The 144,179-nt window shown below is 38.2% G+C and overlaps 9 protein-coding genes across 18 annotated transcripts; 5 read left to right on the plus strand and 4 right to left on the minus strand.

The window, feature by feature from the left end:
- The first annotated feature begins 12,824 nt into the window (after positions 1-12,824).
- Positions 12,825-23,328, plus strand: LOC122027060 (probable methionine--tRNA ligase). The gene is made up of 17 exons (XM_042585870.1): positions 12,825-13,170; positions 13,255-13,399; positions 14,386-14,539; positions 14,649-14,804; positions 14,925-15,155; positions 15,444-15,587; positions 17,610-17,700; positions 18,995-19,101; positions 19,188-19,302; positions 20,061-20,179; positions 21,022-21,087; positions 21,184-21,312; positions 21,427-21,570; positions 21,680-21,800; positions 22,395-22,621; positions 22,701-22,802; positions 22,959-23,328. Exons 1-17 carry the CDS (start codon positions 13,053-13,055, stop codon positions 23,187-23,189), a joined length of 2,400 nt encoding a protein of 799 aa, XP_042441804.1. The 5' UTR covers positions 12,825-13,052; the 3' UTR covers positions 23,190-23,328.
- A 3,776-nt stretch (positions 23,329-27,104) lies between these two features.
- LOC122027767 (polyol transporter 5-like) lies at positions 27,105-28,832 on the minus strand. Its single transcript, XM_042586775.1, has 2 exons — positions 28,673-28,832; positions 27,105-28,583 (listed from the first exon to the last, which is right to left on the minus strand). Exons 1-2 carry the CDS (start codon positions 28,779-28,781, stop codon positions 27,145-27,147), a joined length of 1,548 nt encoding a protein of 515 aa, XP_042442709.1. The 5' UTR covers positions 28,782-28,832; the 3' UTR covers positions 27,105-27,144.
- A 4,639-nt stretch (positions 28,833-33,471) lies between these two features.
- Positions 33,472-36,790, minus strand: LOC122027309 (deSI-like protein At4g17486). Of its 7 annotated transcripts, XM_042586248.1 has the most exons (7): positions 36,471-36,790; positions 36,200-36,310; positions 35,880-35,969; positions 35,703-35,756; positions 35,329-35,546; positions 34,839-35,126; positions 33,472-34,006 (listed from the first exon to the last, which is right to left on the minus strand). In XM_042586248.1, the coding sequence occupies exons 5-7, from the start codon at positions 35,543-35,545 to the stop codon at positions 33,660-33,662; spliced, it is 852 nt and encodes a 283-aa protein (XP_042442182.1). In that variant the 5' UTR covers position 35,546; positions 35,703-35,756; positions 35,880-35,969; positions 36,200-36,310; positions 36,471-36,790; the 3' UTR covers positions 33,472-33,659. The 7 variants fall into 7 exon arrangements, with proteins under 7 accessions (XP_042442182.1, XP_042442179.1, XP_042442180.1 ...); XM_042586245.1 differs by lacking the exon at positions 35,703-35,756; XM_042586246.1 differs by lacking the exon at positions 35,703-35,756 and having other exon boundaries at positions 36,200-36,387.
- Positions 36,791-36,942: 152 nt separating this feature from the next.
- Positions 36,943-39,967, plus strand: LOC122027310. 3 transcript variants are annotated; one of them, XM_042586254.1, is made up of 4 exons: positions 36,943-37,100; positions 38,720-39,041; positions 39,206-39,427; positions 39,597-39,967. In XM_042586254.1, exons 2-4 carry the CDS (start codon positions 38,793-38,795, stop codon positions 39,714-39,716), a joined length of 591 nt encoding a protein of 196 aa, XP_042442188.1. In that variant the 5' UTR covers positions 36,943-37,100; positions 38,720-38,792; the 3' UTR covers positions 39,717-39,967. The 3 variants fall into 3 exon arrangements, with proteins under 3 accessions (XP_042442188.1, XP_042442189.1, XP_042442187.1); XM_042586255.1 differs by having other exon boundaries at positions 36,951-37,117; XM_042586253.1 differs by lacking the exon at positions 36,943-37,100 and having other exon boundaries at positions 38,023-39,041.
- Positions 39,968-56,125: 16,158 nt separating this feature from the next.
- LOC122026255 (UPF0496 protein 1-like) lies at positions 56,126-57,874 on the plus strand. The gene has a single exon (XM_042584919.1). The coding sequence runs from the start codon at positions 56,540-56,542 to the stop codon at positions 57,758-57,760; it is 1,221 nt and encodes a 406-aa protein (XP_042440853.1). The 5' UTR covers positions 56,126-56,539; the 3' UTR covers positions 57,761-57,874.
- Positions 57,875-62,382: 4,508 nt separating this feature from the next.
- Positions 62,383-65,331, plus strand: LOC122026147 (pentatricopeptide repeat-containing protein At2g01390-like). Its single transcript, XM_042584789.1, has 2 exons — positions 62,383-63,083; positions 64,163-65,331. The coding sequence occupies exons 1-2, from the start codon at positions 62,420-62,422 to the stop codon at positions 65,155-65,157; spliced, it is 1,659 nt and encodes a 552-aa protein (XP_042440723.1). The 5' UTR covers positions 62,383-62,419; the 3' UTR covers positions 65,158-65,331.
- A 9,938-nt stretch (positions 65,332-75,269) lies between these two features.
- Positions 75,270-83,809, plus strand: LOC122027857. The gene is made up of 10 exons (XM_042586868.1): positions 75,270-75,412; positions 75,536-75,737; positions 75,827-75,984; positions 76,092-76,237; positions 77,644-77,706; positions 77,839-77,931; positions 81,233-81,394; positions 81,514-81,617; positions 83,157-83,245; positions 83,332-83,809. The coding sequence occupies exons 1-10, from the start codon at positions 75,325-75,327 to the stop codon at positions 83,586-83,588; spliced, it is 1,362 nt and encodes a 453-aa protein (XP_042442802.1). The 5' UTR covers positions 75,270-75,324; the 3' UTR covers positions 83,589-83,809.
- Positions 83,810-85,082: 1,273 nt separating this feature from the next.
- LOC122027937 (elongation factor 1-delta-like) lies at positions 85,083-88,251 on the minus strand. Of its 2 annotated transcripts, XM_042586952.1 has the most exons (8): positions 88,123-88,173; positions 87,325-87,432; positions 87,125-87,241; positions 86,949-87,039; positions 86,634-86,754; positions 86,385-86,498; positions 86,098-86,259; positions 85,083-85,347 (listed from the first exon to the last, which is right to left on the minus strand). In XM_042586952.1, coding segments are annotated over exons 2-8 (693 nt in total). In that variant the 5' UTR covers positions 87,411-87,432; positions 88,123-88,173; the 3' UTR covers positions 85,083-85,345. The 2 variants fall into 2 exon arrangements, with proteins under 2 accessions (XP_042442886.1, XP_042442885.1); XM_042586951.1 differs by lacking the exon at positions 85,083-85,347 and having other exon boundaries at positions 86,090-86,259; positions 88,123-88,251.
- Positions 88,252-128,498: 40,247 nt separating this feature from the next.
- On the minus strand, positions 128,499-141,043 carry LOC122027070 (probable amino-acid acetyltransferase NAGS1, chloroplastic). Its single transcript, XM_042585894.1, has 10 exons — positions 140,542-141,043; positions 138,244-138,331; positions 136,357-136,565; positions 135,200-135,348; positions 133,401-133,824; positions 132,942-133,039; positions 132,369-132,480; positions 132,050-132,209; positions 129,325-129,397; positions 128,499-128,773 (listed from the first exon to the last, which is right to left on the minus strand). The coding sequence occupies exons 1-10, from the start codon at positions 140,884-140,886 to the stop codon at positions 128,614-128,616; spliced, it is 1,818 nt and encodes a 605-aa protein (XP_042441828.1). The 5' UTR covers positions 140,887-141,043; the 3' UTR covers positions 128,499-128,613.
- Between the last annotated feature and the right edge of the window lie 3,136 nt (positions 141,044-144,179).

Here is a 144,179-nt window from a genome sequence, read left to right on the forward strand (position 1 = left end):
GTAATATAAACTCGACCGATTGACATGAGAGTCTTCGATATTGAGCTCGTAGCTCTAATATAATATAATATAAACATGGCCGATCAGCACGGGAGTCTTCGATATTGACCCTGTGACTCTAATATAATGTAATATAAACTCGGCCGATCGGCATGAGAGTTCGATATTGAGCCCGTGGCTCTAAGATAATGTAATATAAACACGGGTGATCGGCATGGGAGTCTTCGATATTGAGCCTGTGGCTCTAATATTATGTAATATAAACCCGGCCGATTGGCACAGGAGTCTTCGATCGGGGAACATGATAGATCCTATGACTAAAAGGGAAAATATAATAGAAAAATTGACCTGTCGACTAGCAGAGGATCTGACTCAGTTCCTCGACTCCTGAATACCCGTGGAGTGAAGAGAATATAATATGTTTGTCGAAACCCACCGAGGTCATGAGGATGACAGAATTTTCCAGCGTCGTCCATCTTCACGTTCCAGATCAGGCGAAGTTCCCACTGACGACACCAATATGATCCTGTCGGGAATATGAGAACATGGAACTGCCAGAATGACGTGTCTAGAATGTTGACCGCATCTCCATGACCCGGATGATGAGTTGTCTTCTATGTTGACCAAGTCGTCAGAAGTTCTCTGATCAATAGTACCTGTAGCCAGCGATCGGGTTGCCCCGGTCCCTGGTACCCCGATGCTCGAGATAGGTCCCATGAATATATAAGCAGCCGAATAATTGTAGAACAACAAAATAAATACAGGGTGAGTACAGTGATGTACCCTGTGTTGGGACCTTGATGTCCGCTAGAGGGGGGTGAATAGCATCTCAACCAAAACGTCGCTTCCTACATGATTAGTGTGCACAGCGAAAATACAAGATAAACACTAACAAAAGAAAGCAAACCTAACACGTTGTTTAACGTGGTTTGAAGATGAAACTCCTACTCCATGACTGTCCGTAAGGTGGACGATCCCGATCCGTCGATGGATGACTCCCCGAAAAACCTCCGGATTGCTCGAGTAGCTCCTTGTGAGTGGAGAAGACCTTGCACAAGCTCTTGATCACTCAAGAAGACCTTGGAGACTCTAATAGGGATTAACCACCTCTATTTTCGTCAACCTTAACAAAGATTCCAATGCTTGGTTATATAGGTCACGAGTTGGAAACCTCGCCTACCAGTCGACTGCTAAAATCATCAGTCGACTGCCCTCTTGTGGAAATTCAACTGTTACATCCCAACAGTTCGATACCAGTCGACTGGTAAAAGTACCAGTCGACTGCTCCACATTGGCTGAGCGAACAGAAGCATTCTATTCGCTCCCAATTGACAGCCCAGTCGACTACACCAGTCGACTGATGAAATCACCAGTCGACTACTACAGTATTGCTACTGTAACGCTACAGTACTGCTGCATTACCATTACAGTAAAACCCTAATTCTAGGATTTTACCCTCGAGTACATTCACTCAGCACTCGTCTTCACCCGACCAAGCTAGACCTAGCCTTCTAACATTCTCCATCAGCCTTGCGTCCCTCGGATGCCTCCCCATCCTTCACTTCTTGCCTTCTGGAACTTCCATCAGCCTTGTCATTGCTGTCGGGTCTTCCTTTGCCAAGAGGTCGCGCCTCCGGGACTTCATCCATTGCCAAGTCACACTTCGACTTACGTTACTAAGACTACATGCTTGGACTTACACCGCCAAGGTTCATCCTTGGACTTTCCTCCTTTGTCAATATCACACTTGGACTTTCCTTGTTGTACCTGTATCTTGCACACTCACAATGCATATCAAATACAACAATAAACCTAACTTAAACTTTTGCCCAAACATCAAAACCTAGGGTACCCAGATTGCTCCAACAATCTTTCTCTTTTTGATGTTTGGCAACTCGTTTAAGTTAGGGAAATAATATAGCAATACATATGCAAATCAACTCATGCATAAATAATGGAACCTAAATCTCTATGCTCCCCCTTGGGCTAGGATTTCTTGCAAAGGTAAACTTCTCGCCCTTTGCTAATAAATGAGCAATCGCTCCCCCTTCACCTAAGCTCCCCCTTGAGCTAGGATTTCTTACAAAGGTGTATAGATTTCCAACTTAAACCTAAACTTCTCCCCCTTTGTCATACATCAAAAAGAGCTCCAACAATATCTCAATTATTGGACTCTTTGACCCTTAATGACCATAAAAATCATGTATTAATCCCTCATAAGATTACATACATGTTTACCACTATTTTGGTCATTTTCTAATGTTGAAAGACATTTTTAGACTGCATCAATCGACTGCTATAAGTCCCAGTCGACTGCTATAAGTCTCAGTCGACTGCCATCGTTAAAATAAGTTCACAGAGACATTTTATGCTCATGAATAGTGTTACCAGTCGACTGGTAACTGTACCAGTCGACTGGTACTCTTTTTTGGCAAAAATCAACCTTTCTGACCCACTTTCAGAAATGCGCAAAAAATTTCACAGACCTCTAAAAAATCTCAAATTTTGTGGAGAGGTCTATTTTATCCATGCCCACTTGGGAAAATATATATAAAAATATATTTATCATAAATCCTAAGCTTGGCACAAAATTCAAAACTAGCTAAATGGTTCAATTGAACCTTAACCTAAAGACCTAGTTTTGGCTTCCTCTTTATGTATCTACCCATACTAAACCATAATGCATCCCTAGCATAAGTTTATATGGCATATATACATCAAAAACTAATTTTCATGCAATATGACCCCAATGTCATATGTTCATGTATGAAACTTAACTCAATTGTGCCAACCAACTATAATAGAGACTCAAATCCATCTCTAATCCCTTTGGCACATATTGGTTCACTTAAGATCATTTATCATATATCCCAAAGACTCTTTGAGCTCCCCCTAGAGCTCTTAGTCTTAGCCACCTCTCTAGGTGACTCATCCACTATGGCTAGGCCACTTCGGTGCACCTCGAGTGACACTTGGCCTATAAAGCTCACCTTCTTAACCTTAGACATCTTGTCTTTGGTTAATTTCTTCTTGTCCTTAACCTTGGACACCTCATTCTTGCCATAATTATATGTCACCCTAGCACTTGACCTCCTCTTGGCATAAGAGGGACCTAATTTGATATTTTTGGATTTTTGACCACCCAAATACATGTCAAGTCCTTTAGGTCTAATAATGAACATATCTAGGACTTTTTCTATTTCTTCAAGTCTTACTTTCAAGGCTTGATTTTCTAATTCTAGGGTTCTAACCCTAGAGTCAACATGTCCACCTTGGACATCCCTAGACCTACCCACCTTTCTAGACATATGTCTCCCTTTCTTGGGATTAATGCTTAGGTTTTCACCCACTTTCCTTCCCTTAGGCAAAGTGGTTTGGGTCTTATTAGGTCTACCCTTAATGTATGATTTCTTAGGGTTATCTACCGTGTTAACCCTATTCCTATCATTATACCTAAATCCATAATTATGCATGGGTACATAATTTTTAATATTCCTAACAAGTATAAAGGAATTTGAACTTGGATTAAACTTCAAAATAGAGATTACCTTCCCTTTTACCTTTGAAGCTCCTATTTGACTTGAGCTCATCTTCTTTTCTCATTTATTCAAGGGCACCAATTTCTTGAGCTCTCCTCTCCTTGGGCACTTCGTGTGGTAGTGTCTCCACTCACCACATATGAAACACCTAATGTGCTTCTTATCCTTCTTGTTCTTCCTACAACTCACATTAGTTTCTAAATTAACTTTAGTGAGTTTAGGGTTTACCTCCTTTACCTTCTTAAGCGAAGGACACCTACTCTTGTAGTGCCCCATCTTACCACACTCAAAGCATTTGATGTGGTCCTTTGTGCTCTTCTTGGTAATTGAGGTGGAGGTTTGAGCTTCCAAGATCTTCTCTTCCTTGGATTACTCTTCTTCCTCTTCACTTGAAGATGTAGATGGTTCCACTTCTTCCTCCCTTGAAGATGTGGATGATACCTCCTCATCTTCCTTCTCCTCCTCGGATGTTGAACACGTGTCAACATCCGATTGGTTCTTCTCCTCTTGGACCAATAATCCATTGTCCTTGGGTTCCTCCACTACTTGGAGTTTTGTAGGATCTTCATGGAATGCAATGATCTTTTTCCAAAGATCACTTGCATTCTCATAATTGCATACACTCAACAAAATGTTAGGAGGTAATAAATTCAATAGAATTTTCGTTACTCCTTATATGCCTCCAATTTCTCCCTTTGCTCCTTGGTCCAATACCGAGACCGGAGGCGTTTCCCTTTCTTGTCCGTTGGAGCTTCGAAAGGATCTTCCAATGCGATCCAATGGTTCTAATCCATTTGGAACCAAGTCTCCAAGCGTGACCTCCAATACCCGAAGTCTTCTCGGTCATATGGAGGTGGGATCCGGATATCCCATCCAAGCGTACCTTCGAACTCCATCTTCCTCTAGCGCTTTTCTCCCTCGGTGATTAGTCCGTAGAAGAGCGACCCACTCTGATACCACTTGTTGGGACCTTAATGTCCGCTAGAGGGGGGGTGAATAGCATCTCACCTAAAATGTCACTTCCTACAATGGTTAGTGTGCACAGCGGAAATACAAGATAAACACTAACAAAAGAAAGCAAACCTAACACGTTGTTTAATGTGGTTCGGAGATGAAGCTCCTACTCTACGGTTGTCCGTATGGTGGACGATCTCGATTCATCAGTGGATGACTCTCCGGAAAACCTCTGGCTAGCTCGAGTAGCTCCTTATGGGTGGAGAAACCTCACCACAAACTCGCACAAGCTCTTGATCACTTAAGAAGACCTTGGAGACTCTAATAGGGGTTAACCACCTCTATTTTCGTCAACCTTAACCAAACTTCCAATGCTTGATTATATAGGCCACGAGTTGGAAACCCCGCCTACCAGTCGATTGCCAAAATCATTAGTCAATTGTCCTCTTGTGGAAATTCGACCGTTACATCCCAACGGCTCGATACCAGTCGACTGACAAAAGTACCAGTCGACTGCTCCACACTGGCCGAGCGAACAGAAGTATTCCGTTCGCTCCCAATCGACTGCCCAGTCGACTACACCAGTCGACTGATGAAACCACTAGTTGACTGCTACAGAAACACTACAGTAACGCTATAGTAAAACCCTAATTCTAGGATTTTACCCTCGAGTACATTCACTCAGCACTCATCCTCGCTTGACCAACCTAAACCTAGCCTTCTAGCCTCCTCCATCAGCCTTGTGTCCCTCGGATGCCTCCACATCCTTCACGTCTTGCCTTCTGGAGCTTCCATCAACCTTGTCATTGTTGTCGGGTCTTCCTTTGCCAAGAGGTCACACCTCCGGAACTTCATCCATTGCCAAGTCACACTTGGACTTACGTTGCCAAGACTACATGCTTGGACTTACACCACCAAGACTCATCCTTGGACTTTCCTCCTTTGCCAAGATCACACTTAGACTTTCTTTGTTGTACCTATATCTTGCACACTCACAATGCATATCAAATACAATAATAAACTTAACTTAAACCTTTGCCCAAACATCAAAACCTAGGGTACCCAGATTGCTCCAACACCCTGGCCCTGGGGGGCACCCTCGGATGGATCGGTGAGCTGGTCTCGATGTTGATCGAGTCGTCGTGGCCTTGAAGAGTAGACGAATGTGAGGTAGCTAAGGGGCCGAATCTGGGGGTGACGACATGGAATTTGATGCAACATGGATTCAAGAGGTGCCATGTCAGACGAAATATGACGACGGCTCCTGAGCCGGAATACCACAGCGGCTCACAGGCCGAGACACGGTACACAAGTCGGATAATACCAGTAACTCACAATCATAATAGCGATATGAAACACAGCATCTTGGTGGCCGGAACACAGCACATAGGGTAGAACACAGATCACAAATGTAGAGTGCAATAGTAGTAGCCCGAAGGCCGGATCAGCGGTGGCTCGAGAGCCGGATCATCGCCAAAATTGTACGTCGACATAGATCGAATATCGAATTGGTGCACGAAGTGTATGACAATGCAGATCGAAGGCTGAACAAGCGCCGCGAACGTGGCAGCGACGCTGAATGGTTGGATTTGGCGATAGGAGTGCCAACAACAATGATGGCGATGTGCCACCGACAAAGGTCGTGGGTCGGCCGGTGGCTGTCGTTGGAGGTGACATCGGAGGGCGGCAGCGCCGGAGGAAGCCAACGCCGAAGGAGGCTTGAGGCGAGAGGAGAAGCGGCATGTGTGTCGCCGACACAAGGTGATGCGGCGAGGTGGCCCTAGCCTGCGTTGTTGCGAGGGCGGCGGCAGAGGAGGCCTTTTCCAGCGAGAGGAGAGGGAGATAGGAGAAGGCATCAGCACTGGCGCTATAAGGCCGACAAAGGTCGTGGATCGAAGTGAGGTGAGACGGTCGTGGTTTGGAAGCTGTGTTGAGTTCGCCCGATGGCAACAGCAATGTGAGGAGGAGAAGGGGAGCGATGGTCGGCGTCCTAGCGAAGGCAACGTTGGCACGCCGATGATGAAGGAGAGAGCGACATGAAGAGGAGGTAGTGGCGCTGGCGTATGATGATGGCAGCAGCGGTCGGGAGCTACTTAGAAGGATATGAACTGTCGATGTGCCGGCGATCTCTGGCGGAGGCGTTGACCCCTGTTCCAGCAGGTGGCGGCGGGAGAAAAAGCACCAAGGCCCCCTTGCTGTCTACAGTGCCTTCTCCTCACTTAAATCCCTAACCAGCCGAATGACAAAAATGCCCCTCTCCATCTCTATAATCTCTCTTATGCACTATGATACATCTGCATCAATTTTGAAAAGACATTCTCCCCAGTTATGATGTTTGTGTCAATACATATTATCCTAGCTATAGTAGAACATTTTGAAATAGAATTACATCAGATAGATGTAAAAATAACTTTTTTTAATGGTAATCTTGACGAAAAAATCTATATGACATAGCCAAAAGATTATATTGATGAAGGTCAAGAGAATAGAGTATGTAGAGATAAAAAGTTTATATACGGACTTAAGTAAACCTCAAGATAATGGGACATAAGATTTAATAAAGTCATTTTATCTTATAGTTTCAAAATGATCAATGAGGATCATTGTGTTTACCTAAGAAAGGAAAAAAGAAAAGTTTATCATCTTCTCATTATATGTTGATGATATGCTAATAATTAGAAGTGACATAAAATGTGTGATAGAAGTCAAATTTTGACTTTTATCACAATTTGATATAATAGATTTGAGAGAAGTTGAGTGCATCTTAAGAATAAATATCATTAGAGATCGATCAAAAAGACTTTTGAGTTTGTCTCAAGAGGCTTATATCACTAAGATGTTATAACACTTTAATATGTCAAATTGCAATATTGAATAAACACTTGCAGCGAGATGTACTATTCTAAGTAAAAGTATGTATCCCAAGACTTCCGAACAAATAGCTGAAATGTAACACTGTAAATACATGAAAATATCATGATCTATTCAATGTATATGTTGTTGTTATATTTTGGATAAAAGTCTCGGTGAGCATATTAGCAAATTGAAATTGATTTATTCACATGAACAATCATCTCTATTTGTTAAGTATAAATAGAGATAAGGTCGTTACTTATGAGACAACGTATATAGCTATAAATAGAGACATACACATAGGTTAAAGTCGCCTTGATAATTATGTCAAGATGAGATCATTTATATGTTAACAATGATTACAGTAAATAAACTCACTATTTACTAAATATGCTTAAGGCTATATTAGAATTCATATGTTGGATTCAGAATTAGACATTAAGTGTGTCTAGATCAAAATCTGTACGATGTTAAATTATGAGAAAACATGCATTCTTTTTGGTAAAAAGAAAAATATCGTAACGTGTGATTTATACCACATGTGCTATGACGACAATAAGGCTAGTAGAATAATGGATCTCTGCTTCTCTACTCTGTGAGACCTTTAAGATTATAAGTTAATCTTAATCTTACCTTAAGTGACTATTTAGCTGTCTGCTTGAAATTCTAATCAGTGTCTGTTACTTTAGCATGTATCATATTGGCTATAGATGATTTGATCTATGAAATATAACTAGGAAAGAGACTAATTATAATAAATATATTCTAGCTAAAAAGGAATATTAAAATAAATTTATATTTTTGGCATTTATTTACTAGTGGACCAGTTATATATTTTTTTTGAGTACTTCAAATGTGATTGTGAATAAATTATATTAATTAGAGATATTGAACATGCTCTCGACATAATAGTCATTATGAAGGATTAGAGTTGTTTATATTAATATAAATAATTTAATCTATACTAAAATAATATCTCAAATTCGTTCTATAGAGCAGCTAAGTGTAACAACTTTCTTAACAATAATTACTCAATGTACTTGTTGTTGCATGAACAATTTTCTCTGAAGTATGAATTAAATGTTCTTACATGACCTTTGTCACCATGACCTTTATGGATTGACATAGATGAGTCAGAGATGTTGGAGTAAAGAAGGTGAAATGATACCTCTTCTCCTTTATCTTCCAGCCCTTTCACCTTCCTCCATTAATGGAGATAGATGAAGAGTCATCTTTCTCTTATAAAAGGGCGTCCAAGTCAAAAATAATGATCGACTGATTGAAGAAGGCAAAAAAGGCAGAACATCTAGTAATCGAGTGGGATTTGGTTTGTGGAAATAGCAAAAGGTTCTATGTTGATCTTTGTCGGGACAACGACTTCTTTTTCGTGGTGATCTTTTTCGGGACAACGACTTCTTCTTCTTTGAGCAAGGTAAGTATGATGTGGAAATAACATCGTTGATTGAGTTATGTATTTATGGATTCAGATTGCCACCGGTACAGGGGAGATGTTGCCGAATTTTTCTCTGCAGGGACTCCTCTGGGGCGTGACATCTTATATCAGAATAAAAAAAAGTATAAATCTGTTGGGAATATGCCCATAAAACAGATATTTATTATTAATTGTTGAATTAAATAAAGCATTTATTTTATTGTTTGATTGTTTTATGCTTACTTATATAAAAATGAATATCTATATAAAATCCATAATATATTGTTGTAACTATGATTTTAGTATATAAGATTGTTATATACAAGAGAATTAAAATCATGGATAATATATTTAAAATGCCCATGATTAATTAAAGTATGGATCTTTAATTGGTAATCATAAATACAGTCTGCTGACATTATGAATATGATAGTCTTATCCGGACAATCAGTGTAATGACACTAAGCAGAGACATTTTATATAATATGCTTATATAGGACAAGGACCAGATGTGATTTAAGTGTTTATGTTTAAGTACCGTTACAAAGACTCGAATCAACATCGCTAAGATGATCATATGTAGATCAATCTAAATCCTGAGTTGTCATAGACTCCTTGTTTGTATTAACAGGTCTCTTGATTTGTTTGTTAAAACCTATTTTAAATAATAGGTGTAATACTTACATTTTGGAGACTCAGTTATACATTCAGCTAGGAATATGATTTATAGATATGGAATCCGTAACTTCCGAAAGGATGCTAAAATGGTTTTCTTGAGTGTTATTCTAGCAATAAATAGTTTGAGCGCTCAAATTCATAATTAGACTATGAATTAACTGTTCACTAGTAAATCAATGATACTTAAGATTTTAGATACAAACAGAGAGGTAAAATGGTAATTTCACCTAGCTCTATTTGTGAACCATGAACGGAAGGTTGATCGAAAGATAATGATTATATCAATGGGCTGTTCAAATCTTTTGAGTAAAAATGTTCCATAATTCTCAAGAGTGCAATTTCGGATTTTAGTGGAATAATCTTGAAGTTAATAAATTAGATAATTAATTAAAGAGCTTTAATTAATTTTATCTAAATTTATTGGAGCTTGAAATTATGGGTCCATGGTCCCCAAACCATCTTCGTATAATCATGATGGATACTCTTAAATGATTAATTTGATTAATTATTTATTCTCACAAAATTTATTAACTAATAAAATTATTTATTATTTTAACTAAAGGGAATATTATATTTATAATTTGATTACAAATAAAATATAAAAGAGAGAAATCAAATGTTTGGATATTCTATTTGTAATTTGATTATAAATAAAATATATATGAGAGAGAAATCAAATGTTTAGATATTCTATTTGTAATTTGATTACAAATAAAATATAAAAGAGAGAAATCAAATATTTGACAATATTATAAATATTCTCACAAAATATAATACACGTTCCCCTTTTTTCTCTCCTACTTTATAATACATGTTCCCTTCTTTCTCTTCCACTTTTATATACGCGTTCCCCTCCTTCTTGTGCTATATAATACATATCTCTCTCTTCCTGGAAGTGGAAGAGAATTTTTGGTAAAAAATTCTATAGTTGATTTTTGTGAGAAAAGTTAGGAGAGTTAGCCCACACTTTTGTCCATTGGTTGATTCGAATAATTGGTGATGAAGATCGTGGAGTTGAAAGAACTTCAGCGACCTGTAAATCTTAGACACGAAGTCAAGGTAATGATTCTATTTTTTTTTAGAGAATTGTAAATAAAATATTATAATGTTTGTATGTTAAATTATAAGAGAATTTATAAAAGTTCTTATAATTAAACAAGATCACTTGTTCGATCAGATCAAATCTTATGTCCCCAAATTTCTCTGTCCCCGTGTCCCTTGCCGATCGGACGACCCAGATTACATCTTAAGATATCATGGCATCTTTAAGATGTGTGCAGTATTCTCATGATTTGCAAGGCATCCTTGAGATGTAATCTGGTCCGTCCGATCGGCAAGGGGACACGGGGACAGAGAAATTTGGGGACAGAGGATTTGATCTCTTGTTCAATCTAAACAAAATTGTTTTGTTGTGAAATTTTTTTTAAAAGACGTTTAATCTATTTTTCACATCTTCCGTTGCACATCGAACAATTAAAAACCAACAAAATCTAGTTTGTCTTATTGACTAGTTCGGGATAATCAATGCGACCCTATAGAATTTTTTCACTAGCCATCAGAATAAATTAGGAAGTACATACGGTGGACAGTCCAGAAACCCAGTATTCTTTAGTTGCACACCCTATTTAAAGACAAAAATTTCTACAAATATATCATAGTTAAGGATCGAATAGTGAATATTTGGATGACAATTTGAATGTCCTACTGTAATAATATAACCCGACGATGGAGTTTCTTATATCCAGAAGCAACCAATACTGGTCTAATCGGTTTCGAGCTTAATTTTTTTTTTCTTTCAATGGAGTTCCTTTTATGAATTCTCAAAATTGTTGTCGTCTTAATGTTCTGATTGATGCTTCTTATACACGACTAGCTACCAATGCTACATAGCAAACGCAAGTGAAGCAAGTGATTATGCTTAAAGTGTTCCAAATTCTATGGAGTTTTATAGGGGTGATAATTTTTGTTCTGATATAAAAATATGATCTGATTTGAACACGAAAAAATTAAGTTAGAGTACGGTTTTATTAGATTTGGATTAGATTCGGGTCAATCTGATTGATACGATTAATAAACGGGTCAGATTCAGACTAATCTGAAATGACCCAATTACAACCCGTAAAACCGTTTATAAATATTTTTAGGTCAGGTTCAGGTCGAATTCTAGTTGAGTTCGACTTAAAATAAGCATATTTTTATAAAAATAGGTCTTTTCGAGTTGGATTCGGGTTAAGATGAATATGTTTTTATAAATGGGTCGGATCAAGTTTGGGTTAGATTCAGATTATGGGTCATTTCAAATCGGGCTTGGATCAAATACAGATAAATGGGTCCGGTTCAGATCGAATAATTTGAATCAAAATAGTAATTAGGTCATTTTTAGATTTTGATATTTTAACCCGTCAACCCACCAATTGGAACCCAATCTAAATTACCACCTTGAGAGTTTTCCTTGTTTGGATGTAAGATGTAGCATTGGTATAAAAGATTATTTCATGTGTTTTTTTAATGTAGGAAATAGGGCATGTTTGAATTGGTGTATATAAGAGCATTCATACTAGTTTTTTTTTTATCTAAATTATATTCTTATCTAAAATGTATAATTAAGGATAAAAAATTACTTTATTAAATTTAAATATTCATTTTTTTACTATGTCATAGAACAGTTTCTTTAATTGTTTTTTCCTATATAATATTTAAGGAATAAAATCAATTTATTAAATTTAGAGAAGTTATATTCATAAATATAAAATTTAAGAAAAAAAATAAGATAGTTGATATAAAATTTTTTTAGATAACTTATTTAAAATTTAAAATACAATTTTTAAATAAAATAATTAATATATATACTTAGGCCTGCTAAAACGATACGGATGGAATAACCTCCTGATAGATAAAAAAAGATCATAGATCAATAAATTTATTAAAAAAACGTTAACATTTTGATTACATGCATTGCCATTGCACAGTCTGTTTGTTATTCATGGTAATTTTAAACAGTAAATTTTGTTGGTCAGAATTTGACTAGTTAAAAATTTTTATCTCCCAATTATAATACATATATATACATATATATATATATATATATATATATAATTAATATATACATATGATATTACTAAAATGCTCATACATATATCTGACGGATCATATTCTAATCATTTAATATTGCCCAATTCCAAATTACATGTCAAATTTATGAGTCTACCTTAATAAAACTTAAGAGCGAAAGAAACCTTGTTTTTGACGTTCCTGGATGATATGAATCTTCGTAGCATTAAATTTCTTCATTTTTTTAATTAAAATTAAATTAAATCTTGTTTTAATAAAAAAAGTGGTTATTGCTATAAATACAGAAGTGGATTAACTTCTCGGCCAAAGCTTTCTAACCGAAATCGTGCAGCAGTCGTTAGGGTTTTTAGTTTTCGCTTCTGACTATAAATTGCGTCGGCGCCTCCCCGTCTGCTCTCGTGCGGCGATTGATAAACCCTAAGCCAATTTGGTGCGGTGAATAATCAGGATCAGTCGATCCTCGTCGAAGCTCCCTGCGGCTGCAACTTACTCGATCCAAATCTCGTCCCAGATCGAAGCGCCCCATGGCGTCCTCTGATAAGAAGACTCCCAAGCTCCCTGTTCCAGGACGCCGGAACATCCTCATCACCAGCGCCTTGCCCTACGTTAACAACGTTCCACACCTCGGCAACATCATCGGATGTAACCTGTTTCATATAATCTAACTTTCTTCGTTCTTATGGATTGAGGATAGAAAGTTGACTGCTTTTTTTCGGTTCGATGAAGGCGTTTTGAGCGCGGATGTATTTGCCAGATATTGCCGGCTCAGGGGGTACAACACTATATATATGTGTGGAACAGATGAGTATGGGACGGCTACGGAGACGAAAGCTATGGAGGAGAAATGTTCTCCGAAGGAGATATGTGACAAGTGAGTTAAATGTGATGTATTTATTGACTTTGAGATTATGAAGTTAAGTTTTAGATCATTTTATCTTTTATATATGCTAATTTGCATTTGTGCGTGTGGTCCTGCTCTGTTCCTGCTTTCCTCTTATAAAGTATTACCATTATAATGCCTTCTTTTTATTGGGTAATTTGGATTCTTAAATATATGTTAGTTATAAGCAAAACAGTCGTCTAAATTCTAAAGACAACAGTAAGTGTCAGTTCAACTCCAGGATATTCTGATTTTGGATACACTGCACATGGAGTTGATTTATGCAATCTCATAATAATTATGCCATGTGTGGAAGAAGAAAATTTCAAGCGAGAGCACTTGATAGATCATTATATGTTTCAGGATAGGTTATACTCGTGTTAAGATTTCTCCTTTGAAAAGTTAGGTGTGGCTGTGTGCACTGAACATTGCCACCACAAACTGGCTGCAATTTGTTCATTATCATTTCAGGAAGAATCAATTGAAGCTAAATAATTATTAGATATGTCACATTTATTCATTTAAGAACTTATTTAACTGATAGGTTAAATTAAATAGCTTCTTGATCAGCATCACTTTATGATATAATTAAAGATGAGTAGTAGTTCAAATGCTTGATAAATTAAAAGGTAAATGACTCTTGAAGCTTGATTTGTTTACAGATTTAATGTATCCAATTACTACTTGTGTTGAGACTGTATAGCATTACATTAAGCATCTGATTGGCTGATACACATATATGGTTAAATATATTTGCATAAATACCTATAACCTTAACATCTTGTTGGATTGTGTTCAAGTATTTCTTGTTCTTCATTTTGTGCCTGTCCATTGCTTCTTCCTGTAAATAAACTTCCATTGCCCACTACAAAGATTTTATCTTTGTTTTAAAATGATAAGCAATGTGAATGAAAGAGGTTTAGTAGCTAAGTCCTAAACTAGCACTTCCTGTCTTCTATTTTTTCCGCATTTTCTAGGTATCATGCAATTCATAGGGAAGTATACAAGTGGTTTGATATAAGCTTTGATGAGTTTGGACGTACATCCACTCCTCAGCAGACGGAAGTGTGCCAAGCAATTTTCCAGAAACTTATGGATAATAACTGGCTCTCAGAAAACATCATGCAACAGGTATGCTTATGAATTGCAATTAAAGTACTTGAATGGCAAGTTATTCCTTCATGTGGTTGTTTTTTTTTTTTTTAAAAAAGATACATCACATTTTGAGAGCACTGCACAGTTATATTGTGATACATGCCAACGCTTCTTGGCGGATCGTCTTGTTGAGGGTACATGCCCCACATTGAACTGCAACTACGAATCGGCACGAGGTGATCAATGTGAAAATTGTGGGAAACTATTGAATCCAACTGAACTGAGAGATCCAAAATGCAAGGTGATATCTTTTTCTATAATTCAATTTTAACTCTTGGTTTCATCAGATTCCTATCAATCATCCTATGGAATCTGAAATTTGTATTACTGCAAACCTGAATTTTAGTTATTGTCATATCAGACATGCCACAACACTCCTCATGTACGTGATACTAATCATTTGTTCCTGGAGTTACCCTTGCTTAGAGAAAAGTTGGAAGAATATATTAATGTTACATCAGTGGCTGGATCTTGGAGCCAAAATGCTATCCATACTACAAATGCATGGCTCAAAGAAGGTTTAAAACCGCGTTGCATTACAAGGGATCTTAAATGGGGAGTTCCTGTGCCACATGACAAGTACAAAGATAAGGTGAAGAAAGTACTTTCTTTTGGCAGGTTCTTGTGGTTATTAGAACTATGAATGTGTTGCATCTTCATAAACTCATCATCCAATTTATCTTATCTATTTGGGGATGCCTACTTGAATTTTATCCCTGCACTAAGCTCTATATATAAAATAAGGCTACATTCCTACATGAATCTTCATACACATGACTTAATTTTTATAGCATCCACTATCATTGTGGGTGAACAATTTTACTCTTTATATTTCCACCAGATTTTCTTAGTTGAGTATTTTTGCTACATTTTCATGCAGGTGTTTTATGTGTGGTTTGATGCTCCAATTGGCTATATCTCTATCACTGCATGCTACACTCCAGAGTGGGAGAAATGGTGGAAGAATCCTGAAAATGTTGAGCTGTTTCAATTCATGGGAAAGGATAATGTGCCATTTCACACAGTAAGATAAATTCTCAGTGCTTTTAGTTAATGCAATAATTTTGGCAATCACTGTAATTTTTTATTACATTTGCATATTCACATTTCCTGTGCCAGGTAAAATATAACATGATTTGAACTATACTCCCAAGTATTTCTTGTGATTTAAAATAAATTTTTAGCTATTTAATTAGATGCAGAATTGGTTGGTTAAGAATAGGGATTTTTCCGTATTGATGACACGGAGCTCATTATCATTGGCTACTAGCTGAATGCTAATGGTTATCACAATTGTTTGGTATTTTTTTGCATTCAGTGAATATCGATGTTGCATCAATATATGTTACTGACATTAGGTTGGATCGCTACATAACACATATGTGATGATGCATTTATTATAAAAATATTTAAAATTAATTATTCCATTATGGTATTATCTAAATACTTGTTGAGAAGAAATCCATAAAATTTAGTGTATTGCTATCACATAGCAGTTATGAAAAACAAAGATGCAACAAGAATCTATGTTGAATTTTGTTGCCGTCATAATAATGATCACACACTTAGTCATTGCCATTCAAATCCTTTTTAAATTAAACAACTTTTAATGTCTTGCTAATTCACTCATAAGTGTTTTTGCAACCTTTATTTTAATATGGTGGTTTGGCTGGTACCCCATATATATTTGTATTAATTTGTTGGATCAATAATGCCAATTATTAAACTGAGATTGAATTGGAGGAATTGAACTGGATGTGCATGAACCCTATTCTAGGGTAAATCTCTTGCCCTCATGCAGGATGGCCAAGAAATTTGGCCCCAAGATATAATTTTCGTATTCACTTTCTCACGTGCTAGATCATGGAGCAGGTGATTTTTTTTTTTTTTTTCCAATTTCAAGCAACAAAGGAGAACAAATGAAAATTGATTGACTGAAAAAACTGTTTGATCGTTAGCTTTTCACAAGAAAATGGGGCATTGTAAAATGCATGTCCAAATAAGATTTGGATACACTCAATCACAATCCACAAGTTTAAGATCTAATATGGGAGTTGCAATTGGATCTAAAAAGAATATTTTTTAAAAAATCTATAACAACCCCTCCTGTAATTTAAAAAATTAAGAATAATTAAAAATAAAACACACTCGTGCTGCTGCTGATGTGATGACGGCTGGAAGGATGCTGCATCGGAGGCAGAGAGGGAGGGAAGGTGGCAGGCACAGGGGACAAATGGTAGGGGAGAGAAGCATTGCGAGGAGGCCACACCACCATCATCAATGATGGAGATGGCTAGCTACAAAAGAGACCGAGACTACATGCATTTTTTTGCATGTAATAAAAAGCACAGACAGGCGATGGCCAAAGGGGCAGCCGCACATCATCCACAGGGGAGCCGAAGCCCCCCCATGGGCTTTAATAATATACATATAATTCTATACAGTCCTATTATCTTTTATTATAATTTAACAATGAATGTATACAAAAATTATTTTAGTTCAGTGATAGACATCCATAGGAATACCAAATGAATCCTATTATGTATATGATCTTAAGCATTTAAATGATTACACTATTCATACCTTGAGACCATTATGTGATTAATTAATTTGTATCTTTAACATAATCTATTTATATCTTGGTTAGATAGACTCCACTCTTGCAGGGATAGCTCAGTACATGTCCCTGCAGATGGAAGTCATTATGCGGATTTAGTTGGTCTTTATTCTAATTCTATGTCTGGGTAAAGGAGATGTAATACCATATCACATCCCAAACATATCTGAATGTGAAAGTGCATGCATTAGGCCTTACCGAACTATTTGGGTGACTTTGATAGCATAATTCTCATAGTTGGCTTGGTTTATTGAGGTTAATGGTCAGAATGATGATGTCTTATATATATATAGACATACACACACACACCTGATTAATGTGTATTTGATGCCCATAAATAAAACATTGATTCCCTGGAAGTGCATGTCTTTTTCCCTTTTAACCTTCAAAAATGCCTTTTGAAATTATCAAATTCCTGTTGCATTTCAGGTAATGTTTCCTTCTACACTACTTGGAACTGGTGAAAGGTGGACCATGATGAAGACCATAAGTGTCACAGAGTATCTAAATTATGAAGCAGGTACTATTGCCCAGCCTTTTTAGCCATCATTTATTTAACTGAAGATATTTCTCATAATTGCCTTTGTTAAAATAAATGTTTCTGTATATTGTTATTTTGACTTGAATTCTTTGTGAGAACACTAGTTTCTCATTGAATTCTCATTTAATTACGCAGTTACAAGATGATTTGGCATCTTATAGAGTTTAGATATTTGTTAATCTGTTGTTCAATTTTATATTAACCATCTGTGTGCCTCAGTTGTATACAACTACAATAAAGCTCCACTGAGTAAGCTTCTTGTCATAACAGAAGCTCCACTTCATTAGAGTCGCAAACCATTCTTTTGCACATACCTGCATTTTGCACAAACCAATAAAAATACATTAATTTAACTATTTAACTATTAAATATAAATACTAAAATATTAAACTGTCTTTTTATTTTAATGCAAACATAATAATTTTATATTTAAAATTTCTTTGAAATATTTAGTGTAGAAATCCTAGAAAGACCTACTTTTCAGAGAACAAACTGAGTCAGTGTTCCTTTATTAAAAACTCTTTGTGAAGGCTCTATAAGAAAAATATTCCAGCATTACCCACATAAGTACGTTTGGGTAATTACATGGTTCATGTACAATCAAGTTTGATAATAACATAACAAAAGGTTTAAAATCTCACGTGCTGGGAGTTTTGGTCTCCAACTAGAACTATTGTATGGTGCTCAATTTTAAAAATGCTGATTAATTATTAAATAAAATTTTAACTTTTCGTATAGATTTTCTTATAAGTTGAAATGTTTGTCTGTTGGTCATTTTTTGACTAGTAGGCAATATACTTTTGTATGCATGCTTTGAGGAATTTAAGGGAGTCACCCATGTGAACCCCACTACCAATTGTCATATACCAATAATCATCCACGAGGAGAGAACATAATATATCCTCTTAGAGGGAATATGAGAGTCTTTTTAGTTGTAGGATTTGCTTCTTTGATACAAACCAAACCATACAACCTGACATGAATTCTTTGCTATCTAGATAATCAGCTTCCAACTAAACTAATTACTGTAACTGATTCCTGCACTTCAATTCTATACAAAACAACCAATAATATTTAAATAAATGCAACCTTGAAATAACTTACCTAACTGATTCTATCAGGCGCAACTGAACTAAATCTGGGCGTTCCTTGTTCTTCACCATGATATGAAATTCTGACAGATATTTGACTTTTTGCATGGATCTTGTTGGTTGATATGCTCAAGAACTGTGAAGGTCTTAAATCCCTCTTTTGTTTTTCTTCATTATGGCAGGAAAATTTTCTAAAAGTAAGGGAATAGGAGTTTTTGGTAATGATGCAAAGGATACAAATATTCCAACTGAAGTGTGGAGATATTATTTGCTGACAAATAGACCTGAGGTGCTTTTTAACAAGTCTAATTTTTTCCAATCAACGTCAGTGAAAATTACATTTTGCTATAGTTCTGACTTCTTTCTATGAATTAGGCTTCAGATACATTGTTCACATGGGCAGACTTGCAGTCTAAGCTGAATTCAGAGTTGCTGAATAACTTAGGCAATTTTGTTAATAGAGTTTTAAGTTTTATTGCCAAACCAGAAGGTTAGTCATTATGAATTCCTTTGAAATAGTATACTTGCAGTCCCTTAATTTTTGCAATTAGTTTTGTTTTATCTGATCATGTTGTCTGAATTGGATACTTATGAATCTTCAATTTCCAAGTGGTAATTTGAAGTTAATATATTAGACTAAAGTGACAAGGTTTTGCTTATAATCTAAGATTTTCTCTTGTTGAATCTTGGATCCTGATATATAGGCAGTTAGCTAGTAGGCACAGCAAAATACATTAGAGTTTTTGTCCTAAAGAAGGTTTTTGCCCTTGAGCTTGGTTGACTACTGGTTTTTCTTACCATAACCTGATATTAGGCTTTAAGAAGTGTCAAAATCCACTCAAACAGTGAACAATTACAGTTCTCTAGTTGACATTAATCTAATGGAAAACAGTATGTTATATTTTTCTGGATCTTCCTATCTCCTGCCAAATTTCTTCTCAGGTGAAATCTTGATGTTATACTTATCCATTTTCTTATGTTCAATTTATATGTTTAAAATCATCCTAATTCATCTTTATGAGCATTTATGTGTCATGCAGTTATTCAACCAAAACACAGTGCTTCCCTTTTCATGCAAATATCTATCAAATTTGCTAATTGACTTTTCACACTATTTATGATAGATGTCTTACTGTTTTCAATTATGAAAATCGCTATTTTCCTGTTGACAGTTCAGTAATATTACCTTGTCTGCACTGTTGGTCTAAACCTGAACTAATGAATTCAACTTTCTTGGTCCTTGTGCAGGAGCAGGATATGATTCAATCATTCCGGATGCTCCTCATGCTCAGTCACATCCACTAACGAAAGATTTAGGAGAAAAAGTTGGTAAATTGATTGAACAATATCTGGATGCAATGGAAAAGGTGATTGATTTTCAAGCTTGGTTTTCAATTGGATGCTGAAAGCATTTTAAGATAAACATCATTTACTCTAGTGCTGTTTGGGATAGGTTCGTTTGCATTTGCATTTAGAAAAAGCAGTTTAAGCCAAACTCCACTAAAAATTGCATCTTTGTGGTGTCTTTCATAATTTCTCTGCAAAATAATTTTTTCACGATGTGCATTTCAGTACAATTTTTCATGTAATATATGATTATTATAATTAAACATTAAATTAAAATGCATGTAGCTGCGATTGTAAATTTCTTTAGAGTAAAATACTTGATCACATGATTAATAATTTTATTATTCATTTCTAAATTATTCCATTATTGATATTTATCATCAACTCAAAATTCAAATTCAATATATTATTTTCGGTTACGAGAAAATAATATTTTTTTGTTATAGAAATTGGTTTCCTAATTTTATTGGCTTCAATATATAATTTAGTTTTTTTGTCTTTAATTACCCATAATTAGTAATTATTATTTTTATACTACTATTAAATACTTGTTATTTCCTTATGTATTATTATAAGTTTTTATATGTTGTACTAATTTTCATAATAATCTAGAAATTTCTTAGGTAAATGGTTTTCTCAGCCAAACCATTTCACATTTTCTTGCCCAAACCACTTCGCATGCTTGTGAAAAATAAGTCAGGCTAGATGGTGTATCAATGCACTTTGATCATGCACTTAGTAAATACCTTATCTTCATCACAAATTGCTGTGAGACCTAAAAGCACCTTGGAAATTTGCTCCCAAACTCAGCCTTGGTTCGTGCCTCATGTCAATGACTACTTTATTGATATGTTCTATACAGGTTAAACTGAAACAAGGTCTGAAGATTGCTATGAGCATATCAAGTGAAGGAAATTTTTATTTACAAGTACGTCCCTTTGTTTTGATTTTCCTACAGATTATCCTTGCAAATTCTATTGATTCTTTCTTGACCGTTTATTATTATTTTTGTTATGTTAAACAGGAGAGCCAATTCTGGAGACTTTACAAGGAAGATCCCTCTTTGTGTGCCACTGTATTGAGGACCTCTGTGGGACTTGTTTATCTTCTTGCATGCCTGCTGGAACCATTCATGCCTTCCTTTTCTATAGAAGTAAATCGCCAAACACCCACCTATTCTTATCTTTCTACACGCAAGAACCTTTGGATTTTGGATTTTGTTTGGCTTATATCAACCAAATATGTGTTCTATGTTGGCATTAAATAGGTTCTAAGGCAGCTTAATTTATCACCAGAGCATAATCTCTCATTTTCTGATGAGAAAGGAGAAACTGAGAAGGCAAGCAGACCTTGGGAGTTCCTGCCATCTGGGCACCGTATTGGGAAACCTGAACCACTTTTCAAAGAACTGGTTTGTATTAATATGTGCATAGCTACTCTCTACTGTTTTTTGTGATGTTAAGTATATAAGTTACTGATTTGTTACCAACTGAGTTATTAACCTATGCTCACTCATGCAGAAAGACGAGGATGTGGAATCTCTGCGGGAGAAATTTGCTGGTAGTCAAGCTGAAAGACTTGTAAGAGCAGAAGCTGATGCAAATAAAGTTGCTGAGCAACTAAAAAACACAAAAATTACAGGTAGAGAAAATCTTTTATGAAATCACTTGTCTTTTTCCTAGTAACATAATTCTAATCATTATTTGCATTTTCAAAATAAATGACCATTGTTTAATGAGATTTAAATATTCGAGTACACTCTTTCTCTGCCTGATTCTATTTTGCAAGTGAGTTATGTTGATGTTTGAATGTGGATTTGGTAATACTTTTTTACTGATGAAATATACAACACGATCTGAACTAATAAAGAAAAGCTGACGACTGTAGTCTGTAGGTAGCTTAAGAATGCTACTAGCGAAATAGAAACCACTGAAGTGCAATAATACTAGTTGTTCCTATAATGATTCTTTTTGAAATTCTCTTTGATTCTAGACATTATGATTTGGGTATTAATTGGTTAGGTTGTGTTCTGAAATAAATCTCTCATAACTTTCCCCTGATGTAATGTCAATCCCAACTCAAGTTTTGTTATCTTGGAGAAAAGAGATGAACACTAGATTTAGTGTTGTATTAATGTAAATGGTTTTCCAAGTTTTGAAGTATTAATAAAACTCGGCTTAATGAAGTTAAAGCTTATCCTAGAGCTCAATAAGTTTCTCATGTGACCTGCTGTAGGAAATTCTAAGAAACAACATAACAAGCCTTCTGGCAGTACAAAAACGAAGTCTGCTGAAACAGAAATTTCTGTCTCAAGACTTGACATACGTGTTGGCCTCATCAAAAAAGTTCAGAAGCACCCAGATGCAGATTCACTCTATGTTGAAGAAATTGATGTCGGTGAAGAATCCCCTCGAACAGTTGTTAGTGGCCTCGTGAAATATATTCCTCTTGAGGAAATGCAGGTTTATTTTGCTTCTCTTTTCAATTTTTCTTCCATTTGGATGTGAATTTCCCATGTACTTCTCTAAATCACTGGTGCAGAATCGGAAGGTTTGTGTCCTCTGTAACTTGAAGCCTGCAACCATGAGGGGCATTAAGTCACAAGCAATGGTCTTGGCTGCATCAAACGATGACCACACAAAGGTAAGTCGTTAACTCTGCCTCCATTCCTACAAGTCTTTGCTTTTACTAACCTGTTAGTTTTTTAGTATTATAATATTGGTTGGTTTACCTGGGAAATTATCAGCTTTACATGTGATCATTCATCAAGAACGACTAATGAATTCATTTTGTTTCCAGGTTGAGTTAGTTGATCCACCACCATCAGCCAAGGTTGGTGAACGAGTGACCTTTCTGGGATACTCAGGCGAACCGGACAGCGTCTTAAACGCCAAGAGCAAAGTTTGGGAGAAGCTGCAGGTTGATCTGCAGTCTAATTCAGAGCTGGTTGCCTGTTATAAGGATGTGCCTTTCACAACATCTGCTGGTGTTTGTAAAGTTTCGTCTATCACAAATGGAGCCATAAGGTAGACAATCTGCCTTTTTGTTATCATCTATTCTTATCAAAGATTCTGACTTTTCTATTGGCATTGCAACTAATTTATACATTAATTCCAATTTATGTACCTGTGGTTTGATAATATGAGTGTTTTTCGAGTAGTTTTTTGTATTGTGTGTATTTTCTGTATCGGTGTAGTGCAAATTTGAGTTGTATTTCATTTGCATTGAAAATGATTTGCAAGGCCAGTTGACTTTATGTGTAATGCATAAAGAAAGTAAACAGGTCTATAGAACCGTCGTCTTGATCTTGAGACATCTGAATTTGAAGATCAAATGACATCAAATCTAATCCTCATCAGGTCTATGTGCCATCTCAATTCCCCTGATCGCCGCCGCCTCCTTTTTCCCGGACAATTTCTTCTTGTCCTTCAAAATGAACTCTTTTTCAAAATGCCCATTGGCATTTTCACAATATGCCTTTAGAGTTTATTTTTAATTCGCAAGATAACCTCTCCTTTTTCCCGAACAATTCCTTCGTGTCCTCCAAACTGAACTCTTTTTCAAAATGCTCATTAGAATTTTTCTAAACATGCCTTTGGAGTTTATTTTTTATTCACAAGGCAACCCAGAAATTTGTGGTTTTAGTTGAGCAAAAGTTCTTTTAGATGAATTAAAGGTTCGATTTAGTTATTTTAAAAATTGAATTTTTATTTTGATTTATATTTTAAAATTCCTAATTTAATTAAATCGAATGAATTAATTTGTTTTATTTCTCTTTTACCACTATCACAATTGTTAGGAATTTGGATGTTGAGTTAAAAGTTAAAATTAAATAAAAATGTATCATTTCAATTAATTTGGTTGAAAACTAAATTGGAAAGAGGTCCTCGACATTAGTCTTCCGATGCTTAAATCAGTCATCGACGATGAAATAGAAGGCGGAGTAACAAGAAAATGTCCTCCGACGCTTAAATTAGTCATCGACGATGAAGTAGAAGGTGGAGTAACAAGAATGAACAGTAGCGAGAACAGTGTCTATCGCGTATTGCGTACCTCCGTCAATGCTTAGACTCCCCTTTATATAGAGCTCCTATAGCGTGTATGCATGCTTCCCAAGACAAGCACATTTCCTATAGCGTGTATGCTATAGCGTGTATTCCTATAGCATATCTCTGAAGTGACAGTGGAAGCATCTGTCGTACGATCTTCTGGTTATCCATGCCCGGTGTCGGCGGCACTAATTTCCAAAAAGATGTCAATGGATAACAGAGTATACTGTTAGGCCAAGCGGACTAGCCGCTCGGCTGGGAATTCGCTGTTCCTGTGTACCCGCCCGCTCAGTCGAAACTCCACTATGCTTGTGTTACGTCCATTCAGCCGGAACGTCCCTATGTCTGCGTCGCGTCCGATCAGTCAGAACGTCCCTATTCCTGCGTCGCGTCCGATCGGCCAGAGCTCCACTGTACCAATGTCGGCTCGGCTTCTGCATATCTTTTCCTCTAGCGTCCAACTCCTTTGAGCTTCGGTCATTTGTCACTTCTCCGTGTCAAAGACAGGGTCAAACCGGAACCTTCTCCTCCCAGTCGATGCATGCTCACCCGACCGGTTGATGTTATCTTAGCGTTGACTTGATCGTCCGACTGACCGATGATATTTGAGTGTTGATCGTCCGACTGACCGATGATATTTGAGTATTGACCGTCTTGACTTTGACCTCCACCGTGATAACTATCCTCCATGAGATGGGGCCCCTTCTTATCACCGTATTACTATTTTTTAAGGTCATTGACATATAGATTTTATTTTCTTTCCCTAAAATTATTTCTGTTTTCTATCCTCTTCTAATTATAGGCTTGTTGCCTTTTTCCCCTTACATAACTAATTCATGTTGTATAGGTATATTTTTGATATTTATATTTACCCTATCAACAAATCACATGTCCAAATTTTCAGAGGGTTATATGAAGAAATTGGTTCATACAAGAGGAGCGGTAAAATATTGAATCTAATTATAGTGATGTAGTTGTATCATCAAATGACACATTCATTTTTGATAGTCTAATTCAATGAAAATCTATAGTGCCTTCTTAACTGGCTTTAAAATTAGGATAATGTTAAATGGTCAGAATCTGACCAGCTAGAATTAATACATGTAAGTGTACACATGGATATTTTAGTAATATCATCTGTGTACATTAATTACATGCATGTACATGCATACATTCTAATTGGAAGATAAAAAATTCTAACTGACCAAATTCTGACCAACAAGAAATACTGTTAAAATTATTGTGCTCAATGCAGTTTCTCAACATAAGACTTTCTATTAGTTTTTTTTTTCCTTAACTCCACAAGGTACATTAATTTTACAACTAGTTAAATTGTTAATGTTGGAGCATGCATTTATTACAACTAGAAGTGTGTTTTCCAAATTTTACATGGTTTGTTACTTTTATTAGCTTCCTAATTAGTAGGTTACTTGCTTGAGTTGTACTTAGGTAGCATTTAGTGAATTTTTTTTAAAACTCTAGCACTTGCCATTTAAGGAATGTTCCTAAAATTATATAACTGAACTAGTAGATCACCGAACCTATTGAAACTTCATTAAGATAAAACCACTAAGATAAAAAGGTGGAAAGTGCAACACAGCCGTAGATTTCATTTATTGGTATAGTCGTTTACCCATAACTAGCACTAAAACTTACTTAAACGTACCCTTACAGGCTTTCAAGCCACGAAGATAGCCATCATAAATGCAAGGCGATGGACAAAAATCCTTCAAATTAAATCTGATGTTGTACATCGACTTGGTTGTGGGGTGAGTCGCTTTTTGGTAGTCTTCAGGTCAACTGCATTGACCTGGTTGCAGGTGGCAGCCTCGGCGAACTACTTTTTGGTAGTTTTTAGTTCAGCTGTAAAACGACGGTTGGATTCCCTGAGTATACATCTTCCATTTGCTAAACCAAGGAATCAGTGTGCTCCCTATATGCTGCAAGTTCGAATGCTGAGCATAAGAGTGAACAATCGGTTTAAAATTAAATTGATCAAACTGATTTAACAAAATAATTTTTTTTAACTAACTGAATTCATCAAACATTCCACCAAAAAATCAAAGTAAATGAGCCAACAAAACATTGATTATTTCAGTTTTTGACCGGATTAATCAAACTTTTCGAAATTAACACATTTTTATATGATTTTAAAACATCTTTTATGATATTGGAGATTATCTGGAATAATTTTGGTTATCCATTTAAAGTTAATAATAAAAATCTATTTAATTTAGATAATTGACGATTCCCGAATATTGATTTATATCTGACACGTCAAAAAATAGACATACAATCCGAAATCGAAAAATTTTAAAAAAGTGAGATTTTTTTTTATTTAGGATTAACAGAATTTTTTTTACCAAAAATATCATCTTATATTTACACTTTTTGGGAAAAAAATATTTTAAATTATAAAAACTAAATAAAAATATGTGATATTTTATTTTAAAAATAAACTTATATATATATATATATATAACGTAAAGCCACGTAAAGTAAAAAAACAACGGAAAAAAAAAACAAAACGTAAAAAAAAAGAAACGTAAAGTAAAAACAACGTCATGTAAAAAACATAATTTTACATGAACAACTGCCCCCTTTGCAATTCTTTTACCAACTAACACTTCTCATTTCATTTAAAAAAATACGATTTATAAAGACATAATTTAGAAAATAAATAAGATAATTGATAATTTTTTTTAAACTATCTTATTTAAAATTTAAAGTAAAATATTTAAATAGAGTATATGATGTGGATACTATAATACTCTGTTAACAAATATTATCAGCTTAAGTATAATTTTAAATTTCTTAATATTATTTAGGTAATTTTTTTTTTAAAAAAATGTTTTAACTTTCAAATATACGGTATCCTTATTATTAGACTTAGGAGCAGTATGAATTCAGATTTTCATAGGATGATATTCATTGGACTAATCACGCCCAATTACAATTACGTTAGCTTTAGCATCCTCATTCGCCATCTCAATTCCCCCTTTCTGAATCTCCGCCGCCTTCCCCTTTTTCCCAAACAACTCCTCCATGTCCTCCAGGCTCCTACCCCTCGTTTCCGGCAAAAAGATGAAGAAGAACAACCAGCCGGCGGCGGCGATGCCAGCGTACAGGTAGAAGCTGCCGGCGATGCTGATGGCCTTGTAGAGTGACAGGAACGACATGGTGACCGCCCCGCTCATGAGCCTGTTCATGGCCGCCCCCAGGCTCGCGCCCTGCGCCCTCAGCCGCAACGGGAAGATCTCCGAGCAGTACACCCACGCGATGGGTCCCAGCCCGATCGAGAACGACCCCACGAACGTCAACTCCGTCACGATGCACAGAACCACCGCCCACGTTGCCGCTTCCCCCTGCCGCTCGATTGCTCGCAGGCACGAGGCCAGAGTCAGCAGCGACGCCACCATTCCCCCGGCGCTGCTCAGCAGCAGCGGCCGCCGCCCTACGCGGTCCAGCAGAAAGGTCGCGACCAGGATGCACGAGGTCTTCGAGAAGCCCACGGCCACCGTCGCCCCCAGCCGCTGCGTCTTGCTCTGCAGACCCGCCTTCTCGAAGATGGTCGGGCTGTAGAGCACCACCGAGTCGATCCCCGACGCCTGCTGGAAGAACTGCAGCCCGAGGGCGGCGAAGAGTATCCGCCGGACCACCGGCGTCGGCCTCACCAGCAACTCCTTCCACACGCCCTCCCCGCGGCTCCGCCGCTTGGGAATCCACGCAGCCACGTCGTCGTCGGCGCAGTCCGGCGGAATCCCCGCCGCCTCTTTGATCGCCGCCAGCCGCAGCTCCGCCTCCGCCGGCGTGTCCGAGGTCTTTCTCAACACCTCCTTCGCCTCCCCGATCCGCCCCCGGATCACCAGCCACCGAGGGGACTCCGGCATGAAGAGCACGCCGGCGGAGAGGAACACCGGAGGCACCGCGCCGACGGCGAGCATGACGCGCCAGTTGAGGTGCGCCGGGAGGCCGTTGAAGGCGAAGTTGGAGACGTAGCCGAGGAGCACGCCGAAGTTGATGAACACCTCCGGGAAGGAGCTGAGGAAGCCTCGGGAGGAGCTGGGGGCGACCTCAGCGGCGTAGACAGGCGCGATCATGAGGGCGTACCCGACGCCGATTCCGGCGACGAAGCGGCCGACCATGAGGACGGCGTAGCTGGGGGCGAGGCCCATGGTGAGCGCGCCGGTGAAGAAGATGGCGCACGCCAGGATCATGGTGTTGCGCCGGCCGATCCAGTCCGACGTGCGCCCCGCGGCGATGGACCCGATGATGGAGTAGAGGTTGATGATGCCGGAGAGGATCTCGATCTGCGTGTCGCTGATCTTCAGGTCGTCCTTGATGTACATGTTGGCGCCGCTCATCACCGCAACATCTGCATGCGAATCCAACAAACGAAATATTCCCATGAAATCGAATCTTAAAACATAATTAAATCCCAAGGAAGTCGTAGTAATTAAGAACCATATCCCAAGACGACGGAAGTCATGGACGCCAAGATAGAGCAGCCCAATGCATAATAGTTTCTCCGAGGCTTCGCCGGCGAAGCCTTCACGGCCGGAGCCTGCTCCATGACTATTTTTTGTGGTGGTGCGAACTAACCGATAAAACTCGAATAAAATAGCAAACTGCACAGCTATTTATGAGTGAGACTGAAGGTCCGACTGGACGACCAGTCCGTCAAAAAAGTCCAGCAACATTTAATTAAAAATTTTATTTAAAATATAAATTATATTTTGAATTTATCTAATAAATAACTTTTAATAAAAAAAATTGTCTGGCCTTAAAATTAATCAGCTTAATTACCCAGAAAAAAAAAACCTTTAATTTTAGCTGTATGGTCTAAAAAATGCGTGACCTAATGATGCTCCATGGCTCGTCCCCATCAAACAGTATATATAGCTACGGCTAGCTGCTGCTTCATTCATCCAATTCCAGCCTCATTTTTTCTGCCTCTTGACTCGTAAGCGAAGACAGCAGGACTGCTAATTGGCTGCCACCTGCGTGAAGAAGTTTACAAGAAATAAACTTGGAACTTCAACACGCCAGTAAATTTTAAATTAACTACCGAATTAATATCACATCGTTAAATTAACGATTGAAATTTTATCGATCATTAATTAGTGATAAAATATTAATTTCGCGGACGTAGCGCTTTCTGCTGCCTCCGGATGATCTCCTCAGTGACGTGGATCTCCGGGGAACCTGCAATAAAATCGGACCGGAAAGGGGTTTCCGGCGACGGCCCTTCGACGCTCAAGTCAGGCAGCGGTGAGACGAAGCAGAGGTAAAATAACGAGACTGTGGCTACAGTACATGAGAAAAACATACATCCGTCGAAGTCCGGAGGTCTTTATATAGGACCCCGGAAAGGTGTGTGCACACTTCCCGAGGTGTGTGCACGCTTCCCGAGGCGTGCACGTTCCTCAAAATATACCTCAGAATGGTTGTGTCAGAAAAGCGTGTCTGACGTCATATCATAATTATCTGAGCATATCTCTGTCACGACAGTGGAAATTTCCACCGTACGATCCTCGATACGACCCGGCCGCCGAACATGCTGTTTGTCGACGGCAGGTGTCTCGAGAAGGATATCACTAGCTGCCCTTTTTGTCCTCTTCCAAGTCTTTTGTCTCTTACTGGGTCGGACGGGATGCACGCACGGCCTCCAGGGCGCTTGGGTGCGTATGCACATCGGACTGGGTGAGAAGGTCGCTCGGTCAAATACTCGGACGAGAGTACGATCTGGTTGATCTGCGGGTCGGCCGAGCGGATCGGCCGCTCGACACGACGGTTCCTCTATAAGGGAGCTTGTGAACGTCGGAAGCTCGACCCCAGGTCGAGCTATCACGCGCCGGCCCAGGATTTACTCTATCCAATTGGCCAGGCGACTTGCCCACCCCGCTTAGCCAGGACTTTGACTCTCCTGTGTCGTTGACCCCTTCCCATGTGGACCCATCTTTACCACCGGATCAAATTTCATAACTATTTGATTGTTTTCTTATAGTGAACATCTGCAACTCTATGTACAAGTAATACATTTTTTATAACTTTGGAATTTAGCAGTTTAAAGAATATTAACTGGGAGCTGATGAAGCACAACTCGGACCTAATTTTATTGCCACAATAATTAAACTTTCAGGCACACCGCACACCAGTAACTAAAACTAAAGATCTAATTGAGAACCACATAAAATCTCTACATATATATAAAAAAAAATGTGCAAAAGAAGAATTGATAAATGTTTTCAACATCAAGCATCTTGGTGATTTGTTTGCATATGCAGACTTTGGTAGTTCATTGGATTTTGTTGGATGCCAAATTGCAATTTGCTTTGACTTAATTGTGGACTAAACTTGGACTAGTAAATATTGAAACTATTTTTTAAAAAAAATAATAAGAATGAGTTTTTTTTGGCATTATTCACCTCTAGTATATTTAAAGCAAGTTGTTGAATTATTTTTTTTGTTTGTGTTCTAAAATTTAAATTTTGTTTTTTGGTGTTTAATGGATGTTAATTGCTAGTTAAACCAAGTTCTTTTTTTGTGATTTGTGAGTGAGGTTGACGGAGGGAGTGGTGGTCAAATCCCATGGTATGCATGATTGGGATCCTCCAAAAACCTTGTCACACTCTTAATTGGACTGATGAGAGGAAATCACCCAGAGACAACGAAAATTCAACCTTCAATTAATGCACTTCCTTGTCAAAGTCAATGTGGGAGACAAATAGGAGAGGAAAGGTATTTCATAGGAATTTTTAAATTCCTTTAAATAGAAACGTAATCAAAAGAGATATATTGGACTTCTGTGTTAATCATCACATGTATTTTTTTGATTTATCTTAAAAGTTATGGATCATTCGAGATGATAAATAATGGTATATTTATCACATAAAGTTGTGAGATTGAACGGTAGAATTATCGGGGCGTAAATCTCTGGACCCTGTGTAACTTACCCCACCACCACTTACCCTCTCGATTGTCATGATTTATCTTTCTCGTGATGACCTAGGGTCGAGTACGGCTGAGGTACTGGAGATGAGTGATTTCATCTTTTGCCACATGATTTATCTTAATGATCGATAAAATTTTTTCATAAAACTAAATCAATCATTCAGAATAGTAAATAAGATTAATTGTAATTATTATTATTATTTTTCACGTGATTTACAAATAAAATAATTATTATAATGTTGTCTAAATCTTATCACGGGGGTGCTAGATATTGAGGTGAAGGCCGAGAGGTATAGTCAAACACACACCGGAGGATGTTGGAGTTGTCCGGAAAACTTATCCGATGCTTAAGTCATGATTGTATTTTAGAAGCAAAAGTCATTGATAAAATATATTTGAGAGAGAGAGAGCTACCTAAACTATTATATACTTAATTAGAATATTTATAAGAGCTAGGAGCCTAAACCCTAAAGTTTACCTAGCAATGAGTTATAGAAAACATGAACTGGAGAGATGGTATAGTTAAGGTGTCGCATAACGATTGTAAGTCATATCTAATTGTGGATCATAGCTGCAAGGATCGTCTAGATGGGCTATAAGCAAAATAAGGAGGCCAAAAAATCAAATTTGGCATAGGAAACTAGAGCATTTAGGGTAGTAAATGAATCGAATATTTGTAAATAATCTTGGTCTTCAGTTTGGTAATAGTTTATTTATGTTCGTATAATATATAGAAGATCAATTAAATGAACAAACTTAACTAGTTTAACTAACAAATAAGATTGAACATATATATACTCAGCTCGTTAACGTTCATAAACAATATTTGTGAATATGTTCATAAACAATATTTGTGGGAGATGTTCATCAATAAAACTCCTATCAAATTACTAAATAAATAAAGAAACTTTCAAAATGAACAAACAAATTTATATTATTAAGCTCAATAACTAATTAAACAAACTTAAAATGTAAAAGTTCAAACAAACAAACATAAATTGAGAGTTTGATAACATCTAAACGAAGTAAGCTCAAACTCATTAAAAAAAAATCAAGTCAAACTTGAACAATCATTTTAACGATTTGGTTCATTTTAGGCTCGGCTCCACTTAGCTCAGTTACCATATCAAAAAAAGTTTGAATACCATAAAACTTGCCTCGGCTTAACTTATTTACAACCCTGAAAGCATCAAAGAGCTTAGGGAACTTGAAGTGGAGAACTTAGAGAACTCAAATTGAAGAGCACAAGGAGCACAAAAAAACTCGTTTATGTAATGCAACTAGTGACTTTTCACATAATAAAATAAAGTAAATAAATTTTTAATTAATCTATTTGTTATCTCAAGTGAAGGGGAGCTTTGACGTAATAATAAAATTATTATCGTATGACATAAAGGTCATTGATTCAAGTCTCAAAAATAGTTTCTTGTAAAGTAAAATAAGGTTGCATATAATAGATCCTTCCCCGAAACTCTGTATTAACTCGGCTTAACTAATTTATAGCCCTGAGAGCATCGAAGAAAAGAACTTAAGGAGCTTGAAGTGGAGAACTTAGAGAACTCAAATTAAAGAGCTCAAGAGCTCTGAGTAAAAAACTCACTTATGTAATGCAACTAGTGACTTTTCACATGATAAAATAAAATAAATAAAATTTTAATTCATCTATTTGTTATCTAGAGTGAAAGGAAACTTTGACGCAATGATAAAATTATTATTATATAATCGGTCACGAGTTTAAATATCAAAACAATCTCTTATAAAGTAAAATAAGACTGTATATATTAGATCTTTTCCTAAGATCCTACATTGACAGGAGCTTCGTGCACCGATCAACCCTTTTATTTATTATCTCAAATGCTTAGACTTGAGAATTAAAGAAAAGTATTAAGTTGCTACTCATACCTATTGCGAATTATTTGACTTTAATCATTACTATTGGACATGAGAGGGACTCTCCTAACTCCACCCCTCTCTACCATGCAAATCAAAGTGTCATATATAGAGATAAATAGATAATACAAAATGATATGTTTCATAAAAAAAATGATTTGTCATAAAAAAAATCCTGATCATACACCTCTTGCACATACCATCAAAAAAGCTAAGTGGTTGTTCTTTTCACAATGTCACATACCAAAGACAGTGGTTGTTCTGTTCATAATGTCGCACAACAAAGACCCCATGCGATTCTTGGAGTGCAAATTGATCATGTTCAAGATAGCTCCAATTTAAGGGGAATGTTAGCCATTAACTATCTGATAACTATGTAATTTCCATGTCATGAGATTCTCATGTCAATACATCATAAATTTTGTATGTTTTCGCATACCCATTTTCATTTTAACTCAGAAGAACGTGTATATACAGGGCTCATTGCTCAAAGGTGAATAATACAATACACAACACTACATTTTGGTGTTGAAAGATGTTTCACCATGAGCTTCATAGTCATGGAATCCGTATCTGCGCTGAGTGGAAAGATAGGATTAAACTTCTGTTAGCCATTTTTCTTACTAAGCTCATCTTGATGGATACTTTCTGCAGAAAGAGATTCCGAAATAGGAATTACTGATTTTTTATCTATACGATCACAAGCTTGATTGTTGTGATCCTTCAAAGCTTTGGCAGTGGGCCATTGAAACTCCCATGTGGAGAAACTCCCAGCTAGTGAAGAAGGCAAAAAAATTGAAGATGTAAACCAATGCTGTGGACGTGAGGATATTGAGGATAAGCAACTGAAAGTAGTTCTAAGCCTCCTCTCGGCATCATTGGTCTGTGAATCAGGGTCCTGATGAATGGCTGTCACCTTAAGAGACTCTGGAAGGATGCAATTGCAGCAGGAACCTGCATGATTAGAGTAAATCTAAGTATATATTTACATCGATTAGTGATAGAAGGGTTAAGAATCAGCTTGTTCCACATAAGCATATGTAATGGACTCGACATTCTATGGTTGCATGTAAGGTCTAACTTCATTTTGTCTTCGTCCTGAAATACTGAACATAGTGTTAAGGTAATGTCAGATATTCGTCAATCTGATAACTCGCAAAGTACGTGATCTTGTTACAGCCAGAAACAAAACAAGAGGAAAAGTTGAAATCATAAAAAGTACTGAATTAAATAATGTATAAAATAAGCGAAATGCTTTTTACTAGTATACCAACACTTAAGTATCTCATGTAACATGCCATGTATAGAGTTGGCCTAAGCCCGTTGTTTTCCCAAATGAATCAATTAGTGTGGCTTGTATCAAAGAGATTAGGCCATTTTAGACTGCTCGGGAAGAGAATTGGTATTGCACCTGTTGATTCGTGATAGCGTTCGTAAATGATAGAAACAATGAACCTTGATCCAAAGAAATCAAACTTTTGTGCCTTGGTACTGCACCATTTTGAAACTGCATTTCTCATGTAACAGCAGATCAACAATCTAATGTTCTCTCATTCAAAGTGAAGCTACAATCCGATAGATCTACGTTGTTGCATTTGATTGCAAGAAACTAGTAACTAATGCTACTAATAATGGAAGTTATTACATAAGCAACAGAACTGATGGGGAAAAAAATTGTTTTCCCATTATTTGTCCTGTGTTTGCCATCACTTGATTCGACATTCTGAAAATATAGAAACTCAAGGAAAAGTCTTGGAGATGTGAGCTAATTGAGAAAAATGCTTACCGATATTAGCAAGCCGGTTTACCCACTTTGGAATTGAATTACCAGTCAACTTAAAGATGATGTCCTTGCAGAAGTGGTTGCAGTTCTTCACAATTAGATGGTAAGCATCGCCATTATAATTTTGAGATTCTAGCTCCACAAACTCTCTAATTTGTCGTGGATTTAACTGAGTTGTGCCCATGAATATGGATTTCCTAAACCTAAAACCTGGGCACTGATGGGGCTCAACTTCAAAAACACCACTTGTCGAATAATCATGTGCTCCATATGCATATTCAATTCCGTGTACTGCAATATGAAGGATGACACAGACGATCAAAATAATCCAAATACGGAAGATACTTCAACACTGAAAGATTCTGAATCACTGGTAGCTATCAAGTTGCAGGACTAAATAGTGAATGATGACATTGTTCAAATGAAACATCATATGGAAATGGCAGATTGTAATGCAAACTCTAGCTAAACAAACAATGACAACTTACAGCACCTTCAACTCCAGTGTGATATATCCCAAGACCTAACCAGTACATGTAGCCATTGATCGGTGTCAAGTCATACACATTCAGATAAACCGGAGCACTTCCTGATGAGGTGCTTGTTGACTCAAGTTTTGGGAAGACGCAGAAAGGAATGGGGGATTTCCTGCCCGGCCGAAGTTGTACCATGGACTTCCAATAATCCTTTCTAGATGTCAGCTTCATCATTCTTGACATGTAAAAGAAGACAGAAATCAAGTTAGCAAAGCCCTTAGATACACAGTAAAAAAAAAAAAAGGCCAAGCTAACTCCAACACCTCAAGATGGAAGAATAAACATGCATTAGTGGACCAAGAACTAATTTACCAAACAGTCAAGTTTATACCTTTATCAAACTGTCAAAATGCAATGAAGGGAACTCAAGCCAAAATTCAAAAACCTAAGGGAAAACCAGAATTAATAATGAAACTTTCCTTTACAACAAATTGTTCAATACAAAGTCCTCTGCAGAACAAATGATTTATCGAGAAAGAAAGAATTTGATGATGTTTCAGCAACTCACTGATATATATCTCAGGAGAAAGAAGGAAGACAGATTTTGCTCTTCGAAGATAGATCAACCCTGAAGCTGTGTATCATAACACCGAGAAATCTGCAAGGATTAAAAGGAAGATTTATATTCTCAAGGAGGCAAAAAATAGAACAGCTAATCTGCATTCAACATCTGGGGAGTCAACGCACGTTTCCCGCAAGAAAAGGAGGATAAAAAGACAATTCATGACTCGAAACCCTAACAAATTAAATCCAACAAACAGTGCCGATCAAGTTTTCGGACGAAGAGAGAAAAAGACAAGGAAGTCCTCCGCTTCATCTGACAAGTACCTCGTCGCTGTAAGGTCCAGAGAATCCTATGCAACTTTGAAACCAACAGCAGCTTATTCCATATTGATCCGATCAAAACGAGATACAACTTTGTTTCCCAGACACGGCAATCTGTAGAGTTTGAAAATTTAAACCCAAAACTTTAACCTTTTCTAGTCAATCAAGCACGCAGAGGCCCAAGAACCAACCTTGGAACAGGAAAGGAATGTGAAATGAGGAAGGAACAAAAAAAAAAAAACAGGAGGAAGAAGAAGAAAGCCACAAATCCTACACGAGGAGACTCGAATCAGCAATGGCAGAGACCGCTGTCAGCAACAATTGAAGACGCCAATTCGGTGGATAAGGACTGCCGCCACTCGAGTCGCTGCAATTCCATCCACAAACCAACAAACATTTCTTCAGAGTAAAAAGGGACTACAAGAGATGAGAAATATTTCAAAATTTTCCGAGACATCTGCTGGAAGGCCAGTTCAATGGAATAATGATCTAAAATTGCAAGAACTAGATCAACGAATTAAACATGCAGACAACTCAACAACTATCATATATCCAAGTCAACTTCCAATTTAAACATTTTGAACAAATTCATTGTAGTTTCTATCACTAAAATTCTCCACAATATCACATATAATTAATTAAATAAATAATGATTTAGATATTATTAAATATTATTTTTTAAAAATACATATATATCAATAAAAATACAACGTGTTTAGGTTCAAATCTAACCCATTAAAATAAACAGGCACCCGAACCGACCTGCAGAATCGACACGGAACTCAATCGAACCGGCGAAAAGCTTCGGGACGCTGCGGCGCGTTGCGTGTGGGACTGACGATACCTCCCTTCTCTGGCGGCGTCTCCAAGCAACCTTCTTCTTCGGACCAAACCCTCAGAACAAGTACTCCTCCTCTTCCGGTCATTGTTTTCTCCTTTTGCCGTTCAATTTCTTTTCGGTGGTTACTTTTGTGGCGATGGATCCTCGGCTGCGGATTCGTTGTTTGTGATCTAAAGATGCTTGCTCTAGATATCGTAGGAAGTGTTGGGGAGAAGGCCTTTGAATAGTAATCTTGTATTACAAGGAACCATGTTCGGAGTTATGATTACCTGGAATGTTTAGTATTTACTAGGAAATGGGAAAATTGAATGGTGTGCGGTCTTATATGATTGTGAACCTAGTTAGGGATTTTACTTGCCTACGTTACTTATTATTCATTTGGAAACAAGAAAGTGGGAGGGTATGCATCGCATCCAATAAAATGTTTAGTTTGTCCGAAAAGTGGGTTCCATAATTTAATTAATCATAAAACTTCTCTTTGAAATCTTCCTTTTTTTCTCTCATGAAATCACCAATTGAGGCTCCCAACCCTACAGTCTAGGCACATAAACTTATCTCACATTGCCTCAAATCCCATAGGATCATCTGTTCATAGGAAATTTCTCTAGCCACAAATTAGTTGTTCGTGTAATTCATGGTTTGTGACATTGATTTGTAGACAGAGTCAACTACCCTGCAGTGATTAAGAACGCCTTGTTGCATTAGGGCTCATTGTTGACTGTGATTGAGGTCTTGCCTTGTCGGTGTTTTTTCCTCTTCCCTCTTCATGTAACATCAAAATTGTTTTCCTCTTCCACTCTTTAATTGTGTTGATGCCATTGTCACTGAATGTAGACAATGAAGATAGAGTCAATATTGACCGTCCTACTAAGTGGTTAAGGTAAAAGCATTTGATGTTCATTTCCATCTCTCTCTCTCTCTCTCTCTCTCTCTCTCTCTCTATATATATATATATATATATATATATAGAGAGAGAGAGAGAGAGAGAGAGAGAGATTGGCAATGATCTATCTCTCTAAATAGTAAGATAAATATTGGCAATGATCTAGCTACCTTATGTGTGTGTGTAGATATATATATTGGCAATGATCTATTTATATACACAGAGAGATATTCAATAGATTGGCTTGATATGAAAGACAACTAGTTGCAAAAACTTTGGTGCCATATCTTCGAAAATCAAGTTGTGTTCATCTGGATTGCGAACACTACTACATCCGCATTTACTATATTTACTAAGTTTCATGCATTAACATATCCCTTCTGATTTTGACCATATGAGCTCTGTACTTTGACACCTGAAAACTTATGTTACAATAGTTAACTGTAGTTTATGATTTGATGGATACAATTGATGTGTTTTAAATGAGGATATGCATTTATATATATTTGATCACAATGTTCAAGAGGTCTAGGAAGATTTTGTCTAAACTAGTAAACAGAATGAAGCAAGAATAAGGCAGAGAAACATGGAAGCTGTTAACCTTTATCTAAGACTAGCAAAGCATCCACAAACAATGTAGATTGGGCACCAAATTTAGGTACTCGGTAGCATGTAATTACTGTGTATTATTTGACTCAGAATCTGATTTGACACTATCTAGATTCTGAAAATATTCTATGGATGTGCATTTCATATTTCTTTCATGCTCAAATGTTAAACCTGAGTTTCACTACTGCAGCAACAAAGCCTGCCTCTGTTAACTTGTAGATTCAAGATATTGCTCAGAACAGAGAACTTGTCTGATTAAGGGGATGAGTGCTGTTCAGTCTATTTTGTATCCAGCTGGAGGGATCATCCTGATCCAGCCAAATATTAAAAATGTTGGAAACTCAGCTTCGGGATATTCATATTTGAAAGCTTCACATCTGCATGCTTCTGCTTCATGCAAATTTCTGCAACATAAGTTGCACCCAAGATTAATATATAATACCTCGAAGAACAAAAGAAGTGCTTCAGTACTTGTTTTTGGAAAAAAAGGAGACTCTATGAGTGACAACGAGGTAGCTTTTATTTTTAATCGTGCATCTGAATGTAACAAGTATCTAGTATTTTCAAGTAAACTGAGTGAATTTTTTTTTCCTTTCATCTTTCTTTTAGTAATCTAATCAATTTATTCGCCGATTCTAATTTACCTGACATGTTTTTGGATTTGCCTTTTTCCTAGGAATTACTAAAGAAAACTCCGGGGAAGTTTAGAAGAGAGTTAACAGTGCAGGACTTGTTGAGGGAGTATACCAAGAAAAAACAGTTCAGTGGAAATGGTGGTGGTGGAAATTCTTTTAGGGGCGGTGGTGATGGTTCAGGTGGGCCGGAGGGCGAAGGATTTTCAGCACAATACGAGGAACTCCTTCAAGTGATTTTGGCAACTATTGGTGTTATATTTCTGGTAGGCATTACATATCTCGCTCCTTTGTTAATTTGCGATGATTTTTTTTTAAATCCCTCAACAATATATACTGACATCATTACATATCTGCCCCTCTGTTAATTTGCGATGATTTTTTTTTTAAACCCCTCAACAATATGAACTGACATTTGTTCTTCTTAACATGCAGTATGTACTCATAACTAAAGGTGAAGAACTGACTCTTCTATGTAGAGACTACATCAACTATCTCTTTGGGGCTAAAGCCAGTGCCAGATTGATCCGGACCATGGAGAAATGGCGCCAGTAAACAGATGCAGCATCCGGAAGGGATCATGAACAAAGATTGGTTATTGTCCAATCTGAGAACACCTCTAGAGAGAGTTCTGAGCAATGTCTTTTCCAGGGTCAAGCTGACTGATCTGATTCATCTTAAACATTATTGTTGTCAAAATTGAATGATCCTTTCAGTTATTTCGAAAATGTACATTATCATACACCAAAAAGATTTGATTATTGGCGGCTGAGTGGATATATAAAAACGTCTCAACATTCATGTCATAAGCTTATCCCTGAATAGCAAGCAATTCAACATCACTTTAAAGGGTCTTTAATTTTCTAATTCGATCTGGATCCTCATTCTCAACATCTGGTAATATCCATCTTGCTATTTTGTACTTATTACAAACTCTACTGTTCCGGATATGAGAATGGCATAGAGGAATTAATGAGAGGTCAAAGGGCGTTTTGGTCTTTTGGGCTCATTGAGGGTTTGGAGGGCTTTTAAGCACGGTTCACAGATTCAGGAAAAGGAGGTAGCCGGTTCGTGTGGGAACAATGGGGGGTTCGTGATTTTGGGCCGCCGCCAGCCATCAAGGAGACTCTCTCTCCTTCTCCAGCTCTCCGCCGGCGCCGACGAAGCCGCCGGCGCTCCCTTCTTCTCTTCCTCGCCTCCCTCGCCGGCAGCCTCCGCGCGCACAGCGGCTCCCTCGCCGGCAGCCTCCGCGCGCACAGCGCCTCCCTCGCCGGCAGCCTCTACACGCAGAGCAGCCCTCCTCCGGCACTTACCGGCAGTCCTGGTGCCGACTTTGCCTAGTGTTCCGGCCTACGCGCCGTTGTCACATTCCGGCCTACGAGCCGATGTCGTACGCCGGTCGTGTCGCCGTTGTATTCCGATTGTGTGTCACCTTTCAGATCCATGCCACATTCGGCTCCGCGTTGTCACCTCCGGACCCAGCTCCTCTTCGGTCGGTTCAGAGGCATCCACCCTTCCGGGTCACGACGACTCGGTCAGTTTCACGACCAGCTCACTCATCCATCCGAGGGCGCCCCCCTGGGCCAGGGTACGTTCTCGTACCTTCTTTGCATTTATTTCAATATTCTATTATTATCCGGATATTTATGCATCTGTGGGATTCGCCTCGAGCATCGAGGTACCAGAGACCGGGGGAACCCGGTCGCTAGATACAGGTACAGTTGACCGGAGGAGGACTTCTAACGATCTGGTCAACGTAGAGGACAGCTCATCGACCGGATCATGGGGATGCGGTCAACCTTCCAGACACGTCATACCGGCAGGTTCGTCTTCTCAGCTTCCAGACAGGATCAAATTGGCGCCGTCTGTGGGAACGCGCCTGATCTGGAACTTGAAGATGAACGACGCCGGATAGTTCTGCCATCCTCATGACCACGGTCAGTTTTTCTGTTATTTGTTCTGTCAGTTATATGATCTGTACTAGACCCGAAGGCCCCCGAGCCGATCGGCCGGGAGGTTTATATCCGAGCCACGGGCTCGATGACGAAGGCCCCCGAGCCGATCGGCCGGGAGGTTTATATCCGAGCCACAGGCTCGAAGCCGAAGGCCCCCGAGCCGTTCGGCCGGGAGGTTTATATCCGAGCCACGGGCTCGAAGACGAAGGCCCCCGAGCCGTTCGGCCGGGAGGTTTATATCCGAGCCACAAGCTCAAAGACGAAGGCCCCCGAGCCGTTCGGCCGGGAGGTTTATATCCGAGCCACGGGCTCGAAGCCGAAGGCCCCCGAGCCGTTCGGCCGGGAGGTTTATATCCGAGCCACGGGCTCGAAGACGAAGGCCCCCGAGCCGATCGGCCGGGAGGTTTATATCCGAGCCACAGGCTCGAAGACGAAGGCCCCCGAGCCGTTCGGTCGGGAGGTTTATATCCGAGCCACAAGACCCCCGAGCCGAGCAGCCGGGAGGATTATATACGAGCCAGGGGCTCGATGGCGAAGACCCCCGAGCCGTTCGGCCGGGAGGATTATATACGAGCCAGGGGCTCGATGGCGAAGACCCCCGAGCCGAGCAGCCGGGAGGATTATATACGAGCCAGGGGCTCGATGGCGAAAACCCCCGAGCCGAGCAGCCGGGAGGATTATATACGAGCCAGGGGCTCGATGGCGAAGACCCCGAGCCGATCGGCCGGGTTTGAATTAGCCCTCAGGGCCGTCTAGCCCAGACGTTAAACCGTAGAGTCGAACCGGCGACTATAAAAACCCCGGCTTGAAGACCGTCTAGCCCAGACGTTAAACCGTAGAGTCGAACCGGCGACTATAAAAACCCCGACTTGAAGACCGTCTAGCCCAGACGTTAAACCGTAGAGTCGAACCGGCGACTATAAAAACCCCGGCTTGAAGACCGTCTAGCCCAGACGTTAAACCGTAGAGTCGAACCGGCGACTATAAAAACCCCGGCTTGAAGACCGTCGAGCTCCGACGTTAAAAATCGAGAGTCGGGCCGGCGACTATAAACCTCCCGGGCGACCGACCAAGAGTCGGGACGCAGTCGGGCCGGCGACTATAAACCTCCCGGGCTGAAGACCTCTGCATGGACCAGCATATCATATATTCTATCTCCCCTGTTCGGGGTCGAGTTATCATCGAAGGCCCCCGAGCTGATCGGCCGGGAGGTTTATATCCGAGCCACAGGCTCTAAGCCGAAGGCCCCCGAGCCGTTCGGCCGGGAGGTTTATATCCGAGCCACAGGCTCGAAGACGAAGGCCCCCGTGCCGTTCGGCCGGGAGGACCAGTATATCGGACCAGTATATCATACATCTATCTCCCCCGTTTGGGTCGAGTAGCCGTCGCGAGCATCTATCTCCCCCGTTCGGGGTCGAGCAGTCCCCGCGGCCCGACATCTATCTGACCGATCGACGTCACCACGGTCACACGCGCGGCATCGTCCGCCCGGCATCTATCTGACCGATCGACGTCACCACGGTCGCACGCGCGGCATCGTCCGCCCGGCATCTATCTGACCGATCGACGTCACCACGGTCGCACGTGCGGCATCGTCCGCCCGGCATCTATCTGACCGATCGACGTCACCACGGTCGCACGCGCGGCATCGTCCGTCCGGCATCTATACATCCGATCGGCAGCATTACGATCGTTCGCACGACAGCATTCGTCCGGCGTCTATCCACCCGATCGACATCACTTCGATCGTCCGGTCGGTATCTTCGTGGCTGCATATTAGGCATTGGTCCGGTTACAGATTTGATCCGCTCGGCACGAGTACTATCTCATGCGACACCATTATTATAGCGACCGGTCGCGGGAGACAGTATACTTTGGGTTCAGCGATTTGATTTTGATATCGTGAGCGGTTCCGCCCTTTGCGATAGACTTGTCCAGTCAGTCGGACTCACGCCTCCTTCGACTAGACTTGAAGGGGAGGCTTGTGTTCCGGATATGAGAATGGCATGAGAGGAATTAATGAGAGGTCAAAGGGCGTTTTGGTCTTTTGGGCTCATTGAGGGTTTGGAGGGCTTTTAAGCACTGTTCACAGATTCAGGAAAAGGAGGTAGCCGGTTCGTGTGGGAACAATGGGGGGTTCGTGATTTTGGGTCGCCGCCAGCCATCAAGGAGACTCTCTCTCCTTCTCCAGCTCTCCGCCGGCGCCGACGAAGCCGCCGGCGCTCCCTTCTTCTCTTCCTCGCCTCCCTCGCCGGCAGCCTCCGCGCGCACAGCGGCTCCCTCGCCGGCAGCCTCCGCGCGCACAGCGCCTCCCTCGCCGGCAGCCTCCGCGCGCACAGCACCTCCCTCGCCGGCAGCCTCTACACGCAGAGCAGCCCTCCTCCGGCACTTACCGGCAGTCCTGGTGCCGACTTTGCCTAGTGTTCCGGCCTGCGCGCCGTTGTCACATTCCGGCCTGCGAACCGATGTCGTACGCCGGTCGTGTCGCCGTTGTATTCCGATTGTGTGTCACCTTTCAGATCCATGCCACATTCGGCTCCGCGTTGTCACCTCCGGACCCAGCTCCTCTTCGGTCGGTTCAGAGGCATCCACCCTTCCGGGTCACGACGACTCGGTCAGTTTCACGACCAGCTCACTCATCCATCCGAGGGCGCCCCCTGGGCCAGGGTACGTTCTCGTACCTTCTTTGCATTTATTTCAATATTCTATTATTATCCGGATATTTATGCATCTGTGGGATTCGCCTCGAGCATCGAGGTACCAGAGACCGGGGGAACCCGGTCGCTGGATACAGGTACAGTTGACCGGAGGAGGACTTCTAACGATCTGGTCAACGTAGAGGACAGCTCATCGACCGGATCATGGGGATGCGGTCAACCTTCCAGATACGTCATACCGGCAGGTTCGTCTTCTCAGCTTCCAGACAGGATCATCTACTAATTCCGGTCTTGATATTGCCAGGTGGTTATGGTTCGAATGAACCTAATTTTTAGGTAACAGTTCCAATGTTTTGGAAAACATCTATTTAATGGCCCTAGGGATTACTCATTAGCCTTTTGACACAAAATGAATTTATATAAGGGAAAATTTTCTAATTTTTTTTAGGTTTACACTAGGTATAGAAATTTTCCATTTGACAGATACTGGCGATTTGATTTTAAAAAAAAATATCCTTTAAATATCAACAAATTTTAGAACAACCCCACAAAGATTTTGTAATCTAGCTGCCTCTTCATTGGAAATGGTTGCTTTACCTAAACAATAATCATTAATGATGATTGCTCATTTTGTTTGCGTGATGCGCCGGCCATGATATTACTTTACCAATTGCCAAATTACAGGACAGGCATTAATGCCAATTGGCATTCTATCCACATAAATCAAAAGATGTCTTCATCATTCATTCATGCCGTTGTGCCTACAAAATCATCTTGATATTCGTATACAGAAATCTTGAAAACATGCACGTGATAACGACAATATCTAATGGCGGTTATTGTAGCAAAACTTAATGGTGGCTTTGATTGTAATATTCAACTAGATCGAACACACTATTTAAAGAGTCGATTTTAAAAAGTTATCAACGGAGCCATCACTGCTCGGCGACCGGCGTCGGACCGCAGAAACCGGTTCCCTTCACCGTCCGGCTCGTTTAGCTATTCACGGAGATTGAAATCGAAAGGAGTACTCAGAAGAAAACGGCCGGCCAAATTCCCGGGGTACGTCGGTAAAAGCGTCTTCCGTCGCGTGCTCTCAAAGACGACGTAACCCTAATCCGCACACAAACCGCACCCCCGCGGTAACAGACTCGTGTAACGGAGCCTGGATAACGGTGCAGATCGCCCAGCTGCCTTGTACTCTGATCAACTGCGAAGTTACTTCTGCTCCACTCCACTGAGCTACAGAGAGTTATTTGTTTCTCCCTTCGTTTTTTTTCCATTTTCCGTGTTTTCATAATCAATCTTTTTAAGTAAAGATCTGATTTGGAGTTACTATATATAATGTATTCACAATCCAAATACTGATCATCTAAGACTGTAAATAAGTAGAGTTACAGTCAAAAAACAATTTGCTTTGTTATCCCAATTGTTTCCTATCCGAATTCCCTACCATTTAATATTTTTTATAAGCTAATTGCAAAAACAATTATGATCCAACGTCTAGGCGTGCTTGATTACTGGAAATAGAACAGCGACAATGACAGATACGTGCATGCAAAAACGTGCCTGAAGTTGGAACCAGTCTCTAATGATTCAGCTGAAGATCTTTATGCATAATTTTGTTGCTTGGCTTTCACAAAATCCTCTCTTGCTTTATTTAGTATAATAAGCTAAAGGGAGGCATATAAGAAAAGTTTACTAAATCTCAAACATTAATTCATGAACAGCAAACAAACTAATGCTTATCTGATAGTAATTATCAGCGTGTGCGATAACAATAACAATGACAACACTCATACGGTAATAAAGATGGGCTCTAAAAAAAAATAGTGAAAATTGATTAACATGGATATTTAAATTAAATAGTCAAAATCATAGAATCGGATGGACATGAAGACTATAGACCAAGTAGTGTTTGGCTAAGTGGGAGTATAGTGTCAGTCAGACGTGAGGGGTCAACCAAAATGTCCGATCAACTACCCTCCATCTCTTGTAGATAAAGTTGAGAGTCAAATACTAAGTTAATCAGCCCACCATCTTATTCAATCAGACAATCTAGGTTGATCGGACATACCTCTCTGACAGGATAGAAGCCGAGAGAAGAACAGATTAGTAGATGCATTATGTAAGATCAAGCTGGCGATATCTCGACCGAATGGCGGTCGGTCGGCCTATAGTGGAACCCACATATATATCATATCATACTCTTTTAGAAGTTTATACCGGAAAGGACAGAGAATGTCTTGTAGACAAATCGTATTTTGGAAACTTTTAACTGTCATATTATAGAGATTTGCATGCTTGATTAAGGAAAGGTGCCAAAGACACTTTTCGACTTGTCTTTTCTTAGAAAGACTTTGGAAAACGTTCATATGAAACGTGCATAGACGTTACAGTGGTGGCAAAAGGCGAGTACGCTCGCCTCCAGTGCCCCCGCCAACCCGTCCCAAGGTTAACATGGAGGAGGTAAATCACGGGTGGCTACTAGCCTTTGGAATAGTGACTAGTACATAAAGGATGCATAGACTCTATAGTAACATTATGAAAGGAGGTCTCCATCTACAAACGGAGGTATACAATACTCCATCACTACAAAAATTTCCAGGATTACCGACAGAAATATCCGTCGGTATTCCGTCTCTAAATAGCCTTATCGACAGAGTTCCGACGGAAAGCAATTTGTCGTCAGAATATGCGTCGGAACCTGTTTTTCGGACGGAAATATAAACTCCGTCGGTATATTACCGACGGAATTATAATTCCGTCGGCAAATTCCGCTAGACAAATGTAACCAAGATTTCCGACGGAAGTATAACTTCCGTCGGAGACAGGGGATTTGAGGCCCGGCTGTATCGTAAATTGCCGACGGAAGTCCCGTTTCTGTCGGCAATTGCCGACGGAAATAGTGTTTCCGTCGGCAAATAAAAAAAACAACCAGCACCTGCTTGTATTTCCATTCTACCATATATACATATGATATATCCATATAATCACAAATACAATCACAGATACAATCACAGTTTACAAACAAACTAACACAATCACAGTTTACATATTCTAACAAACCATATATAGATACAAACAAATTAACATCAAACTAACACAATCCATACATATAGAAACAAACACTCCATACATATAAAAATATATAGAAACACCACTCCATACATATAAAAATATATAGAAACAAACATAATATAAACAAAATATTTCCGTGCTCAAATGTATAAATCCATACCATGATAACAATTTACTCCAAAAACATCTAATAGTGTAACATCATGCAAAAAGTAAAATACAATAAATTATGATGAGATTGATATCGATATATAATTCAAAATATTACTTATATGTATAATGAATTTTACATTTAAACAATAAATACCTAGATAGAAAGAAGATGATGATGATGATGATCGTGTTGAATATGTACACCTTGATGTCTGATACATATAATAATATAATATTTAGAAATGAGCAGAGTAGAATAAAATAATCAAATATATTCTGCATGTGACTTGTATGATAAATAAAAATTTAAATAATAGTTGAACAAACCTCAAAACATGTTAATCACCACGGTCTGATGGGTCTTGAGTCTCCTGTGATCCAAGATCATGCGGTGTCTGGGTGCGAGCGAAATTTGCCACGATCTCTCGCATACTAGCAAAGAGAGTATCCTGGTCGGTCCTCCTATTCTCCTCAGCAACCCTCCACTCATCCATAGAAGTCATCCTCTCATCCATTGACTTCAGTTGAGTGCGCAGTTCTTCATTTTCGTGTCTTAATGTCTGCACCTCACTAGATGAAGAGGAACTAGCACGACCCCTAGGAGTCTTCAAACGATCAAATGTCACTTTGGCCTGGGAGCCAAAGTCGTAGAGGGTGGAGTTTTTTATCCTTCCACTGACAACATCATAATATATCTCATTTAGCGCGTCGGTGGATAGAGACTGTGGATTCTCCCCCTCTGATGGTGGCTGAGAGGCCTAAGCCACTCTTTCTGTCATTTGCTCTTATGTTCAAAATTATATTAACGTTAGTCAAAATAAACCTAACTTAAGTAATCCTAATTAAACATAACTTACGTTACTTAATCAAAACTTAAAGACTAAGTAAATGAAAAACAAAAGACAAATTATAACTATTATCCATTGATATTAAGACAATTAATACGAAATTTAATCAGATAAGTCAAGTAAAATAAAAGTTAATCAATAAACTATTGATAATGATTAACTATTATTAAGTTTGCAATAAATTACTTATTACTTATTATTAAGAATAATTGATTATTCATTAATTTCAATAATCTTATTCTTATCAAAAAAAAAAAACTATACCAAGTATATAAAAATACTTATATAAATAATATACTCGATAAAACATAAGTGTTACTAACACTTAGGTACAAAAAATGTATTGAAGCTGTAAAATTTAATATAACAAAACCTTGGCATTAACTTAAGGGGGAGATATTAAAATTAAGGGGAATAACAAATTCGGGGGAGGTTCAATTTTTTTCTTTTTATCAAACTTTCTATTTAAATCCCCTAGAAAAATTAATAAATTAAGGGAGAGTAATAAATTAAAGGAGTATCAAATTTAGGGGGAGGTTTATTTTTTTTAATCTCCTTAAGTGTTATTTTTTTTTCTCTTTAAAATCTCTTTAGAAAATTCTACCCCAATTACTTTCAAAAGCTTTATTTTAGATATCAGGTTTATGGGGAGGATTAAATCAACACTTAGCACCTAAATTATTTTCTCCACCTTAAACATATTCAAACTTAGTCTTGAAAAGTAAATTTATTCAAACTCAGTCTTGAAACTTTGAGTTTGAAAACTCATGGTTGAAAAGTGTTTCAAAGTATTTTGAAAATTTAAACCTTGAAATTTTGGTTTTAAAAACACATGTTTTAAAAGTGTTTTAAAAGTTGAAACTTACTTTGAAAATTTGATCTTAAAATTTGTAACTTATAACCCTATGTTTGGAAATTAGAATATCTAAACTTAGCGTTCCCAAACGTAAGCTTGAAAATTAGCTTTTAAAAATTTCTCTTAAGTTTACAAAGTCAATTAATTTTGCAGATATTATCTTTCAAAATTACTCAAAATGTACTAAATACTAAGTTATGTTGCTAAATTAGCTATTTTCAAAACTTAGTTATTTTACAAAAGTTAAGAAACAAAAGCTAAATTACTATTTAAACTCCCCCAAGTTACCTTGACATTTTTTTTACAAATTTTACTTTGTCTGAATTCCAAAATTACTTGACTTACATCCTTATTTGATGAATGTCAAAGGGGGAGGGATAGGTGGTTAAGTTAGAGAAACAAAATGTCAAATTTAAAAACTAACTTAAACCTTAAAAATCATGCTGGTTTCTTTTACTAGTATATTTTTCACTAACTTAAGCAGGTTGTCATTCCATCAAGAAGGGGGAGATTGTTGATGCGGTTAGCACTAACGGTCTAACTCAGGTTTTGATGAATGACAAATCAGGTTAAGTTAGGTGTGTCGTGATCTAACACTCTGATCGAGTGTGCAGGCTAAGTCCAGACAGGTCGACGGGCTGACCGGATGTCTGGCACGAAGTCCAAGCGGGTCGACGGGCTGACCGGACGCTTGGCGAGAAGTCCAGCTAGGTCGACGGGCTGACCGGATAGCTGGCAAGAAGTCCAAGCGGGTCGACGGGCTGACCGGACGCTTGGCGAGAAGTCCAGCTAGGTCGACGGACTGACCGGATAGCTGGCGAGAAGTCCAGACGGGTTGAAGGGCTGACGGGACTTCTGGCAGGTAAGTAAAGGTAAGTCACTGGAATGAAGTGACTGTGAGGACGCATTCCCGGGAAGGGAACATTAGGCGTCGATCCGGCTTAGATCCATTTCGGATATCTAAGTCGAGATCGTGACTAGATTCCGGTCTCGGAAAGACGGAATCTAAGTCATACTCTTTTTGCTAATTCATACTCACTTTGCTTATCTATAAGATTGTGCTAACAATCTGTGTTGCAGGGTATATTTGCCTTGGACTAACCTTTTCTTGCAGGAGAAGGAGTTTCTGGAGAAGAGGGGTCCGGGCGCTCGGAAGGGATCCGGGCGCCCGGAGGCAAGTTTTATCCAAGCCGAGTCGTCACCACGTGGAGTTCGCTGATTAGACTTGCCACGTCGCACCAGGGCGCCCGGAAGGGATCCAGGCTCCCGGAGCAGCATATAAAAGAAGCCCCAGGGGTGGAGCTTCACATATCAATTTAGAACTGAGAATCTACTGCTTGCTCTGCTGCTCTACGCTTCTGCGATGCCAAGATGCTATTCCGACAAAGCGCTTTCTTAAGTCTAATTCTTCTTCTCTTGTCGGTATTTTATTTCTGTCAATTCTTGTACTTAATTATTTTGTAATCATCATTCGAATTGATAGTGATTGCCCAACGAAAGTACTCACGGAGTACGGGCCTTCGAGTATGAGTCGTCACAGGCTCCAAACGAAGTAAAATTACTGTGTCTGTTCTCTTAAATTCCGCTGCGCTTAACTCTTTTCAACGCTGTTTTTCGAATCGATATTCACCCCCCTCTATCGAACTCTCACGATCCAACATAGCACAATAACTATTCCATGTAGCTTTGAACTGTTCTTCTTAGCCATCTTCCCATGTATATCTTTTATGCAATTATAAGTATAGATTTTAGTATATGAACGGATAAATATATTATTAAATACCAAATATATTAATTTTACTTACTACGAATTTATTGTAATAAAATGTCTTCATCTCCTGGTCTACATGCCTCCATGTAGTACTAGAAGCACATACTCGTTCTTTAAACTTACTTGTGATATAAGAGGCTACCCGGTGGGCATCAGGAACAAATCTGCAAGGAAAAAAATTGATATGAAAAGTATTGAAGAAACCAATGAACTTGTATTACTAATAACAAAAATACATATATATCTTTGACAACTCTAATAACCTTATAGCCACGGGGTGCTACTGCCTGCTGCTCAGCCATAATAATATATCTGTACAATAACATAGCATGCATGTACTAGTAATAATATATCTACATAATATATCTACAAACATGCATAACATTAACATTAACATCACAATACAAAAATATATCTACACACATGCATAACATTAACATTAGCAACACAATACAAAAGTATATAGAAAATAACAGTTCAGACATCATATTAGCAACTATTTAATCAACATTAATAGTTTCCAAGTCTTCATCGCTAGACTCTGTTAGTACAAATTCATCTTTACTGTTAGACATCTCTCCATCGTCTATCTCCTCATAAGTGACATTAACATCAACAAGTAATTAAGATGTTGATTCAAGTTCTGTATCAATTGAATGTCTCTCCACTTCGGCATTCTGAAATGCATCAACAGCCTGAGTGGTATTCGACATTTCTATAATCGAGCGAGACTTCATTCGACAAACAGACAACCATTCACTAAGTCTTCTTCTCTTTGTAGGGTATTTAAGATAGAAAACCTGTGCTGCTTGTACCCCGAAAATAAAAGGTTCAAACTTGTTGAACAATTTATTTGCATTAACCTCAACTAAATTATACTTTGGATGTATTCTGGTACCTATTTTTGGGGTAGGATCATACCATGAACATTTAAATAGCACACACCTCTTAATAGGTAATGCAAAATATTCAACTTCTATGATTTCCTCAAGTCTACCATAGTAATCATACTGAGTGTTATTGTTGTCCATAGATTCTTTGACGCAAACACTAGAATTATAGGTTAATCTCCGTGAATCTCGTAGTGTCACGTGGAATTTGAGGCCATTAACATAGAAACCAGAGTAGACCTTTATTTTATGAAGGGGTCCTGATGCAAGATTCATGATCCTATCATCTGTCACATTTGATATTCTACGGTCTTTAACCTACACAATTAGTAGACATTAGAACACTACTTAATACACATGAACTTAAATATTTGATTAAATCTTCAACTTACATATATTTCAAACCATAATGCAAATTCAACCTTTAACTTTTCAACTACGTCATCTGCATCCATTGATGGATTTTGTAGATATAGTTGTTCATATAAGCTTGAAAAGAAGGTAATTTTAAGGTAAATGAGATATCAAGCAACAAATTAAACGAGGGATAATTTTTTAATTAGAGAAGTCAACTTATTTTATGTATGGTTTGACCTCTTCACAATTTAAGAGTATGTATGTTCTTGCAGTATAGTATTATTCTGGAGTTAAGAATCTAGAAATAGATGCACCCATTGGCTTGTTAGAAACTTTAAAATAGAAAGCATTGAATGGTCTATTGCTTAAGCATCATCATAATTTCTAGGAACCTTGCGATGTCTGGTTTTGACATTATCAGCAAAATAATAAGAGCATAAAGAAGATGTTTTTCAACCAGATAAGCATTACATATTGAGCCCTCAACTCTTGCTTTGTTACGAACATTATTCTTTAATTTTCTCAAAAATCGTTCGAATGAATACATCCATCTATATTGCACAGGACCAGCTATTTGTGTCTCATATGACAAATATACTGGCAGATGTTCCATTGAATCAAAAAAACTAGGTGGAAATATGCGCTCTAACTTACATAATATAAGAGGAATGTCTATTTCTAGCCGAAGCATATCATCCATCGTAATTCACCTTGCTATCAAATCTCTAAAAAATAGACTCAATTCAGTGAGTGCTTGCCAAACATTATACGGAAGTAAATCATGAAAAGCTACTGAAATAAGTCTTTGCATGAATACATGACAATCATGACTCTTCATCCCAAACATCTTTAACCTATTCATATCCACACAATGAGCCATATTTGAGGCATACCCATCTGGGAATTTTACTTCCTTCAACCAACTACATAAAGCTTGCTTCCCGTCTTTGTCTAATGTATAACAAATCTTTGGAAATCTATTAGTTGTTTCATTTTGATGTAACTCTGGTCTGTTTAGTAATTCTTTTAATTCTTCACGAGATTTTGCAGTGTCCTTAGTTTTTCCAAGCACATTCATCACAGAGTTAAAGATATTATCGAAGCAATTTTTCTCAACATGCATGGCATCTAAATTATGTCGAATGAGTAGATACTTCCAATAATGGAGCTCCTAATAAATACTCCTTTTTTCCAACCACACTGCACATCCTAACAATGCATTTATTTATCTCATCAGAACTAGATTGAGATACTGGTAGAAATCCATAACTGTCTATTTGTTCAATAATTTCTTCACCTGATGTATGGAATGTTGGAGGAGGTTTTCTGACTACAACATTTTTTAGGAAATTTTTCTTATTCCGCCTGAAAGGGTGATCAATAGGTAAAAATTTCCGGTGATTATCAAACCAGGATACTTTCCGACTATAAGGTAATGAAAAGACATCAGAATCTGTCATGCAGTGTGGACAAGCTAATTTACCCGTCGTGCTCCATACTGACAACATTGAATATGTTGGAAAATCACTGATCGTCCATAATAATGCAGTATGCAATCTAAAGTTAGTTTTACTTGCAACATCATAAGTCACTGACCCTACATTCCATAAATCATTTAATTCTACAATTAGCGGTTGCAAGAAAACATCTATCTTTTCTTTAGGATTGGTTGGACCAGGAATAAGCACAGTAAGAAACATAAATTCATCTTTCATGCACATCCAGGGTGGTAAATTGTATGATGTTAATATAATTGGTCATGATGAATATTGCTATCCCGATTGACCAAATGGTTGAAATCCATCAGCGGAAAGTCCCAATCTCATATTACGTGGTTCCATTGCAAACGAGGGAAATACAGTATCAAGATGTTTCCATGCAGAGGAATCACAAGGATGATACATAATACCTCCTTCATACTCATGTTCATGATGTCAAGTCATGTGACAAGATGTAACGACAGATGCATACAAACGTTGAAGTCTAGCAGTTAAAGGAAAATAATACATCACTTTCCAAGCAATATTTTTCTTCTTCTTCCCTACTTTGCGAGAGTATCATTCTTATAACGAGGGTGAGTACAGATTATGCATTCACTCAGTTCGCTATCTTCATGCCAAAATATCATGCAGTTATTTACACAACAATCAATCTTCTCTACAGGTAAACCTAAACCTCTAACCAATTTCTTGGTACTGTAAAAACTATCTGTCATTATGTTGTCAGTAGGAAGTAACTCTGACATCAATTGACATATATCATCATAACATCTTTCAGAAAAATGATGTTCTGCTTTCATATTTAATAATCTTGCAGTAGCTGATAATTGCGAGTGACCTGAGGGAATGTCTTCCCACACTTCTCTTTCACTAGCCTTTAACATTTCATATAATTACTGATATTCAGGTGCAGGTCTTTCGTTTACATTGGAATAATCAACTGCGACATTCATTGTATCGTGAACCATTGATTGCATTCTAATATCATAAGTTGATGAGTCATGCACAGTAAAAGTTGTGCCAGATGATGAACCACCGGAAGGCTCAATTGGTTCATACAAATAATGTTCTCCGTGACAGTACCAATTGTAGTAATTTGGCACAAAATCATTCCTATATATATGCATTTTAACAATATCTTCATCACAGAAAGCTCTATTTTGACATTTTTTATGATTGCACGGACACTTTAATTCTGCAACATTCATACATTCTGGATGACTTTTAGTAAAGTTAACAAATTCTTCAATTTCAGCGATAAAATCATCTATAATAAATCCATTTTCTAATCGATTATACATCCAAACTTTGTTCATAGACATTTTCACCTAAAACTAATAAATTGAGAATTAAAAATTAGCTTAGATTAACATACAAACACAAAACAAACAAAAGACCGATAGTATGTTACAAATTAATATACGAACATAACAAATATCTAAATTAAACCATGCTAAATAATATAAAATACAATAAACTAAATTATACCTAAAGATGTGAAGATATACCAGAGAAGAGCAGCAAATGTTATCTGTTTATAAAATAAAAAAAATTTAGCACAAAATTTATCAAAAAATTAACAAGTAGAAAGACGACCGACACAAGCCAGCACAACAGTGTCCGGCATAGCAGTGTCCGACATAGTAACATCTAACATAGCCGGATCACTAGCATTCGACACAACAGCCAGCAGTTCGCTACCGGCCCGCACAGCGGCCAGCGGGCAGCCCGCTGTCGGCCAGTAGCCCGCTGTCGGCCAGGAGGCCGCTGGCGGCCGACATAACGGCTAGCGTCGGTCGGCACAAAGGCCAGCAAGGCACTGGCGGCCATAGAGAGAGGAGGTCACAGAGAGAGGAAGAGAAAAAGGGAGAACTCTTACCGGCGAAATCGGGGAGAAGGAGAGGAGCCCGCGCGCGCGAGGAAAGAAAAGAAAGGACTAGGGTTAGTTTTTAGCCGACTTTACCGACGAAATCTAGATTCCGTCGGTAGACTTTTTTAAAGAAAAAAAAATCACATTACCGACGGAATTAAAGATTCCGTCCGTAATATTCAGTCATTACCGACGGAATCTTTAATTCCGTCGGGAAAATATATATCACCGACAGAATATATTATTCCGTCGGTGATTTCCTATTATTACTGATGGAAATAAATTCTGTTGGTAAGTCCGTCGTTAAAGCTGTATTTTTTTTGTAGTGCATTATTCTATATGCTCTCCACTAGTACTTACTTTTATTATTCTCTTGACTTGAATCGAGTACTGACTTAAACGTTTGAAACTATTCTCTGACTTAAACATCAGAGGATTAACGTTGGAAATCCCTTTTCTAACCTGCACCCCAATATTTCTTTTATTATTATAAGACAACATGAAATTTTCAACCAGTCATATTCCTAAAAAGTCATCTTTTCAGCTGTCGGACACCATGAATACTATTATTCATGATTGGAAATCATCGGGAAAGCTCTGTAGTCAGGCGAGACCGCAGGAAATAGAACAGCGACAAGGACAGGTACGAGCATGCAAGCCTGCCATTAGGTCTTAGTTGCACGTTAATTAGAAACGGATTAAGATCATGGTCTTAATAAATGCATAACTTTGTTGCTTAAACCACCGAAAAACCTCTCTTGCAGTAATAGAAATCTTACCTAATCATCAGTCTATTCGGTGTTACTATCATTGTTAATTTATCGTCCACAATTTGATATCAATGAGGAAAAGGCCTGCCCGGTTGCTAGAGATAAAACGTCAGAGACACGTACATCACACGAGGTTCATATTTAAAATTGTAATAAATATTTTAAAATTTTTGAACTCATATATTAAATTATAATATAGCATAAAAAATCAATTCAGCTTTTATGTCCACCACCCTTTTAACTTTTGCTTCATGCGTCGAAACTGCAGCCAAAGTTCATCTGTCTAGAGGGGGAAGAGAAGGTTGCTTCTCTGGAGCACCATCTGCTCTACTTCTCACTTCTTTACTCGTTTCTCATGCGTATACGACATGCACAATCCCTCTCTACCTTTGTTTTTTTGAACTCTCTTAATTCCACGTTGCAAATTACTCCCCTATCGTAACGCTTTCCCGCAGCTCGCATTACTCTATTTCTTCCTCCTTTCCGTTCAGAACATTTCTTAATCCATGAAAGTTCCTGCCTTTCCGGCTTTGTCCTATAAAGAAGCACTCAAGTTTCCCTTGTTTTTTCTTCCTCAAGTCTAGAGTTCATAAAGCGTCACCCTTCATTCTTGTTCTCTCCACCATTAATCAATTAATTCCTGTTTTTTTTTTAAAAAAAAAAAAGAATTCATGGGTGCTCACCAGAGCAAGAGGGCCGAGATGCCGCCGGATCTCTTGATAGACGGTCGCGGTGCCTCCGGCGGTGCTGCAGCCCGTGCGGCGCATGGAGGAAAAGGCGCCCATTCCCACGCCGAAGACATCCGGTACATGGCCGAGCTGAGTTCCTATGAGGCCGCCTGCAGCCTCGACCCGGAGCTGCAGAGCTTCGACACCACGCTCCAACAGCGCACCAGCCGGGTCATCTCCTCCCTCGCCGTCGGCGTCGAGGTCCGGTCGCTCTCCCTCAACTCCCTCCGCGAGATCACCACCTGCCTGCTCGACATGAACCACGAGGTGGTGAAGGTGATCCTCGACTGCAAGCGCGACATCTGGAAAGCCCCTGACCTCTTCGACCTCGTCGAGGACTACTTCGAAAACAGCCTCCAAACTCTCGACTTCTGCGCCGCCCTCGAGAAGTGCCTCATGCGCGCCCGCGACTCCCAGCTGATCATCCACTTCGCCCTGAAGCGCTTCACCGAGGAGGATGCCACCGGAGCCGGAGCCGGAGCCGAACCCGATTCCCACCGCAAACCTAAGTACGCAAAAACCCTAGAGGAATTAGGGCATTTCAAGGCGGCGGGCGACCCCTTCACGGAAGAGTTCTTCCGAGCCTTCCACGCCGTCTACCGCCAGCAGATCTCGATGCTGGAGAAGCTGCAGCAGCGGAAGACGAAGCTGGACAAGAAGATGAGGTCCATCAAGGTGTGGCGGAAGCTGTCGAGCATAATCTTTGCCGCGACCTTCGCCGCCGTCCTGATCTGCTCGGTGGTGGCGGCGGCGGTAGCCGCCCCACCGGTCGCCGCGGCCCTGGCGGCGGCGACGGCGATCCCGATCGGATCGACAGGGAAGTGGATCGACTCTCTGCTGAACGACTACCACAACGCGGTCAAGGGGCAAAAGGAAGTGCTGAGTTCGATGCAAGTGGGGACTTACATTGCGATCAAGGATCTGGAGAGCATCCGCGTGTCGGTGGACCGGCTGGAGGCGGAGATCGCGGCGGTGCTGGAGAAGGCGGAGTTCGCGACGAGGGGAGCGGAGGCGGTGAGGCTGGGGATGGAGGAGGTGAGGAGGGGACTGGAGGCGTTCATGAAGAGCGTGGAGGATTTGGGAGAGCAGGCCGATCGGTGCAGCAGAGACATAAGGAGGGCGAGGACGGTGGTGCTGCAGAGGATCATCAGAAATCCAGAATAAGGCAACGGTGCGCCATCTTGTCTTGTCAGTGAATTTGAAAATATTCGAATGAAACAATTCAAAAAAAAAAAAACCGAATTAGATTAAATAGACGATGTGTCATTTACATTGCTCCAATCTAAACAAAAACATGTAATTGATTTCTTTAAATATTTTATTCTATTCTTCATGTTTTGATGTAAAAAAAGATTTGATGAGTTCATTAAAATGGTTTGTTTGCTTGGATATTTATTATATAAGGGTAGGGGATGGTAATTTACTCTCTCAACCGTGAATTGGGATATCGAACTTAAATGAAATAGTGTACGAAAGAATTTTTAAAATTTGTTTAAATAATCAGATATAGATATTTGGTAAATTAGAAAATACTTGCAGCAGCATACCATTATTCATTAAGAAAAATTAATCTGTTAATATATTAAAACTAAGACTCGATCTCTAAATATTCCGGGGGATTTTATACTTTTGTTAAAATATGTTGATTGGATAGAAAATAAATATTATTAGTATAGAGAATATTCGATTATACGTTAGGTACAAGAATGGGATTGATATTTGATCATGAATATGAAAATGAGGATGTAAGTTGAAAATACAATGGGATGAGATGCCATGGAAGGAAGGACATGGAATCCAACTCAACCTAAATCATTGTCATCCCTAATATGAAGGTGAGTAAACTTGGATTAAATTTAAATAATAGATCACAACTAATTAATTCAGAAATTTAATTTGTTTTATTCAATTTTTAAAAAATTATAAGTTATTTTGATTAAATTGGTTTGGTTTTTGGTATTAAATTAGTTTTTATTAAATAATAAAGAAAATTTAAAATATTCTGATTTTTTAGTTTTTATTAAAAAATTTAAATATATTTTAAAGTGTTTGCAGAAATAAAAAACAGTAATACCTATTTTTATCATGTCAAAATAATTATAGTATGATGCAAAAATAATATTTGATGAATTAATTAAAATTTTATTGATGATTTTAATGCCACATTTATTTGTTATACTTTGTTTACTTGGATATTTATTATATCAATAAAGTAGGGGTGAGTAAATCTTGAGTTAAATAGAAATAATTTATCAAATTAAATTAATTAAGAAATTCAATTTGGTTTATTTGAAAGTTAAGTTTTTTTTTTAAATATAAATTATTTTCTATTAACTGGTTTTCAATTTTAAAAATCAATTAAATGATTAAACTGATTTTTTATTAAATAATAAAAAATAAAAAAATTAAGATTTATTATTTTTGTATTAAATCGATAAGTTTCCGTTAAAAAAATTTAATATTTTTTAGCGATTTGCGAAAAATCAGAAATAGCTAGCGGTAGCTTATTTTTCACTGATTTTATCATGTCAAAATGATTATAATACGATGCAACAATAATATTTGATAGCCCTACTACAGTATTACATGGATAGTTATTTCATACAGTTGAAACCTATCGTAGTTGATCAGTAATTTATTTTTGTTCGTATAATTTGAAATTAGAGATGTTTGAGATGAGTATAATCATCTTCATTATGATAGAATTATTTCACTTGACCTTAGGATTAATTTGTAGTGGATATAAAATATTTTATTGGGTGTCTAACCTCCTAATATAAATGATCGCTATATTAGAACAAAATATCTCCATGATTTACATGTATCAACTAGGGGTTAGCAATAATAAGCCACCTTAGTAAATGTTATCATCTTTTGCTTTAACAATAATATTTGATACTCTTAGAGCATAGTCAAGTTAATCACCATATAGTAGATTGGTAGAAATGAGTGAGGCTCAATTTTCGGTCGATAGAAATAGTCTTTCATATGATAGCCTCTTTGATTTCTTGATTATCTCTTTACATATGATTATAGGATCAATCATATGAGATATGTATGACCTTTCATTTCAAGTACTTAAAATACTGTTTAATAGAAAAAAAAATAGGAGAATTTAGAATCCCGATTCATACAGTAACATCATTTTACATTCATTCCATTTAAATAAAAAATTGGATAAACTATAATTCTTAATGTTAATGCTTTAATTATATGGAGAAACAATAATATTTGATAAATTTATGATAAAAAATGATAAATTAATTTAAAAATACCATGTTTGTTTACTTAATGTTTATTATATGTCAGGAGCAAAAAAAAAAAAAAACTTCAATTAATTAAAAAAAAAACAATTAATTCAGAAATTCAATTTGATTTATTTGAAAGTTTGGAAAATATCGACTATTTCATTTGAATTAGTTCGATTTTAAAATTTGAAAATAGATTAAATTAATTAATTTTTTTTTAAATTACAATTCGATCTATTCGATTTTAATAAGAAAATTTGATTGATTCGAAAGTTTGATTAATTCCATTATCAATAGTTAGGTTCAATTAGTCTGATTGTAATAGAATGCTCTGTTCTAAATATTCGTATGAATGAACCAGATTGATTTCCTCGGGACAGTCTAGTGCTAGACATGAGGTGCGAATGTAATCATCTTTTATCAACTTAGGCTCCATTTGATAGGTGATCCCGTCCGGAAGTTGAGTCGGATGAAGGCAGGCCTCGATGTACTGGGGGTTGACGGAAAGTCGCTACGGAGTCCGATCTATCTGGCACTCTCCAGAAGGGTTCACACGGCGCGGATGACGAAGGGTGATGACCAGGATGATGACGCTAGGGCTCTGCACACACTCAGACGAGCCCCGGAGTCGTTAGAGACCAGAAACCAAGGAAAAAGTCCCCGGGTCAAGCCCTCCGATGCTCAAGTCAGGTACATTTTTCCCAGAAGCACAAAGAAAGGACGAAAAGTAAAAATGAGTAAGAAATGACGAGTGAGCGTACCTGCGTAAGGGACAAAACATCCCTTTTTATACTGCAACGGATATTTTTGGGGTCTGGCAGGTGTCAGGGAATGTCGACTGTCAGGCTTTGTCTGGCAGTGAATGACACGCGACATCTTCTCATAGGCCGGCGACAGGACCAAAGGGGTAATGAGCCCCGACTGTTGGTATATTCCCTGACACTCTGATTATTCTTTGACAGACAGTTACGATTCCCTTGCTTGCTTGTCATGTAGTGCCTGGCATCCTCCGCTCGTGATTGCTAAGCTGGGACTTTGCACTTGCTAAACCCGATCTGATATCTTGCTAACCCCGATCTGATATCGCCTCCCGACTCTAGTTCGGTTCTGTTTATCCCGACTCCAAAGCTGTACGTCTGACTTTATCCAACCCGACCTGTATGCCTGCATCCAATTCTGCTTATCTTGGACCATGAGGCTATGAATCCTGACCTATATTTTTAGCTGGCATATCCCGACCTACATGTTTCATTGATCCAAGTATCCTGAGCCATAAGGTTATAAATCCTGATCCGTGTCTTTGGCTAACACATCTCGACCTGTACGTTTCATCTATCAAAGTATCCTGAGCCATAATGCTATAAATTCTGACTTGTGTCTTTAGCTAACACATCCCGACCTGTACGTTTCATCGATCCAAGTATCCTGAGCCATAAGGTTATAAATCCTGACCTGTATGCATCGGTCTGCTTCCGCTTATCTTGAGTTCCGACCTGTACTCTTTGATCTTTTTATCCAATGTCGTGAGGATATAAGTCCCGACCTGCATCCTAGGTAAGCACACTCCCGACCTGTACGCCTGTGTCTGTATCTTGTGCCGTAAGGCTAGAAATCTCGACATGTATCCTTGGTAAGCACACTCCCGACCTGTACGTTTGTCGATGTATCTTGCACCGCAAGGCTAGAAGTCTCGACTCGTATCCTTGGTAGACATCACCTACCAGCCTGCTTCTGTCCTCTATAATCCATGGTTCGTACATCCCGACCTGTACGCCAGGTCTGTTTACCGATCTGCTTCGATCCTCTGTAATCCCTGATTCGTACGTCCCGACATGTACGCCAGGTTTGTATACCGACCTGCTTCTGTCCTCTGTAATCTATGATTCGTACGTCTTGACCTGTACGCCAGCTCTATATACCGACCTGCATCTGTCATCTGTAATCTATGATTCGTACCTCCCGACCTGTAAGCCAGGTCTGTTTATCGACCTGCTTCGATCCTCTATAATCCCTGGTTCGTACGTACGTCAGGTCTGTTCTACACCAGAGGCTTTTCCTTCCGCGCCTTTACCTGATCTGTGGGCCCCGCCCTTAATTGCCATCGAGGCTGGATCTTGTCCAACTTGTAATCTTACCTTTTGACTGTTCCGTCAGCTGAGACTCTGACCATGGCCACACAAGCTTGACTTCTGACCATCCTATGGGCTTGACTTTTGACCACGTCATCCGCCTGACCTCCTTCTCATGCACCGTATCAATAGGGATGATAGGATTAGAATTGGGTTGATTAGGAGAGGATTGGAGGTGAGATTATTAATCACTCCCCATGCTTAGGGATTATGAATCTCACTCCTAATCAACCCTAATCTTACCCCTAATCAATTCTACCAAACGACATATTAATAAGTTTTTGAAAATATAATCCTAATCCTATCACCTCTACCGAACGCAGCCTAATTTTTTTACTAGTTGAAACCACATTTACAGGATCCGACAACCCGGAATCCCGGATGCTATCAATGTTCTTTCTGATGAGCATCCTCTTAAACCCCTTTCGCTGCTCTGCTTCGGCCCGATGATGCCGCCGCAGGCTCCCCGTGGCCGTGCTCTCTCCACGCTCCTCACCCGTCGCCCCAACAAGAAGTTTCGATTTGCTCCCGTGAAACCCGCGCCGCCGAATCCCCCGGTGGCTGTGTTCGTCCACAAGATTTCCACCATCCTCCGCTCCTCGCCTTGGCACTCCGCATCCGCCGAGCTCCGCGAACTCCCCATACGATGGGACTCCTTCACCGTCAATCGCGTCCTCAAGACCCACCCACCCATGGAGAAAGCCTGGCTCTTCTTCCACTGGGCCGCCCGCCTTCGGGGTTTCAAGCACGACCGGTTCACCTACACTACCATGCTCGACATCTTCGGCGAGGCAGGGCGGATATCCTCCATGTGGCACGTATTCCGGGAGATGCAGGACAAGGGAGTGGTCCCGGACGCAGCTACCTACACCTCCGTCATGCATTGGCTCGCCAAGTCCGGCGATCTGGAAGGAGCTGTGCGCGCGTGGGAGGAGATGAGGGCGACGGGGTGTCGCCCAACGCTGGTGTCCTACACTGCGTTCATGAAGATATTGTTTGACCATGGGAGGTCCGACGAGGCGGCCGGCGTCTATAGGGAGATGTTGGAGATTGGCCTCTCTCCTAATTGCCACACCTATACAGTGCTCATGGAGCACCTGGCAGGAGTTGGTGAGTCAAACTTCAAATAAAAACTCGCGAATGCTAATTCTCATTGAATTCGTTGATATATGATTACTGAAGTTGTGGATTTGTGGCTTCTTTTCCGTTCATTATTTCTCTTCCGTTAGGTTTAGCTACTGTATGTTACCTTTTTCTCCAGTCTTCTACTATATACCAATTAGACTGAATCCAGGAATAGTTTGTGGACCAATGGTAGTGTAGCTGTGTCATGAACAAAGATTATTCTTGGCAAATGAAATATATGTGCTAGGAAGATAAGAAAGCTGACCCAAATGTGGAAGGGATAGAAATTGAATTGAACTTTTGAAATTTCTGTGAAGGTGTTTATTTTTTAACATTGGAATATTGAGAGGGAAGCGCATTAATGTACATACGGCAGTAACTGCAGTTTGAAGCTCTTTGAGTGTGAAAGTTTTATGATAAACCGGAAATATAACACTGACAACTATTTTAGTTAGCTTGCTAGAGATTTGTGTTCTAGGAAATATCACATTTTCTTTGGTTTGAGAACAATTTTGGAAGCATTGTTTTGTTATGCAATTTGTATGCTTCCAACAATGTGTCTTATTTGCATGTTGTAATGTATACTTGATTAGGTTAAGATAACATGGAAATGTATCTAATAGGCATTGGATTTTAATTGCAGAATGAGCCTATTTATTATGTGAAATATTACGACCTACTGTGTGATTTGGCAATCAGGAGTTTCTGGGTAGGAAACTTAGCAAATACTGCAAAAAAAAAATTGACAATCAGGAAAGCTGAAGGAAATCGCCAATGGCGATTAACAGGTGTGATTGATTTGGTTCATTTTTTGTTTCAATTTTGGATGCCCACCTCTATTTGCAATTTTCACATTATTGGTGATGAAGAGGAGTGCGAAAAGAGTGTGGGAAGGAGCTCTTTATTTATTTTTACAAAAAATATTTCTTTTTCACCAATGTACTCGCCCTTCAGCTCTCGAAAATCATAGTAGTGCATGTGCCCTGCTGTGCCCACTAGTTCTAGGGGAAATTTCTAGTTTATCAGTACATTCTGTTACTAAGGTCAGCATGTTTGCTCCTCAGGTAAATTTAAGGCTGTCCTTGAGATAATGAGCGAAATGCAAGAGGCAGGAATTGTACCTGATAAAGCTGCATGCAATATTCTCATTCAGAAGTGTGCCAAAGCTGGAGAAACACTGGTAATGAGACAAATTCTCCAGCAAATGAAGCAACACTCAATCGTTCTTCGCCATGCGGTATTTATGGAAGCACTAGAAGCTTTGAGACTGAAAAATCAATGTGATCATCTTCTTCGAGAAGTGAACCCTCATCTTTCGTTTGAAGGCTGTGAAGAGGAATTAGACAATCAAAGAACTCTTTCTGATACAAATTATTTGGTCGATAGGTCCATAATAATTAATCTTTTAGCAAACAAGAACTTTATTGCTATAGAGCACATGTTCAATGGGATGATTAACAAGCATATAGAATTTGACACTGAGCTCATATCTACTATCATTCAAGTCAGTTGTGCATGTTACAAGCCCTCTTGTGCACTAGTAGCATTCAGATACTGTTTGCAAATTGGGACAGTTCTCAATAGAGCTGCCTACATCTCTCTTATTGGCTTCTTCACCAGGGAGAATGCATTTCAGATGGTCTTGGAGATTGTTCATGAAATGGCCAAAACTGGCATTAACTTTGGAACATATCTTGTTTATCTCTTGATATATAGGCTTGGCTGTGCAGGGCTCTGTAGTTATGCTGAAAATATCTTTTATTCTTTGCCAATGGAGCAGAACATTATTACCTGTACAGCTCTTATGGATGCTTTTTTTCAAGCTGGTGAAACTGAGAAAGCTCTTGATCTCTACTCAAAATTAAGAACACAAAACCTTCCTATCTCATCTGGCACGTATGAGGTGATGATACTTGGTCTACAAAGGTGCGGCAAATTTGCTGATGCAGAAGTTTGTAGGAAAGAGAAGAAGAAAATTCGAGGGAATAAATATTATCAAGATAAAATATCACTGGATGAAATTTTCTGTAATTTCCTTTTTGAAGGGACTCCCAGTTAGGCAGCATTTGAATTACTGAGAATAACTTGAGAAATTGAAGTCTTGAGCATTTTGTTGCTGCTATTGCTACTGACTAGAAGATATCTCCTAAGATCCATTAGGAAAGCACTCGGAACTGGATCATGTAGCAACTGGATACTATAAGGTTTCATAAACTGACAGAAACTCAAGAAGTTTCTGTCTGGAAAATTAATAAGGAACAAGTTCCAAATGAAAATGAAAAAAGAGGATGGATCTTGCATGATCATGAGGAATGCCCAGTGGCATTGTTATGAGTCAAAAGAAATATTCAGTTGTTAGGAGATGTGACACCATTAGTTGTTTGAATTTGAAGGTTTTGATTTTCTGCACCAACTAGTAATGCATAAAAGATGCTGGTGTTAAATGTGGTTTATAAATGAGATTTCCTACTCCGAGAATGAATATTTCAATCCTTGTAAAGAGGCCCAAATAGGTTACCGGTAAGTAGTGCAAAAATTTTATTGGTGAATCAGATAATTTCATTCTAGTTTTGTAATAAATCTGTATCTAATTGACCAGTAAGATACAAAATTTGTTATATAGCTTTTCTCGGGCCTAATCTTCTTCAATTCTTCCTAAGTTATCATCAATCTTTCTAATTGGTCAATAGTTCAAATCTTTAAACCTCATTGTTTTTCCAATCATTGCACTTTGTTCCATATCGTTCAGCTACACTAATGGACCTGTGATTTATGAATGCCTGCTAAGTATCCACGTCATCTTAGTCAACGTGAAACAATTGTTAGATAGATGACAAATATGTAATAATCATAGAAACAGAATTAGGTTTTTTTTCACTATTAAATTTTGTAATAAATTGTTTGTGTTTTAATAGTACACTTATGTATGGACTGGCTGTGGCACTTTCATGACCTTCAATAAGCAACTCTGGAGTGACTGAAACTCAACGAGTGACACAGAATGACAGAAATATGCATGATCTATTTGAAATGTCTGCAATAGTTTAGGTATTGTTTAGTAATTAACCCTAATTTTTCTTCTAGTGCATTCATTACATGATTTTTCATATTTGGCTGATAATTCTTGAAACCTCTACCACCATAGTGTGTTCTTAAATTTCTTCCATGTAATATTCTTAATTTGGTTGCTTCATCCTAATTGTGTGAGGCTTCTTGGTGCAAGTGCTAGATATATATATAAGCTTTGGTGGTGTTTACTGCTTATTTATCCAATATATTACTGAAAGCTACAACATCAATCTTTTGGGAGGTCTGTGTAGAGCACATTCAGGAATTTGGCTCGATATGTTTCTTAGTAGAGTTTCAAGGCTTGCCAAAACTATTTCCACTTAGCAGATAACGTCCTTCCGTTTAGTGGACTTTAATATAATTCTTTTTTAACCTAACTTAAACTAGCAAATTCCAAACTGGTTAACAATGGATACATTGAACAAACATTATGCTCAATTGTTTTATATAAAGGTTAAATCCAATTCAATTGGTTATCAATACAATACGTCTACAAAATTCTCAGTAACATGTTCTATGTTGTGTAATTGTTATTGACCACCATTTACGATTTGAAGCTGAATTTGTCACTTCATACACAGATTGCTGAATGTTTTAAGAGAACTCCATTGACCTATTTTCAATGTGTTGACAGGTTGCTCAGGTTGCTGATGTTCATCTATTTACTGTTCAAGTTTGTTTCTCACACCATCTCTTCATGCTTTAAGTCTGTAAATCCATGTATATTGTCCCGTTGAGATAGTCTAGTGGTTAGTGCATGAGGTGCTGTCAACTTGAGGTATGAGATTTGAATTTCGGCATAGTCGAGGTAAATATCTCCCTCATGCGCCAATCACTATTCCAAGGCTAGTAGTCGTCTGTGATTTATCTCTTTCATATTAATCCTGGAATAGATTGACGAGAATGCTGAGAGTAAACATATTCGTCTTTTGCTAACTTATAAATCCATGTATCTTGATCCATTTTTAATTGTGGCAACAATTTTATCTTTTAGAACAAACTTAGAACAAACTTATCCCTGGCTGCAACAAGATAATTTATTATCATCTCATTAAAATGTCCTACTTTTATTTCAAATGCATGAACCAGATTGGTTTTAAAATATATAAGAACATCCACTGACATATGATATTATATATATATATTTCAGTTTTTCAACCAATTATTTTAGGAGATATTGGTCACTTAAATTCGACTACTAAGTATAATATTTATGATTGTCTATTTGAAGCAGTTAGCGTTCTTAATTTATCATTCCATTAAAAAAAATATCTTAATGTATATCACAGTAATTGATATTCGAGTCTTAAATAACTGATTAATCGTTAGAATGTTTGACTGCTGTACCATTGTTCGAGAGCAGTGATTAGTTAGAAGTGAACAATCAATTAATAAATTTGAACAAATTAATTTTTAAAAGAAAAAGCTAATTAATTCGGTCAACAAAATAATCAATTTTTTTACCAGTGAATTATCGATAGATTGTCGAGTTCGTGTTAAAATATAATGGATTAAATCAATGTTTAAATAATTATTTATGATTTATCTCTTTTGGATGGCCTAAAAATAAAAACACTGAGGATAAATAAACCCCTTTTATTACATATTTGATTAAATCAATAATTAAATTTACAATTGAGCAAACTTGTAATTAATCGATTATTTTTTTTTTAAATAATTGGCAAAGGGCATGATCCTACTTAGATCTTAAGCCGAAGTATTATTTTGTGCAATGAGATGATCCATCTTAAATGCATATTCTCGTGTGATAAAAGATGATTCATTTATTCCTAATGTTTCTATCAATACATCACTAAGTCAGATGGTTAAAATATAAAAGAAGATATACTATATATTAAATTTTGACTTCAAAATTTTGATAACATCTTATATCTAAATCATCACACCACTCTTAGGGTGCGTTTGGTTCAAGTCATCATGTATAACCTTGGTTATGTGATTACCTAGGTTATGGGGAATAAAACATAACCAATGTTGTTTGGTTCAACCTAGGTAATGCAACAAAAACTTGTTTGTTTGAAGGTTTTAATGAATACCCTAGTTTAATATTTTACCGTATTACCCTCAGTTACAAAATCAACTATACTAAATAATAATAATAATAATAATAATATTATTATTATTATTATTTATTTTTTAATGTTTTTTTACTTTTCCTTTTTCTGTATATTTTTTTATTTTTTTATGTGTTTTTTTATTTTTTTATGTTTTTTTATTTTTTTATGTTTTTTTATTTTTTTTTTATAGTATTTATATTTTTATTTTTTTAATGCATTATCGTACTGCATGCCGAGAAAGATCTTGGGGAGATCAAAGACAAGTTTCATAAGAGGAAGAATGTTCCCCTTGAACATGCAGTGGCTAAGAAGACTTCTGGAGACTACGAGACCTTTCTTCTCGCTTTGTTGGGTGACTGATCTGCTCTTTCAGTGTTCTTGTGGGTCTAGTTTTGCTTTCAGAACTTGGTTGTGCTTGAGGCAAACTTTCTTTATCAGCATCTGTCTAGTGCTTGAAGAGCTTGGTTTGGTTTGCTAAATAATTTGGCATGTTTGCTGTTTGTCAGCTATGTTGTTGAGATGTTGCATGAACTAGCTCGATATAAGAATAAATCTTCATATCTTGTCTTCTTTTGCTTCTTAATGAACGAAACTTTGTTGTTTTTTATTGTACACAATTAGTCAATTACAATGTCTGAATTGTTACTGGTCCATCCAGTCTATTCTCTTTTTATAGCAGCCAAGTTCATATAGAAATGGCAGGCAATGCGAATATATATTTATTCACAATTAGTTTGTAAGACACATTTTCTTTTCCTTTTTCTTTTACAATAATAATACATACTGAGAACATTGATTCCATTTATATTTACAGCAAACGGAATTTGTAGTTTTTCACCAAGCTAAATGTTGTGCAACATGAAGAGTTTGTTCAACACCATAGGCGGCTAATGTAAAATGTATTATACAATCTGTAATACGATCAAACTAGGCATTAGCTCAATAGCTCAGCGCCTCAGCCTCATCTTCCACCATCTCCCAGTCATCATCAGAATGCTCCTTTTTATCGATGCGGTAATCCTCCTCGTCAATTGTGGTAGTTTTCTCATTTAGCACAGAATGATGTGTGCCTCCAGACAAGATATTCTTCTCAAAAGTGGAGCATTTTGAAGTGTTGTTAGGCATGCGCCCATCAACACTATCTTGCAGTAACAATACATCCTTGAAGGCATCAAATATTTCTCCACTGTGCATTTTCTATTGTACAACTGTAGAAGAATTGGTAAACCCAAAAGGTACGCAAAGATCAAAATTGCTGTCTAAAAGAACTATATATGCTATCAAAGAATAATTTTTTCCGCAATTAGACAGACTTACTATAGGTTATCGAGAGTGCGACCACGGTCCATCAAGAAATCCCACAACTGTAGCACAGTAACAGAAGAAAAGTAAGTAACTTCTAAATGAATCAGTTACAAATAAATCTCAGATTCTCTACTATGAACATTCCAAGTTTTATTAAAATATTTGATAAGCACATTTTTATATCCAGGATATGTGCTTAACCATGCTTAAAGACATTGGTATATAACAGAGTAATAAGGAATGCTATAATTAAAAACCCTCGGTTGCTAACTTCGTGAACACAATAAACATATCTAAAAAATCTTCCCTCGGTTGCTGACTTCGTGAACACAATAAACAAATAAAAGTTTATTTGATAATAGTAACAAAATTATTGGATGCACAAAGTTGTGAATCCAAAAAAAAGTTGGCAACAGCACCATAAGGATTGTCACATGGATGCACAAAGTTGGCAACAGCCAAGGTAGACCCAACACATTAAGTTGATTAAAGTTCAATCCAATAACATCCAAGTTCAATCCAAAAAAAAAGATTCATCCAAGTTCAATCCAAACAAAAAGATACATCCAAGTTCAATCCAAACAAAAAGATACATTCAAGTTTAAACCAAAGTATCAAAACATAAGTACCAAGAACCTAATAGCCTTATCATTGAGCTCATTTTGGATGGATCTCATTGAGCTGCTTTATCACATAATTCCTCCTAAATGCCTTTGGCATTGCAAAGAAATTGTCAATCTTGTGTTCATCCTTGAGAATATGCTCTGCGACATCCATAATTTCTTGCTCAGAGAAATCAGAAAGTTCTATTAGCTCATCATATATCTTCATTTTTATATCACCACTCTCGGTTTGTTTCTTGAAGTATGTGGAAATTCCCTTCATCTCCTCATTAGCCTCATTAACAGCAATAACATACTTGTGAATCTCTCCCACCAAGTCATCTAAAGCATCATCAGCCTTTCCTTTTCTCTTTCTAGTGGTTGGCTTCTTGTTTGATGGACAAATTGATGAATCCAGAGTCTCAGATTTCCTTATTGTTTGGTTGGCATCATTAGATTCTTCACCTTTGTAACTTTCAGCAAATATTTCTGCATTAGATGTGTCGACCTCTTCATCGCATAAATTTATCTCTTCTACTGCATCAGCAGGGGTTTCTGCATTAGCTCTTGTGGCATGATCTTTCCCCCACACAAACATCAAGTCATCAAGGTGGCGGAACTCTTTGTTCCTTAACCCAATAGCAGCTGGATGACTCTAAATTAAAAACATATCATTAGCAAAAAAAAAACACCCACAGTTATCAAAGAAATGGAAATACGCAAAGTAGAAAAAGTTACCTTAACCCAATCATCAAAGACATCTTTTGTTGTAATAATACACTTCTCAACATCGTTCCACCCAAATCCACTACTATGATTCAACATCTCGGTGATAGCATGAAATTGTCTCTTTAGTAGCTTGTATCTTGACTCAATATGAGGAGTAGCCTTCAAACAACTTGATGGCAATTTAGCAGCCATGAGTTTCTCCAAATGCACCAAATACCCAGTTCGAAAACCATTCTCGCTCTTCCAAGCTGAATCTTTACTCAACTCAACAAGGCAATCAACCAATGCAGCATCCTCTTGTTTTGTCCATACGCGTTTGGTACTTTGAGTTTTTCTTTTAATCTTCAGTGGCATTGAACTTTCTACGTTTTCAACTACATTTGGCATCTTTTGGCTCTTTCCTTCCATTGAAAACTGAAATTAAACCATTCAAATAACACATTGTTTTTGCACAAATCATAATTAAATTGTTCAAATGAATAATACACAAAATGCAGAAACAATCATATTGTTCAAATGATTCAAATGGATAATAAACCCAAATACAACATAATTAAAAAGTTCAGTACATCGAAATGAAACCTAAATTTTAAGAAAGAACATTAAATTTAATTAATTGATGACTGCCAGCTCGTAAACATATCATCTGCAAGCTTGTCTCTCCATTCAGTCCAAGCAGAACTGGTCTCACAATGCCTAATCAGATCATCATCATCATCATCATCATCATCATCATCATCATCATCATCACCACCACCACCACCACCACTTTCATTTGAATCAAGGGCATCAAGCTCAGTCTCTATCGGATCAATTGTCATTTCATACCTTATGAAATTATGGAGAATACAACAAGCAGAAATAATCCTACATTGAGTCTTAACAGAATAAAATGACTTATCTCTCAATATAGCCCATCTAGCTTTCAAAATGCCAAAACACCTCTCAATGCAATTTCTTGCTTGAGAATGCTTCATGTTAAAGTATTCTTTGGCTGTCGCTGGTTGGTAACCTTGCCTCCATTCAGTCAAGTGGTACCTTTGACCTCTATATGGTGCCAAAAAACCGTCCCCATTTGTGTATCCAGCATCACACAAATAATAACAACCTATATATATATCACGAGTGAACAAGTATTAATATATATATGTATATATAAATCGAATATATAAATCAAATATTTGTTAAATATATTACGAGTGACTATTATTTTACAATAATTACAACTTAATTACCTTGAGGAATCTTCAAGCCATTCCTCCTACTAATAGCATCCCTTAGGACTCTACCATCTGCCGCAGATCCTTCCCAACCCGGTAGGACATAGGTAAATTGCATATTCGGTGTGCATACACCCAAGACATTGGTTGCAATTTCACCTTTTCTGGTTCGATACCTAGGTTTATCATTTGCTGGCACATTGACATTAATATAAGTCCCATCTAATGCTCCCAAACAACCCTACACTCAAAGAAATATTATAAAATTAATTTATTTTATTATGTACATTAAATTGATTAATATAAAAAATGTATAGAAATCATATACTTGTACCTTGAACCATTTCCACCTGTCATCCGTGCAATTTTCTGGGATTGGTTCTGGCTTCTTAAGCAAAATGTTGTGTAACCGCAGAATAGAGTTCAAAACTAAATGAAAATGCCTACTAATTGTCTCGCCGGATCTAGCTGTTTGCCGTTTTAGGACCCTATTCTTCACATTATGTGCAATAATGTGAAGAAAGGATATTACAAGTTCATTAATTGACATATTTCTGTTCCTTTTCAATTTCCCACGCGTCGTTAGCAAATAACAAAGTTTGCTTAAAGACCTTCTATCCATCCTACAGTTATCAACACATTGTCGATCACTATGAAAAGCCATCTCATTTATATTTATAGACCTAATATTATATCTAGACAATGCATGATAAGCATATGATATGCTCCTCCTCAATCTAGCACTCCTCCTCTTAATAGCTAAGACCATTGCCAACGATAAGAGCATAAATAACTTGCTTTCCATCATCTTCATACGCATAATAAGTACAGAAATCATTTTCATCTCCTGTCGTACTGCTAACTGAGTCATATCAACCTATCATGTAAATAGGGCAATGAACCAAATAATAAATTAGCATAGTAGAAAATTTCAAATTGTAAACAGCAAGTTACAACAAAAACTAAATAGTTGAAAGAGAATTTGTAGGTTCAACTTACAAGTTGCAAGAACCAAACAAAAACTAAACAAGAATTAAACAACACAAAACAAGTACTAAACAACAACTAATCAAGTATAATTGTAAGTTGTTATCATTCATGCAAACGAAACTGGCTTGCAAGTCACTTTTTGTTCTCAGCTAAAGTATTCCTTGTTGAAAAATATATTTATAATGCACATAGGAAACTGAGTATTCATGAAAAGTAATTCATTGGAATTAAGGTTTAGAAAAAATATATAGCAAGAGGACAACATACACTCAAAAGCTTAGTTTTATCTTAGTAATCTGTTTTTGTCATTGTTCAGGTTTGAGCCCATATGCAATAGGATGAGTACATGCCTTCTGTTAGTGTCAATCTAACACTATCTTTTTCATTAAGCAGAAGCCTAACAAGTATACATTTTAAAAGTTCAAAAGACGCAAATAAATGGTCTTTTTAATTAGATTAATATTTTAATTAATGGTCTTTTTACTCAAATAAATATTATAAAGTGTTCATGATTTCAGCTGAAGCTTTACTCAATGAACTTGATTGCCTAAAGAAAGATGCAATTGCTGTCACAGAAGCAGCAACCAAGAGTGCTACGGCTTTAGATGACTCTTTTTGTGAAGAAATGTTAAAAGATATTTCCTTTGAGGTAAACATAACTAGGAGACATCTTAAGTTACTTTTCGCGTTTTACATTCATTAACATATTAGTTTGGTTTATTAATGATCAGCATTCAGAACCCTCCAACTAATAAACCTATATCCTCAGAACCCATTTCCTGAATCACTCTTCAATCAAAGGTTATAAAACTCTTGTCAGTAGACTAACACTACGCATCCAGAACACACTTCTTATCAATACGAGGAAACGCATAACACCAAAAAAAAAAAAACATCATCCAAATGACAATTGTCAGTACACAGTACAAAACGATGGTCGAAGGAAACTCAGAACCCTTACCTTATCAGCAGTGGAAGGCAGAAGAGGAACAAATGGAGTGCGTTTCGCTTCCTCTGCAGGGGAGGACAAGGACATGAGGCATGGACAACTAACCAAGACCCAGTTTTATGCAGTGTATAAAATCAGTTCAAATCGACCAAATCAGGATGCAACAATTGCTAAAAAAAACCCGCTAGACGCCCTGAGCTTCGTGTGCGCGAGAGGGAGGATGTCGCGGACAACCGGTGCAGAGAAACGCTAAGATCAGTTCTAAGATCATACCTTTTCCAAGAAGCCGAGTGGGGATCGTCGACGAAAATGAGTACGCCGCTAGAAGGCCTGAGCTTCGTGTGCGCGAGAGGGAGGATGTCGCAGAGAACCGGCGCTAGGTCGCCGCGAGAGGGAAAAGGTCGTGCATGTACGCGAGAGGAGAAGCGGCGAAAGGCTAGGGTTTTCGTGCTGTTCGCAGAGGAGGAGCGACGAAAGGTAGGGTTTCCGTCTCGTGTTCGCGAGAGGAGGAGCGGCGGGTTGGGTTTCACGTGTTCACTCGAGAGGGTTGGATTATATTGGAGGGGTTGATTGAAATTTGGTAAATCTATAAGGTTATTTATGTCTCAAAGGGTAAATAACGAAGGATAATATTGTCTTAATTTTTTGGTTAACCAGGGAATCAAAGATAACCCCAGTTTTATGGGGTTTTCTGTTTCCGGACTATATGCCCAACTTGCTGATGTGTCAGGCATGTAGCATAACTTAGGAATCATAAATTACCAAAACCAAACAAGGTTTTGGTGGATAACCTTGGATGGATAACCAAGGTTATCAAAAATAACCTTGAACCAAACATGCCCTTAGAAACATCTTAAATTCATACTCCCGTCACAGTTATGCAGGATATGGATATTTTGAATTGAATTGGGTTATCGAGGATGTGATGCTAAATTGCTAATTAATTTATTGATATATTTTTAATTGTGAATTCCAATTTTCATTCATTAATAATATAACAAAGTTCGATTTTATAAAAAAAATAAAATAAAAATAAATTAAGTTAAACTTTAACCCTCATTTCAAATGTCAATTAATTTTATGCTCAGCTTACTTAGGTTGTAAGACATACACGCTCCGGCAGACCGGCACCACGCTACATATTCCTTGAGCGCCCCCACTACCGTCTTACCCTGTCACTGTACCGCCCACCGACTCTAAAAAAACAAAAACAGACTATCTATTTAATCCATTCTCAACTCTCGTTTTGATGTTGTTTCACCGTCGGTCATTCCAAATACGACAATGCTGCCTTCGTCCGCAATCATTCCCCTGCTCCTCCTAGTCACCAACACCCTGTTCCTTTCTACCGTCGCCTCCGATGAGGTTTCCGGTAAGCAAATCAACCCTCCTTTTCCCGTACCTTATTTTTCTCGTCATTCACGATCCCCCGAAGAATCGCAACCCCATTGCGCTTATTTGTATTCTTATTCTCCGGGTATCTCAACGGATGCAGTCGTCTCCCACCCTTCCAAGCTCGTCCTCCCCGCCGGGCGCCCAGTCGATGGATCTCAGGGCCTCTGTAACCGTGTCATTATACGTGGCTTCTCCCGGCTCCATAAGGCCTCCAAGTACGCCAACGCCCTCAAGGTAACGGTCTCCGTCGACCCAGTCAATGCCCCCTTCCGCATCCAGACTACCGAGATCTGCTTCCACAAGTACCTTCCTAAACCCTAGCTCGCCTTCTCCTGGATTCTTATATTGCGATTTGTCATTTGAGGTCTTTTTTTTTATTGGTTGTGGCAAGGAACTTTTCGATTGGGGTAGGCATGTGCTCCCCTGATCAGTGGCAGAAGCTCTCCAAACCTATTTGGACTAAGTCGATGTCGCCATACGAGGATAGGATATTGGATATCCGGACGCCACTGGAGCCATCGAGAAAGATTGAGTTATCCACAGAAGAAGGTAACTCCCGGCATTTTTTTAATCAGTAATATAAACCATGTTCCAGGTTTTCCAGCTTATCTGGTCCTCATCTTTGCCAGTAATGTGTTCGCCATTTTGTTTTTCAGAATTTCTGCTCCATCGTTTGATTTTTCTGGTTTTGGGTGCGGTCATGATGATAGCTGCTCATACTCTTAGCGAGTCGGTGGTTTTCTATTATGGTGGCGCTATGACCTTAGGTATCATAGTGGTGGTTCTAATAATTCTTTTTCAGGTAATCAACTCTCAAATCTATCATTGTGATCTTGTAATTTCTTATATGCTGTTATGCAATTTGCTGTAGTTTATCTTATCTCTCATAGTATGTCCTTTTGTTTGCTATGAATTATTTCAGATTTCTTATGTGTTTTTATGCAAATTGCTGTCGTTTATCCTATACCAACTAGGAACCTTTTTCTCCATATCGTATAGAATAGGTTGTTCACTTCTATCTATATGTCCAATACTATCAACATTATCTATTGATTTACTTGGCACACACCTATGTTCTACCTTCTCGTTGGAAAATACAAAATTGCACCGCCATTCGAACATAGAAAAATACCTCCTATTTAATGAAAATACAAAAAATTTGATGAATAATCATTTGACTTTAACTATCAGAATTAAGCATTCGAATCTAAGCATTAGAATTGTTAACTAATGAGAAGTAAATATTGAAAGAAAAAATTATCTTTTGTGGAAATTTGATGCTATGTTCTTTTTGTTTGTTATAAATTAATTAAATGTTGTGTCTAGTTTACATTCTTCATATTTATACGTGCACTATTAAGTCATCCATTATAGAACTACTGAAAGCACAGGAAATAAGTTGAATTGATAAGTTATGAAAATCCTAGCTTCAATAGGTAATCCGTTGCAGACACACATCAAGAAACTCCTGATCTATTGCTTCGCTAATGACTCCAAAATCTTAAATTGGTTGTAGTTCATAAAAATTAGCTATAATTGTTGGTAAGATGAGAATGCCTTGGTTATAAAATTTCTAGATTGCTTTGGGCTTTCAAACATCAGATAATAAGATTTATGTCCTTGTGGGGAAAAGGCTGAAAAATAATTGGAAGAGCATCTAATGATTTCCAATTGGATAGTATGTATCTCAAATTATCAAATGTTTTTAGTATTTATTAACATTGCATAGTGTTTTGTTTTTATCCTGCTGGCAGAACATATTTGAAGCAAACTATGATAATTTGTATATCCTGATGTTTTTTTGGTCACCATGCAAAAAACTTCAGAAGATGCAATTCTAATTTTAGTAACATTACTTGTGCATAAATTGTCACTTTGTAAGGAAAAACTGCCATGTGGCTACAAGCCGTGATTAATTATTGAAACTTGACACTTTTCTTTCCAGAATATGTATATCATAGCAATCCTCAACGAAGAAGTCCACTGATCATATTACCAACTGCAATGTACATAATTTACTTTGATTTATCTATTCGTTTCTGGCTTGACTGACTAAAACCATTAGCATAAAAATCCTTGCATCCAACCGCAAATTTTTTTATAGCTTCATGATTGTGGAATTTCTTTTTAGACATTATCTTAGCCTAGATGGCTACCCTTCTTTTCACATTTGTAATTCTTTATATGTTTCCAATTCTTCATTTACAGGGCATGAAGCTACTGCCAACAGGAAGAAAAAGCTCACTAGCTATAGTCCTCTATTCTTCAATTGTGAGTTCTATGACTTAATGTGATAACAAAAAGTTGCAAGTTTCATTCATTTGGGGTTGGCAATTCTACAAATTTACACATGCAACTGTTCTTCCTGTTTTAATTCTGTGCCATCTTTATTTGCTTTGACAGGTAGGTGTCGGGACCTTTCTTTTAACATATGTTTCTGGACTATTACGTTCATTTCTTGTGGAGATGGGAGTTAGTGAAGATATGCACAATCCTGTATGTAAGTTCCCATTCTGCATTTTATTTTTTGTGTTTTATCACAGTACAAGGGCAACATCTGTTTCTTTCAATCCTAGTTATATAAGTGCCCTCACTATCTAGCTCATTCTTACACTATCATAAATGTTCATGCTGTACTTATCACGTATGCTCAGTATATTACATCTGGGATAAAGAAGGCATTATCTTTTAGCCATTTGAATATATATTAGAACAATCATCCGAATGTTGTGAAACAACAAATGAACATTTCAGTAACTGTTGAGGGGGGGGGGGGGGGGGGTTATTTTGGTTGTGTAAGGTTTATAGTGATAATGGAAATCATGTTTGGTTAATGCTATGAGTTGCAAGATTCAATCAATTTGCTTTCTGGGTTATGGCACAAAATTGTCAAAGCACATGAACAATGAAATTAATGTTTGCGCTGGATCTGAATATGTTAGTAGTATTATTAATTTTGCAGTACTGAACTGTCTTCTCATTGTGCTTAATTTGGTCTTATCTGCCAATATTGAGCTGTTAGTGTAGGTTCAATGCTTTGCATAAAAAGTTTTTTTTTTCCAACAGAACCTAGTCATCAGGTTGCCATGAGCAAACTTGTTGTTATAGCAAGTTATTTTACATAATGGTATCACGGGCCAAGGCCTAGGCCCACATGGTTTATGTCGAGTAAAAGGGAGTATATGCTATCCCTTTAATAGTTTGAAGAATTCAGGAGCAAGTATTATTTGGTTGAGTCATTCAACATCAAGTTTGAGGATCAAGGAGATGCTCATCTGTGAAAGACATGTTTTTAATATAAACTGGATGAAAGTCACATACAGTGTTGTTCTATTTGTAAAGGGATTAAGTTGACGAGTTTTATCTTGAATCTTTATGAAAAGATGGTCGATAGAATAATAAGAGATGAAACAAAACAATTTAATATTAATTTGGTTTATATTTGAATAATTAATTATATATGCTTTTAGTTAACAATGACGTCTATGGAGAATATATATATATAAAAAAGGGTAGCCCGGCGCACGAAGCTCCCGCTATGCGGGATCCCGAGGAAGGATCCATTGTACGCAGCCTTACCATGTTTTTTGCAAGAGGCTGTTTCCAGGATTCGAACCCGTGACCTTTTGGTCACAAAGCAACAACTTTACCGTTGCACCAAGGCTCCCCTTCCATAATGAAAAGAAAATTTCACTTGTGATTCTGATGATTTGGAAAATTTTATGATTGAGCCTTCAAATAAGTACTATTATGTGTTTTTGAGATAAGAAGGAATATGTAGTAAATTGTTTGATTTAGTAAATAACACATGATAATTTAATTACTAATGTTGAGACTATTGGATTATAACAAATGATTTTTCATTCTTGTAGATTCACAATGAGCATTAGCTTTACCCTTCTATCTATTGAACTAAGATTAAATGAATTTACTATTTATATTCTTATGATATTACTTGTGTACAATGTTTAACGAGTTACGATGTCTTTGGGATATGAGAGGGTAAGCTTTAAGCTTTTATCAAGGGTTAGCTGTAAGTTCCTATTTTTTACATGATTACCATATGAATTTTATAGTTGAATTCATGATAAGAAACACACTAATTGATATGGAATAATTTGAAGCTTCAGGTTTGGATACTATGGAAATTATTATTATTTTTTCTTTTAAGTTAAAAGACCTAAAATTGAATATATAAAATATATACTCTGTAATTAGAAAAGAAGTGAGGTAATAGTTAAGATGAACGAATACTTAACCAAGTAGACATCCTTTTAATAGTTTTAAATGTCTTGTATGTATTGCTTACAAAGTAGATAGCTTTTTAATACTTTTAAATATCTTGTATCTATTACTTAAGAAAGTAGATAGTGATGAAGAACCATTACTAGGCTAAAGAGTGGATACTAAAAAAGGTATTTTATGAAGCTAATGGGGCTAGAGTGCAAGCAGTTAGAAGTAATTAATATAGCAAAGATAAGAATGCTAAGGTGGACGTGTGGAGTTGTATATGAAATAAAACAAATACTATTGCCGTGGAGCAATTAAGCCTAGCTTTAGCAGATAATATGAAGGGAAAAAGGTAACATGTTCAGTGGGCATAGTTTTACAAATTGAATAATTATGATGGCATTTTTAAGGGTTGAGGGGGACTGAAAGGGACTCTATTTGATGTAATTTAATATCATTTAAAATATTTTGATGCTGCTAGTGATAGTCTTTACATATTATGACAAGATATGATCTGAAATAGTTAGAAATGATATTTTGTTTGTATGCCAACATATGATACCAGAGAGGATGAAGAAGAAGAAGAGCGAGCGAGCAACTTCTTACATGGAGGAAATCATAGTCGGCTCCTCACGTCACCATTTGTATGCAGAAGGTTGTGTGTTAACTCACATTGCTTGGTAGAGGAAGTTTGGTGGGAGGAATCCTTGTCCTTGTGTGAAGAAGTATGCGGATTGTATGAGAAGACAGCATAGAAGAATCTTTCTTAGCTCATTCCATGTGATGGTTGGTGAAATAATATGTTTGACCTATGTTGGCAAGCATGGAACATCATCCTAAACCTTTATTGGTACTTGTGGTTTGTTGTTATTCACATAAGTTTAGGTTGGGATAGTGCCTTTAATGGGCTAGTGGCTATCTAGCAGTGGGCATGCAAGTTTACTCATGGTTAGACAGAGGATGTAGTTACAAGAGTCACGAGTATTGAGTTACAATGTGTATTTATAACCCAGGCATAAGGAAAAAATAAGCTGAAAATTACACCTTGATTCAACTCTCAATTTCTCTTCCTTATTTTGTCTTCCCCTAGCTATCATCCGTGGAGTGTGCTTGAGCAATGCATAGCCATTGGGAGTATAGATTATCAAAAAAAAATGAGTATTCAAATTTCCTATTGTCTCTGGGTAATTCTCAATTCTATAAACATTATTTTTCTGTTTGGAAAAAAGAATAAGTTGCTTTTGAATTAATGCATGTCTACTTCTCCAGAGTCAGAAAGATGGACTCAATCCAACTATTATTTGAATGAATTATTGGGTTGACTTGATGTGAGAAAAGTATTTTAGACAGTTACCTTTCTTAGAAATTCAGAGTGATCTTTTCCAATCTTCCATTGTGCCTATTGTCAACTACAATTATTTGGTTACATTGTCTGCTGATTTCTATGTATATCTCTGAACGTTTTTCTGTCTTCATCTCTTATTAAGAACCAGTATGTACAGCAACTACTGTCTTTCTAGTGATTCTCTCGTGGTTTGCTTACTCCCCTCCTTTTTGCATTCTCCAGCTGGGTATATTTGTTCTTATATGCCTTGTGTTAGCTGGAGCTTGGTTTGGTTATTGGGCTGTCCGCAAACTCGTTCTGACGGAGGAAGGGTTGGTCGATTATGGTGTCGCTTATTTTGTTGAATGGTCAATCTGGATATTTTCTGCTGCTTTAATTCTTGAGGTATTTTGTTTCTTCATCTGTTCATTTTAGATTATTTTTAAGCCGTCTTGATCTTATATGGTATTTTTTGGAATTTTTTGATGAAATCATACTAAATTCAGAATGACCATTTTTTGTAGAGCTCTTTGGATACACTTTTTGCAGCAGAGGTGCTCGGTCTCATAATGTTTACCGTAGCAATGACAAAGGGAAAAAGGTTACGCTTTCTGCGACGTGTACTCAGGTAGGTCTGATTCATATATTCTGACAGTAGATTGCATTTGATTCTGCAGTATGGGGCATGGTATAGTAGTAATTCTTTGCCATAGAATGCTATGTTGTTTTTTTTTTTTCTTTTCGGAATGCTGACATTTATACTTTTGGAAAGAACAGTAGGTTGATCTTTAAGAATGTTTGCCACATCATAATACAAAATAAGATCGACCTGATTTTGTGCTTTGGCAAGTTAAATTACAGCATTGCAGAATTGTATCACGTACAATACAAAAGAACCAAAAGTCTGCTATGAGATTTCTGTATTAGGTCTTCTAGTTGTGCTGAGTACTAGTCAGCATCATTGTTATGGAAAATTCTCCTTTTCTAGGTGTATTTTTTACTTAAAACTCAAGATTCTTTGAATCAACAGATTGAACTTAATAAATTCCTTGCACTAATTTTTGGAGGTTGATCATGTCATCTTAAATCTCACGGATCTAGAGAAACCCTTTCAAGTAGAATTTCTCTCAAGTTACGATATCCTTAACAAGTCTGGTGATACGGTCTCCTAACCAAGCCTGGTAGCATTAAGAACTGATATCTCCAAATAAGTGGTTATCACAGAGGTTTGTAATTATCTGTCTGAGCAGCTCAGTATTGCAGAGGTTTCTAGTTAATCTGTTTATCATGGCTCTGTTTGGTTTTTTTTTTCTCTTAGTTTTTTATTTTTTTAAAATAAACTTTGAGAGTTGAAAAGAGAAAATAAAATAAACAATGTTGAGTTTTTTATGCATTTGAATTTATTAGAGATGAATAATATGACAAATATTTATTTATTATTTTAAAATTTTATTTTAAAAAATACAAAATTAAAATTAAAAATTTTCATGAAGCTTTTTATAAAAAAGATCATCTTAATATCAGTGGGATTCCTTTCAGAATAGCATGCTATGGATTGTAATAAAATAAAAACAGACTTAGACTTTGTTTTACTTGGAAAGATGAAGCGAGTGGGAAGGGATTGGAAAAAGGTCACACAATTGTCATGGTTAATGGTTCACTTGTATAGTTGTGATACTTTCTCCTCGCTCCTCTGTACTAGTTATCAATTTAGGTAGATCAAATCTTGGTGTTCATTGGGAATTTGTTGGTATTTCTGAAGCACTGTCATGCTTTACCTGAAAAATCCTTCTAACTGATTGTATCGTGCAAATATGAGACTAGCAAAATCTTATGGGAAAAGGTATATGAACCATTTTATTGTGATTCTGACTTTGGTTTGCTCTAGTTAGACTATTTTCTCAATTAGTCGAATTTCGTATTTCTCATGCAAAAATTGACTTCAATTTCCATCGATTATAATGCTTTGGGACATATTTCAGCTGAGTCAATATTATTTTCAGGAGCTATACCACACAAAAAACTTATGCTGATCACGTTATAATTTCTCTAGAGAAGAATCTTTTGTTTTTTTAATTCGATGTCAGAAAGTTGAAGAATGTCTTCTAGATCAATTTAAATTGCATATTATATATTACACAATTAACAATCCGTTGATGTTTTTTAGGCGAATGTACAAGCGGACTCGAAGGACTGGAGGACTCTCAGATCACTTGCATCGACATGGATCCCAATCATATAATTTCCCAGTCTCAGGTGCTTATCGGCCAGATATTCAGATGGTTGATCACTATGATTAGTCAGCATGTCACCAAAATATCATGTATTTTGCATTGTTGCAGGTTCGATAAATAGGAGGTCACCAATGCATGATGATGACTATTACTCCACCATTCATCGCACTCCTGTGAGGCGCTTCTCCAAGAAAGAGTGGGATAATTTTACCACAGAACAGACTAACAAAGGCTTGACAGAGTTGGTCTCTTCGCCTGAATTCCAAAGATGGGCCATGGACAATGTCGAAAGGCTCCACGTCACGCCCACATCAGATCGCAGAGGGGAAGAAAGGAAGCAGCGCAGATTCTTCATGTGGTTTTAATTCAGAAAACCTGATCCCTTTAACTGTTGGGTTCTCTTAGCTTTCAGGATGTAGCATTTTTTTTTTCTTTTTCATTTTGTCATTAAGTTGTAGCATGTGTTGTAACTTTAGATTAACACCAATTGTATGCGTGAACTCAATTTTGTACTAATTATTGCCTCACCGTCCATGGTGTGTATTTTGTACGAACGAGTGAGAAAAAACAGGTTTATTGCTTCAAATGTGGCTGCTTGTTAGGCGTTGCTGTTGGATATAATTATTTTTTTTCGGTTGGCTTGTATGTAAATTACATATGTGAATACAACTGAATTTTTTAGTGATTTAATTTATATTTGGTGGGTTTTGAGTTATTAGATGTGGGTTGAATGTGAAGAATCTTTTAGTCCAATCTATTATTATCTATGGTATAATTTTGATATAGTTTTTTGTTTCTGGTTGATAAGAAATTTTTTGATGCCATCATTTTCTAAACCCCTTGGAAGATCTTTATTTGTTTCTGCTTCTTCTTCATGATCTTTTAGATGACATGGTGGTTCTTCAATTAAATTCTTTGTTGTTATATTTTTGTATTTATTTTTTTATATTATGTTCTCGATGAAGAAGATCCATGCGCATATATGTTATGTTCTCGAAGAAAAGAAGATTCATGCGCATATATGTTATGTTCTCGAAGAAATGAAGATTCATGCGCATTCTATATACGAATTTTTATTGACTGAAAATATGCATTTCATTTCAAGATTATGATTAGGAGATTCAATTCATCAGTTATTTGTCGGACTAACTATTGATACCATGCGCATATATTTTCTATATACGAATTTTTATTGACTGAAAATATGCATTTCATTTCAAGATTATGATTAGGAGATTCAATTCATCAGTTATTTGTCGGACTAACTATTGATACCATGAAGAATTTAAGAGTTTTTAATATAATATTTAAACATTTAAACCATAAAAAAACTCTATTTGCTATTAGCAGGAATTTAAAAAAAAAAAAAAAATATATATATATATATATATATATATATATATATATTAGTGTTTATCTATAATAAATTTTTAAAAAATATCAATTTCTTTGCAAAAAAACAATAATAATATTTCTTATAACATTTACTGATAATATTCATTTTAGCATTGAGCTCTAATACATTTACACATGTCTAAAATAAATAAGACTTTTATTTTCTGAATGAAAAAATAAACTCGTTTCTAAATCAAACATCAGCGGACTAGAGGATCTGCTCTCATCAAACACGGCCTTAAAGCTTTTCCCCTCCTAATCGAAGCACACTATACAATTCGATCTACGTATTTCCGTTATTGAACCCAAACGTCGTTTGCCCATCCCAGTTTCTTTTTTTCTTTTCCTGTCTTCTCTCATTCATCAAGCCAAGTTACCAAGGCATCAGAGCTGCCATTCCGAAATAAAAGTTCGAAATAGAGCTGCAATCTAGTAGTCGATTGATTGGAATGGAAAGTGCCAACTTCTATAGAAAAGATCAAGCATGGCTTTAGCTAACAGAGAAATTAATGTCATACACAGTACACAATGCAGTAACTTGAATACGGTATGGAAAACTCATTCGAAAAACTAGAATTCATGTCCCAACTCATGTCCCACAGGAAAACCTCAAGTCCCTTAGCTAAAAAGAAAGTAGCCAATGAGACTTACAGCCCACTGAGCCACAGAATTAAATTAACATAACTAGAAATTTAGGGAGAGCGTTGATGTAGAGTTCCTAAATGTATCCTGCAAGAAACATGGAAGTTAGTTAATATGATTGCAGAACACATTAAAAAAATTTACAACAAAAACTAATAGATGATTAGAATCACAGATGCCAATTTGTAACAGCGTGTCAGTGGCAAGTAACAGAGAAAAAAAGAAGAGATTGTAATGCTAATCCAATAAGCAGAATACATCGACAATACTACCGCATTAACCCAAATGTCTCTATTTGCAACACCGAGATGCTTACGTAAATCTCAGATACTCCATCCGAGTCATCCAACTATTTACTTTCCATTTGCTGAGGGACAAATGTAAAGGACTAATGCAAGGAAGAATAGCCTTATTGAACTATTTGTACATACAACATTAGCATTTATTCGATTGTGAATAAATACAATCTGTGAGGAAGGCACAAATTGTATTGCAAACCTAATAAACATAAATCTAATACGGAAGATAATTAGCCTACCCAGTTCACGCAAAGTTCAGAGACATCTCTTGTATTAGTAGTATCAGAGTATCCCTTTGTACACAATTGGTATGTATATATGCAATCACAGCAAGTTATTCCATATTCACATTTAGGATTATAACATGGTATATACTTATTTTAGAAGTTTGTGAAAGACAGGTAAAATTTTGCAGCCCATTGCTTAACTTATATCAACTAATATGCTCATTAACAAAAAAGAAAAAGAAAGAACAAAAGGATTACTATTAGTGCATAATTCAAAATTCAAGAATGGTTGGATGAAGTTGACTACTCACATATTTTGTTAAATGCGACAATGTCACAACTCTGGATATACTCATTTGCTGGTTCAGCACAGAGATAGTCCTCAATAAGGTTATCAACAGAAACCAAATCATCCACAATAGTCATCATGATCTGCATTTTTTTGATGCCATACCCAACAGGTGCCAGTTTTGCTGTATGTTGAACAGGTATAGACAAGATTACAAAATACATATCTCAGCAGGAGCAAAGATAATTTTTTTTTTCTAAAAAAATATGGCTCATGTGTGTTTATGTTGCCTAGAAAAAGTATACATACAGGCTCCCCAGAGCAACCCGTCCATTTGGACGCTCCTCACAGCTTCTTCTAGCTTCTTCATGTCTGTTTCATCATCCCATGGTTTCACATCAAGAAGTACTGATGACTTTCCAGCTGCTTGTAAAAGAAGAAACCAATGAACAATCTTATGAGAATGATAACAAAGATGTCATTGATACACAACCACAAACTGCACACTTAAGCAACACAGATCAGATAAGTGGAGAATGGATCTTTTGTCAAACTTACACTCTTTCTTCTTGGCAGATGCTTTAACGGCAGCAGCGCGTTCTTCAGCTGCCTTCTTTTCCTCTTCAGTTTCTTCCCCAAACAAATCCACATCATCATCATCGTCTTCATCTGCTGTGGCCTGAACATATCAGGTATAATCAGAAAAGTAATTCGTCAGTTACCCCATGATTCCCTCTAATAAGTTGGCATTCAACATATTCTTATAAGCTTTCATAGTAGTCCGACTCTTGATTACTACACTGCCATGGTGAACTTGTTAAATTTTAGATTAGAAATTATTCTTGCCAAACAAGAGTTGATACAAAAATATACCTTGTCAACAACAGCAGGGGTGGCTGGCATGTCTTCAAGTACAGTAGCAGATGATTCAATTTTGACACCTTTCCCTTCTTCAGAGATGCCACTGACATTGTACCACAGAGGTTAACATGGCAAGATACCTACTGATGCTACACCTCAAGCAAGATAAACCATGTTTAAGCACATACCTCAACCGAAGTAGAGCATCAATATGATTATACCACCTGGCTGCATTGACATATTCAGAGGATGGAGGTGCATTAAGTGAGCCATAAACAGCAATATCATCCTTTGATGCTTGGTAACTGAAATGTACCAATTCAAAAGTGAGAGAGATGTTAACATCACTGATAGGATAACATGCTAATAACCCATCCAAACACCTTACCCAGTTATATAACTGCGGGCAAGAAGATATTCATTAAGTTTCTGGAGCCCAGATGCCGCATTGAGATTGGCAAAAGCAACAGCCATTTTTTAATTAATAAGCAGCCTCCTGCAACGATCTCAAACAATCTAAGTTTTAATATGTAAAGGATTTGTCGTACAGATCAACAGGCGTTAGCATCCATAGATTCAATTGGAAAAAAAAATCAAGTAATATAAGAAAGTATTTTATACAAACTTAATTTCAAGGGGAAAAGGGGAATATGGGAAATCAAAATGGAAAAGTCTCAATTTTTTATTCACATGCATTTCAAGACCAATGAGAAATAACTCTCTGGATAAACGATTTCATCTATCCAAACAGCAACATCTTCACACAGAAGAAAAAAAAGGAGATCCAATCTTCTGCTAGATCCATCTAAACTTGTAGCCAAAAAAGTTCTAAACAACGATACAGTTCGTGCATCTAAAATTACGTCTGTGTATCATAACAAAAAGTAAGAGGCATATCTTCCTATATAGACATGGCGTCGAGAATAGATTGTGCATGTATCACATAATAGCAAAATTACGAACGGATTCGTCTAAAAACACTAATACCACTGAATTTGCTGAAGAACACAAATCAGAAAACAGTTGGAGATCGAAGGCCTCTAGTACGGAAACAAGTAACGGAACAAAAGAAGCCGATCAGGATCAGAAGAAATCTAGGAAATGAAGAACATAAGCAGCAACCGGATCAAACATATAGAATTGCAACAGATCCACAAGAGATCAAAACAGAAGAGCAGATGAAGACCTTTTAGGGTTTGCAGAAGCGTGAAGGAACGAGGCAATCCAGCGGCAGTGAAGAGCAGAGACGCGAATGAGGCGAACATTTATTCAAGGGCAACAGTGTGGGAGCCCAAGCCCGATCATTAGTCGGAAGTCGTACGGTTTGATTGAACCGGACTCAATTGAATTTCAAAATTTTTTATATGTGACGGCTAACTCTGAGTCTCTGATTATCCGAGATTTATTCCTTCCTAATTCAGATAAGTCGGAACAGGTTTAAATCGGATCATTTTTTTTTTTCTAATTTCAATCTAAATCTGAACTCTGAATTTAATCTAAAACTCTTAAATTCGAATTTAATCTGAATAATTCGATTTAAAATAATTTTTTAAAAACTATTTTCTCTATAATTTTTTATTTTTATCTCAATATTTCATCATTATCATACTAATATTAATATTAATATACATAACATCATTTTAATTTTCAAAATAAAATTTAATTTCATCCTAAAAACCCCCCCACTAAACCTTAAACTCGGGTCCACCAAAACCTGACCTAAAAATTTTCAACTCTAGACCCTCCAATCCGAATTCGAAAATTTTCAACCTAAACATGATTTTTTTCGAATAGACTCGGATCGAGTCACCGGATCGGGTTTATTTTTAACACCTCTAATAATGTAAGAAAGTCATGGGGGCCTCCGGATTTCACCTTTTTACATTTTATATATATATATATATATATATAAACCCCGTGAGTACCTAATTTATTTTTAGTTTTATGTTTTTTTTAAGCTTGAACACTATAACTCAACCCCTAAATCCTAGAGGTAAAATCTAATTGGCTTAATCCGAGATATAAAAATATTATTAGGCACCCTAAATATAACCCATGAGCACCTAAATATTTTTTTATTTTTTTAACTTAAACACTATAATTCAACCCCTAAACCCCCCTCTCTCTCTCTCTCTCTCTCTCTCTCTCTATATATATATATATATATATATATATATATATATATATATATATATATATATATATATATATATATATATATAACACCATAAAAAACAAAAAGAAAAATTGACAAAGGCGCCTCTAAGTCAAGTTCAGATGAGCCCGTAGTGGAAGGTGTTGGTGCAATCGACCTTTAAAGTTTCGATGTTTGACAATGTACCTAAGTCTGACCAAGAGTTGATCCAAATAGGACTTGATGTTTGGAAGAGAGAAGTCTAATCAGGAATAGATAACTATTAAGGGTAAGTCATAACCAAAGGATAGACAGATAAGAAGTCTACTGAGTGACTAGTCCTAACTAGAGGTTAGGCAAGGGAGAGTCCTAGTGAGTGAAGTCTGTTGGTTGCTACTCGGAAAACCTATAGGTTCCACTGTACAAAAATTTTGTACAAAGGTCTGAACCTTTTCCTAGCTACCATGTGTTCTTTTAAATTAAATTTTGGATCGCCTGCGGAACTTAGCACGTTTGATCCAAAACTTAATCTATTTGTTCTTTTAGGTTTTGACTTGGATCTCCTACGGAACTTAACACGTTCGACCCAAGTCTCCTTAAGTTATTAATTCCATTAAATATTAATTTCCATAATTGGTTCCCAGTACTGACGTGGCGAGGCACATGGCCTTCTTGGATATGGGAGCAACCACCACCGACTAGACAAAACCTTTTATAGAAAGATAATATTTAATTTCCTAAAATAACTTTAGGTTAACCAAAGAGAACAATCAAATCACAAGGAAAAGAAAAAACAAAAGAACACAACTTCGAAAAATATATTCGAAATTCTAGAACGTAAGCCTCTTGTATTTGGTATTATTTCCATAAATAACTAGCATGATGCGGAAAGAAAAATTACTAGTTATACCTTGTAGAAAAACCTCTTGATCTTATACCGTATTCCTCTTCTAACCTCGGACGTTGTGTGGGCAACGATCTTCCGAGACGAGAAACCACCAATCACCTTCTTCTCCTCCTAGCTAGGTTCGGCCAACAAAGAGGAAGCTTCACCAAGGAAGAAAATCAAAACACTAACCAAGCTCCAAGAGATGCTAGCTTTCTCTCCTTCTTCTTCTTCTTCTCCGAGTAGATCCGGCCACCACAAGAGCTCCAATGGAAGAGAAGGGTTCGGCCACCACAAGAGGAAGAGAGGGAGAGGATGGCCGGCCACACCAAGGAACAAAAGAGGGAGAGAAATAATAGATGTTGTATCTCATGAAGGCACCCTCACCCCTTCTTTTATATTCCTTGGCCTAGGCAAATTAGGAAATTTAATTACAATAAAATTTTCTCAATTTCCTTGACATGATTTAATTGAGAAAAATAAAATAAAATTTCCCAATTAATCTACATTGGCCGGCCACATCATTGGAGAACAAATTGGACAAGTTTCAATCAACAATTAAAACTTCCTAATTTGTTTCCGGAAATTTTAAAAATAAAATTTCTCTTTAAAAATCTCTTCATGGTTGATAAAAGGAAATTTCTATAATTTTAATTTTATCAACATGTGAATAATTTTAAAGAGAAAATAAAATATCTCACCAATCTACAAATAAGGAAAGAGATCTAATCTCTTTCTTTAATCTTTTGTAGATCTTTTACAAGAGAGATATTTTAATTTTAATTCTCTTTAATAAATTATTTATTCCACATAATAAAAATTAAAATTAAAATCCCTTTTAAATCTAATTTGGCCGGCCCCCACTAGCTTGGGTTCAAGTTAGGGCCCCAATATTATACCTAGGCCGGCCCTAGCTTGTTCCCAAGCTAGCTTGGCCGCCCCTATGGGTGGGTATAGAAGGTGGGTATAGGTGGGTATAGAACTCTATAAATAAGAGGCTACGATAGGGACCGAGAGGAGGAATTGGTTTTGGTCTCCCGATAAAATTAAGCATCCCGTGTTCGCCCCGAACACACAACTTAATTTTATCAATGATAATTCATTCCACTAGAGAACTATCATTGAACTACCGCACCAATCCCAAATTACATTTTTGGGCTCCTTCTTATTATGAGTGTGTTAGTCTCCCTGTGTTTAAGATATCGAATGTCCACTAATTAAGTGAGTTACTGACAACTCATTTAATTAATATCTAAGTCTAAGAGTAGTATCACTCAACCTTATTATCATGTCGGACTAAGTCCACCTGCAGGGTTTAACATGACAATCTTTATGAGCTCCTCTTGAGGACATTATCAACCTAGTATCTCTAGGACACAGTTTCCTTCTATAATCAACAACACACACTATAAGTGATACCATTTCCCAACTTATCGGGTTTATTGATTCATCGAACTAAATCTCACCCATTGATAAATTAAAGAAATAAATATCAAACATATGTGCTTGTTATTATATTAGGATTAAGAGCACAAACTTCCATAATAACTGAGGTCTTTGTTCCTTTACAAAGTCAGTATAAAAGAAATGACCTCTAATGGTCCTACTTAATACACTCTGAGTGTACTAATGTAATTATATAGTTAAGATAAACTAATACCTAATTACACTACGACCTTCTAATGATTTGTTCCTTTCCATTTTAGTCGTGAGCTACTGTTTATAATTTATAAGGTACTGATAACATCATCTTCTGCATGTGACACCACATACTATGTTATCTACAATATAAATTATATGAACAACTACAAACAAATGTAGACAATTTGACCAAATGTGATTCTTTATTCATAATGAATGTTTACAAAGCTTAGGCTTTCAGTATACACTCCAACAATCTCCCACTTATACTAATGACTAAGTTGCCATATCTTCTACCATACATCTGATTCCCATTCCCTCCACATGCCGATCGAAAGCTTTCGCCGGAAGGGCCTTAGTGAAAGGATCTGCCAGGTTATCCGCTGATGCAATCTTGGCGATGACAACTTCTCCTCGCTTCACGATATCTCGTATCGTGGTACTTGCACTCTATATGTTTACTTGCCTTATGAGCTCGTGGTTCCTTCGAGTTTGAAAGTATCGCTATTATCACAATAAATTGTGATAATTTTGGGTAAACCAGAATCACATCTAAGTCCATTAGAAAGTTCCCGAGCCATACTGCTTCTTTAGCTCCCTCGACATACTCAACTTCCATGGTTGAGTCCGAAACGCTTCGCTTAACACTCCTCCATGAAATGGCTCCACCTCCTAAAGTAAACACATAGCCTGATGTAGACTTCATGTTATCCCTATCCAAATCAGTGTAACCCACAGGAAGCGGATCGTCCGCTTGGTAAACTAGCATATAATCTCTAGTCCTTCTCGTGTACTTTAATATATGCTTTACCGCAGTCCAATGTCCTTGTCCGAGTTACTCGATATTCGACCATGCCCACCAGAAACAGATATCAGTCTCGACATAAGCATTGCATACATCAGCTTCCTACAAACAAGCATAAGGAACTGCTTCATGTCATCTATCTCTTTCGATGTCTTTGGAGACATCTCTTTAGATAGAGCTACTCCATGTCTAAAAGGTAAGAAACCTTTCTTGGAATCCTGCATGCTAAAACGAGCAAGGATTGTATCTATATATGAAGCTTGGGACAGACACAACATTCTTTTTTTACGATCCCTTATAACTTTGATCCCAAGAATGTGTGCACAATCTCCTAAGTCCTTCATATCAAATTGTTTGGACAACCATACCCTTACGTCTGATAATACCTTGACATTGTTGCCAATTAACAAGATATCATCTACGTATAGTACAAGAAATACCACCACGTTTCCGTTACACTTCTTATATACACAAGACTCATCCGGACTTTGAATAAATTCATATGACTGGATTACTTCATTAAACCGGATGTTCCAAGATCTTGAAGCTTGCTTTAGTCCATAAATGGACCGATTGAGCTTGCACACTAGATGTTCTTTGCCTTTTTCAATGAACCCTTCTGGTTGTTTCATATGGATGTTCTCTTCAAGACTTCCATTAAGGAAAGCTGTCTTGACATCCATTTGCCAAATCTCATAATCCATATGAGCAGCAATGGATAAGAGTATCCGGATAGACTTAAGCATGGCTACCGGTGAAAAGGTTTCCTCATAATCGATTCTCTCTTTCTGAGTGTACCCTTTCGCAACAAGCCTAGCTTTGAAGGTTTCTACCTTCCCGTCTGTCCCTCTTTTCCTTTTGTAGATCCACTTGCATCCAACGGCTTTTATACCATCGTGGTTCTACAAGCTCCCTGACCTTATTAGAGTACATAGACTCTATTTCGAATTCATTGCCTTGCCAAGACGCATCTATATCTTGGAGTGCTTTCACATGTTCAGGATCAGGTTCATGTTTACCCGGATCAAGTCCAAGACTCTCCCAAAACATGAATCTTCAGGTGCCTTACAACCCTCTCACTACGACGAGACCATCTGTGGTTGTATATCATGTGTGACACGTGTTGCGGTCTCTGTGGTACTTCATCTTGTACTGCTGGTAGACATCTCCTCTCTAAGTTCTTCTAAAACAACTTTACTCGGGCTTGTGATCCATTATATAGTCTTCTTCTAAAAGCGGGCATTGGTGCTAACAATGACCTTCCGGTCTTTAGACTATAAAATAAACCTCCTTCGTTCCTTTGGGATATCCTACAAACACACGAACTTCTGACGAGATTCTAACTTATCAAGATCTGGTTTTAGCACATGTGCTGGACCCAAATCCGAATATGTCTTAGACCGGGTTTTCGCCCATTCCACAATTCTATGGGAGTAGAAGAAACCGATTTAGAAGGTACTAAGTTCGGAACCTATTGTTTCCAGAGCATATCCCCAAAACGAATTTGGTAATTCTGAATAACTCATCATCGATCTAACCATCTTCATAAGAGTCCTATTCCTTCGTTCTGCTACACCATTCTGTTGGGGTGTTCCAGGTGTAGACAATTGGGATTGAATCTCAGTCTCTGATAAGTAATTCCTAAACTCTCCTAAGAGGTATTCGCCACCACGATCAGATCGTAGTGTCTTGATACTTTTACCTAATCGTTTCTCCACATCAGCCTTGTATTCTTTGAACTTATCAAAGCACTCGGACTTGCGGCGCATTAGGTAAATGTATCCGTATCTTGAATAATCGTCTATGAAAGAGACAAAATATTCAAAACCTCCTCTTGCTTGGACAGACATAGGACCACACAAATAAGAGTGAACCAATTCTAACACTTCATTGGCTCTATACCCCTTGGCCTTGAACGGCCTCTTGGTCATTTTTCCTTCTAAGCAGGATTCACAAGTTGGAAAATTTTCCAACTCTAATGAATAGGGGTGAGCAAAAGTTCGGTTAAATCGAATAAACCGATTAAACCGATCGAATTTAAAAATTCGGTTCGGTTTATTCGGAAATTCGGTTTTTTATTTCTAAAAAATTGGTTAATTCGGTTAATTCGGTTCGGGTTCGGTTTTGATTTTTTTTATTCGGTTAAACCGAATAAACCGAATAGACCGAATTTTTAAACCAAATCGGCTTTTTAGACCATAAATTTTATACCAAACCAAATTTTTATTAAGCTAAACCAAATTTTTAGAAAAAATCGGTTTATTCGGTTTGTTCGGTTCGGTTTGTTCGGTTTTCTTGGAAATTCGGTTCGGTTCGGTTCGATTTTTATCAAAAATCGGTTCGGTTCGGTTTATTCGAAAACAAATCGGTTCGGTTTATTCGAAAACAAATCGGTTCGGTTCGGTTCGGTTAATTCGGTTCGGTTCGGTTCGGTTTTAACCGAATACTCACCCCTACTAATGAACTCAAAAGTCCATCGGCTATAAGCCTCTGAATCCTACTTAAGTTAATATGACCAAGCCTTAGATGCCAAAGATATGCTTGGTTCATTTCCGAAGGTTCTTTTCTCTTATTAGAATTAGAAGATGAGTTATAAATTTTCATGTTTTGCTTTGTGGAAGAAATTGGATTTAAAGTATACAAATTGCCAACTAATGCATCAGAACAGATAATCACTTTATTTCTTTTAATAACTACATCGTTACTGAAAGAAACTGAATATCCATCTAAAAACAGTTTAGAAACTGAAATTAAATTCTTTCTAAAACTGGGTACATAAAGACAATTTCTTAAAACCAAATTTTTATTTCTACTAAAAGATAAGTAGACGTCTCCCACTGCAACAGCTGCCACCTTAGTAGCATTGCCCATGTAGACGGTAATCTCCCCTTCAGATAGTCGTCGGGTTTCCTGGAACCCCTGCAAGGAATTGCAGACATGATCAGTGGCTCCCGTATCTACACACCAGGTGCTGGTAGATAACACCACTAAACATGTTTCAACAACTAGAGCATGAGATATACCTTTGTTTTGGTTCCTACGAGGACAGTCCGCCTTCCAATGTCCTGCCTGCAGATGAAGCACTTGCCCTTCTTCTTCACTCCGACTTTAAATCCCTAGACTGAGATTTATTCACTTTCTTTCCTCACCTTGTTTCTTCTTCTTCTTTCCTTTCGGTTTAGAAGTAGAACCATTTTCAAGAAAGTGAATTTGAGAATTGTGACTAAATAATCCTTCTGCTGCTTGTCAGTAGTTCCCCTAATGAATAAATCCTTTTATTCATATTATAGTTTAGGCGATCTGCTCAAAACTTCTAGGTAGCGTTGGAGGATCATATCGATCCGGGTTTCCCATCAATTTCTCCTCCAAGGATCAGTATCTCGTTCGGATAAGCCATCATCTTTAGGATATGATCCTTCAGAGTACCCTCTTGCATGGTGGTCGCCATTATCTTTCTCATAGCTTCTTGTCTAGAAGCCCTATCCGATGACCAAAGAGCTCCTTGAGATTGTTCATAATATCATGTCGTTGGTAAATCTTAATGTCGATGTTGCAATACATTTGACATTGAAGCCAAAATGTAACACCGCGCCATCTCATCCGCTTTACCCATCTCTTATGATATTCAATCTCCTCTTGGGTAGATTCACCATGGGTGCATCAGGACAATGTTCGGTCAAGACAAATTTATCGCTTTCAGCAGTGAACAATGTCCGTGTTCCTTTTCCAATCTATGTAATTAGGTCCAGAAGTCTATTTTGTTGAAGTATGATGGACAAAGGTTGAAAGTCATCCTAAGAATCACAAATAACTTTTGGTCAGAACTCTAAATTTAGAATAATATTGATTCCTCAAACAATACTATTTTAAATTAACCAACACCTCATAACACCGTGAATTTTGTATGCCACGTTAGTGTGGACGTATACAAATTCAACATTTGTAAAAGGAGGGTTTTAACCCATTAATTTTATTATCTTGTCAACCTAACTTTTTGACAAATAAAATTAATAGTTGGTATTATTTGGTCACACAAATAATAGTAGTGACTCCGTTGGGGAGGATACTATTAGATGTGTCTAAGTGTATACCATTACTTGACACTAAGTCCATTAATAAGATTATGCCCCTTCCGTTGGGGAAGATCACACGCTCATAATTAATTTCCTATAGTCATCCAAAAATAGAAGTCTGTTCTAGTGATCCACAAACAAGCTCATCCGTTATGGAGGAAGGCACTCTGAGCCAACGCGCAAGCTTGTTTGTATCACTTACAAACCAGTAATGGAGACCATGGGATTTATTTAAAATCCCTCTCCCACTTAGTTATTTATAAATGAGGAATTTTAACTATGCTAGCCTACTAAACTTGTAAACTAACATGCACACACAGCACAATATAAAAGCAATAAATAAAAAATTTAATTTTCAACTATTATGACTTTTATCTCTAGTTGTTCTCCGTGTGTTGTCATCCCAAGCTGCTGCAATATTTGGCCACCGCCATCGGGTCTAGCTGTCGCATCCATCTTGCTCCTAGTTCCGCTGCGCCTCTGGTCCTTAGAAGGTTCCACGCTTTGCAAGATTCGATCCGCGACATAAATAGAATTTTACATTTTGATCCTATATTCCATAAAAGGAATGTACATGTATCTAGATCAAAAATAAAATCCTAATAAAACTAAATACAGCTCCTGCTGTATTTTAATACAATCATGCACACACATATAAATGCCCTTGACATGTCCAAGGGTCCAATCACACACATAATAACTAAAAGCCATAATAGTTGGATCCTGCATTCACAAAGTTAGCACATCCTACTATTAACCTGCCTAAATTATGTATGACATGTGCATAATTAAACTAAATACCAAATACACAGAGGCAAAACCCTAGCTCTGATACCAATTGTTGGTTGATACTCGGAAAACCTATAGGTTCCACTGTACAAAAATTTTGTACAAAGGTCTGAACCATTTCCTAGCTACCATGTGTTCTTTTAAATTAAATTTTGGATCGCCTGCAGAATTTAACACGTTTGATCCAAAACTTAATCTATTTGTTCTTTTAGGTTTTGACTTGGATCTCCTGCGGAACTTAACACGTTCGACCCAAGTCTCCTTAAGTTATTAATTCCATTAAATATTAATTTCCATAATTGGTTCCCAGTACTGACGTGGCGAGGCACATGGCCTTTTTGGATATGGGAGCAACCACCACCGACTAGACAAAACCTTTTATAGAAAGATAATATTTAATTTCCTAAAATAACTTTAGGTTAACCAAAGAGAACAATCAAATCACAAGGAAAAGAAAAAACAAAAGAACACAACTTCGAAAAATATATTCGAAATTCTAGAATGTAAGCCTCTTGTATTTGGTATTATTTCCATAAATAACTAGCATGATGCGGAAAGAAAAATTACTAGTTATACCTTGTAGAAAAACCTCTTGATCTTCTACCGTATTCCTCTTCTAACCTCGGACGTTGTGTGGGCAAAGATCTTCCGAGACGAGAAACCACCAATCACCTTCTTCTCCTCCTAGCTAGGTTCGGCCAACAAAGAGGAAGCTTCACCAAGGAAGAAAATCAAAACACTAACCAAGCTCCAAGAGATGCTAGCTTTCTCTCCTTCTTCTTCTTCTTCTCCGAGTAGTATTCGGCCACCACAAGAGCTCCAATGGAAGAGAAGGGTTCGGCCACCACAAGAGGAAGAGAGGGAGAGGATGGCCAGCCACACCAAGGAACAGAAGAGGGAGAGAAATAATAGATGTTGTATCTCATGAAGGCACCCTCACCCCTTCTTTTATATTCCTTGGCCTAGGCAAATTAGGAAATTTAATTACAATAAAATTTTCTCAATTTCCTTGACATGATTTAATTGAGAAAAATAAAATAAAATTTCCCAATTAATCTACATTGGCCGGCCACATCATTGGAGAACAAATTGGACAAGTTTCAATCAACAATTAAAACTTCCTAATTTGTTTCCGAAAATTTTAAAAATAAAATTTCTCTTTAAAAATCTCTTCATGGTTAATAAAAGGAAATTTCTATAATTTTAATTTTATCAACATGTGAATAATTTTAAAGAGAAAATAAAATATCTCACCAATCTACAAATAAGGAAAGAGATCTAATCTCTTTCTTTAATCTTTTGTAGATCTTTTACAAGAGAGATATTTTAATTTTAATTCTCTTTAATAAATTATTTATTCCACATAATAAAAATTAAAATTAAAATCCCTTTTAAATCTAATTTGGTCGGCCCCCACTAGCTTGGGTTCAAGCTAGGGCCGGCCACCCAATATTATACCTAGGCCGACCCTAGCTTGTTCCCAAGCTAGCTTGGCCGGCCCCTATTGGGTGGGTATAGAAGGTGGGTATAGGTGGGTATAGAACTCTATAAATAAGAGGCTACGATAGGGACCGAGAGGAGGAATTGGTTTTGGTCTCCCGATAAAATTAAGCATCCCGTGTTCGTCCCGAACACACAACTTAATTTTATCAATGATAATTCATTCCACTAGAGAACTATCATTGAACTACCGCACCAATCCCAAATTACATTTTTGGGCTCCTTCTTATTATGAGTGTGTTAGTCTCCCTGTGTTTAAGATATCGAATGTCCACTAATTAAGTGAGTTACTGACAACTCATTTAATTAATATCTAAGTCCAAGAGTAGTACCACTCAACTTTATTATCATGTCGGACTAAGTCCACCTGCAGGGTTTAACATGACAATCTTTATGAGCTCCTCTTGAGGACATTATCAACCTAGTATCTCTAGGACACAGTTTCCTTCTATAATCAACAACACACACTATAAGTGATACCATTTCCCAACTTATCGGGTTTATTGATTCATCGAACTAAATATCACTCATTGATAAATTAAAGAAATAAATATCAAACATATGTGCTTGTTATTATATTAGGATTAAGAGCACACACTTCCATAATAACTGAGGTCTTTGTTCCTTTACAAAGTCAGTATAAAAGAAACGACCTCTAATGGTCCTACTCAATACACTCTGAGTGTACTAGTGTAATTATATAGTCAAGATAAACTAATACCTAATTACACTACGACCTTCTAATGGTTTGTTCCTTTCCATTTTAGTCGTGAGCTACTGTTTATAATTTATAAGGTACTGATAACATCATCTTCTGCATGTGACACCACATACTATGTTATCTACAATATAAATTATATGAACAACTACAAACAAATGTAGACAATTTGACCAAATGTGATTCTTTATTCATAATGAATGTTTACAAAGCTTAGGCTTTCAGTATACACTCCAACAAAGTCAGGACCCAGTGAGTGAAGGTAGGTAGTTGAAGTCTTGATAAGTGAAGTCAGACCTTAGTGAGTGAAGCTAGGTAGTGGAAGTCCTGGTGAGTGAAGTCGAGCCCTAGTGAATGAAGCTAGGTAGCGGAAGTCCTGATGAGTAAAGCTAGGTAATGGAAGCCCTAATAAGTGGAACTGGGCAACCCTAGGTGGAGGTAACCCTAGGTAATATGTGATTGACCAGTTTCCAGTTGATCATGCTCAGTCTGCCGGACTAGCGAATTATTAATGATGCTAACGCTATTTTTCTTTACCATTGTATATCTATTATGCTAACTCAGTGTTGCAGACAAGTTTTGGTAGATCAGCTTGGTCAAATATTAAGCAAGGCCAGAGAAAATCTAAACAGGTCTGAAGGACCAGATGTTTGGCAGGTAAGTGGAGGTAAATCACTGAAGGAGAGTGATTTAGTGAGGACATGTTCCCGGTTGAGGGAACAATAGGCATCGGTCTAGATTGAATCCATTTGGGAAATCTAAGCTAAGGTCGTGTCTAGATCCTAGTCTTGGGGAGACGGGATCTAATTAATACAACTATCTTATTGCGTTAACTTTATTTTGCAAGATAAACATATTTTGGTTGCCTAAACTTTTTTTTTTTTTGCAGAAAAGAGAAGTATGAAAAATAGGTGTCAGGGCGCTCAAAAGGGATTCGGGAGCCTGGAAGGGATCCAAGCGCCCAGACTTCGGGTGCCCGGAGTTGATCTGAGCGCCCAGACAAGATTCGCCTTGACAGGTGCCTAGCCAAGCACCCGGGCGGTCCGGGTGCTTGGAAATGGTCCAGGCGCCCAAACCAACAAAACTCATCCAGAAGATGAGTTGGAGTGAGACGACTGGCCGAACCTACGTCAACAATCTAGGAGCCCAGAGGGGGTTTTAAATGCAGTGAAGAAGGACATTACAAAAGTAAGTGTCCCACCTATAAGACTCGAACCACACAACCAGAGGTAAAGGAGAAGTCAACACCAAAAGTTCAAAAAGAGAATGAGCATATCCAATGCTTTAAGTGCAAAAAGATGAGTCATTATATACATCAATGCTCAGAAAGAAGACCTAAGAATCTAGGGGAGCAAAGGTTAGTAAGTTTATAATATGTGATAATTCTATTTTTTTTCTACACATGCTAGTAATTTGGATAATTACTACTACTCAAGTTTAAATTCTTCTCAAAAATTAGATATGTATACTCACTCAAACAAATTAATTAATTTAATTAATCAAGCTAATTCAAAATCATTTAATAATCTTTCAAAGTTAAAAATTCATCTTCAAGTTTTAAAAAATTAGAAAAACAAAATACGCTTTTGCAAAGACAAACTTGATAAACTAGAAAAAATTATTGATAATTTTATCAGCATACAAAATTTAGACTTAGGTTACAAGTCTAAATCAAATTTAAAATTTAAAATTTAAACTACACAAACGTAAGACCTAAACCCAAAGTTTAATAATTTAGGTGGAGACTCCAAATTAGTTAGCACCTCCAATACAATAATTTTCCCGGCTAGGTAATTAGGACTAGATTAAATAGGGACAAAAGTTTAACTGGATAAATTAAATTAAATAAATAAATTTAAATTAAATAAAATAAATTTAAACAAATTAAAATTAAATTAAATTAAATTAAATTAAAATTAAAATTAAAGTTAAATTAAAATTAAAGTTAAATTAAAATTTAAACTTAAAACTTAAACTTAATTAAATAAAACATAAATTCAAACATAAAATTAAAATTCATTAATTATTTATCTTAGTTAATTATTTTAAAAGTTATTAGCTTATCTAAATTAATTTAATTTAATAATCAATTAATTCAAATTTTAATTAGTTAATCCTGATTTAATAATTTATTTAATAATATGAATTTAATCATTCTAATCAATTAATCAAATTAATACTAATGTAAATTAATCAACTAAATAAAGTTAATTACTTTTAATAATTAATTCAATGTTTACTATTAATCCAAAAATAATTGTAGCTTATCTATTAATTCAAATTCAAATTAAATTACATTAAATTATACTTAATCCTAATTAATAAATTAATCAGAAATTTAACTATTAACTCAATCTTAACTTAATATATTAATATATGATCAATTCACTTACTTTAAAACTAATTTAAATAAATCGCTTAATATGAAAACAATCTTAAACTTAACTTAAATACAATTCATGATTAATCTAAAATTCTATTTTAAAATTCAGAATAACTAATTAATTAATGATTCAAGATTTTAATTAATCAAACGTAATTCATGATTAATTTTGGGTTATTTAAGTTAGAATTTTTAATCCAAAATAAATTAAAAATCAAATTATATCAACTTTAGACAATACATGTTAAGTATCTCTCTAAACACATAAGATTATCATATTTAAAAATCTACAATGATTGAGATGCTAGGAAAAGAAAATTAAGTCATGACTGCAATTACTTATATACGTTTCAAAAACATACACTCTTTAAAATAATTGTTGACCAACACTTAGTGTCTAGATCCTTTAAAGTCAACCATAAACGTGTAGACCCCCTGACATATAGGTGGTTAATAAGGGTTTTATAAGAAAGTGTTAAGTTAAATGGGAGACTTATTCGAAAGATAAATTTAATTATATACTTTAAAAATATTTTGATAATTTTTAAACTTTTGATAAAATAGTTTCAACGTAGTTTTTTCAAAATCCTTGTGAAATTTTCATTTTAAAAATTACTTTAAAAATTTTTTAACAAAAATGTTTGAAAAATACTTTTGTTAAACTTTTGAAATTATTTTGAAATACCTTTTTAAAATATTCTGAAGATAGCTTAGGTATTCTTTTGATCAACCCCTTAGACACAGGAAGTTTTCCTTACAGTTAACAAGGATGTCTAAGGGTATGCCAAGTTGAGGGGAAGTTCAGATTAAACATAATTTTCAAAATTCTTTCAAAAATTAGTTTTACAAATCTTTGAAACTCCATTTAAAAAAAATATTTTAAAAATTACTTTGAAAATCTATTAAGAAATACTATTTTGCAAAACTCTTAGTTCTTAAAATTATTTGGAATATTGCTTTGAAAACACCTTGAAAAACATTTTACAAAATTCTTATAAAATTTTATGTTTGAAAATTGTGTGCAACATGTCTTTGAAAAATTATTTTGAAAGTCCCCTTTAATAATTACTCTAGAAAATTACGTTTTAAAAATTATGTTTTTGAAACACTTAATTATGTCTTTCAAATATTATTGTTGATGCAAAACCTATTGGAGAGTAACCTTAAGTTTATGTCTTTTTGATGTGTGTCAAAGGGGGAGAGTGATCTTAAGTTAGAAAAGTTAAGAATATTTCTAATATCCCAAACTTTGAGATAAAATATTTCTAATCTCCCAACTTTTTGAATCTCTCAAACTTTGAGAATTAACCCTTAAAGACCTAAGCCTAACTTAAGAAAATTATCAAACATCATAAAGGTGGAGATTATTGGTGCAATCGACCTCTAGGGTTTCGATATTTGACAATGTACCTAAATATGGTCAGTTTGACCAAGGGTTGATCCAAACAAGACTTGATGTTTGGAAGAGAGAAGTCTAGCCAGGACTAGATGACTAGCAAAGGTAAGTCCTAACCGAAGGATAGACAGGTGAAAAGTCTACTGAGTGACTAGTCATAACTGGAGGTTAGGCAAGGGGAGTCATGATGAGTGAAGTCAGACCCTAGTGAATGAAGCTAGGTAGTGAAAGTCCTAGTGAGTAAAGTTAGACCCTAGTGAGTGAAGCTAGGTAGTGAAAGTCCTGGTGAGTGAAGTCGGACCCTAGTAAGTGAAGTTAGGTAGTGAAAGTCCTGTGAGTGAAGTTAGACAATGGAAGTCCTAGTGAGTGGAATTGAGCAACCATAGGGGGAGATAACCCTAGGTAATATGTGACCGACTAGTTTTCGGTCGATTGCACTCTGTCAACCAGACCAGTAAATTATTAATAATGCTAACACTATTTTTCTTTACCATTGTATATCTATTGTGCTAACTCAATGTTGTAGGTAAATCTTAGTAGATCAACTTGGTCAAATACAAAGCAAGGCCAGAGAAAGTCCAAACAAGTCTGAAGGACTAGATGTTTGGCAGGTAAGTGGAGGTAAGTCACTAGAGGAGAGTGATTCAGTGAGGATGCATTCCGGGTTGAGAGAACAATAGGCGTTGATCTAGATTAGATCCATTTAGGAAACCTAAGCTGAGGTCGTGACTAGATCCTGGTCTCGGGGAGACATGATCTAATTAATACTATTACCTTATTATGCTAACTTTGTTTTACAGTATAAATATATTTTGATTACTTGGACTAACTCTTTTTTGAAGAAAAGAGAAGTGTGAAAAAGAGGTGTTCGGGCGCAGAGACCAGATTCGACCGGACGAGTGCCTGGCCGGGCACCCGAGCGCCTGGAGTTGGTTCAGGCACTCAAACTAGCAAAACTCATCCAGAAGCTAAGTTGGAGTATGAGAATAGCTGAACCTACATCAACGGTCCAGGCGCCCGAAGGTGGATAAACTTCGAGGATGAAGTTTCGATGAGATCTCGCCATGTCAGCACAGTCCAGATGCCTGGGAGGGGATCCAAGCGCTCGGACGGGACTATAAAATGAGGATTCCAGCAACAGGTTAAGAACATCATTTGCTACGACTTTTGTTCCTGCGTATGATGTATCTCATTTGCATGTCACGTGACACTTCAAAATTAATAAAGATTGGAACTCATTAAACTCAAAAGAAGAGTTGTAGTAAGGAGTCCTAAGTCGTATTTTTTTCCAAGGATAACTAGTAAGTATGTGCTTGATTTAGATGTGAAACTCCAATTAACACTAATTAACAACTTGACAATTAACACTAATTTACTCCTAACATAAACCAAACTAACTTGCATTAAAAGAACAACACATAAACTAAACTAAACTGTGTTGAACTCAAAGTCAATCAATCAAATGAGACAAGTTTTGCACTAATAAATGGATCCATTGTAGAAAATAAGACTTGCAGAAATTAAATCCTAACAAAACTAAGTTCAGAAATCAGAAAGTGAAACTAAGCCATGACTTGAATTTGACTAAACTTTTAGCACTGATTCTGAATAGATACAATTGAGAACTACTTAACCAAGTTAACTACTCTAATCAACTATAAACTCCCTAGATGTTTAGCTGAAATCATGACTCGGGAATTGGAATTTAAGACTCAAATTGCATAACAAGTTTTGTTGTAACTAGATGAAGAATTGCATTGCATCAATTAAGCTAACTAGACAAGAATAAAAACCTAATTACATCATTAAACTATGAAACAACTGGATTGCAAATTTGAAATGAAATCCAAAGCAAATTCCTAATTGCAACCACTGGTCAGTGGCAAATTCAAATCGGGTTGTGTTTTCATGGATAAAGAAAGCAAAGCTAAGCATCAAATCTAACAATTAAATCTAAGTTCTAAATAGAGAAACATCCACAAACTCAAATCATAGTTCTAATCCCATCTCTCTGTTGAAATGCAAGAAGCTCCTGGAAACTCTCTTCAAGCAATCAACGGGTAGATCCAAACTTCCAGCTAACAAAGAAGATATGCATAGCTCCTGGGTAACTCCCTACAAGCTCGCGATCACCTGGAATGCTTGACGCTCGAAGAATAGAGGAAGTGAATCTGAATCGCGAGCTTTAATCGATTGATCTGCTCGATTCCAAAGTCATGAGCGGATGTGAAGATGAATTGGATGCAGAAACTCTGGGAAAACTCCTCTAAAACCTCTGTTGACTGTAGATTCACAGATCAGGGAAACACCCTCGGATCTAAGCTTGTCTGTGAAAGGAGGAATTCAAAAATCGATGACAGGGGAATCACCCTCCGACGCACACTGTCCTCGAACGTTGATCCCCGGATGCTTTGTACTCTCCATCAATGATGGGAACTCGATCGCAGATCTAGAAGTGGAAGGAACTTGCGTCGCCGTGTGTGAGGAAGAAGAAAGTGGCACGGTGAACAGTAGCGCAAGCCACTATTCACCGTGTCGACTTTACATTTTTAAACTCAACATCGAACATGTACACAACAACTTGGTTCGGATTCAACAATAGCTAAGTTGGCTGAGCTAGCTTGGCTTGATTCAACAATGGTTGGTTTAGTGTAAATCGAGTTCAAATTCCAAACTGGCTGAACTTGAGTGAACCCGAATGTGATTGATGAGTCCAAACCTACAAAGCCCAATTTAAACATCTCAACACACCTTGAATTGATAGTAATGAATTAGATTAGCTCAAAATATTCCTTGCTTAGCAAGAACCAACTCTAAAATCAATTTCACAAACAAAATAATCTTCATAAACAAACCATTCCAAGAAAAATAGAACATTATATGAGCACATTATCAAAATCCTCCACACTTATTCTTGCATGTCTCATGCAAGTCCAGAAAACTAAAGAATCTACTTTAATGGTACCCCCTCAACACATTCATAAACATGATTAGAGAATAGAAAAGGAAAACCATCTAAGATTGTCAAATTCCAAAATTCAAGCATTCATGGACATCAAATTTAACTCTCAGTTAACAACATACTAATTTCCAACTTTCATGAATGAATTGAAAATGATAGCACTCTAATCTCATAAGATAAAAATTTTCATGGCTCTCATTCTAATTCAAAATGTGATCAATAGTAGAGGGCAATCAAGCTACTCATGCTTCTTGCACTACCATATGCTTGTTTATCTTCTACTCTCCACCATGCTCATGGATATAAATCACATTATGAAGGTTTATCATAAAGAATAGCAAGAAGGAATCAATTGCAATTTAAGCATAAGTTAGATCAAAAGATAAGGAAGAAAGAATTTGCAATAAGTTCTGGTGGAAGATATGGATACCAAAGAATGCTATCTAATGAATTTAGGCCACTCTTCCCTTCTTCTATTTGTTGTGATGTATACTATAAGCCTAGCTTTTGTATGAACATCTATTTTGAAATATTTTGAAATGAGAATCACTTTGGTTAAATGTTTGCATTTTATATTTACATATATGTCAATGCAGTTGTCCATTTAATTTATATTGTAGATAACATGGTGTGTGGTGTCACACAGAATATCATGTTATCGGTTCCTTATAAATTATAAATAGTAGCTCACAACCAAGATGGATAGGGACGAACCATTGGAACGGTTGTAGTGTAATTTGGTATTAGTCTGTCTTGACTATAAAATTACACTAATACACTATGTGTGTATTGAGCAGGACCATTTGAAGTTGTTCGATTTATACTGACTACATAAAAGAACAGAACCTCTATTATTATAGATGTGCGTCCTCTTAATCCCTATATAATAACAAACATGTATACTTAGTATTTATTTCTTTAACTTATCAATGGGTGAGATTTATTGGTTAAATCAATAGGCCCGATGAGTTGGGAGATAATATTATTTATATGGTGTGTTATTGATTATAGAAGAAATCTGTGTCCTAATTATTTAGGCTGATGATGTCCCCTTGAGGAGTTCATAAGGATTATCATGTAAACTCTACAGATGGACTTAGTCCAGCATGATAATAAAGTTGAGTGGTACTACTCTTGGAATTAGATGTTAATTAATTGGGTTGTCAATAACTCAATTAATTAATGGACATATGATATCTTAAACACAGGGAGATTAACACACTCATGATAAGAAGGAGTCCATATTGTAATATGGTATTGGTACGGTAGTTCAATAATAACCCTTTAGTGGTATGGGTTATTATTTATGGACTTGGATTGGGTGTTTGGGCCGAACACAGGAAGGTCAAGCCCATCAGGAGGCATACACCAATTCCTCCTCTAGGTTCTTGTTGTAGCCGCTATATAAAGTCTCGTATCCACCTATCCATAACTTGGTTTAGTTTAACTCGGTTTAGTTTACCTTGGCTTAGTTTAACTTGGATTGGTTTAACTTGGTTTGATTTAACTTAGCTTGGTTTAACTTGGCTTGATTTAACTTGGTTATAGAAAGGAAGATTTTTTCTAAACAGAATTCTGTTATTTTTCTTTCTTTGTAACCGACGGCAAGCCTATATAAAGGAGTAGGTGGTGGCTCCTAAAACCTAATTTTCTCTCTTCTCCTCCTTGTGGCCAGCACCCCTCCCTTTCCTCCTCACCTAGGGTTGGCGCCCCTCCCCTTCTCCTTTGCTAGGGTCGGTGCCCCCTTTATCCTTGGTGGCTGGCGTCCCTCCCCTTCTCCTTTGCTAGGGCCGGCGCCCCCTTTATCCTTGGTGGCCGGCGCCCCTCCTCCTTGGTGGCCGACGCTCCCTCCTACTTCGAGGTCGGCGGATTGGAGAAGAGGAAGAAGAAGAGGAAAAAGAAGAGAAGGAAGAAGATTAGAAGATGTCATATCCTAGAGCCTCCTTTTGTAGCTGGCGGTTTGGAAATCGAGAAGAGAAGGATGGTGGTGTTGTCTTGGTAGATCGTCGACCACACGACGTCCAAGAGGAGGAGAGGGATACGGCAGAAAATCAAGAGGTCTTTAGCTACAAAGAAAAGGTACAACTAGTTCTTAATTCCGTTGCGTAATTAGTTAGTTTTCTTTGTATCATTTTTTGGAATACCAACACAAGAGGCCAGCGATCTTGTACATCGATCGAGGTGTGCTTTGATCATTCAAGAACTTGCTCGATTGATCAAACACATGTTTGATCGAACATGCGGGTTGTTAGGAAAAGTTCTGTTCTTGTACAATTTTTTTGTACAGGGAAATTTAAACAGAACGGAATTCTAGCGCCTTCAAGCGATATCAGAGCAAGTTTTCTGCTTTTGTGTGATTGGTTTTCAATTAAATTATGCACTGCTCATACATAAGTTTAGGCCAGATAATAGTAGGATGTACAAGAAAGATTAACTCTATGGTTGCAGGTGTCCTAAGTCCAACTATTATGGCTTTGTGTGTTTGTGTGTGATTTGAACTCTCGGGCATGTCAAGGTTGTTGTGTGTGCATGATTGTAATAATTAAATACGGCCGGTTGCCGTATTATTATTATTTTTTACATTTTGTTCGATCTAAATTACATGTAAATTCCTTTGTGGAATATAGGATCGATAAATGTAAATTTTATTTCTTTTTGTTGCGGCTTGTATCCTTGCTATGCGTGGTGCTATTTTGAGGGCCGGAGGCACGGCGGAGAAGGAAGCGAGATAGACTCGACGGCTTGATCCATTGGTAGCATATTGGAGGGCAGTGATCCATTGGCGGCATATTGGAGGACAGCATTGGATGAGGCCATAATAGTTGAAAATTTTATTTTCATATTTATTGCCTTTATATGATGTTTTATGTGCTGTGATGTGTGTTGTGCTGTGTATTATGTTGTGTGTGCATGTTAAAATTTCTCGATTTAAATAATTAAGTAGGAGAGAGATTATTTAAATAAATCTCATGGTCTTCATTATTGATTTGTAAGTGATGCATTCAAACTTACGCGTCGACTTTGAGTGCCTTCCTCCATATCGGATGAGTTTGTTTGCGGATCACTAGATCAAACTTCATCTATGGATGATTATAGAAAATTAGTTAAGTATGTGTGATCTTCTTCATCTGAAGGGGCACAATCCTAATTAATGGACTAAGTATTAAGTAATGGTATATACTTAGGCGCATTTAATAGTATCCTTCCCATCGGAGTCACTGCTATTATTTGTGTGGCCGAAGATGAACCAACTATTAATTTTATTTGTCATAAAGTTAGGTTGACAAGATAATAAAATTAATGGATAAAACCTCCTCTTACAAATATTTGAATTAGTATACGTCCACACTATCGTGACATTCAAAATTCATGATGTTTTGAGGTATTGGTGAATTTAAATTATATTGTTTGAGAAATCAATATTATTTTAAATTCTAAAGTTTTGACCAAATATTTAATTTTGTGATTCTCAGGATTTCAAAATGACTTTTAATCCTCTTATTGTTATTTTAAAAGAAAGCAAACTTACTGGTCCAAATTATATTGATTGGAAATGAAACTTGGACATTGTCTTAACTACTGAAGAATATAAGTTCGTACTTCTTGAGGTCTTATCTAGCATGCCTGATAAGGATTCTAGTGAAGAGGAGATAGAGAGACATAGGAAATGAGTGAAAGCAGATGAGATGGCGCGGTGTTACATTTTGACTTCTATGTCAAATGTGCTGCAACATCAGCATCAGGCCCTACCCACTGCCAGGGGCGGATCCAGTGGGGGGCGGCATCGGCGGTCGCCCCCCCTTGCTGGCGGTGGAACCCCTAGTATTATGAAGTTTCACCGATGGAGATGGAGGATACCGTTCCTTGTTCATCGTGATCGCCCCTCCATACTTAAATTTCTGGATTCGCCACTGCCCACTGCCTATGACATGATGCTCAATTTCAAGGAACTCTTCGGACAGAATCGGGCTGCCAGGCAGGAGAACAATAAAGGTGTATCTTATTCATTAGTTGTTGAAACATGTTTAGCGGTGTTATCTACCGGTACCTGGTGTGTAGATACGGGAGCCACTGATCATGTCTGCAATTCATTGCAGGGGTTCCAAGAAACTCGACGACTACATGAAGGGGAAATCACCGTCTACATGGGTAATGCTATGAGAGTGGCGGCTGTTGTAGTAGGAGATGTTTATTTATCTTTTGATAGGAATAAAAATTTGATTCTGAGAAATTGTCTTTACGTACCATGTTTTAGAAAGAACTTTGTTTCAGTTTCTAAATTATTTATTGATGGATATTCTATTTCTTTTGATGACAACGTGGTTGTCAATAAAAATAGGGTGGTTATCTGTTTTGGTGCGTTGGTTGGCAATTTGTATACTCTTAATCCAATAACTCCCATGATGCAGCAAATGAAAATTAATAACACATCTTCTAATTCTAATAAGAGAAATCAACTTTCGGAAATGAACCAAACATATCTTTGGCATCTAAGGTTGGGTCATATTAACTTGAGTAGCATTCAAAGGATAATAGCCGATGGACCTTTGGGTTCATTGGTAGTGAAAAACTTTCTGATTTGTGAGTCTTTCTTGGAAGGAAAAATGACCAAAAGGTCTTTTAAGGTAAAGGGGTATAGAGCCAAAGAAGTGTTAGAATTGGTTTATTCTGATTTGTGTGAGCCTATGACTATCGATGCAAGAAGTGGTTTCGAATATTTTGTCTCTTTTATAGACGACTATTCGAGATATAAGTACATTTACTTGATGCGCCGCAAGTCTGAGTGCTTTGATAAGTTCAAAGAGTACAAGGCTGATGTGGAGAAACGTCATAGTAAAAGTATCAAGACACTACGTGTAGGACCGTTGCGGCCGGCTAGAAGGGGGGGTTGGATAGCCTGCCAATTCAAAAACAAAACCAACCCTTTTCGAACTCTTAAACTAACACTTGCATAAAATAAAAGCAGTAAATAAAATGAAAAAAGTAAAAGGAACGTCGAGATTTACTTTGTTACAACAGGGGAGGTTGTTAATCTAAGAAAGTGTAGCACTAGTGTCTCCTTCAGGCGGAGAAGCCTTTTACAGCAATGAAGCGCACAACAGAAGCTAAACTATAGAAAAGCGTACAAGTGTAGAAAGAATGCTTGAGTTCTGAATTGATTGAAAAGCTTCTGGACCAAGGCTATATTTATAGCCTTGGTCGGGGCGCCTAGAAGGGTTCCGGGCACCCTGGGGGGGATAAATTTTATCCCCCAACGTTCAGATCGAGATAAATCTCGATTTGGTCAACATTTAAGGTCCGGGCGCCCGGAAGCATTTCTGGCGCCCGGAATCATTCAGAGCGCCTCGGAGCCCAAAGTCAACAAAAGTTGACTTTTTCGTCCGGAACCTCTTCTCCGGTTTAGTCCCACCTCGGTCCGGTTTTTCTACTCCGGATCCGCTTGCTTGGGTGATCTCTGTCATCCGGAAAAGGGCTCACCCGAACCAAACTTCCGGTCTTCTCGAGCGGGCTTCCTCCGGCTTCTCGTCCCTCGGAATCGCCGCGTGTTTCCTTCTCGTCCGCCGGCGTACTCATCCGCAGAAATCGTCCCTCGGACGCACCGCATGTCATCCTTCTCGCTAGCTGCGTCTCTTGCTTCTCGAGCAGTCTTCCGCTCCGGCTTTCGTCCCTCGGAACCACCGCACGCTTCCTTCTCGTCCGTCAGTGTACTCTTCCGCAGCGCCTCGTCCCTCGAACGCACCGTATGTCGTCCTTCTCGCTTGCTGCGTCTTCCACTCGAGTACCTGTGCTCCTAAGCTCCTGCACACTTAGACACAAGGTTAGAAACACACAGGACCTAACTTAACTTGTTGATCACATCAAAACAACCTTGGGGTTCCAACAATCTCCCCCTTTTTGGTGTGAGCAACCCAAGTTAAGCTAGGATAAAAATAGACATGAAATAAACTTAACTAAATTTGCAATTAAGTGCAAAAATAAAACAAGTTAAATTTTAGTCTACCTCCCCCTAGACTTATACTAATCCTTCTCCCCCTTTGATCACAAAAAAAATGGGGTTTTTAAAAAAATCTAAGGGTTAAAGACTTAGAAAATTTAGAGATCCTTAAAAATTTGCAATAATTTTCACATAAACAGTCCTAAAAAAAAATTTAAGTAAAATTTTAAGAAAATTTTCTAAGTGAAATTACAAGAAAATTCTAAAAAACTTAAGCAGAAATTTTCAATTTCAGAACAGCTTTTAACTTAGGCAAAAAAAATCTTCTAAAAATTTTCCTAAGTACAAATTTAAGTCTTTGCAAAAATTATTTTAAAAAAAAAATCCTAACTTAAGATTTTTCTAAGTAAAATATTCTAAGTAGAAATTTCACGTAAAAGTATTTTTCTAAGCATAAAAATATTTTGGAAAAAATGTTTGAAAAAACTTTTAAAAGTATTAATTAATTCTAATTTTAATGCTTTGACAGAAAGTTAATTAAACATTTATTTCAATATTTTAGCTTCCAGATCGTGGCGAGGCACTAGACCTTCTTGGTTATTGGAGCAACAACCACTTCCTTAGACAAAGCCTCATAGAGAAATTCATTGTTTAATTTTCTCACTGGAAAGCGCTAATTTTAATTTTAAAATTTAGGCTAAGCAAGATTTGGGAACCCAATAAGGGTACTGGATTAACTAAATATTTCTTGGGTACATATTTTCTTGAAATATTCCTAATTTGTCCCTGGTGATATCTAAAGTACCAATTTAAATTATTAGATCTTCTAAAATTAGTTTTAAGTGAACATGCATAGTTTTTCAAGTTGTCTATTTGAATTTTCAAATTTTGATTTTCTAATTGTAATTTTTCATTTTCTAATTTTGATTTATCTAATTCTTCTAAAGGGCATGATTTAGCTAAAATTATTTTTAAATTCTTTATTTCTTTTTCTAATTTACAGCAGTCTTTAGTTAATAACTTGACAAACTTAAAAAGTTTATCAGGAGGAAGAGAACGTACCTGACTTACCTTGTCGAGTTCGTTGTCCATATCTCCCCCTGACCTGCTGCTTTCTTCTGACGAAGCTCCCCCTTCATCGATGCTCTCGATGCTCATCTCGGAAGAGCTTGAATCGTAGTCGTCGTCTTGATAACTCGCCATCAGTGCGAGTCCGGAGAATGCTTCGACTTCCGATTCGGACGACGTATCATCCCACGTCGCCTTTAGGGCCTTTCACTTTTGGATAGGCTTCTTACCCTTCTCCTTGTCCTTGTTCTTCAGCTTGGGGCAATTGTCCTTGACGTGCCCTTCTTCGTCGCAGTGGTAGCAGCGGATCATTCTTTTCTTCTTTCCCTGCGGATGGTTAGTAGATCTGAATTTACAAAGTTTCTTGAATCTTCTTACCATCATTACCATTTCCTCGTCGTCAAGAGAGGATTCCGACTCTGGTTCGTCTCTTAAAGCTTTGAGGGCGACGTTGTTCTTGGGCTCCTTCATTCCTGTACATCTTGACTCATGCACTTCAAATGTTGAAAAGAATTCTTCTAATGAAATCTTTTTTAAATCTTTAGAAATGTAAAATGCATCTACTAATGATGCCCATTTGGTATTTCTAGGAAAGGAATTTAAAGCGTACCTTGGCGAATCTCGGTTACTTACCTTTTCTCCGAGATTCGAAAGTCCGATAATAATCTCTTTTAGTCTCGAGTGCAGATGTCTGACTGTCTCGTCTTCCCCAAGTCGCATGCTGGTGAGCTGATTGGGAAGGAGATCTCCTCTGGCGAGCTTGGCTTCGGACGTCCCTTCGTGCAGCTTGAGGAACTTCTCCCAAAGTTCCTTTGCCGAGTCGTAGTGTCCAATCCTGTTGACTTTTTGAGGTGGAAGAATGCTTAGCAGATGGCATTCTGCTTTGTCGTTCGCCATGTATTCAGCCTGCTCTTTTTTTGTCCATTGACATTTTTCCTTACCTTCTGGAGCTACAAAGCCAGATTCCATTATTAAAACTAATTCGAAATCTGTTGTAAAAAAATACCTGCATCAATTTTTTCCAGGTGGCAAAGTCTCCTTCGTATTTCGGCGGGTGGATGCTTGGTCCGACCATCTCGTTGCTTCATTCGACGGTTAGTCCTCCTGAAGCGCCTCGGCTCTGATACCACTTGATCACACCAAAACAACTTTGGGGTTCCAACACTACGGTCTGATCATGGTGGAGAACACCTCTTAGGAGAGTTTAGGAGTTACTTATCAGAGGCTGAGATTCAATCCCAATTGTCTGCACCTGGTACACCCCAACAGAATGGTGTGTCAGAACGAAGGAATATGACTATTATGGATGAGTACGCCTAGTACCGAGAGACGAACACTGCGGATGAGTACGCTGGTGGACGAGAAGGAAACACGCGGCGATTCTGAGGGACGAGAAGCCGGAGCGGAAGGCTGCTTGAGAAGACCGGAAGTTGGGTTCGGGTGAGCCCTATTCCGGATGACAGAAATCACCCAAGCGAGCGGATCTGGAGCAGAAGACCCGGACCGAGGCGGGACTGAACCAGAGAAGAGGTCCTGGATAAAAAGTCAACAACTATTGACTTTTTGCTCCGGGGCGCCCGGAGCAGTCCAGGGCGCCCGGACCCGAATTTTGACCAGGATTGAGATTTAACTCGATCTGATCATTGGTGGATAAAGTTTATCCCCCTGAGGGCACCCGGAACCCCTTCGGGGCGTCCCGACCAAGGCTATAAATATAGCCTTGGTCCAGAAGCTTTTCAACGAACTCCTGTAATTTATTTCCAACGCTTGTGCACTTTAGTTTAGAGTTAAGCTTCTATTTTCTGTGCTTCATTGTTGTACGAGGCTTCTCCACCTGAAGGAGATTGATAGTGGGCTTTATCTTCCTTGGATTAACAACCACATCGATTGTAACCAAGTAAATACTGGTGCCTCGTTCTTTATGCTTTTTATTTATCTACTTTGTTTATTTTACAAGTGTTAGCTTAAAGAGTTCGAGGAAGGGTTGTTCGTTTGTTTTGATTTTGCAGGATATCCAACAACCCCCCTTCCAGCCGGCCCAACGGTCTTACATATTACAATCTCCCCCTTTTGATGTTTGACAATACCTCCTTTAAGTTAGGCTAATCTCATAGCCTCAAACTCCTACATGTCAATATATGAATGAGGGTTCCCTTCATTCTCCTCCTTTTCTAGAGAGTAAACTCCCTCTCAGGTAATGAAGGCCTAACTTAACCCCTACATTCTTCCCCTATTGGCACACATCAAAAACTCTCCCCCTGAAGAGTTACCCAACATTGTTTACAACTCCACATGTTGTGTACAACACCATAATAAAAGTCTCATACCCTTCATTATATTTTAATGCTCACCCTTGAACATTAACTAATTCAACAAAGAATGTCTCATACCCTTCATTCATCATCAATGCTCATCCTTGAGCACGAACACCCAAACAATGAAGATATTCACTCCTCATTGTATTCAAAATGCTCAACCTTGAGCATTTACGCTAAGGAAGGTTAACCACCTTCCAAGGTGTATGAAAAATAGATTTTCATGTCCTTAAATAGTAACTCCCCCTAAAGACATGCACGTAACTTCTGTCATTGCACCAACAATGACTTGGAATCCCTGAACATATAGGAAACCCAAATTTTGAAGTTTTGAGGTTCAAAAATTCAATATTGAAACCAAACCTCAACCTAAACCTCTACTTAGTCTTCCTTAACCAATTCGTCCTTGTTTTCATCATGAAAACTCCCCCTAAATGTATATAAATGTATTTTGAGGGGTAAGGAGTGATTATATAGACTAAAAAATGTTGAACTCTAGCTTACCCAGCCAAAATCAGCATTTCAATCGATTGGGAAGAAATCCCAATCGATTGAACCTAGCTGAATCGATCCACTGATCGATTCAGGAGAGGTAGATCGATCGATGGATCGATCTAGCGAGCTTCTGCTCGTAAGTATTGCCTTCTCAATCGATCACCCAATCGATTGAGGCACTCCAATCGATTGGGTGATCGATTGGAGAACTGAAATTTTTGAAGTTCATTTTCAGTGAACTTCAGAAACTCCCCTAAAATTCTACAAAAATCTAAAAATCATGAAAATTCATGTAGACATTCCTTAGGGTATATACTATCAAGGAAAAATAGTTTTCTAGGAAAATACTTTCTATTTTCAAATATTGACACAAACTTGAAAACTTGTAAAAACTTTAGTATTTTCTTCTAGTTTGTGTCTAACTTTTCAATAATGATTACTATCAAAAGATAGTCTTCACCAAGGTTTTCCAAAGTATATTTAAAATCATTTTCAAAACCAATATCCAACCATATTCTTTGGACTCAATGCACATGACTTGTACATTAGCTTTCCCAATGATTGGAAAACACATAACTATGCGTTTTGATGAACCTAAAACTCATGAGAATGCACTAAATCAACATCTTGAGTCTTGTTCATCATCCTAACATCTCACTTGTATCTAATGTGTACTAAAACCACATACAAGTCACCTTATAGTCCTTATGAAATGTAAAATTTTAGTTTTGCCCTAAATTAGGGATCATGCATATCTATCTAGGCATTTTGAGAGTATTAACATCCACCTAGGATGTTACTTATTAATAGATGCAATTTGTCCTTAATTTGCAAGGAAATAAAATAATGCATGATGCGTTATGGCATACATGAAAGATAAATAATTTTTAAAAGAAAATTTCCTATAGCTACATGATGTATGTATGACATGACATGATATTTTTATATTTTTCATAATAACACATGAATGCAAAAACATGATGTCATGGCATATGATGGTCAAACAAAGTGATCCTGTCCGAATGCGGAGTCGATAGACGCTGGGCACGTGGCGCTTCCTTAGCTGCTGCTGTAGCTGATCGATCCTCCGGCAGCGCCTCCGGCGAACCTGCACGAAGTCGGGCCGGGAGGGGGTTCCCGGCGACGACCCTCCGACGCTCAAGTCAGGCAAGGAGAAAATAGATATCGAAGGCAGAAACGGCGTGTTCGCGTACCTCTGATGAAGAATGAGGGCCCTTTATATAGGGCTACGGAGGAGCTCTAGCACACTTACCGAGGTGTATACATGTCCATCCGTCATACCTCGGTATGGGTTTGTCAGAAGACCTTGCCTGACACCATGCCGCACAGTCTCAGCACCTCTCTGATGGGACAACGGAGGTTTCTGTGAAGCTCTAGGTATGGCCTAATAGCTAGCCATACTTGCTGTCAGATGCCTTTTCCCTCTCCGTTTGTCCTTTCTGTTGGCCTGCCGCTCATCTTCCCGCTCGGCTTTCCATGAATAGTCCGACCGGACTAGTGCACTGATCCATTCGTGTACTCTACAGTAAGGTGCTCGGGTGCTCGGCTAAGCGTCGCTGTTTGAACGCTGTACACCCAAAGCTACGCGGGGTCGCCGCTCACTCCATCCGGCCGGTCGGCTTGTCAACCTCCTGGCTGCCACGTGGAGTTAGCTCATCTTAAAGGGGGGCCCCGGTTCTTACCGCCGGATCACTTGCCTCCCCTTCAAGTCTAGTCGAAGGAGGCGTATAGCCCGACTGACTGGACTAAGAGTCAATTTAGTCTAGCCGATCGGCTCCTCTTTGCCAGTATGATCCACTCAGCCATCCGTACCATTCATCGAATCTCCTCGTGCCCTGTGTCAATCTTCGACATTAAGGTTGAGCATATCTTCATTAAATGCTCCGAATGATTGAATGCCACGTGGAGCACTGCCATTGGCGATCAGTGGCGGTGGTATTTTTGATGTGATCGAAGCGATTCGCAGCGGATGGCTGGATGAGTGCCTTGGTTCGCGTGACCTGGATCCAACGGTGGAAGCCGCCCGGCCGCCACCTTATAATCTCTTCGCTTCTTCTTTCTTCCTACTTGCTTACGCGAACCTGGTTGATACTTCTGCCCCTGTGCTTTGGAGCTCCGGTGACCTCACCGCTGGTTTCCGACGCTTTCCGGCGCCCTTTCCTCGATTTCTCTCATCGCAGTAAGGTTTAATACATTTCCTCCGCATTTCTTTCTCAGTTTCAATCCTTGCAACCTCCTTTCGTTTGCTATTGCTTTTCTTCTGCTCTTTTTGCCTTTTCGATTTTTTCCGATCGGCCCTATGGCTAGCTCTTCTAACCCCGAAGATCAGTCGCTCGGTCCATGGTATACCACCATGCAGTCCCGATTCGAGCAACGAGACTTCGATATTCTGATGGACAATTTTGAAATCCCAGAGGATTTCGAAATTCGCCTACCTGGGCCTTCCGCTCGGCCGCACAGGCCGCCGCGCGGAGCTTTCTGTGTCTTCCGAGACCAGTTTGCAGCCGGTCTTCGCTTTCCCATTCATCCTTTTATCATTGACGTCTGCAATTTTTTCGGAGTGCCGCTCGGCAGTTTGGTACCTAACACTTTCCGCCTTCTTTGTGGCGTCGTCGTCCTCTTCAAAATCCACAATATTCCCCTCCGACCGGAGGTCTTTTCTTACTTTTATTATCCTAAGCAAGCCGAGCCGGGCACCTTCATGTTCCAAGCTCGGCCTGGCTTGGTCTTTTTCAACAAACTCCCCTCCTCCAATAAACATTGGAAGGAGTATTTTTTCTACATACGTATGCCCGGTCAGGCCCCATTCCCAACAAAATGGCAAGTCAGTCTGCCCACCACTCCCGAGTTGAAGAAATTCAAGACCCGACCGGACTACCTACACGCCGCAACCATGCTATCCGGTCTGCGCCTCGACATCAATAAGCTTCTCCACGAAGGAGTGATGTATATCTTCGGTCTGAGTCCTATACGGACCCCTCTTCCGGCCTGCTTCGGTAAGAATTTTGATTGGGCATTTGCTTTAATTGCTAACTGATTTCTTCTCCTTTCTTTGCAGCGGACACCATCATGGACTCGGTCATGGCTGGTGTTATGAAAAGAAAGGCGGCCGCTCTGGAAGCCGTGGCGGCCAAAGAAATGGAAGCCTTGGGTATAAAGCCGGTCGGATCTCGCGAAGGAGAGAGCGAGACTCAGGCTGAATCGGCCACCCCCTCTTCTCAGCAAGGAGGGGCAGGTGGAGCCACCCCTGCCGGAGTACCAACCACTCCCGAGGGAGATTCCGCTCGGGCAGAGGAGCAGCCTCAAAAGAGGCGTCGAGTGGAGACTTCCGCTCGGTCGGCGACCTCCACGGTCCGTTCCTCTGAGCGGGCACCTACATCTGCGCGGGGCAAAGCGCCAATGGCCCCGACCATATCGTCCGACCAGACACCTTCGGGCTGGGAAGAGCCAGCTGTTCCGGTGGAGGCTGTTCCGATCAACGTCCTTCCGCCTGTTCGTCGCTCGGTCCAGCGGTCAGCCATTCACTCTCAATTTTCCGCGCCCACTTCTGATCCCTTGCCGACTGCGGGTGTGACCTCCGGCCGTGGCCGCACCATTAGGGTCGCTCTTCATCTCCCAACGGAAGAGCTGCTTCCTGAGGCCGACCAGCCAGGGGTGCCCGAGCATACCATCACTCTGAAGGGCCCATTGGCTGAGATGTGGGCGGATGCTCGAGCCCGGGTTGCAATGATCCCGCTCGGTAAACTCGCCGACAGCCACATGGGACAAGCCACCGGGGTAAGTGTTTACCTTCCAAATCGTTTATATGCTAATTCCGCTCGGCCGATAGTGATAGTTATATTTCCTGCAGAGATGGGTCGAGGAAATAGCGGTTTCCAACCGCCTAGCTGAAGCAGAGGCGGAATTGAAGCAACTAAAAGCTTCAAGCGGTCCGGCCGGCTCCTTGGGCCCAACATACGCCGAGCTGCAGAGTCAACTAAAGGAGACCCGGGGTCTGCTGGCGGCCGAGCAGAAAAAGACTGCTGATCAAGCTCACCACCTGGCTGAGTCCGAGCGGATAAATAAGTCGCTCGGCGAGAAGGTGGCCTTGGCCACCACTCGGAAGAATACGGCTATCTCCGATCTGGAGAAGAAGAATGTGGAGGCCCGAGGTCTGGAGCAGAAGGTCAAGGACCTGATGGACCAACTGACTGCCGAGAAGAGCGCCCGTTCGGACGAAGTGGCGAAGCTTGGAGCTGCCTTACAAGAGCACAAGGACGCAGCTGATGCTTCCCGGGCGGCTCTCAAAGAATACCAAGAAGCGGAACCGAGCCGGGTGGCTACTCTGAAACAAAACTATATCCGCTCGGCCGAATTCTCCGAGAAGGTCTGCGAGCGGATGTATCGAGCCTTCGAACTCGCCATGGCTGCTACGACGAATTATCTGAAGTCCACTGGACAGCTTCCCGAGTCGGCCACCATCCCCGCAAAGGACCAGACGGCTCTGCTCAACGACATCCCATCTGACCTCTATGAGTACTTAGAATAGGGATGCGATGTAACCACTTGGCTAAAGAAAATAGCCTATTTTTGTAAATGGGCCGCTCAGCCTGCAAAATTTGAACTTAATGCAATCTTTTTCTTTCTATTATCTGTCTTCTCACATATCCGCTCTGTCCTTCCCGTGCTCCTCCGACTTGGCTATACGCTCCGTGCCCCTCGATAGCAGAGGACATCCGCAATACGCCCAAGTTTATTTGGGTACTTGACCGAGCGGAACCTAGGGTCAGTCGGTCTTCCGATTGACGGGTTTATAGGCGCCGGCTCGTCTCTTGATTTTTAACGACGGTACTCGTCGGCGCGGATATTTATAGCCGGTCGGCTCGTCTCTCGATATTTAACGACGGAGCTCGTCGGCGCGGATATTTATAGCCGGTCGGCGCGGCTCTCGATCTTTAACGACGGTGCTCGTCGGTCTTCCGCTCGGAGGGTTTATAGACGCCGGCTCGTCTCTTGATCTTTAATGACGGTGCTCGTCGGCGCGGATATTTATAGCCGGTCGGCGCGGCTCTCGATCTTTAACGACGGTGCTCGTCGGTATTCCGCTCGGAGGGTTTATAGACGCCGGCTCGTCTCCTGATCTTTAACGACGGTGCTCGTCGGCGCGGATATTTATAGCCGGTCGGCGCGGCTCTCGATCTTTAACGACGGTGCTCGTCGGTCTTCCGCTCGGAGGGTTTATAGACGCCGGCTCGTCTCTTGATCTTTAACGACGGTGCTCGTCGGCGCGGATATTTATAGCCGGTCGGCGCGGCTCTCGATCTTTAACGACGGTGCTCGTCGGTCTTCCGCTCGGAGGGTTTATAGACGCCGGCTCGTCTCTTGATCTTTAACGACGGTGCTCGTCGGCGCGGATATTTATAGCCGGTCGGCGCGGCTCTCGATCTTTAACGACGGTGCTCGTCGGCGCGGATATTTATAGCCGGTCGGCGCGGCTCTCGATCTTTAACGACGGAGCTCGTCGGCGCGGGGATATTTATAGCCGGCTGGCGCGGCTCTCGACGCGGATATTTATAGCCGGTCGGCGCGGCTCTCGATCTTTAACGACGGTGCTCGTCGGTCTTCCGCTCGGAGGGTTTATAGACGCCGGCTCGTCTCTGCGGTTTAACGTCTGGGCTAGACGGCGCGGATATTTATAGCCGATCGGTGCGGCTCTCGATCTTTAACGACGGTGCTCGTCGGTCTTCCGCTCGGAGGGTTTATAGACGCCGGCTCGTCTCTTGATCTTTAACGACGGTGCTCGTCGGCGCGGATATTTATAGCCGGTCGGCGCGGCTCTCGATCTTTAACGACGGTGCTCGTCGGTCTTCCGCTCGGAGGGTTTATAGACGCCGGCTCGTCTCTTGATCTTTAACGACGGTGCTCGTCGGCGCGGATATTTATAGCCGGTCGGCGCGGCTCTCGATCTTTAACGACGGTGCTCGTCGGTCTTCCGCTCGGAGGGTTTATAGACGCCGGCTCGTCTCTTGATCTTTAACGACGGTGCTCGTCGGCGCGGATATTTATAGCCGGTCGGCGCGGCTCTCGATCTTTAACGACGGTGCTCGTCGGTCTTCCGCTCGGAGGGTTTATAGACGCCGGCTCGTCTCTTGATCTTTAACGACGGTGCTCGTCGGCGCGGATATTTATAGCCGGTCGGCGCGGCTCTCGATCTTTAACGACGGTGCTCGTCGGTCTTCCGCTCGGAGGGTTTATAGACGCCGGCTCGTCTCTTGATCTTTAACGACGGTGCTCGTCGGCGCGGATATTTATAGCCGGTCGGCGCGGCTCTCGATCTTTAACGACGGTGCTCGTCGGTCTTCCGCTCGGAGGGTTTATAGACGCCGGCTCGTCTCTTGATCTTTAACGACGGTGCTCGTCGGCGCGGATATTTATAGCCGGTCGGCGCGGCTCTCGATCTTTAACGACGGTGCTCGTCGGCGCGGATATTTATAGCCGGTCGGCGCGGCTCTCGATCTTTAACGACGGAGCTCGTCGGCGCGGATATTTATAGCCGGTCGGCGCGGCTCTCGATCTTTAACGACGGTGCTCGTCGGCGCGGATATTTATAGCCGGTCGGCGCGGCTCTCGATATTTAACGACGGAGCTCGTCGGCGCGGATATTTATAGCCGGTCGGCGCGGCTCTCGATCTTTAACGACGGTGCTCGTCGGCGCGGATATTTATAGCCGGTCGGCGCGGCTCTCGATCTTTAACGACGGTGCTCGTCGGCGCGGATATTTATAGCCGGTCGGCGCGGCTCTCGATCTTTAACGACGGTGCTCGTCGGTCTTCCGCTCGGAGGGTTTATAGACGCCGGCTCGTCTCTTGATCTTTAACGACGGATGATCATTTGGGTAAGTTTGATAATACCGCCACGCTCCACCAATACACAGATGGAGTGAAGTGCCGAGTCTTCCTTACCACGCTCTCGGGATCGGCTCAGCGGTGGTTCCGTAGGCTGCCGGACGGATCCATCACAAGCTTCAAGGACTTCCGAACGGCTTTCCTCCACCACTTCGCCAGCAGTCGGCGTTATCAGAAAACAAGCGTTAGCTTGTTCGCCATCAAGCAAGAACCAAAAGAATCGCTTCGAGCTTACATCCAGCGATTCAACCAAGTGGCGATGGACATCCCAACAGCCACATCGGAAACGATGATGAACGCCTTCACACAAGGCCTTGTTGATGGGGACTTCTTCAGGTCGCTCATCCGAAAGCCGCCCCGAGACTATGATCACATGCTACATCGGGCCAATGAATACATAAACGTGGAAGAAGCGCAAGCTGCTCGGAAAAAAGAAGCTCCAACCGAGCGTGCACTTGTTCATGCCGAGCGGAAGCAGCACTCCGCTCAGCAACCACCTAGAGGACCAAGGGCTGAAGCGATTCGATCTCCCCACACCAGATCGCACGTGCAAGAAGTGGGTGCCGCTCGACCCAAGCCAAAGAAGAAGTGGACCCCAATGTTCTGCAAATTCCACCAAACGGATACGCACAACACGAGGGATTGCCGAAGACTTCCCTTTGTGTCCAATCCTGTTCCAAGGAGAGCCGAACGACGGTCTCCTCCCCTCAACCAGAGGCAAGTGATCCGGCGGTAAGAACCGGGGCCCCCCTTTAAGATGAGCTAACTCCACGTGGCAGCCAGGAGGTTGACAAGCCGACCGGCCGGATGGAGTGAGCGGCGACCCCGCGTAGCTTTGGGTGTACAGCGTTCAAACAGCGACGCTTAGCCGAGCGGCGTCCCTATCTGACAGGCCGCCCGGCTTATTTGCAAATTGACCATGCTTAGGTTTCATCCAAGCACCCGAGCACCTTACTGTAGAGTACACGAATGGATCAGTGCACTAGTCCGGTCGGACTATTCATGGAAAGCCGAGCGGGAAGATGAGCGGCAGGCCAACAGAAAGGACAAACGGAGAGGGAAAAGGCATCTGACAGCAAGTATGGCTAGCTATTAGGCCATACCTAGAGCTTCACAGAAACCTCCGTTGTCCCATCAGAGAGGTGCTGAGACTGTGCGGCATGGTGTCAGGCAAGGTCTTCTGACAAACCCATACCGAGGTATGACGGATGGACATGTATACACCTCGGTAAGTGTGCTAGAGCTCCTCCGTAGCCCTATATAAAGGGCCCTCATTCTTCATCAGAGGGGGGGCGAACACGCCGTTTCTGCCTTCGATATCTATTTTCTCCTTGCCTGACTTGAGCGTCGGAGGGTCGTCGCCGGGAACCCCCTCCCGGCCCGACTTCGTGCAGGTTCGCCGGAGGCGCTGCCGGAGGATCGATCAGCTACAGCAGCAGCTAAGGAAGCGCCACGTGCCCAGCGTCTATCGACTCCGCATTCGGACAGGATCACAAAGCATAGCACATTAGTATAAATAAAATACCTAAATTATCTATCTAAATATCTTTAAACCTTAGCTAACTTAAAATTTAAACCCTAGATTGCCCACTATTTCCCAAGAAAATGCCAAAATTTAATTTTGACATTTCTTTTGTTTTTCCTAATTTGTGCCAATTTTAAAATAAGCATATTCCTCAAATTTTGATACAATTTACTCTTTTAAAGAATAACAATTTAAAATAACACCTAGATTGCCTTTAATTCCCTAAGAACATACCAAAATCTCAACTTGGTAGTTCTTATGATTCTCCCAATTGTGCCAATTTAAGTTTAAAATCAATTTTCTCAAATTATGGCACATTTCACTCTTTCCAAGAGTAAATAAAAATTTACTTCATTTTCAAAGGTTAATAATAACCTTAAAAATGCTCTCCGAGTGTCAACTTCATCATGATCGGGTTAATTACCTTTTCAATTAGACTTGACACTCTCTAACCCATCTAAGGGGTAGAGAAAATGCTCCTAGGAACCCAAAGTCTATTGGTGCTCCTTGGATGCTTTAGGTACTTGCTAGGGATAACCTCCCTAGATACCTTCCTAATGACCTTGTTAGGCTTCTTAGAAGCCTTGATCACTTTTTCTAGGTCAACTCTAGGGACTGCTTCCCTCGTGACCTTCTTAGTGACTTTCTTAGACTTCTTAGAAGTCTTGGTCACGTTCGTTGTTGCAAAAATACTTATAGGGATAGCTTCCCTTGTATCCTTGACTTAACCCTTAGACCTAGAGTTAGTTCCATAGATATATGAAACTATATGGTAAGAAGTTACATCCTTCTTAGCATTAGGTTTGTATCCCAAACCTCTATAGTCATTGGATGACTTTTGTGCTTCTAGACCTAGACTATGCTCTTTTTGCCCTTTTAGGATATTTTCCATCCTTCTTAGGGTCTTTTCCATTTTATCAAGCATTGACTTCAAGACTTGATTTTCTTCCCATAAATCCCTAGATTTTGATTTTTCCTTAAATCGTTGAGCATTTTTATTTCGAGGCTTATAATTAAAATCCTTAGAGTTCTTGCCTAAATTTTTATCTATCTTCCTAAACCTAGGTTGGGTGGTTTTAGCATGTAGAACCACATGATTTTCATTAATTTTATCATGTCTCCTATTTTTATAGTAAATATCATTAAAATGATATAAATTGGAACTAACATGCTTTTTACCATTAGTTAAAGGAATAGGTTCAATAAATGATATCTTGGGTTTTACCTTGAAAGCTCCCCCTTGACTTGTGCTTCCTCCTTTGACCTTGACCGCTTTCTTCCCCTTTGGACATTGCTCCGGTAATGTCCTTTTTGGTTACACAAGAAGCACACAATGTGCTCCTTACTCTTCTTTGTTTTAGGAGCGATCTCCTTGGGCTTCTCCTTGCCCGTTGATACAACTTGGCCCTTCTTCTTGGCCAACTTGGGGCACTTGCTCTTATAATGTCCATGTTCCCTACACTCAAAGCAAATGATACGATTTTTGTTATTTACAATTGAAATTATTATACCTTTGCTTGTAGGGATGGCTTCTTCTCCTTTTAATCCAGACGTAGAGGCTTCTTCTTGATCCTCCGGTGTTGAGCACCTCTCAACCTCGGAATCCTTCTTCTCTTGGTCTTGCTCCAATGAGTTGCCCTCTTTGGATTTCTCTTGGTTTGTTGTAGTTGAGGGTTCTTCATGAAGTTTGGCCAATTTGCTCCACAATTCTTTTGAATCTTCAAATTCTCCAATTTTGCATAGAATTGTGCTTGGCAATAAATTAACCAATAATTTGGTTACTTTGTCATTTGCCTCGCACCTTTGGATTTGTTCTTGACTCCACTTGCTCCTCTTGAGAATTTTGCCCTTTGAACTTGTTGGAGCTTCGAAGCCTTCCATAAGAGCAAACCATTGCTCTATCTCCATCATTAGAAAATTTTCGATCTTTGATTTCCAAGAATCGAAGCTCATCATTGTGAATGGTGGAGGCACCCTTGTATCGAATCCAAGCCCATCTTGGAATTTCATCTTGAAGTTGAACCTTTTGATGAAGTCTTTGACTTTGATAAATTTGCTCCAACTTCTTCATCCTCTAGCTTGTTGCCCCTTCCGGCGATGATTCCGGTGAAGAGCGACCTCGCTCTGATACCACTTGTTAGGGTCGAAAAGTAGCTAGAGGAGGGGGGTGAATAGCTCGTCACGATCTCGTGCTTGTCGTTGCTTGCTTCTTGTGATGATGTGCAGCGGAAAATACGAGAACCAACACAACAATGCTAACTCTAGGGATTTACTTGGTATCCACCTCAAGAAGAGGTGACTAGTCCAAGGATCCACACACTCACGCACCCTCCACTATGAAAACACTCTTTTACGGTAACTACCGTAGGCGGAGAAGCCTTACAAGCTCACAATACAACAATAAGAAAGAAAGAAGCAAAATACAAGTAAATCTTACAAGATTACAATAAAACCCTAGCTTCTTCTTCTTCTTGTTGCAACTCGCCTCTTGACTTGGATGTGCCTCCAAGAACTGGCGGTGAGGAAGAAAGGATCGCTGTGTAGAGTTACTATGATCACCCGTGGAGAAGAGATGAAGAACTGCACAGAAAAACGCTCGCCAACAGCTTTATTTGCGCCAACGGTCGAATCCCAATCGATTGAATTGCTCCCAATAGATTGGGGAGGCTTTGGATCGATCGACCGATCGATCCAGAGTGCCTCTGTGCTCTCTGGAATCATCTTGAATCGATTGCCCGATCGATTCAAGGCTTCTCGAGCGATTTCCAGCGCTCCAATCGATCGCCCGATCGATTGGAGGTTTCAATCGATCAACTGATCGATTCAGAAGCTTACTGTTCACTCAAAAACTCTCCCAATCGATTGGAGAAGTTTCAATCGATTAGCCAATCGATCCAGCTCATTTCTGCACAAAATTGTGTCAACCAATCGATTGAATCCCCCAATCGATTGAAACCCAGAAATCTGTGTAAAGCTTGAAATTAGCTTCGTTTCACATCCGAGATCACCTCATTCCGATATCCGAGTCAAAAGTTATGACCTTCGGAAGTTTACTACGTCCGAACTTCCTAGTTCTATGCCAACTCCCTATTGGACTTACGACCGCTAAGAGTTCAGTCAACTTTTGACTCATCTAAACTTTTTCCTCGTGCCAAGTGTTCGGTCAACCTTGACCCACTTGGACTTATCATCTCGTGCCAAGTGTCCGGTCCTCCATGACCCACTTGGACTTCCTTCTACCGGATGTCCGGTCACCATTAACTCATCTGGATTTTTTCGTGCCTAGCTTCACTCACCAGGTCTTTCCATTGCCCGGCTTCACTCACTAGGACTTTCCATCTGTCTGGCTTCGCTCACCAGGACTTTCCATCTGCCTGGCTTCACTCACCAGGACTTTCCTTCTGCCTAGCTTCCCAGTTAGGACTTTCACCTGGCTTCACTCATCAGGATTTTCCAGTCAAGTATCCAATCAACTTTGACCTACTTGACTCTCCTTCACATCTGAACTGGTCAACCTTGACCAAAAAGGGAATTGTACCACAATCTCCCCACATGAATAATTGCACCTACAATCTTCATGTATTGTCTCCATGAATTGTCAAATATCGAAACTCAAACATCAAGACTCGAGCTTGACCCCATTCAAGCTCAGTCAACCAGGTCAACCTTGACCTAGGGAATATTGTACCAACATATTTCACTCGACTACTATTCTGACTTGAACGTTGGAGTATCTACACCAGGAACCCCTTCCCTAGCCTGATGACTAACGCTTCCTTCTCCCAATTCCTATCTTTGTTGCGCAGGTTCGCTCGGTGTCACTTTACTCCAGTTCAAAATCTTCACACAGTCAACATCGAAATCACCTCGACACCGCCCTATAACCAACAGGTCATTTCCCCCACTTTCAGACACGATCAACAATACACTTCAATTCGTAGAAACATTTGACATGAAAAAACAATACCAATATGTCAAGTAAACACGACCATTTTAAAGCTCCCATTAGAAAGATTTATCGAAGAAAGCATGTCCAATTAACTTGAGCTTTATAGGACCATGAAAAAACAAACTTAATACGAACAATTCATCTAGGGAACAGAAGATAAAATTAAACTGAAAACTGAGTTGATTTAGAAATACATGTTTATCTATTGCCTAGTGCAAATTTGCTAATAGTGATGCCACCTTCCTCCATTTGGAGCTCCTTCGTGTAGTATTTTGATTCAAGTGAAAGATCAACGCGTTTCCTCCTTTCAGCTGGAATTGAATCGATAGGGCACTCTGTGAAACCACGTCTCACAAACCTATAGAATGTCGATGAGTACCACAGAGGACTCCATTAAACAAGCCACAAGTGATCATATACTAAAAAATTAATTCTTTCAGTTGATGCTGAACTAGACAAGGTTTAGGCATAGGAACAAGCATCAAATAATATATGTACTACAGCAAGAGGAAAAAAAAACAGCATTGTAGCTAGAAATTTTGGTTGTTTAACTTGGGGAATTCATAGAACATCAAGGATCTTGGATTGCCCTTCTCTAGCATTAAGTTAGCAATATGGGGTCTCCGAGACTATTAATGGACTGTAAAATAGAGTATCTAGGATCCAAGATTGCCTTCTCAAACACTGTAGTAACAAAGGTAGAAATCAGATAAACCGTGAGGGCATGCAGACGCATATGGGTCATTACTTATGATTTCAGGAGCTGACAAGAATCATAACAAACACCAGTAAATTTCTGAAAGTGTACTTGCCAGCTTAAGCTATATAATACAGTTCTTGGTTTTAACCATTAACTACGTGTTACGTGGTTATCAGGAGATTTCGACAGCAAGTGCATAGTATACTTACCAGTCTGCAGCACGAGTTGTAAGCAGGAAAAGTCTTTTTAGTCCAAGCAATAATGCCTTCTTCTCAATGAAGTCTGCATGAATAAGGAGCAAAGAGTTGATGGTCATTTTATCATCAGTGCATTAAAAATAAGTTTTGTTAAATTTTTTAGTCTAGACAAATTCAAATTACTTTTACTCTTGATTTTCACAGTTACTTTGTACTTTATTAACTTTTACAATTGAATTAGATAATCAATTTAATGTTTTTTTATTAAAAAAAACATGGTATAAAAACTATCAAGCATTAGCTGAACTCATCCGAATTCATTTCCACACATTTTGACATTTGCAATCACACCAACATGTGTTGTATGTTGACATACTCATTGGCAAGAACGACAAAATTGACACGAGAGATAATACATCCAATATTAAGTTTTGGTTACTTACTAAAATATGTTTAGGTTGTGTTGGTCGGCATGACACAAGATTTCAACCCATGTTATCACTAGATTCATTCTAGCTTTATGTTATCACATGCATCCTTTCCTTTCAATTGTCAACTAATTTCTGAGTTATTTTATGCCAATTTTCAAAGTTTTGGTAAGCTAAAGCATTCTAGCATTAATACACGATGAGATGACATTGACAATAAAGAACGCCCTTGCACCAGCTGGGAACCATAGACTACGATGATAAAAGTGTGCAAGATTAGCCTGATAAATGAAGAAATCAGCAAACAATGGTTTTTTTAATTGATTGTATGTTCTGAATCCAAAATAATAAGTACAAACACATGGCATGGATCAAATTTATATTCCACTACATTGGTCGTTGCTTCATTAAATTTCCAAAAAGCCCAAATCGTATTAAATGGAACTTATAATCCTTCTATGTGGACAACCCTGTTCATTAAATCCAAACAACCCCCCCCCCCCCCCCCCACAGAAAAAAAAAAACATTAAAAAAAACAAATCTATTGGCCTAACATCATTTGACTCACGTAAGGAATATATATAAAAAGATTGAAGCTTAAATGCTTAATCATAAGCCTAATTTATTGGTTTAATATCACTTAATTAATATAAGGATGTGTTAAATATATGTGAATGGAGAAGGGGTGGAAGAGGAAAGAAGCTCCATTGTGAATGAGACTTTAGTCCCACATTTGGAGTTTCAAGGCATGTTGGTTGATTTATATTGATTCACATGCATTGATAATGTGAACAAATGCATAGGAAGAGGTTCTCTTTCACGCGTGGGTGTGCAAGGGATGCAAATACAAGACTCGGATTGCATTGAACCAAATTGACTCGTGTACAAGCACTACTTACGCGCGTTGAATGCCGGACCGGTTTGGGCAAAATTTGCCTAAGTGGAACAACCAATATTTTGTCACATAAATCTTTTTGCTGCTTATTTAGATGTGTAGCGGATGCATTAAATTAAGGATTGATGCAGAATGTAAACGGTCAAGTGAAACGTGGGTGTTTCACTACTCGGCGAATAATGATTATTAATCGATCATTAATGTTGGCCATTAGTCTGAGCTCCTATATAAGGAGGCTGCGATCACAGACAAATGACACACGAGCACAAGCTCTCCACCTCCATTACCCTTATCTGTCGTGCATCTCTTGCTCGGCGGAGTACCCGTGATTGCACTGAACCAAGTTGACTCGTGTGCGAGCATTACCTGCGCACGCCGAATGCCAGACCGGTCGGGACAAAATTTGTCCAAGTGGAACAACCAACATTTTGCCACATAAATCTTTTTGCTGTTTTTTTAGGTATGTAACGGATGCGTTAAATTAAGGATTGATGCAGAATGTAAACGACCGAGTGAAACGTGGGCGTTTCACTACTCGGCGAATAATGATTATTAATCGATCATTAATGTTGGTCATTAGTCTGAGCTCCTATATAAGGAGGCTGCGATCACAGGCAAATGACACACGAGCAGAAGCTCTCCACCTCCGTTACCCTCCTCTGTCGTGCATCTTTTGCTCGACGGAGTACCTGTGATAGTAGTCGGGTGCCTCTCAGTTCACCGTGACAACAGTGCTTAGTGAGAATCAAGGTTAACTATTGTATCCTGGGAAACAAATGACCCGAGAAAACCACGAAGCACAGTCGGAGGTGGGGCGAATCTGTTTCAAGGGAACTGCGTCCATCGCAGGCCTCTGTCCATTCGTCCGCTCGGTCGCTTCTCCCACTCGGTCGTTCTGCCTGCTCGGTCACCTTACCCGCTCAAGCCGCCCTACCTTCTACTGAAAGGCTACTCTACCCGGTCAGCTGCTCTGCCCGTCTAGCCACTTGGCCTGATCTACTGCTCTGCTCGTTCGACCGCACTACTCGGTCGGCCGCTCGTCCTAATCAGCCGATCTTTCGCTCAATCGATCTGTCCGCTCAAACGCTCTGCCTGCTCGATCGATCTGCCCGCTTGGACACTCTTCCCGCTCTACCTGCTCGGTCGATCTTCCCGCTCGGATGCTCTTCCCACTCGGCCGATCGGCCCGGACACTCTGCTTGTTCAGTCACTCCGCAATCAACACTTGACAAAAATCAACCCCTGCTAGCAGCCTGAGATTGATTATCTGCTTAGGTCATCTCGATAGATAAGTTGAATCTAATTCAATGTAATTTAAATTTGCCTAATTCCCCAAAATCTCCGACAAATTATCCAACAGGATGATCATATAAAGACTCAAAGCCCGATCTTTAGAAAAAGGAGAAGTTAGTACCTAACATTTTGCTTCCCTGTCCTTGTCCCCGGCACTCTGGAGATGCTGCAATGGCAGCAACTTCACCACAGTTATCATCAGGGAAGGGAATAAGAGCAGCACAAGCAATTACTGAACCATCTCTTTCAACTACTATAAACGAATCCAACTGCTTGAGAAGCTGAAAAGGACAATAAGGTTTAAACTTTAAAACAGCATATCTTTGTTAATTATGTGAGTATATTAGATGTCAAAAGTTTTCCATCTATATATTAATCATGAAAGGATATCTAACTTGGACTTCTAACATAAATAGAACAAATGGAACAAGAAAGTAAACCTCTTCGTCAGTTCTCTTGATAAGTACACCCGATACTTCCAAAGGCTGAATAACTCTTTTAATCCCTGGAAGATCTGCAGCAATAGCCGATCGTGTTCCCTCATAAACGTCACTGACGTTTATTATTAGAAAAAAAAAAGAGTTGATTAAAGTCTCGAACTGAAAGAAGACTTTCATCAATTCATCTAACTAGGAAAGAAGTTCCAAGAACTCAAAGTTCAATAGAATAATGTAGTTCTCATATGCAAATTTTACCTACAGAAGTTGAGACTAGAAACAGAAAAGGCACACAAATCACAAACTAAAATCTTTACTAACTACCCTTGGCATGCTGTATTGCAACTTGACCCCAACTACTGAATTCCCAAGATGTCTCTTAATGCAATAAATTGAACCTTTTATCCTAGCTCATAGTTTCTTGAAAATCTATTACAACAAGTGTGCTTAGTGAACAAACTGAATTTGATCAACCCAAAGCTTTAAATGCAACTGTTCAGATCATGCTATAAACTCTGGTTTATCATGTTATTCCAGTAAATATCACTAAAAGGGATTGGCAGGATGCATACACACCTGGCCACCATTGTTCCCACGCCATCCCTGGTAAATAATTCTAGCAGCAAGGACCCACCAAGAGTACCATCAACTATGTGAGCTCTCTGAACTCCACCCTACAAAGACAAATGATCTGCTTGAATATAAAAGCTTCAAAAGAGCATAAGAGTTTTCCAAAGTCAATTCCAACACAAAATTGCTTAAGAAATGCTTCAGTAAACTGGATTTGATTGGAGAAACTGAAGGTAGGTAGATATCAACTTTGTGAGACTAATTACCAAATGTGGTGCCTTGTACTTTAAGGACTATAGAAGTTCGGAGCTTTTAAAGATGGGACTATGGGCAATGAGTCATTGAGGATGCATTTTTTTATTTAACAGAATAATTTGGTAAAACAGATGGCTCCAAAGGCTTATATATCCTATAAACATAAACAATGATGGTAGGAATAAGATATTCACATCTTCGAGAACTTACTCTGCACACATAGGCTGCAGCAGCCAGCTCAGAGAGGTAACCACTTAACCTACCCGGTTGTTCTTCTCCCCAAATAGCAAACCCCTGTTTTCCATACCATAGACCATTCCCATTGTCAAACCCAACACCGTTATGAAATGTTGCATTACACCTTCTATTATATGCTTTTTCGTTCCAAGAGAGGTTATTCTCTTGATGTGAATCAATATAGCCTGGAGAACAAATCAATTCTTCACCTCCAACCAGGACATAATTCTCAGTTACTGCACTTTGCTTTGAGCGTTTCCTGATCAACATATCTGCATCATCAAGTGTCATAAAACGAAGAGGACGATCCTGTTCATCAAGGATCTTGCCATCAGTGATACAGATAAGCTTGTCTGCTTTAATGGCTAGTGCACAAGCTGCAGCAACTTCATAAGTGCTGCAAAATCAAACAAAAATTTTGGTTCCTCAATGGCAGCAAAGAAGGCATCATTAATATTCAAATGTAGCCACTAGATTCATAAAGCTTAAATGAGAAACAAGAGAAGAGTACTCAGCTACATATTAACCTCGGATATCAATTTTCTCTAACCAGGATTTATTCCAGAATAACCACCATAATGACTATCAGGTTTTTATTGCAAATATGCAAAAACCAAAACAGCAGTAGTTATAGACCTGACAAATAATTGCAGAAGTGTGAAGTTCAGTCAGTTAAATGGGCCAAAAATCACTTCTAGACTTACATATTACAATACAAAAACCAAATATGGCAATTACTCATAGGGAAGAACCAAAGAATGATCTCCGCATTGAAATTTTGAAATATATTTCCTTTTTCTTTATTTTATTCCTGGTGGATATTAAATGCTAACCCTGCTTGAGCAAGGCATCTACAATTTGATCATTTATTCACAAGACTTGTCAGTGTAGAGTACACAAAAAGAAAAAGTATATTTGAGCAAGCATATATGGTAACTTTGATCTTGTGCTGGATCATGAAAAATGCAGAAATTAGATGTATAACCAGGAAAGACAACAGTCAAGGAAAAGATCCCTCAGCAAACCAAATTAGAATGCCTGTTTGTCACCCTCAACTCTCAAGACTAATTTATAGATCTTTTGACCAATCAAACTATAAGAATTTGTCCAGATATCTAAAAGACTATGATTTGTCTCTTTATATGGATACAGAAAGTATTTACAATGACTGATTGCCATTCAACTGTTAGCCCTTTCCTCATGATTGGAAATAGTTATCTTGCACTTAGTTGCAAATTTGGTGTTCAAACTGAACAAAGAACTGAAGCAGATTCAGGTCCTTCTATAAGCTCTCTATCACTCTGTGGCTGGCGAACATTGAGGACTAGGCCTTTTTTATGAGGGAAATTATAAAATTCACTTGCAATTTAAAATTTCACAGAAACAGTCAGCACATATAGAAAGGATTTCAATATGGTGCACAGCCAGAAAAGGCACACAAACCCAATATCTATGACCCTCGATGGACTAAAAATAACCAATATGCTCAGAAACAAAAAGCAATTGTTAATAAAGACAAACATGTGCCAACTTATTTGGCAATACTAGATCTAGAGAATTTTAGGTGCATTTTTTTCTGGTGAGCACATGAAGAGATCTACAAAACATAAGAATGTGAGTATTTACAAAATAATAATAATTCACTAATGGTTTCATCTACAAGATAACCACAGAACTGTTAATATTCATTGGATTGAATATAGTTGCAGGAAGTATGAACATGGATTTAAATTTAATTCTTCAGAGAAAAAGAAAAAGAAAAATTGTCATACTTGCAATTTAAAACTTCTCCTGCACTAGAGCAACCTAGATTGCTTAGTATAACTAAACATTCCTTGTTGAGCCATTCTCGTATGCGTAGAACATCTATCCTTTTCACCTCACCAGTAGACCCAAAGTCATGACCATCAACTACTCTTTTCTGCAACATGAGATCGGCAGCAAGTTACCTATCCTCACTAGAAAGAAGTTAGAGAACAAATCCAGAGAAAAAATTTGTCCTCAAATTTCCCAAGAAAAAAAAAAGAGGAAATTGCAGGAAATATGAACAAGGTCACAAGGAATTCAAAACCTTGTTTTCAAGGGTAAAAAAGAGAAGAAGAACAAAAAAAAGTAAAAGACCTATATCTAAAATAATTTCTAAAATGGATAAGAAGATGATAATCTTTGTCTCAGGTGTTGCTAGAATATATAGGTTTAGTTCCACATGGAATAAACTTAGTTATTAGGTATTACGTTGGCACCTTATGTAGAGGTGTAATTGTACACTTTCAATCAAATAATCTAGTATATTCCTCTCAACTTACTGTCAAAGCAGATTAAATCCTTGTATCTTCTAAGATTCCTTCTTTGTTACCAACTAAGGAAGCTGTTGGCCACGTGAGGCAACACATCTGAATCTTGTGTTTCTTCTAAACCATTTCAATTATGTGGTCATTGAAACCCTTTTCTAATAGCTCCATGATTTTAATTGCACATCATGCTCTTTTGAAGTTCAATGAAGTGACTTAAATTTTGGAAGTTGAGGCATTTAGGATTGTAGGTTAACTCCTGCAGTCTAAGAAGTTGTGATCCACGTCTACAAAGGATAGTGCTTGTTAGTTGCTAGCTTCCCAAATTATAAGCCACCCAATGGAAGAAGAGAAGCAATATGTCCCAATTAAATTAAGCTTGAATTTTCTATAATATCTGTTTTTTTGTGCATATCTCTTGAGCTCAGTATTTACCCATTCCCCCTCAGCAGAATCCTTTCAGTATGTTCTGGTAGTTATAATACAAAGGGAAAAGGAAGGTGTTTGCTCTCTTTTGTAAATGATTTCATTGTAAACTGGAAAAGGCAAAACAGGGGTAAAGTTTTATGCGTTTAGTTATGGAGCAAACATATGATATGAGAGACTTGCAAGTACATATCTATTTCACGTAAAATTACCTTAGCTACAAGGAAGTTACCACTTGTCACACAAACACCAAGTTCATGCCAACGGTCATTGTCACCATGTCGACGAAGACTTAATATAGGTGGTCCAGGAGACAGCTTTGTTTCTATAGCAAGACTAATTCTTCCAGCTACTTCCATTGCAGCCTCTAGTAATTTAGAATCACTAGTTTGATAGGTACCAACATACTTGCCCTTGATACCTGAAAAAAAAAAAGTTAATTTTGCACAGCAGCTTGGTCTAATTTAAATAAATATCTCAAAACTTAAGATGTGCAAGCATCATATGTATTCAATTATTATAATTCGTAGAGCAAGGACATAGTTCGCTAAGAACACATGTACTTTTACACATTGGTGCTAAAATATTCTGGGAATTTAATTTAAATAGATATAAATAGGGCCGAATTAAGATTAAATAGGGAATTTTTATAGATAAACCATGTTACATTAAACTGATCTACCACTTTCTATTTGAGTTTGGTATTATTCTGAGACTATATGGGTGTCAACGAACATTGTTGCTTGATTTAATTTTGCTTTCAGCTCAAATCAAATTCTAATTGAAAGTTGTGAGGTTGAACTAACAGTGAATCAGGTTGACTTCAACTGACATTTAATGTCCCTATCAGCTGAGCTAACATAAGGCACCTGCTGTATCTACGTGGTCTTTGAAGGAATTTGCATTCTCATATCTCAGCACATTCATAGGACCTTTGACTTGATCTAATATTATGTCATAGATCTGAGATGATAGTTGGAAATTGCATTGCAATATTGATTTGTAGAAAGCATTAGGAGAGTATCAAAAAACAAAACACCTTTAAACAAATTCTGTTATTATAAGTAAAATCCAGAATGCCCGCACAAGTTTCATCTGATTCAGAAGGCTGTCTGTTCAGCAAGGAGATCCTTGAATAAGAAAGGTAACCTGATTAGTTGGACAGGTTCAGGAGCTTCCACTTGGTCATACATGGATAGGACCAATACCTATGCCAAAGCATTCTTTTACTTTCTTTATGACATGATAGGACAAAAGCGTGCAAGATTATATTTAAGTTACAAGAGAAGAATAAACAGAGGAGGCTGTGGTTTGGCACTACTCTGAACATGGAGGGAGGAGAACAATAATGGAGATGGACCAAAATGAGTAATTCAACAAGAAACTTATGATATTAGTAAAATATCCATCTGCTTATTAATAAGTTCCAATGTCAAGCCTATAAATTGACCTGGGCATTTAATTTAACTGATCCAGTTTGTTATAGTGAATCATTTTGTATAGATTTCAGAGAGTTTCTTCCAAATAGAAGCAGATTATTTTGAAAATTTTCTAAAATAGGTTACAAGAATTTTAATTTTTGGAGGAAGCACAGATGGAAAATAGTTGGTCATGTATCCTAATCTTTCTTGGGAGAATTCCAATTGTCGCACTAGATAAGGTTTCCTAGCTCTCTAATGTTTTAAGAGGGGGAATAAAAGGAACCAAACTTCTATAAGTTCTGTTCCACCCAAGTTTCCATTGGAGTTCATTAGCAAAAGAAAAAAGATAAGTGATGACAATTTGAGAGAATTGGAAAGTATATCAGCTATGCATTTCTCATTGTTTGAAAGAGGCAAACAGTGTCAACGCGAATGAATTGAGGAGCCAGAAACTTGGTATGTGACAAAACACTATGACAGCAAAGAAGAAAATGGCATCAACAAAAAGTTCATTAAAGAGTGCAGATCTATAGTAAGCTAAGTTAGTAGAAATAGACCAAAATTTCCTCTGGAACACAGAGGAAATGGCATTTTCTGATAAGGCGAGAAATTTTGCAGAGTAACAGAAGAATAGGAGTCCTGATAATCTAGAGTCAAAAGTACGTAGAAAAATAATACCTTTTTCTGCCAACAACTGGTCAATTCGGACATGGGTTCCAGGTACAACTACAAATTTGATCCCAAGACCATGAAGGAGAGAAATATCCTGCAAGTTGCATTAGTGATGATTTACTGAACACAATCAGTGAATACTTTTACTTTTTTAGCAACACAAGGCGCCAAAAGGTACTAAAGAAAGTAAATTAAGGTGTTCTTAAGATTCTATTACTTGGAGCCATGTAGTCAAACTTTATTGCATTGATGTCTTACTGGTGTAATTCCTTTGAGAAAGGCTTAAAGATTCCTCCATGTATTTAAAAAGGAAACATAATTAGCATATTATTAATCGTTCAATATTCAAATCAAACAAAAAACTATGAGATTGGCTTGCCAAGTCTCAGTTTCAAACTATACAGTGTTCCATTTCATATTGAAACACAACTTAATGAAGATAAAGCAAACAGACATCAACTTGTAAGTGATAACCACTAAACCAGTTTATACACAGATCAAGCACATTGGTATCAGCTTGTCAAGCATGAGCCAGTAAACCAGATTGAACCGACTCACTTGTCTGGTACAAGCTCTCTGTTGGCATACTATTAGTTTACTTCTACCCTTTGAAACAGATTAAATGTATAGAATGAAATAAATAATCAAGCAAGATCTAGATACATTCTAATAACACCTAGCTAAATTATGAGCGTTTAATTGTAATAAAAATCATGAAATGTAATCCTAATCTAATGAAGATTAAATTAAAACAAAAAAAGATTAAATGAAAGCTTAAATTTAACAAACAAACGTCCTGTATATATACATATATATTGGCATATATAGACTTTTAACATGTGAAAAAACAAAAAGCCATCTAGGATGCTAAAATCCATCTGCTATGTCTTGTGTTTCCATTTTTCACGGTTGTACTGCCCAATACCATCAGTATACTGAAGTATAGCAGTCAAGAAGTGCAATATCTGCCATTTAGCAAGCCATATAGGGCATTCAATAGGTTCATTACATGCCTTTACCAACTACCAAGTGATTAAGTTCTACCAACTGACATACGCAAGTTTTTGTAGCTCGGCAGAATCAAGCCAGTACATACTTACTGGCTGTAGTACCACCAGGTGTAGAACAAGATTCTAATCCAAGGAAAGAATGTCTTGTTAAACAATAAAATGGCATCAGACACATAAATGTGATGTGAAAAGAAGTAATCAATTTCCTTGTGACAAAACAGAGAACCACTAAGTCTTCATACTCCATATTTTTGTTTGGAGAAAGCTAAACACAGACCATCAACTGGCATTTGAACAAGATGAGAACCACACATATTTAGTCTATTATTGGAACATTTTCCCACAAAATAATCAAGACAAAAACTTTAAATAAAACATTATCATCGTTATTCAACAATAAGTTACATGTCAGACAGCACTTCATAGATACACAAGACAATTCTATTATAAGAGCATCCACACCGGTTTCTCTATCATATTTCTAAAATTTAGGATGAACCGCCCGCTTTATTAAATTTAGACTATCACTTTTCACTACACACTGCACCAACTATTCTAAAATTTTCATTATCTTTATTTTTTAATTGTTTTCTTCTCTCTTCTATTTTTTTATTATTATATTTGTAATAGTGGAGAGTTTAGGAAGGAGAGAGATTGAAAAGAAATATTATTTTATTTTTAAGGTAGAGAGTTTCATCCTCTGTAATTGGAGAAGCACCGTAGCATAAATCTAGATTTAGAGAATTGAAAGGGAATATGATGTAAGTAGTTTTTTTTTGACAAAAAATGTAAAATTTAGGGTAGTAATTGGTTTTACATAAGCTAGTGTTGATGCTCTAACATAATTCACTCAATAGCCAAACTTTCAGATTCGATGTCACCATCACACTCCAATCGGTAGAAAAATAAAATAAAATAAAAGGAGCCACACTGCTGCGGCTCACAATACTTCGACGGGGCCCTTGAGTTCTCATAAATTCTCTATAGACGAAGGATAAAAAGAATATGCAATTCTGAGGATTATTGCTTTCCTAGGGAACTCATTCCAAAAAATAGCATAAATAAGCCTCGATTAATCACCGTCGAAAAAAAAAAACTGAAATTTCGCTTCCAACGCCAAATATAATCACTAAAATGAAGCAACTCAACCTTAATAGAACTCCAAATGACATCAAATAGACAGAGAAAACCTTTAGGCATTTTATTTTAAGAAAGTGAAACTAGATTTGTTCTGTGTCATCTCGAAAGCAGATCAGAAATTGTAATTGGCTACTCGGAGACAAAACGCCAATACCTGAAGAACGCTATCCAAATAAGGACTGTCCACGATCTCCCCCGATAGCACGACCACAAAGGTACTCCCCCTGTGCCCGCTTATGTAGGGCCATGCCTGTCGGAAACATCGCACAAAGCTCTCGTTCTCCTCCGCTCTGCCATAGCTGCAGCTGGAGACCTCGCCAGCGCTTCCGTTGACGGATTGCCCATCAGAGATGCACCGAAGCGAGATAATCCACCGTTCAGCAAATCCTCTTTGCAGGGGTAAATAACGCAACGACACCGCCGGAATCCGAGGCAAATTACCGTTGGGATTCGCGCCGCCTCCGCCGGCGATCCAGGGTCTCGAGCCGGACGCCGCCATTGCGAGCTTGCAATCGCGCCGAAGGAGGAGGAAAGCGGAAGATACAAAAAACCCTAGAGAGTGAACGAGGTGGAGTAGAGAGCGAGACAGGTGGAGGACTGCGGAACGCGGCGAAGGAGGACGAGAACTGGCGAAGGATGCACGATTTTGGCGGGATGCATATCTACTGATTTTTAATCATTTTATTTATGGGTTTATCATGAATTAATAAGTCACTTGTTGAATTTTATTAGTTCATAAATAAATTACAATAATAAATAATAATAATTTAAAATAATTTTCCTATTTTTAAAAATTCAAGATAAAAATTATTATGAGTTAATTTTCCTGCCGTTAATTTTCTTGCCGTTCATCACATTTTAGTGGCAGACATTGATGAAAGACGTGGACTTCATGTGGGCCCTAAGTCTGGATCAATGAGATGTAACAAAAACATAGGTCCACTACAATTTGTTTGAGCTTGATTTGGCAGATATTGATGAAATGTCTCCCTTATATGTTAATCATTATTCCAAAAGTTAGTAATCGTCCATGATTTATCTCCTCCGTATTGGTCCTGGGATGGGTTGGTGGGGACGCTGGGGGCGAGCGTATTCATCTTTTTTTTTTGCCACCAATTGATTTGGTTGGGGAGGCTCGGAGGTTATAGTGTGTGGTAAGAGTGTTCGATGATTCATTTTTTAATTACGATATATTTATCTTAAAAAATTAAATAAAATTTATAATTAAAGGATGTTATGTTTCAAGGTCGGTGGAAATTTTTCATGAGATCGGACCAATCACCCCGGACTTAACATCATCCAACTTGATTAATTTTTTTTTTTTTACTTAGTTGGGGAGGCCCAACAGGTATAATTGAGTTAATATTTGGATGATAAATTGTCACACTAAAATTAGGATTGAATCATCACGGAGAAATAAAATCTCTAGGTTATTCAGTCATGATAATTTCCTCACTTTGGTGGCGCTTGGTTCTTTTCTAAAAATCAGAATGAGAATCATAGTATTGTGGAATGAGAATGGATATGAGCATGGATATCACTTTTAAAAATAAGATTTTTATTAGTTGAATATTTTATATCAAAATAAACTAAAATTTTCTTTTTTATCCTTAGATTAAAAGAAAAAAAAATTATGTGTGGGAGAAAGCGAGAAAAAAATATAATGAGAGATAAAGTTTGATGAGAGAGAAAATATAATGAAAAATAATGAAGAAAGAAAAAATGTGATGAGAGAAAATGAAAAAATAGAGTGTAATAGGAGAGCATAATGAGAAAGGATGAGAAGAGAGAAAATATGATGAGAAATAATGAAGAGAGAGAAAGTATGATGAGAAAAAATAGAGTGTTTGATGGAAGAGATTGAGTAAAGAAAAAATATGATGAAAAAGAGATTGTGATGGAAGAGAAAACATTACGAGAGATAAAATATGATGAAAAAGGACGAAGAAAGAGAATATGTGATAAGATAAAATGAGAAGAGAGATTCAAGAGAGAAAAATACAATGAGAGAGAATGTGTGATGAGAGCGAAAATATGATGAAAAAAATGAAAAAAAAAAAAGAGCGTGATGAAAGAGAAAGTAGGATGAAAGAGGGTGAGGAGAGAAAAAGTATGATGAGAGAGAGAAAATGTAATAAAAATAAATAAGGAAAGAGAGTATGATGAAAGAGATTGAGGAGAGAGAAAGTATGATAATAAATTATGAGAGAAAAAATACGATGAGAACACAATAAAAGAGAGTGAAAAATAAATAAATAAATATATTAAGGATTTTTTTATCTGAAACTTAACTTTTATTCTTATTTCCATCCAAATTTAAGGAAGAATATGAGTTTTATTAATACCTGAGTGACTCAGCCTTTGGGACTTTAGTTGGCTTAATACGAAATCTAAATTGGGCAGGTGGTTAATTTATGCCAACACATCACGTGCTTATTTTAATTTAGAATTTAGAGTATCATAGTGGATTCCAATATTTAGAGTATCCATATTAATTTTTTTATTACTATATCTAAAATTTAAGATAAATAATTCATTTTATTAAATTTAGATAATTATTTTTCATTATGTACATTACATCAATTATCCTAAAATTTTCATCATCCTTAATTTTTTATTATTTTAAGTGGAAGGAGAGATATTGAAAAAAATGAGTGGAAGGAAAAAGATAAAAAAAAAATATTAATTTATTTTTAGGGTAGAGTTTCATTCCCTAAATGTAATTTAGGATGGTGGATTATAGCAAATGAAATGTGTTATAGTCATTTTAAATCTGCGTCAGATGATATTAGAAGTATTTGTGATTGTAAGTTTGTAACAGTTGAAACATTTATCGCTGAGAATGAGTGGAGGAAATAATTAAGTGATAAGAACATGACTTTTTCTTTTTGGGATTATCAAATCCACTCAGCGACATTGAAAATGAACATCATTTGACTAAGATTTTTAAGTGTGTATTAATTAAATTTATTAGAGGAATAAAAAAAGGATAAAAATTAAAAGGCCATATGTAAATCGAATATTAAAAAAAAATAAAAAAATAAAAAAATAAAAAGACGCTTGACTATATTGTTTTTTAATTAAAAATATCTATTATTTTATAGTTATTATAATATGAAAATTGGAATATTTTTCTTTAATAAAATTGTTATATATAGAATATTATTATATAATTTTTTTTAATAATTTAATAAAAAATATTTAGATTTTATCAAATTTTTTTATGAATTAATCAAAATTATTTTAAAAATAGTTGTAGTAACTACTGATATAAATACTTTAATCGATATGCTAATATGGTCATATATAAAATATAAATTACACTTATAAATGGTGGACAATTAGCTAGAGTAGCCGGTGCTGTAACGAACCAGATAGCAAAAGAATGTAAATCAGTCATATTAAGATTATCATCTGGAGAAATCTGTTTGATATCTAAAAATTGGTTAGCAATAGTTAGACAAGTAGGTAATGTTAGGATAAACTAAAAAGGTTGAGATAGAGCTGGATCTAAATATTGACTAGATAAGCGTCCTATAATAAAAGGAGCAGTTATGAATCCTATAGATTCCCATGGAAACAGTGAGGGAAGAGTCCTAATTTGTTTAAAAAAAAATGCATAATCACTTGGGGTTATCCTACGCGGGATTATACTACACTTAGAAGAAGTAGGAAAAGGGAAAGACAATATAGTCGCCATGAATAGGAATATTAAAAATAGATTTTTTTTTATTTGAAACAAAAAAATGTAATGGACAAACCTGATAAAAATTTTCTACATGCTTTCAAGTT

Source organism: Zingiber officinale, chromosome 10A (genome assembly GCF_018446385.1).
Source record: "Zingiber officinale cultivar Zhangliang chromosome 10A, Zo_v1.1, whole genome shotgun sequence".
NCBI lineage: Eukaryota > Viridiplantae > Streptophyta > Magnoliopsida > Zingiberales > Zingiberaceae > Zingiber > Zingiber officinale.

Bases quoted from the DNA above. Each gene is read 5' to 3' on its own strand.
- LOC122026147 (XM_042584789.1), top strand. From the start codon at position 62,420: ATGATGCCGCCGCAGGCTCCCCGTGGCCGTGCTCTCTCCACGCTCCTC. The intron at 63,084-64,162 runs GTGAGTCAAACT...TTTGCTCCTCAG, and splicing joins GGAGCACCTGGCAGGAGTTG to GTAAATTTAAGGCTGTCCTT.
- LOC122027767 (XM_042586775.1), bottom strand. From the start codon at position 28,781: ATGGAGCAGGCTCCGGCCGTGAAGGCTTCGCCGGCGAAGCCTCGGAGA. The intron at 28,584-28,672 runs GTTCTTAATTAC...ATTCGCATGCAG, and splicing joins TTCCGTCGTCTTGGGATATG to ATGTTGCGGTGATGAGCGGC.
- LOC122027937 (XM_042586951.1), bottom strand. From the start codon at position 87,410: ATGGCTGTTGCTTTTGCCAATCTCAATGCGGCATCTGGGCTCCAGAAA. The intron at 87,242-87,324 runs GTAAGGTGTTTG...GGTACATTTCAG, and splicing joins GCCCGCAGTTATATAACTGG to TTACCAAGCATCAAAGGATG. The intron at 87,040-87,124 runs GTATGTGCTTAA...GTACAATGTCAG, and splicing joins GATGCTCTACTTCGGTTGAG to TGGCATCTCTGAAGAAGGGA.
- LOC122027060 (XM_042585870.1), top strand. From the start codon at position 13,053: ATGGCGTCCTCTGATAAGAAGACTCCCAAGCTCCCTGTTCCAGGACGC. The intron at 14,540-14,648 runs GTATGCTTATGA...AGCACTGCACAG, and splicing joins CAGAAAACATCATGCAACAG to TTATATTGTGATACATGCCA. The intron at 19,303-20,060 runs GTTAGTCATTAT...GTCCTTGTGCAG, and splicing joins TTTTATTGCCAAACCAGAAG to GAGCAGGATATGATTCAATC.
- LOC122027857 (XM_042586868.1), top strand. From the start codon at position 75,325: ATGCTGCCTTCGTCCGCAATCATTCCCCTGCTCCTCCTAGTCACCAAC. The intron at 75,985-76,091 runs GTAACTCCCGGC...TTTGTTTTTCAG, and splicing joins TGAGTTATCCACAGAAGAAG to AATTTCTGCTCCATCGTTTG. The intron at 83,246-83,331 runs GTGCTTATCGGC...GCATTGTTGCAG, and splicing joins ATATAATTTCCCAGTCTCAG to GTTCGATAAATAGGAGGTCA.
- LOC122027309 (XM_042586252.1), bottom strand. From the start codon at position 35,554: ATGTCAAGAATGATGAAGCTGACATCTAGAAAGGATTATTGGAAGTCC. The intron at 35,127-35,328 runs GTGCTGTAAGTT...TTCATATTGCAG, and splicing joins ATATCACACTGGAGTTGAAG to TACACGGAATTGAATATGCA. The intron at 34,007-34,838 runs GTAAGCATTTTT...CTAATCATGCAG, and splicing joins AAACCGGCTTGCTAATATCG to GTTCCTGCTGCAATTGCATC.
- LOC122027310 (XM_042586254.1), top strand. From the start codon at position 38,793: ATGAGTGCTGTTCAGTCTATTTTGTATCCAGCTGGAGGGATCATCCTG. The intron at 39,042-39,205 runs GTAGCTTTTATT...CCTTTTTCCTAG, and splicing joins ACTCTATGAGTGACAACGAG to GAATTACTAAAGAAAACTCC. The intron at 39,428-39,596 runs GTAGGCATTACA...CTTAACATGCAG, and splicing joins CTATTGGTGTTATATTTCTG to TATGTACTCATAACTAAAGG.
- LOC122026255 (XM_042584919.1), top strand. From the start codon at position 56,540: ATGGGTGCTCACCAGAGCAAGAGGGCCGAGATGCCGCCGGATCTCTTG.
- LOC122027070 (XM_042585894.1), bottom strand. From the start codon at position 140,886: ATGGCGGCGTCCGGCTCGAGACCCTGGATCGCCGGCGGAGGCGGCGCG. The intron at 135,349-136,356 runs GTAATTTTACGT...CTCATGTTGCAG, and splicing joins GTAACTTCCTTGTAGCTAAG to AAAAGAGTAGTTGATGGTCA. The intron at 129,398-132,049 runs GTACTAACTTCT...TTATTCATGCAG, and splicing joins ACAGGGAAGCAAAATGTTAG to ACTTCATTGAGAAGAAGGCA.